General features: G+C 34.9%; 1 long non-coding RNA gene across 2 annotated transcripts; it reads left to right on the plus strand.

Annotated features, from left to right (window-relative positions):
* The first annotated feature begins 16,979 nt into the window (after nucleotides 1-16,979).
* Nucleotides 16,980-63,744, plus strand: LOC144316781 (uncharacterized). 2 transcript variants are annotated; one of them, XR_013382631.1, is made up of 4 exons: nucleotides 16,980-17,577; nucleotides 28,302-28,625; nucleotides 29,313-29,405; nucleotides 63,618-63,744. It is a non-coding gene; the product is annotated as an uncharacterized LOC144316781 (long non-coding RNA). The 2 variants fall into 2 exon arrangements; XR_013382632.1 differs by lacking the exon at nucleotides 63,618-63,744 and adding an exon at nucleotides 63,330-63,504.
* The last annotated feature ends 80,435 nt before the right edge of the window (nucleotides 63,745-144,179 follow it).

Genomic DNA, 144,179 nt, shown 5'->3' on the forward strand with positions numbered 1-144,179 from the left:
TCTGTGGAATCTTCTTGTATTTGAAACTATCTTTATATTACCATCACCTCATGATACACAAATCTTGAGTTCCCAAATGACAAACTAATAGAGACAGAGCACTAATCATGGAGGCACAGGCGATTAAAGAGCAGAAGCCAGGGCTGATGTGAACCAATTAGCTGAAGTGAGTCAGGCTAGTACTACAGGCCCAACACAATCCAGAGTGGAAAGCGGGACTCGAATAATAAAAATGGTGTGTGTGACTTGTGCATTTGTTAACAAATTACATCAGAACGAACCTCTGTTTCTTTTTAATAGGCAAGTGTGACAGTTAATTTTTAGACTGTAATGAAAAAAGCATTTGTTAGTCTCTAAAGGTTATATGTATATCCTGCCTTATAATTTAGTAGCTTCTCACTATTTTTTATGTTTATTTTAAATTCAAATTCATTGGGTTAATATATACCATTGTGATGACGACTAAATTATTTTAAAATTCAAAAAATGATATGTATTTATTTAAATAGTATAAAAAGAATGTCTTAAATTCCTTTTGATTTGGGGTTAAAATATCCAATCATTTATCAAAGTATTGTTTTGGTTAACATTTTTATTTTTAAATCAATGCTATCCCTAAAATTTGAAAAATGCATCACTTGATTTTAACATTCAAAAACCTATATATTAGGTAATTAGTTTTGCTGTTGTTCAGAAGAAAACACATACACACACAAGCTCACTAAAAGTGTATATAGTAGAATCTCCTAAATGAACAATAATGAGCAGAGCTTCAAGGCTACTATGAAATTTATAAATTAGGATTCATAATTGTTTACACTATTATAGATAATCCAACATTGTTTCTTGTACTGTTTTGTCCTCTTTTTCATATTCCACTTCCAGCTTTGGGAAGTGAGACCAACCTACCTTCAGAATATTTGGTCTCAAGGATGCTATTTACACTTCCAGCTTCACAGCCACTGCCCCAGCCTCTATGCCTACACCACTGCAGGCCAAGATGCACAGATCCTGGACACAGTTTTGAGCTTCCTTCTACTCTCCCGGACTCTAACCCTCTCCTGCCACCTACTCCCAGTACTGGAGACCGTCAAATGCACACACAGTCTCGTTAATGTCTGAGTGTGGAGCAATGAGGTAGCAAGACTGAAATGACAAATATGATCATGAATTGCACACTTTATCCTGTAGGCTTCAGGGATCTATTGAAGGTTTTAAAGCAGATGAGTTAATGATAAAAGTGGTATTTTGGAAGGATAAATTCTCAGTGGAGTGTGGGAGGGATTGGATATGAAGGTGAGAGTGTACAGACAGAGATGCTAGCCTACAAATAACCAGGGTTGTGTGGAAAAAATATAGCAGGATTATGTTCTCTGCCCTGAAGTAGCTTATAATCTTATTTGGAAGGCAGAACTAAGGCATGTGAAATCATTTCTTCTGTTCTTTGGAATTACCTAGACAGTGTCACTATGAAATAGTAGTTCATTTCATCACGGGACAACAATGAGAACAATATATACATAAGTTAATATTCTGAAGTGTATGGATGAGAATAATGCACATCACTGTTAAGTCAGTAAGTGTAAAATACCAAGTAATGAATGGAACCTTACTGAATTTTGGGTCTTTACCGTAGAGGCCAAATACAATGCAAAATAAACAAAACCAAGAACAAAAGATAGTAAAGCCTTGGGAAAATACTGAAGCCCCATGATGGAGTATTAGCCCTTTTACAAACCCAGACATTTGTCTGGTGATTTCCTTCTGCACGCACTTGCTTTGGAGAGAGAAATGGCAAACAGTTAGAGTTTAGGGTTACAAAAACAAGGCAAGGGGTAGATGCACAGAAGTGCCCATGTTGGATGGCGCTTCTGCTGACAGTGTTGTCAGAATGTAAAGGGATAACAGAGAAAATCAGCATGAGAACAGCAGGATTGTCCACAATGCCTTTATAGAAGAATAGCCTAGGTTTGTGAATAAACGCTCTTTGTGTTTCTGGCTCAGCTTTGCCTTGTCTGCTACCTAATTCAGCCCACATTTTACCTGCTGGCTGCCACCTTTTATATACAGGCAAGTACTATTCCTTGGCAATGCTCAGCTATGTAGCATTACCTAAGGCACCATTACAGTGTCAGTTTAGCTGGTTAGAACAAAATGCTCAATAATCTAAAGGCACAGAGGGGTGGTTTAATCAGGCCGTTTGGCTTTGTACAGAAAACCTCTCCCCTGCAAGGCCTGGGGCTGTCCTTCACATTCCTGTCCCTTAGGGACAGTGGAGGTATGCTGACACACCATCACTGTCTGGAAAACCATTGAAAAAAACTGCAGTGACAAGAGGGTCATTTTAGGGATGTCATCCTGTGGGAAACTCACATTATTTCCCACTAGTCAAGTTGTTTGGAGGTTTGTTTGTCTTTGTTCATAATGCTTAGCTGTAGCCTATGTCCTACAATTTGAACAACTACTTGAATAATCTATTATAGCATGCCTGCTTTACATGTAGAGAAAAACCTCTGTAGCAGACATGCAACTGCAGCTGGTCCTGAACTTGGTTGGGATCCAGTTCGTAGATAAAATCAAAAGGTGATATTCTAAATGGCATTCTACAGGTGGCCAAAAAACTCTGAGTGTTGCCCTATTTCTCAGTGCCCTAAAGAATAAAATGGTTTATAGACCTTTAGTTTAGTTTAAAACTTGATGTTCTATTGACATCACACCCGCACTTGTACACTGTTACATGCAGGGACAGAAACACTGAATCACTGTTCGTCCAGTCAGAAGTATTCACAATTTGCACCAATGTTGTTTGCTGACATGGGGGGCATGTGGAGAAACTATTTTTCTATGAGAAGTCAATGATAAATTTTAATTGTTTATGTGGCATATTTATATACTATGGTTTGAAACAGAACATTTTTATAAACATATTAATCTTATGTATAAACTAATTATAAAATTAGAAGTTCATATAATTATACCTATTTTATTGAAGGAAAACAGAGTTTCAGGTATATTTGAACTCAACTATAATGGTCATACAAGGCAGGCAAATAAGAGTCTGCTATTTTTAAACCAGATTTCAATGAATAAATACCACTTAATCTTAGAACAAAGCTAATAATCCTAGTGGATAAAAATGTAAAATATATGGAGATAAATTGGGCTATGAATTATTATTCATTTTTGTGATCAGAGAACATTGTATATAGACTGTCTCACCCATTGTAATACCATAATATAGAAGACCATATAGCCTACAAATATGGGAATATATAAGTATTTTTAAATGCACAGTTGTGTTTGAAAAATATGTTAGGGAAATCAACAGGGAATAGGAACTGCAACAAAATTCTGGAGAAGGTGCAGAAAGGATTGTTAGTGTCAGTAACCTAGGATTAGAGTTGTTATCACAGAAACAGACATAGGGATGAGGTCTTGGGCAAGCAGAACTTTAGTTTAAAAGAATACTCATGGAGAGACTTTAAAATAGGAGTATGGGTGCTCCTGGCTGGGTTGATCAAAAGAGTGAGTGACTCTTGATTTTGGGGTTGTGAGTTCAAGCCCCATGTCAGACATGAAGTTTGCTTAAAAATAAAATCTTTTTAAAAAAAGTTTTAAAAATGACAGTTTGAAATAAGACCAGTCAGGTTTGAAAAAAGTCCAGTGAATCTTTTAAAATTTAAAAATACAGTCTTTGAAATGAAACACTCAGTAGGTTAATCAACAAGCAGATCAGACACAGTTAAAGAAAGATTTTGTGGGAACCCTGGGTGGCGCAGCAGTTTAGCGCCTGCCTTTGGCCCAGGATGTGATCCTGGAGACCCGGGATCGAATCCCACATCGGGCTCCCGGTGCATGGAGCCTGCTTCTCCCTCTGCCTATGTCTCTCTGCCTCTCTCTCTCTCTCTCTCTGTGACTATCATAAGTAAATAAAAAATTAAAAAAAAAAGATTTTGTAAGACTCTAAAGAACTTATCCAGAAAACACAGAGGTAAATATGGGAATCCATGAAATGTAGATTGTAAGTCATAGAAAACAGAACGACAAATTCCAATAAAATTCTACCAGAAATTCCAATACAAAATAGGGAAGAGGTAATATTTACAGAGTTATATTTCAGAATTGATGAAAATATCTGATTTCAGGATAAAGACACTTGGACACACAATAATGACATTGAAGGATACTCAAAACGAAACAAGTTGGTAAATGTAACATGCAAGAAAAAATATGGATTATCTCTGAGAGGATGATGGACAGGTAGCAAATCTTTTAGCAGAACCAGTAAGAGTCAGAATAATATATTCAAATGACATATGAGCAAAGACTTAAAGCAGGTGTATTACTTAGCCACATAAACTTCAGAGAGCAGGGTTAGGAGAATATTTTGCACCAAGACACTGAGACTACAAAGTCTTTAGAACAAGGGTATGTCTTGTTTGCTCAAGAAAAAGGCCAGAGTGGCCAGAATTTATGGAGAAAAGAAGATAAAAGAAGCTGGTAAAATCAAAGAAGAAAACAGGGTCAGGTTACGTGGGGCCTTACAGGCTAAGTAAAAACTTTCTCCTCACTTTTAGTGATGTGTGAACCATTGCAAGGTTTTGAGCAGAGAAGTGGCATGATCTGATTCACCATTTAAAATGACTACAGTAAAAAAATTAAAAAATTAAAAAAATAAATAAAACGACTACAGTTTTCTTTTGGAAAGCAAGGGTATAGTTAAGGAAAGCAGCTAAGAGGCTGTTGGAGCAATCCAGGCTTGGACTTTGGTATTGCAACAGTAAAAGTGGTAAAAAGTGTTCGAATTCTGGGCCATTTTGAAGGTGGAGTCAATAGGATTTCTGGATTGACTAGATGCAGTGTGTGCACAAAGAGAGGAATCAAGGATGATTCAATGATTTGGGGCTTGAGGAGCTTAAAATATAAAATTGGCTTCAACTGTGATAAACTGTGATAAAGAGGCTGTAAGCCCATTTGGGGAGAGGGTACTAGTTTGGTTTTAAACATACTCTGATAAGGTAAAGCTTATATGTAGAATGAAGTTGCTAGAAATGGGATGCTTCACCAGCTCTTTCTATCCTTTAACCCTGACCCCACCTTTGTGAAGACCCCTTCATATACTCCTTCCAGTTACCCTGTCTGATTTTTCTGTTTCCTGTTACAAGTATGAGTGATAAGATTATGAAATGAAAAATTTATTAATATAATACAAACTCTTCCACCTGCTTGGGTCCTTCATGCCAGAACCTTTTAAAGAGTATATTTTGGTACAAATGAATTTTAAGTACTAAAAAAAAAAAAAAATCACTAGATTTAATTAGCAGTAAGCTACATGCATTTATCTTAACCAAATTTCAGATAATGAAGATAGCACTTTAATCAAACTACTTTAATGAAATTTTCCTAAGTAGTAAATGACCTGAAGTTTCCCATGTTTAATTCACATGTCGTCATCTACCATCATAAGAAAAATTATGGATAAACCATATGTGTATTTGGGATGTTTTGCTTTACTTTGTTTCTTTCCCAGGCTGAAAGCCAATAATGGCATAATCTGGCAGAGTCTAGGAAAGCTACTGATCACATTCCTAAAAGAAGAGAAAAGGCTAATGTATACAAGACTATGTCCAAAATTATAATTAACTGACAAAGAGAGATTTTCATGACATGAAGCATTGGATCTTTGGGGGAAAATGGATGCAAAAATGTGCAATTTATCAATGAACTACAGAAATGAGAAATAAAACATGCATAATGCTAATAGATGTGTAGACTCTTCCAAGGGATAAAGTACAACTTTTATCTTCTTCTTAAAATGTCACCTGTGAATTAATGCCCATCTTCCAAATCCCATCTTCCTCTTCCCTGCGTGTGGGATGAAGTATGCCAGGGCAAGGAGAGTACCCTACAATGCCACTGTACCTCCAAACAGATGCAGATCATGTTTTCACACTCACTCAAGTAATGCCACGTGTAGGTGTCATGCTCCATAACACATTTGCTTTCCAAAATTCAGAATAAAGAGAGAAATAAAAAAAAAACACATACTTTTTAGAACCATGTTTATATTGAAATTTAAACACCCAAGTGAAAGAGATTTACATAAAAGAATATGACCTACATGGTATAATGTACATGAGTGAAAATTGCTTCTCAGTTCTTCATAAAATTTTAGCTTGACTGGCAGGTACAACGTAAAAACAATATGCATGCCCTGCTTTCATTTACATTTTCACTCTCCCATGTCACATTGGATAATAAATTTTTTTAGTATTTTATCACAGCAATAATCACTTCAAAGCATATTAGAGCAGTGCCCTTATGTGATATAAACAAATATGTGCCGGAACACTGAATTCTTGCGTTAACCCTTGTCTAACATGGCTTAACATAATGGTATTTTTCCTCATTCATATGAAAAATGTAAAATAGTGGTTTCACACATCACACACATACAAACACACATACACAGAGACACCCATATCATATCACATAACGACAATTATTCACATAGATTAAATCAACAAAATTAGCATGTTTGATTCTCTAAGAATTGGGAATTAGCATCTTTACTTAACAATATACAACCAATTCTAATATGTGAGCTTATAAATATTTACTAAGTGCCTAATACATACTGGGCAAGTACTAAGTAGAGGAAAAAGAAAATGGATAGTTTTTTACAGTACAATTGCAAGGAAAAATACTTATATCATGAATGGGAAATTTCCATATAGTATGTTAAGTGTTAAAATAGGTAGAGGCAGACTGTGGTAGAGGGCCAGACAGGAAGCCTGCTTAGCTAAACCCAAACTTGAAAGTAAATTTCCTGAAAGAGATGATTTGATATTTTTTGCCAAACTGTCACACAAAGTTTACCTACAGAAATTTGGAACCCAGAAAAATAATACTTTCTATGCTAGAATTATGTTTCCTAGCTTAAAAGATTTGAACATTTTATTAAGCATGATTCTTTATGAAAATTTACTTTCATGAATACAATAAACTTAGAATTAATGTGTACAATTATTTTCAATGATTTATAACATAAACTACTTTACCTTTGTGTTATTTTAATGATGAGATATATTTTTTTATGGCTGATAAATGGATATGGTAATTCATGGAATGTTTTGATATTAGAACTGGGTACTTCAGCAAGGATTACTACAAAAGGCTATTGAAAAAATAAAGGTGAGAAAAATGGTAAGCCCTAAACTAGAGAAGTAAATATAAGTGTGGAGTCTGACTGAAATAATCATTTGTGTTTATGTAGAACATCAGAAAAATGTGGGAGTGTGAGATGCAGGACTCTGGGGTGGCTCCCATGATTCTGACATGGTGAATGAAGCATGCAGAAGTGAGTAATGCAGATAGAAGAGCGATTCAGGGCATGTTGAAGTGAAAAGTGAAATTGGACTATCCAAATCATCTTATGTCTAAAGCTCAGAAAAATCAGAGCTCAAGAAATATTTAAAGTTATCTACATGCATAGGGCACTTGGGTGTCTCAGTGGGATAAGTGTCTGACTCTTGATTTCAGTTCAGGTCATGATCTCAGGGCTGAGATCAAGCCCAACTCCATGGCCAGTGCAGAGCCTCCTTAAGGTTCTCTCTCTCCTTCTCCCTCTGCTCCTCCACACCCCTGCTCTCTCTCTCTCTTATAAAAGTCATCTATATGTAGATAATAATTAAAACTAAGAGGGACATGAAATCATCTTATAGGGAATGCATAGAAGCAATGCTAAAAGCCAATGTAGAAATCCAAAGTATTAACGATATTTAAAGAGCAAATAGAAGACGGAGTATCAATGCTCACAATGAGAGTGGAGAGAACAAGAGGAAAAGATTACAGAGACACATGGAAAAGCTGGAGAGAATCTTGCCATGGAAATCAAATGAATAGAGAGTTTTCAGAAGAAAATCAGCACTATCCATTGTAGCAGAGATATCTAGCAACATTAAAGACCGAAAAGGGACTATAAACTTTCATTTCCAGAAATTGAAACCTGGGGAATTCAGGCCAGACTCCTGCTGCAGAGAACCACAGATTAAAAAGAAAAACAAAAAGTTGAACTAAATGAAACAAAATGAAGTCACCAGAAATTTGATGATATAGTGAAGATACAGAAGATTAACAGAATAATTTTATTCACTAATTTTGCCTACTTTTAATGTACTGTGAACAAATACAAATAACAAGATTTTTTATCAAAGAATTAATATCTTCTGAAGAAGCATGAGAGAATGTAAGAATTGAAGGACACTCACACTGATAATTTGCCATAAAAATTGTGAAATACTGGCACATTTCAGTGTACTTCTTAGGTATTTATCCATTCTTTGCTCCTCTGAAGATAAGGATGGGTAGCTAGCTCTCACATATCACAACTGGTTTGAGAAACTGTCTTTAAGTCTAAAAATCTAAAAGAGGAAGCTTCAGGGAAAAAAATCTTCTCAATCCCATTGTTTATTATCAGTGATGGTTTTAGACAATGTCAGCTCTTGAAATTGTTTTCAAACATTTTCCTCCTCTGCCGTTTTTTTGTATTAGAATTACCTTTCCAAGGGGACTATTTAAACCAGTGAATGCAAGGACCAAATAGAACACGTGTGGAAAGGCTACTTCTGAGTGTAACATAGTGAACAAGTTCTCACTTTGGATAAACATAAAGGTGTTATTGTTCCATTTGATTTTTGGAGGTGAAGTTCAGTCTTTTAAAAAAATGTTACTTTGTTACCTTAAGTAATGTTTTTCCAGACACTTTAATGTTTCTCCAACTTAGTTTGTTTTACCACAAATTGAATTATTAGTTTAGAAGCAATGAATTTTAATATCCTTAAAAAGTAGCATTTTTTAGAATAAGAACAAGTTGGTTGTAGTGCCATAATTCCCCTCCAAAAGCTGGTACTAATGTATATAAAACATGAATTTACATAAAAACAAATTATATAAATGTAGAAATAAATCCGTTTAACATTTAAAAAACACCCCTATTGGGGGGGTATAAGAAGATTTGAGGGAGTGCAGATATTTATACAATCTCAAGTATAAATAATAGGAAGTAAAAAGCAGAGGGGGAAAAAGATGTCTATAAAATCTTGATGATTCAGAAACCTTTTAACTGGTGTCATTAATTTACAGTTTTGGATACATAGCATAAAGTGATATAGAGTTAAATGAATAGATAAAGGCTTCTCCACATGTGCCCCTTTTTCACTCCAGTTCATGTCTACTAACAACAATGGTTTTAACAAATGTTTAGTTGCCAACAACTCTCAAACCTACATTCTTTATTCTCTACCACTCCCTTGGCTATTTAACTCTTCCACTTGCCTGTTTCAAAGGTACTTCAGACTTCATCTAATGTCAAACTCGTGATCCTTTTGCGTAAACTGACTCTTGTCTAGAAGCTCCCAATTCTATGAATGGCATAACCATTAATCTAGTTTAGCAAGATAGACGTCTAGGGTCATCTTTGACATCCTTCTTCCCTTTTCTATTATTATAAAGTATGATAATTATATGCATATTTATTTCAAAAGTTATTAATCTTCTGCATTTTGTTTTGTATATGCCCAAATAATCATTTTTTAAATTTTTTTTTAATTTTTATTTATTTATGATAGTCACAGAGAGAGAGAGAGAGAGGCAGAGACATAGGCAGAGGGAGAAGCAGGCTCCATGCACCGGGAGCCTGATGTGGGATTCGATCCCGGGTCTCCAGGATCGCGCCCTGGGCCAAAGGCAGGCGCCAAACCGCTGCGCCACCCAGGGATCCCCCAAATAATCATTAATAAAATTCTATTTCAATAGTTTCACTGCACATTGCCAAGCCCAACACTTCAACATCCTCAATCTCTCTTGTCTCCATCTCCTCCTTCTTCCCTCTTTCCTTCTTTCCCTCCAATTTCTTTTTGTCCTCTCTTTCTTTCTTCCTTCTTTTTTTTAATCTTTGTGGTGGCTAGAATCTTTTTAGTAGTTACATTTTTTTATGGATGGCTTATGGATCCATTCATTAATGTATATATTCATTCAATATGTATGTATTATGCACCTACTTTGTAGATTGTATTATACTGGGGAATTCATGTCTCAACATAAATTACAACAATTCCCCAACATAATTAATTTTCAGCAATTGTGTGAGGCCTTATTTTAAAATGATGATTGGACTCCCTTTCTAACAATGTGGATTCATTCATCCAACAGCCATAACAATAACAATTATGTGACCAATCCTGTATTGGGACTAGAATACAAAGATGAATACATCACAGTTTATACTTACACCATAGTACAGGGAAACAAGACAATAAAAAATAAACTTGGATGCTAACTATACTGCAATAAAATGGACGATGCAAATAAGAGTCATAAATTCCCTGGAGAGTGAGTGTCTGGAAACGCTTCATGGTAAAAAATATTTTTCTCCTAAGGACTTGAATAGAAGACTTTTCCCTCTCTGGAATACAATCAAAATACTCTTTTCACAATGAATTGGGCATTCTATTCTTAACCCAGTAACTTAGTATAGGTTTACAGTGTTGTTCGAAGTCTCTCTTACATTACCTGGTAAGTCAGTTGAAGAAAATGTCCTCATCTGGTTACTGCAAGTGCTATGGTGGTTCAGAAAATGAATATTAAACTTAATCTGTTATGAATGGTTTCTGTGACCATTACTAGCAGTTGTATTAGTAGTAGTAATATCATTATTATTATCCAGAATTGTAATTACCCAAGGATAGAACTCAGTTGTTGTTTTCCCTTCTCCTAAGCCACTGTAGAAATCAGGGAAATAGTTGTCAAGTTATCATTATAGTCAGAAATACAGAAGTCATGTTGGGATAGGGAAAACATTCCAAGAAAGCAAACTAAAGAGGAAAAACAAGGACCAATGTAAGTGGCTCTGGATATGAAGCCAATGTTGAGCCCATATTAGAATAGATACCAGTTGTGGAAACCAAGATTAGAATATCCAAGACCAGCATTGAGAAGGGCAGGGAAGTCACTCTAGATCAGAACAATAGATTCAAAACAAAAGCACAAATGCCTCGGTGATTTATTTCCTAACTTTAAATAGAGGCTCATCTTTATGGAAGAAAAGCCATTCGGCTTCCCATTAGACTCAACAAATCTTCTCCTGAAACCAAATCAGATATTTTTGCTAGTCACATTACTTCATAAAATAGTTTGATACAACTACACAAATTTCCAACTTTAAGATGTGTAAACAATAAAAATTATTTATGACATATCTAGATATTCACTTTAAGTTAGTAATTCAGTATTTTGATTATCCATCATGAGTGTTGATATTTCTGAGTGATTCAACTGCGGAGCAATATTAAAGGTGAACCCATTCCCTTATTTTACTAATAGTATAACTTAGATCCAGAGAGGTAAAATGCCAGGTGGGGGTCACACATGCAGCTAGAGTTGAGATGAGGATTAAAACCTCAGTGCTGTATCCTCTAGCACGGTATGCTTTTCTAATACCTTACTGCCTTACACATGAGTATTTTAAGTGTTTGTGAACACAAACATACTACCTACAATAATATATGAATAGCCATGCTAAAAAGTAATTATAACAATGATTAAAATTAGTTTTAATTAATCTGTGTTAAAAAAAATAAATGTGTCATTTCATACTTGCACGTGCCACAAAACCCTAGTGGGAAATACACATGCGAAAATGTAAGCTTTCATTCAATGACCTTTCCAGAAATTATAATCTTGCTTAATTCCATCTTATATATTGCTTCAAACTATATATATGTTTTTTACGGAGAAACATCTCCCTGAGAAATGCTCTTAAACAATTAAAGTAAATAATTTTTCCATGATACAAATTTTTTTAAAAATGAAGAAGAAGACTGGGAAACGATGATAAAGAAGAAAGATGTTAGGCTTCAATCTGTCAAAGGAAAGCATTGTGTTCCTCAGTTACTCCGGATCTGAAGGGAAGAAATGAATAAGTACAGAGGAATTACAAAGGAACCTCATCTCTTACCTCGCTGTCATCTGGCACCTTCATAAGACGGGACCCCCTCAGCTGCCAGCAGCTCTCGTGAAGGCAGACAAAGAGGGCAAAAAGATCAGCACCGCAGCGCTCCTCCTTGACAGGTGAATGTAAGTGGCACTTCTAATGCTGTTACTAATTTATTAAGTATTCCAAAGTTAGAATTTAATCAGAATATTTTTGTCACATTATCCATCACTAACTTAGAAGAGATGGAATTTTCTTAAACAGCCGTGCCGTGCAGTGCCTTAGGCAGGCTTTTAGTCATTTCAGTTTGTCACAATGGACTAGTTCCATTTTAATGATTTAGTTAATTGTGTGACAAGCTATGAAAAATGGGAGTGACCCAATACCTAGTCCAAGGAATATGCCAAGGTCTAGCGGCTAAGTTCCTGAAAACCACTCTCATTTGCAAATGAAAAGGAAAGAAAGAAAAGTTTCTACTTTTCTCTTTTTCCTTTATAAATTTCAGATTTCATTTGTTAAGCCATAGTCAAGTTAGAGAATAGCAGTTCATTTATATAAAGACAAGATGAACATAAAAAAGTCACATTAGTGGTTTAAATGATCAAGTTAAATAAGACACAGTTTAGGTGAAAAGATAATTAAGTGTTGAAAATGTAATGATCCATTTGACAGTGGGAGAATATAGATGCAGAGAATTCCAAATACAACCGCCCCATCTAGATATCACACTTAGTATTCCTCACAAGAGAATATATGCATCTGATAGTACTTTGCTAGCTTAATACTCAACCTATCACTTAATTAGGGCACACTCACATTCTATACAATATATGTTCTTAATCACGGTAGAGTCAGAGACAAGGATTTTTTTAGTAAAAATCATGCATCAGAGAAACATTGATAAAAAATAATAAAAACAGTGTTTTGCCTTTGCTCTGCTTTGATTTTGCGTAATTTTATTGGTGCAAACTTAGACTGTCCTAAAAAAAAAAAAAAAAAAAAAAAAAAAAAAAACTTAGACTGTCCTGCTAATTCCTTTTGTCAAAGCATTTAAAATTTTCACTCCATCCTGGCAGGAAAGTAACAAACAAAAAAGAATGACTCTATAAATAAAACACATTAATAACATCTTCACACTCAAATCCAAATATCATATTAATCTCTGTGGCATTTTGAAAATAAGACGTTCTGTAGAGTCCAAAGATCTAGGTTCAAATAATTGATTGAAGCAGCTTGTGTAATCTCCCTGAGCTGTGGTTTCTGCATCTGTCAAATTGGACTAATATTATTTACCGTATGTGGTTATTATAAAGGGAAAATGTTAATTTATGGAAAAGAAAAGATTTGGGTCTATATTAATAAGGGTATGTATTATAGTGGCAAACACTGGGAAGTTAAACAGGCTAAAGGCAACCTCTCTGGCATATCGAAGGAGAGCACCAGGCAACCAGGCATCACAAATACTGTACTGCAATCCATTCCAGGTAGGTATTATGACCTATGGAGTGCCCACCGAATGATTCCTTGAAGATACTATAGCACTATTCAGAAAAAAAAATAACATACATTCTACAGAAACCTCAAACCATAATATATCAAAACATATTATGAGATATATTATTGAACTGACAGGTAAATGGGTTCGGTGAAGTATCACATTTTTTGTGTCTCTATTTTTATAATGTTTAAACAGTCTATGTATGCCCCCAGCACTTTATCACCATGCTCTAAAGACGATTAAGTGGAATAAATGTGCATTGAAATTCAATGCTGAAATATAGACAGTGACCTGGTCACAAAAAAACCAAATGCATAGCAATTCTATGACAGCCAACACATCATCAGTTTATAGTGTATATTATGCTCATAGATTGTAGTGTTGTCTAAAAGGCCTAAAAAACAAAACTGAACAAGAGAAATATATACTAATACTCTTTAACCAAATGATTCATATGAAAAGGAGAGTGGATGATGATATCCATTTGTAGTTTCTTCTGTCTTTATAATTAGGGCATTTTTTTCAATTTATCCAATTTCATACACAAAATTTTCTCTTAAAGAAAGCATTAAAATCACTATAGGAGCCTGAGTTTTCATTGTTTGACTTAAAACAATGTGATTAGGCTAAAAATATTTGAAGCTATATTGCAAAATGAATATCCTCTAAAAAACAGATGTGTGCAACATCATTTTTATTTTTACAGTTTACATGATACTTCTCCTAGAATGAATTTAGCTGTGTATACATAATAAATTAATTCATTAGAATATCCACATCTGCATGCAGAATCAGTTTTCCTGAGTGCCTACAAAGTCTCCAGCTACACTATAAAAACTATGTTGAAACTTAACTCATTAATTACTCTTAATATTTAAGCATTCTCCTTATAATCTATTTACAGCTGACTTCTCTTCCAAATTAACTCAAATGGCCAAATGTGATCCATTACTTATTATCAATCAATCAACCTACTATATATCCAGAACCTTCCAGATGTGCTTGTTTATGCCTCATTTATACCTACTGACCAGGAATTGGGTGTTTATGTACCAACTGGAGCATTAATATATAATTATTAATGATACCTCTGGTTAGTACTGCTTAAGCCCTGACACCTACTGAGGATTCCAGTCACCTTTAATAATAAATTTATGGAATTTAGAGAAAGAACTTTTTCTATAGAGGATTTTGCATTTTAAAATTGTTTATTTTTTTAAGTAAGACCGTTAAGCTACTGGATAAAACATTTCCTTTAGTATTTCTTTCTGGGAACCACATCTAAGTTGTTCCCATGTGCTATACAAATTTATCTGCATTTATCCCTGAGATGAAAGTTCAGAGTAGGTAACATCCAAGACCTTCCCGGTTCAAAATACTTGACACTCAGCCTGGGAGCAACCAACAAAGATCAGTGGTATAGAAACTCTTCCCTGAACTCTAATGGCCTCAATTCCAACTTCATTGCTCTCCTCTTCTCCAATCCTTGTGATTAAAAACATTGGCAGTGTTTGGAATCCCCAAACACCCAGAGATAGTGCCTCACTTGGTATCCCAGATGACAGAGTGAAATGTTTGGTAAGAGGAATGGCTACAAGGAGAAAACGTGAAGAAATTATATAGGCTATCTGTTTTTCTTTTCTTAGTGACATAGCATCAGAGGAAGAGGTGGTAGATGACACTGCCAACACCATGATATTTCACCCCTCTCGTATGCTTCATTATGCTTGGACATAATGTCCCCAAGTCTCAAGCTCACAAAACAATGTTTCACAAAAAAGAAAATTAAATAAAAATGATTCGAATTTTCAGAACTTGAAACTGAATAGTATATGAAATCAGCTATGCAGATTATAAAAAAAAAGTCATTCTAGCTGAGTACATAAATTCTTTTTCTGGGGCAATGGGGAAAAATCAGAAAATTATCAACAAGAGGGAAATATAAGGAAGCTGTGAATATCGTATCTAGCAACTACCCCTTTTCCATATTACTATATGCCCCTCTAGATATTTTTAAGTTCCTCACCTTCACTCCTTACTCTTTTCTTCTACCGTGAGCCCCTTCTCCATACATGTTTACCTAGTGGCTTGTGCATACAAAATTCCTCTCCTTTTCTCTCTAGCCGTTTCTTCCTCTCCCCTCTCTCTCTCTCCTCTCAGATTCTCTCTTCAAAACTACTTATTGGTGATTCATGTGTAGTATCTAACTCTTTTTAACTCACATCCATAAATGAATGACCTTATCCTGCCCTCACCAGAAATACAAATTTCTTCCTTTCTCGTAGCATCAGAATCTGCACGTCCCCTGTGCTAATGTGCAAAAGAGCCTGAGTTTTTTTCTAAAATATTTCAAGGAATATTTAGGCTGAGCATTTGCCTTAATAAAAGGACAACATTATACCAATATTTCACCTATATCATGACCACCATCATACATATACAGCTGTGCATTCCCCTTGATGAAATTTGTTTTTATCTCTTCAAAGTTTTAAATATTTACTAGAAAATTTCACACTATCTTCAGTATTTTTTTGTGGGGTAAATAGGAAGATAGAAAGTACATAACTGTCTTTACGTTCTGTCTCCCTTTCTGATATTTCCCACACATTTCTTCCCCCTTCCCTTATATTCCCTTTCACTATTATTTATATTCCCCAAATGAATGAGAACATATAATGTTTCTCCTTCTCCGACTGGCTTACTTCACTCAGCATAATACCCTCCAGTTCCATCCACGTTGAAGCAAATGGTGGGTATTTGTCATTTCTAATAGCTGAGGAATATTCCATTGTATACATAAACCACATCTTCTTTATCCATTCATCTTTCGATGGACACCGTGGCTCCTTCCACAGTTTGGCTATCGTGGCCATTGCTGCTATAAACATCGGGGTGCAGGTGTCCCGGCGTTTCATTGCATTTGTATCTTTGGGGTAAATCCCCAACAGTGCAATTGCTGGGTCGTAGGGCAGATCTATTTTTAACTGTTTGAGGAACCTCCACACAGTTTTCCAGAGTGGCTGCACCAGTTCACATTCCCACCAACAGTGTATGAGGACCAATAAAAAATAAATTAAAAAAAAAAAAAAAAGAAAGTACATAACTGTTTTCTAGTTCACAATGTACCAAGGAAGTGAGCAACCTTCATGGAAACTGTCAAGAAATTGGTGGTGAAAATAGTTCATAAAGTCCAAACCCTGGGAAACTTAAAGTTAAAAGAAGAAGAAAGTAACTCATAAGCTAAAAACCTAGCTCCAAATCTTCTGCAGCTCACTACTATCTTTTTGCTTCCACATTCCTTTTCCATATCCTGCCAGCACCCTGGATCAGTCCTTCTCCAAATTCTCCTATGATGTGGTTTAGAGATTAGGACTGGATGGTGTTGAATACAGAATTTCCAAAGACTGTTGCCAGGAAGTCAACAGAGGAAAATGTTTTTTCCAGAATCTCTAGTTGGACATTCTGATTCATAATCCTGCAGAACCATCATGAAACATACCAGGTGATCCATGTAGCATCACGCATGTAGAACTATACTTCAGTTACACATGCATGGAGGCACATTTAGACTATGTTGAGACCCAAACTTGGTATTTTGTCTCTGGTTCCAAACAACCAACAATCCAAATGACTTTTGAGAATCCAATTCATTGACAAATTTGGGTTTGTCTATGCCTGTATTCGTTATAAAATTATCAAGAAGACTAATGAGGTAGTATATTTGGAAGAACTTTGAGAGCCTACTTAAGAAAGCATTACATAAGTGCAAAGTATTGTAAAGAAGTGATGGTGGGAAATGTGTTGGCTGAGGAAATAATTGGCAATAGGGAGAGGCAACATTTCTTGCAGCTGGACAGAAAATGTTGTCAGGGAATACTGAGCCAGGTGAATGGAAAAAGGATTTAGGTTTATTGGAGGAGGATGACAAGTGCCAGCAACTTGGAAAGAAGTGGAAAACAGATTTGACTGTTTGGAAAATATTCTTCGAGAGTACATGATGATATTTGCAGATTGTCAACTGGACATTCACCCTAAGTTTCCCAAGTGCCAACTCTTTGCCTTTGAATTTGAGTCAACGTATGTTATGGTAGGTATTTATGTTTTTTGTACATATGTGCATGTATAATTACATGTGCATATGTATAAGTATAATTACTTATAAAAGGTAGAATAAGAATTGTTATTAAAATATCCAGAGAGGGCATCCCTGGTGGCACAGCGGTTTAGCCCCGCCTGCAGCCTGGGGTATGATCCTGGAGGGCTGGGATCGAGTCCCACGTCAGGCTCCCTGCATGGAGCCTGCTGCTCCCTCTGCCTGTGTCTCTGCCTCTCTCTCTCTCTCTCTGTCTGTCATAAATAAATAAAACTTGTAAAAAAAAATAAAATAAAAAATAAAATATCCAGAGAAAAATGCAGAGTTCACAAAAATATAATGCTCAGAGAGATCAATAAACATTACACTAAATAAAACTGAAAATTTTGATTAAATTAAGTGTTCTGACTAAATAAAATTGGTTTGAATGAGATTTTTTTCTAGAGATTTTAAAGGTTTAATTTGTTTAAGGCTGGTAACATTTGAAGCTTTATCTGCACCTGTGATATCCTGCTTTTAAATTAATAATGACACATCAACCACCACAATACCCAGGTATCAAAGAAGGATATGGTCCATAGCTAGTAGTACAAATGAGAAAAAATTTCTTGGGAAATAAAAAAAACACGCAAAAAATGTGGGCTTTTTGGCAAAAAATGGCATGCTGAGTAGATATATTCACTTGTTAATTTAACTTGTATTTATGTAAAATAATTTTAGTCTCAGAATTTTAAAAAATCCCACCTTATATCATCACATCAAAAATCTTTTCCGTTTCAGTATTTAAGGAAGGCCTGGGAGTGGAAACATTTGTCCTGTGCCCACTGTCCCCTAGCTCCCATAAAATCTATAGTACTGAGCTGCACAGTAGTCCAGCTGTCTTCCTAAAATTACCTTTGGGTAGAAAGTTCCTTTGTTTCTGTCCTGTGCTGGACAATCTCCCTTGATTCCACATTATTCTCTTTTTTCATTGTTCCCCTCATATCGATGAAACAAAACTTTTATTACCTCCTGGAAAAGGATGTATAAAACATTAAAATTTGTATGCATGTAATGTCTTTCTGCCATCACTTTTGTTTCATCTTCTGGTATAATATAGAATTTTAACTGAGAATTTTTTCCCCAAAATTGAAAGTATAATTCCATTTTCTTCCAGATTTCAGTATTATATCTCATATATCTGATGCTATTCTGATTTCCCAAATCTTTGTTTGCTCCACTTTTTCTCCTCTCTGGAAAATGTTGGCATCTTTCTTATATTCCTGGAATTTTGAATCTTAATGAAATAGGGTATTTTAAAGGATCTTTTAAAATGCTTCTATGCTGATTATAACATGCTGTAATCTTTTGACATGGAAACTCATGCCCTAATAATATAGATGATATTCAGCTATTATTTCTTTCATAATTTCTCCCTCTTAGTTTTCTCTTTTCTTTATTACTGAAATTCCTATTTAGTTTATACTTCCTGGACTGTTTCTTTAATGTCCTTATCTTCAAACTTCTGGGTTTTTGGTCACCTTTTTGTTTTGTTTTTGTTATTGTTGTTGTTACTTTTTACATATAGGTTTAGTAATTTCTCCTCAGCTTTTTTTTCTTCCAAGCCTTCTTTAAATATGTTTTGTATATGCATATGTTAGATATGTGTATATATATACACACACATATATAAACATAGATATATGTTAGATATGTATATATATGCATGATAGAAATATACCTATTTCATATGCATACTTATGTTCTTAGGTATGTGTGTGTGTGTGTGTGTGTGTGTGTGTGTATGTATATATGAATTCTCTGTTGGTCTCTTTTTTATGGTGCCATGTTCTTATTTCATAAATGTAATAAAATGATCATTTTAATAGTAACAAAAAATCTATTGAACACTTTATGTTCCAGTTATGGTTTTAGGAACTTTATTGGTCTTAAATAATTTCGTCCTTTTATTGCTATGAGATAGTTTTTTTTCTTCTGTTTCATTCACTGCTTCTGTGTTCTACAATGCATTTAAATAATCTTTTTTCTTTTGTTTCTTTTGTTTCTTTCATTCCTCATATCTTCAGTGACACTTTCTATGAGGATTAAACATTTGATTGGAAGTATTATGTGTGGGGCAGGGTTGGTCCACCGGTGAGCTAGGTAGAGAATTAGACTTCTTTGCAAGACGCTCCTTTTGTGACAGGCAGGATTATAGAATGGCCCTCCATGAGTCTCTACTCCCTGATATTATTCCTATATTTATGTTACATTATATAGCAAAAAGGATTTTGCAGATGTAATTAAGGTAAAAACCCATTACTTTAAAATGGGGAAATTACGAAAAAATAAATAAAATAAAAGAGGAAGTTATCTAGGTGAATCTAAGGTAATCTTTTGAGCTTTTTAAAATCAGGCCATTTCCTCCAAGCCATTTCCACCATTTCATGGTGGCATGAAAAGGAGAGAGATTTGAAGCACATGAGAGATTTGGTGAGAAGTAACAGACCACATGGAAAAGAATTGAGTGGCCTCTTAGTGCTGAGAGCAGTCTCCAGCTGACTAGAGTAGTCTCCAGTTGATAGCTAGCAAGACAAGTAGACCTCAGTCCTATTGTGAATAATATTACTAAGGACATAGGTGTGCAGATATCTGTTTGAGTTCCTGTTTTTACTTCTTTTGGTATATACACTGAAGTGGTTTTGAAGATATTACGGTGGTTCCATGTTTAATTCTGGGGGGAACCACCATCTGGTTTTCCACAGTGGCTGCACCATTTTACTAAATTTGTGTTGTTTTAGCCACTAAGTTTCTGGTAATTTTTAATGTAAGAACAGAATATTAACACATTACCCTTCCCACCAAGTGTTCATATCTACAGGATTTCTTGTTGTTGGATAAGGGAATGCTAGTCAGTTTTTGCCAGAGAGTAATTAATTCAATGTTTGGAGAACAAAAAGTTTGATAAATCAGTAGAAAAAAAAAAAAAAGGCCAATTCCCTTATTTCTTCCACTTTCAAATTGGTTCTTCTTCCCTAACATTAGCCACACCAAATATTTCTTATTCCATTTATTGAAAGAGTAAAACTTCAGTCTTTTTATTGGATGGGAGAAGTAACTTACAAGTTGTATGAGGTGGGCAAGGATATTGAGAGGGTTGATTGCTTGCTAATTATGAAGAAAATGTTTAAACGTTTAATGGTTGTTGGGTGCACATAACTGGGTTAATCATATTCCTTTATTATGAAAAACTGTCATCTTTGGTCCATACATGGGCCTTTTGTTTATCTATATATCTATCTACTTATCTATCTATCGTAAATAAGCACACAAACATAAAAACCAAACCTTTGACAATAACTTACATCTAACTATATGGCCCTCCCCCATCATTTCCTGGTATTTCCTCATCTGAAGCAACTACTTCCTTGATTCTCATGTAATAATTGTTATCTCTAGCCATTATAAATGTCTATATGTTTATAAATAAAAAAAATTTACATTATACATTTAAATATATTACATGCAATTACAAATATGCATACTCTTATGTTTAATATCTATACACTTATGTTTAATATCCTTATATGTGCATATATACGAGTGTGTATGTACATGTATTGCATGCATGTGTGTATATGTGTGTGTGTGTGTGTGTGTAATGTATATCACAAAAGTTTGGCAAATTTTTCCCGTAAAAGGCTGAATATAATTTTGTGGGCCATGTGGTTTTTGTCCCAGCTACTCACTCTGCTATTGTGCTGCAAAATCAACCTTAGGTATAATGTAAATTAACTAATAAGTTTGACTATGTTCCAATAAATCTGTATTATTGATACTGAAATGTGTTTTTCAACAATTATGTATATAAGAACATTATTAGCTCAAGGAACAACCATACCAATACAGGAAGATTTGGTCCTCAGGCCATAGTTTGCTACTCATGATATACATATGATCATATATATATTTTTTAAGTTTATTTTAATTTTATAAGGAATTAAAGCTCTATATAACATCTTATACTTCCTTCATTCCATGTACATGTTAAGACAATGTATCCATATTTCCTATTATAGTTACTTCATTTTGCTTGATGCCTATTTCATTTATGAGATCATATCAGAGTCCATTCATCCACACTTCTATTGATGGACAGTTGGGTTCCAGTTATCTGGCCCCTCAAAATCCTGAGAATCTTGTAGGTTCTGTAGAAAAAATTAGTTTCTGCTTGTTAACTTCTGCCTTGGAGTCTAGAGTGTCAGTTTTTGTCACCTGCTGAGTCCATACACCTGCCATCTTCCAATGTCCCCTTGATATCACTTATCTGCTGTTATCTCCTGTCTCTTTCTCTATTTAGTCTTTTAGATAAGTTTAGTTATTTTATAATTTTTTTTAAGTTTTATTTGATGGGTGGGGGAGAGAGAGAGTACAAACAGAGGAGCAGCAGGCAGAGGGAGAGGGAGAAGCAGTCTCCCCACTGAGCAGGGAGGCTGATACAGGGCTCCATCCTAGGACCCTGGGATCATGACCTGAGTTGAAGGCAGACACTTAAGAAACTGAGCCACCCAGGCACCCCAAGTTTATTATTTTACTGTTGTTCCTAAGGAAAGAGGATACAGAGGTAAACATATATTTTTTTTTTCTACCATATTTAACTGTAATTTACTTGGATCAAGTCTTCATAGATGATTTCAGGAGATGTGTTTGAGGAAAGATTAAAGAACCCAGAGGATTCATTCCTGGCATGATGGAGTGAAGACATCAACAAATTCTCTCAAAAAGCAACTATGAAAGTGGGCAAAACTGTCAGAAAACAAACCACATTTTGGCACTCTGAAAATCAAAGGCATACAACAAACTAAGGAGAACTTATAAATGAAAATATTAAATTTGACATAAGAGCCGCAAGAGTCTGTGATATCCTTCCCTGAGACTACTAACATTGTTCCCCCGGTTCTGTTGGTGAGGAAGTTCAATCATAGTAGAACAGGTCTTGAACAAGCAGCACCTTTAATCCCACTAGAAGAGAGCACTCAATTGATTTGGAGCCTTGTCATTTAAAGTGGAAAACCAACAATGAGAGCCAGAAGCTCAGTGATCTATAGGTTGCAGTATTGTGTGGGCAAACAAGAGACCTGCAGACGAGTGAGTGATTTAACTGAGAGTTCCTGAAGGTGTGACAACCACAAGGACTTAAGAAATTTCAGGTTGATCCTAATCTAATATATACTGCAGAGATCAGAGTAAGTCAAAGTTACCCATACATCCTTGGCTAAAGGTACCTGCACATACACACACAGAGGGTCCAGCAGTAAATGAAAGTGAGACAGATCCTCAAAAACAAACCCCTGATCTTTAAATGCACTTTTCAATCTATTGTTTTTTGTTTGTTTGTTTTTGTTTTGGTCTGCTTGCTTGTATTTTTGTTTGATTATTTATTTACTTGTCTGGATTAAATCTGCAAAATATATCTCCTCTACAATGTGTGGTCATTGATGTTTTTGTTCTAGGTTTGTTTATTTTTTCCTCTTGATTTTAGTTTTAAGCCCAGCTTCCCAAGGGCAACCTTTATGTCTGCATAGCTAAATGTTCAACCAATGATAAGTCATAGATTGTAGGCAAATGTCTTGAGGAAGTAGGATTTCTACACTTCAACTTCCAAGTATTAGAGAAGTTATAGAAAAACTGGAACCTTCCTACATTGCTTGTGGAAATACAAGATTGTACAGCTTTTGGGGAAAAACAGTTGGCAGTTCTTAAAAAGTTAAACATAAACTAGGCATTTAAGCCAAAAATTCCACTGTTAGGAATCTACACAAAGGAAATGAAAACGTATGTCCATACAAAGATATGTATAAATGTTCACAACAACATTATTAATAGCAGCTAAGAACTGGAAAAAATCCAAATGTCCATTAAGTGTTAAATGAATAATCGAAATGTAGTATACCCAAGTATGGAATACTATTCAGCAATAAAAAATAATAAAATATGGATATATGTTATAACAGAATAAACCTCAAAGATATAATGTTATGTAAAAGAAGCTGGGTGCAAAAGACTATTTGATAATTTAGAGTCTTAGTAGAAGTATTTTTAAAATCCGGTATTTACCCAAAGGATACAAAATACTGATTCAAAGGGATATATGCACCCCAATGTTTATAGCAGCATTATCGACAATAACCAAATTATGGAACCAGCCCAAATGCCCGCCGATGATGAATGATAAAGATGATGTGTATAGGTACAATGAAGTATGACTCAGCCATAAAAATAATGAAATCTTGACATTTGCAACATTGGGATGGTTCTAGGATATATTATGCTGAGCAAAATAAGTCAGTCAGAGAAAGACAAAAAGCATGTTTTCATTCATAAATGGAATTTAAGAAACAAAACAGATGAACATGGAGGTAGAGAAGAGAGGCCAACCAAGAAGCTGACTCTTAACTATAGAGAACAAACCGATGGTTACCAGAGGGGAAGTAGGCTGGAGAATGAGTTATACAGAGATAGGTTAAGGAGAGCACTTGATGATGAGCATTGGGTGTTGTACCTAAATGACGAATCACTGAATTCTACACCTAAAACTAATATTACACTGTATGTTAACTAACTGGAATTTAAATAAAAAGTTGGAAAAATAAAAAATAAATTAATAAAATAAAATCTGGATCTTTAAAATCATATAAAGAAGAAAGGTTAAAAGTTGATGGTATGTAGTACTTCAGTGTACTGACTTGCCACATCATCTTTACTACTATAAAATTAATGAATCATAGAGATAATATGAAAAATCTGATCTTTTTCCCTTTTTTTGCTTTTTTAAGTCTAAACAACAAATGATTCTGATAGAAAAAATATTACAGTGAAGATAGAGTGATATGAAATCAAACTACCCTTCTCCCCATAATGTTAAAACTATGTTAGGGAAACCCAGGTGCCTCAGTGGTTTGGCGCTGCCTTCAGCCCAGGGCCCGATCCTGGAGACCCGGGATCGAGTCCTGCATCAGGCTCCCTGGAGGGAGTCCCTGGAGGGAGTCTGCTTCTCCCTCTGCCTGTGACTCTGCCTCTCTCTCTCTCTCTGTGTCTCTCATGAATAAATAAATAAAATCTTAAAGAAAAAAAAAAAACATGTTAGAAGAGTATGTTAAAAAACTATGTTAGAAGGTGATAGAGACTCATTCCCCTCACTGATCAAAGGTAGGCTACACTTGCAAAGGAAATAACAAAATTTAAGGATGAACAATTTACACAGATGAAGATGTATTTGATCTGCACAGTGATAGTGAGCAGTGAAGGGAGAAAAAAATGATAAAAGACATTACATTGATATTGCCATACATGGGGAACACACGATGACAAGAAAAAACAGAGAGCAAGAGGTGATTTAGAGGATAATGGTAGGAAGGGGAATATAAGCTTTTGACACTTTAAGGGTGTATATATATTTTAACTTTAAAATAGGAAAGAAGTTACGGATTCTAAGATGCACATGAAAACTGAGCTCTGCACTGCCGATGCTGTTTATTTATTAGATGAAATTGTCACATATAAGTCTTTAACCTTTAAAATAAAGGATTCTAGAATACTTCAATGATTTCAAAGAGATTATCTTTGAAATTATACCCATGAATGTGAAAATAGGAATATATCTGAGAACAAAGATTATCAGTTACCTTACAAATGACACCTAAACACTGCCCCTTTCACCAACATTCTGTAAGTTTTAATGAATTAGTCAGGTGTGCTTTTACTTTATAATGAACATAAATTCCAATTCAGTTTCAAGGCTAATTTAGAGCATCTGTTTCTTCCTGTGAGGAAGCACAGATTGGTTCACATATCTGTGATACATGCATGAGACCTTAATCATGCTCAAGGAGGCTGCTTGTGAAAATAACTGGCTCCATTCTTCAATTTGGCAGGAGTGGCTTGTGAAATAAAGACACATGGCCATCCAATGAGCTTCCTCTGAGAGGGAAACTCTTTGCCAAGAAAACTGTATCCAGTGCAGCTACAGAGATGTAGTGACTAAACAATACAAACTGACTTGATTCATTTTGTTCTCCAAAAATACTGCTGGTCCAAAAGGAAAGCCTTCTCTCTCTCTCTTTCTCATTCTCTCTCTCTCTCTCTCTCTCTCTCTCTATCTCTCTCATATCTACCTCAACTAGTATAAAGTCTTCAAATGAAGGATTCTTTTTTTCCATATGACTATGAAGGGTGTAAGACTTTATAATTGGGAAAAATGGGTCAAGAGGATTAAGAGTTACAAACTTCCAGTGTGAAAATAAGTAAGCAATGGAGCTATGATGTACAGCATAGGGAATATAATCAATAATATTATAATAATTTTGTATGGTGACAGATGATAACCAGTGTCATCATGGGGATTATTTCATAATGTATAAAAATATCACATTGCTATGATATACACCTAAAACTGACTGTCGTATGTCACTTATACTTTAGTTTAAAAAAAAGTATTCCAGACACTTGCCTCAACATGTACAAGAGCTTCATTCTCTAGACCATGCATCCAGTTCCCCTTTGAGGCATGATATTAGCTTTCTCTTGGTTCCTTGACATAATCTTACTAGAGGCAATGTGAAAACTTTCTCTGCTTCTTCTGGAAGTAACTTTCTGAATCTCTCTCTGCCTCATTGACTCCTGTTCCCATTTCAAATGTTAACCATATATATTCTATCTTTCATCCCCTCTGCTTCTTAGATTATTTTTCTTTCTATGATGTCTGTTTTTCACAATGTAGCTATAGTACTTTATCTGCAAGAACTTTGGAGACATTGTTTTTCTTATAAGATAAATTTATTTTTTAGAACTAAACAAAGAAACAAAAACTTCAGAATGTACCATTGACCATATCAGATCCTAGATATAGCTTAAATCAATATGTGACCAATAGAAATGTGAATGAATCTTATATTCAAGCCGAGTTGAAATTCTCCCAATATAAAGTTACTGAAGTGAGGTACGTAAGAAAAACTAAATTTTTAAATATGTCATAAGAAGTTGTGATGTTTTTGAGACTATATTTGATACGAGTTTTATAATAAACTACAAGGTACACACATTTGTAGATAAGTAGCATAAGTTATCCTGATAACTAGAAAGGAGATGCACTGCTTGGGGTATAAGCTTTCTGGACAAACATGTAGACTTACTGAACAATATTTGAACTCTTGTGCTAAGAGAAAGTTAAGATATATTATCATTTATGATTTTTTTTTCCTGATGAAAACCTTTTTGCTGGGATGCCTGGGTGGCTCAGCGATTGTCTGCCTTTGGCTAATGGTGTGATCCCAGAGTCCTAGGATCAAGTCCCATATTGGGCTCTCTGCATAGAGCCTGCTTCTCCTCCTTCTTCCTATACCTCTGACTCTCTCCATGTGTCTCTCATGAATAAATAAATAAATTCTTTAAAAGAAAATCTTTTTGCTGATGATATACATAAGATATTAATTTCAAATATGTGAGAACATGTATTTAGCATAGAAAATAGATTATATTATATATAACTATATATACTTACAGTTACTTAGACACTAGAAGTGGACCCACAGTACAAAATGGTTTGCATTCCAATTCTATATCTTGCTGTAACATTCGTAGTCTGGGGAGCTGTTTCATTAGAAGATGTGATATGCTACTCGGATTTATTTTTCAAAATGTGTCAGTATTTCTTAACAGACATTCATGTACCTCGCTAATGACTGCTTCACAAACATGTGTTGTATACTTTGACAATCATAAAAGATGTGCAAATATTTACTCATTTCAAATGACATAATCTCGTAAAGGAAGGAAAAATAAATCTTGGCATGAAGAATGAGAAGGGGATGAAGGTGGGAGAGAAGAGAGACAGAAAATTGCTATGAAGCTATGAAATGCCATTCTAATTAAGTACATTAAATGTATTGTTTCTAGCGGGCTGCAGCCCCAAGCATACCTCTGGCTTAATCTTTTCCAAAATGAAATATAAATATATTTCAATCTATTAAAGGAAGTTTTCTGTCATAGGAATTATTCCTATCTTTTACAGGGAATTTTAAAGGCCAAATTCATATTAGAGAATGCTCCTGACAGTTAACCTTGCTGGAAAACCACTACTCCATCAAAAAAGGATGGCTGTCATCTCACATCACTACGAAATGAACAAAAGAATAAGTAATACCCATGATCTGCTGATTCTGAACATGAAACAGTTTTAAAGTTAACCAGGCTTACTTGGTGGCATGGCATTGCTGATAAGAAATATTAAAATGCCAAATATCACTATACTTAGATGTATCTTTCAACTAGGCAGGGAAAAATCACCATGTTTTTTTACCGTGATTCAAAAAGAACGTGTGAAATGTAGAAAATGCAGTAATGAAGTCTGTGTTTGGCTTCTTGATCTTCCTCAAAAAAATATTATCAGAGAAAGTTACTTGGGGAAATATATGATAGCACATCATGTATTTGCCTGTATTTAAGGGGAAAAAATGAATAAGGAAAAATGTGGGGGGTTCATTTAAATTCCAGTGGTGCTCATTGTAGTCAAAGCATCATTTTCATGGAGTTACAACTTATCTAAATGCAAAGCACACTTATTTTAACAAACTATACATGAACTGATGCTTTCCTTCAAAATAATGCATATTAATTAAGACAAGCATTTCTTATACAGAGATAGGATTGGCACTATTTTTTACATGTGTTTTCTATTACAGGTGCAATGATGGTAAAATTTGATATCACTAAGGAACTTATTGCTTTTAGGAGACTTTTAAAACTACATGAAGATATCCAATATCAAGCAATCTTCCATTAATGAAGCAATTACTGGAACAGGCTTTCACTGGGATGTGGAGTCAAACACACTGCTTGCAGAACAACCCCTAACCAATACAAGGCCAGGGAATGAAAACAGGATCTGCTCTGAAAATGACATCTAGAGGATACTTATTTGAGTGGCTCTTGTCAAACGAAGATACAATTAACTGTAATGGTGGAAAACTGCCTGATTAGATTATGGCACCGTCAGTGTCCTACAGGTACTTTAATTTGATTAGTTCTTTAAGAAACAAGTATGGAGGAAGGGTTTGGCGCTGTAATCTACTCTGTGTTAAAATGGTTAGACTGAAGAGAAGCCTGATGATCATGAATTAAAAATGGAAACATTTATCTAATGCAAGGTTTAAACAAAGGAAAGCTTCTGTGATCGCCATTACAGATTAATTGAGGAAAACATTCATTACAATGAGGTTTGTCTAGTGGTGCAGTGTCATGTGCTCTCCCATATAAAATTTATCTCTATATAAAGACAAATCTGGTGACTTCCTTGTTCTTTGAGGGTTAATTGGAATCAAGCCTCATTCAAGTCAAGCTGCAGTCCTCACCAAGATCCCTATAAATGTGCAGGTGGAAGAGGAGAGCTTACATTTTCTGGTCACTTCTTATTTTAAACTCTAGCTCCCCTTTCTTAACTTTTTTTTTTTTTTTCCAAATTAGGAATTTGTATTTAGATTTTTGAGCAAAGCGAAGAACCTTGGATGAGACCAAGCTCCTTGTTTTAGAGTCTCCTACTATCCTATTACTGATACTCTCGTTGCTGATCTCCCAGTGTCCTTCAAGGTCCTCCTGTCACTTTTCTTTAGCGTGATACCCCCATTGAATCTGAGGCGAACTTTGCATATCCAAAATCTCATTAACTTGTTCTGCAACTTGCTCTGTTCTCACAGAAAGGCTGGCAGACGCATTGAGAGTGATTGCCTGACCGCTAGCAAAATAGATCTCCTTTTCAAGGTAGAAGTAACTCCCACATAGCTGAAAAGGTGAGTGTAACTATTAAATATTAGGGCATCTCTGTAAGATAGGCATTATCGTTACCATTTCTATTCCACAGATGAGGAAAGTGAAGCTCATTGCTAATTTCTGGCTTTCTGTGTTCAGACAGGAAGTAAAGATTAACACTAGGGCTTGAATTCAAGTCTTTTGACCTGATTTAGTCCATCTTTCTGGCATTCAATAGAGTTTCTCTCTTTTTGGTAATAACAGCCAAGTTTTCAAATTGGAAATAGGACTCTTTCTGAATAGGTGCTTGCTTTCTTTCTTTCTTTCTTTCTTTCTTTCTTTCTTTCTTTCTTTTTTCTTTCTTTCTTTCTTTCTTTCTTTCTTTCTTTCTTTCTTTCTTTCCCTCTTACCTTCTTTCTTCTTTATTTCTTCTTTCTTTCATAAAGAAATATTTACCAAAAAATGGGGGGGCGGGGCATCTGGGTGACTCAGTTGGTTAAGTGACCAACTCCTCATTTTGGCTCAGGTCATGAGCTCAGGGTTGTGAGATTGAGCCCTTGTTTTGGGCTCCACACTGGATGTGGAAACTGTTTGAGATTTTTCTTTCTCCCTCTGCCCCATCTGCACCTTTCCCTCTAAAAAAGGGGGGGGGGGGGGAGAAAGAAAAGTAAAAAAATAAAAAATAATAAAATAAAATAAAATTATTTACAGAGCCTTGAGATTATTCCATCAAATCTTTACTGCTGCCTGGAATCTATCTTCCCCCATGATTTATATGTGAGTGCATACAGTGCAAAGCTGTGGGGAGAAACACTACATGTGGGATTCCCACCTTCCATTGTTTTTCTTTTTAAAAAGAAAGATTTTATTTATTTATTTGAGAGAGAGAGAAAAAAAAGTGGGGAGGGTAGAGAGAGAAGCAGACTCCCCACTGAGCAGGGAGCCCTAAGGGCAGCTCTATGTGGGTTCAGTCCCAGGACCCTGGGATCATGACCTGAGCCAAAGGCAGATGCTTATCTGACTGAACCACCCAGGCACCCCACCTTTTCTTCTTCCCTAACAAGGTGTTATGGTTATGCTGACAGAGCATTACAGCAAGACTGGGAAGATGGGAACAAAAAATAAGCTGATTTCAAAGTTATCTTGACAGTTGTGCATGCTCAGACCTCTTATTGAATGTGGATAGTGCATGGTGTTTTAATTCTTCCTGCATCCCTTTGGTTCTGTTCCAGAGAACAGAAAACAAATAGGTTTTTCAAAGTGTAGAGAATTTAATTCACCAATATTTAGATAATTTAGATATAAGAGTTAAGAAAGAACTGAAAATACAATTGGATGATATATTTATTTATTATTATTTTAAAGATTTGTTTATTTACTCAAGATAGAGTATTAGCAGGAGGGACAGAGGGAGAGGGACAGAGAATCTCAGGCAGACTCCACACTGACCATGGAGCCTACTATGAGGCTTGATCTCCTGACTCTGAGATCACGACCTGAGCCAAAACCAAGAGTTAGGTGCTTAACTAATTGTTCCACACAGGTGCCCCTCAATTGCAAATAGGCAATCCAGACCAGCAAGAATAGGGAGCTCGAAAATTCCAATGGCTAAAGGACGAGTGACAGACAGTGGAGTTGCTGGAATTGGAACCCAGGCCATGTGGCTAGGATGCTCCAGTGGGATCTGGGCCATGAGGGAGGTAGAGCTTTTCTGCAGGCTGTGGGGCAGAGAAATGACAAGAAACTATCTCCTGACCTCCAATCCTCCTTCTATATACCCATTACAGAACTATCAAAATCCAGCTATCAAAGGAGCTTGAAAGAATATTTTCCTAAAATATCAAGCAGAGCAAAAAAGAGTGGGAAATGGAGCAATGTGCAAATGAAAGGCACACTTGTCCCACAACATCCACAGCTATTAATTACCTTCACATTCGCCAGCCATAAAACTAGTTAGTGAATAGCTTTAATGAATAGGAACTCTACAACTCCAATAACTCAGAGAAGATTTCTAGGACATAGCAGTTATCTTCTTTAGCATGGATATTAGTGACATTAATAATTTTACTTTATTAATATAACTAATAATAACCTATTACGTTGAAGTAAAATGAAAGCAACCTTCAAAGCTATTCATGACTAATATCTTGATTTTTTTCTTTAACATTTATTTCTTCTTCCTTAAGACTTGTTAGCTATGACCTGATCTATAATACCCTGGTTTTAAGGGTCTTTTCTTAAAGATAAGTGATGATTCATTTGGTGTGATTTACCAGGGTGTGTGTGTGTCTCTCTCTATTTTAAGAAACTTTCTCATCTTAAAGCATGTCAGCATGAGTGTCTTGAAAACAGAAGCTGAGAGAAGGGATTTTCCAAAGATGGAAGAGTGTCTGGAAAGAACAGAAGGATGCCAGAGGAGCCATAAACATTTCTTTTGAAATGTTGCTTAAGACAGATCGTGCCTTTTAAGACCAAATTAAAAAAGAAAAATAGGCCATTTTCTGAAGGGCTCAATAAGACCAAGAGTCATAGAGGCCCTGTATTCAGAAATTGAAGCAACTTGCTGGGCACAAGCAAACCTGCTTGGGTTACCTATTGATGCTGATGCCATCTGATGTGGGATTCGAGCAGCCTTCTCCTGACCCATCCACTCCCCAGGCTTGTAACTCAGGGGTTTTATAAACCGACTTCCTTCTCTCTTTCCCTGTGCTTGTTCTGACCAAATACATTATTCTGGCTTAGGAGGTATTGGGCTTGTATTTATCAAATAAAAAATGTCTATGGAGAATTTTGCTCATGTAGAGCCATATACATATTTTAAAGGGTTCCCGAGTTGAGATAATTTTCAGAAGAGAGGCTACAGGAAAAATAAGAACTTACTAGGTTTCTTTGAATTGTTTTTAAATATGAAATATTTTCCTCATGAAAGAAGTTTTTATTAATCAAAACTGCTTAAAAGACATCCATATTTTATTTTTAATTTTGGTATAAAATATCAAGTTTGAAATTGTTATATAAACATGTCACTGGATCCAGCTATGTTTGGGACCATTTGTGTCTTAAGTGATATAGGTGTTAGGTGAAAAACATTTGGGTAAAGATTAGTAATGTTTAACGTACCTAATCATTCTCAGCTTTCCTGAACTCCTGTGATATTTAAGGTGGTAAATTACCTACGTTTTATTCTTTCTACAGTTTCCTTTAGGCTTCTATTTATCTCAGTCTTTCCATTGTAAACAAATTCATCAGTCTTGGTCAACTGACCATGGTTTTATTTTGGCAGCAGGATATATTATGATTGTTATTGTTATGGCTCACTGTGCACTTATATGTTGCATTTCTGTAAAGAGGTTAAGGTACGATATTAAATCTGAAGATAATTTTTATAATTCTCAGTAGAGATACACGGAATATATTTAAAATCTTAATACCCCACCAATCTATGCATGTATTCCATTCTAATCCCTAGTACCAGCATCTATCCCAATGAATATTCCAAATTCTAAAAATTCAACTAATGAATATTCATTTTAATTAAAGAGATAAAAAAATAGGAAGCACAAAGTAATTTCACATTAAAACAAGTATTAGAGCTATGTCACATCTCATAAACACCCAGACTCTTGAAACAAAATAGATTATTAGGGATTAGGGTACTCAGTATTTTGCCAATTAAAGGGATTAACTCATTCTATGATTTGAGTCCAAATTATAGAGTATATCAAAATAGCTTATTTCCTCCATCTGGTCTTAGTATCAATTTTTTTAAAAATAATTATTATTCTCAAATAAGAAACAAAGAAAACCTCATAAAACAGATGTGTAGTTTACTAAATTATCAAAAGGTGAATACTCATGTTAACACCATTTATGTCAAGGAATAAAACCTCATGAGCTGCACCAGGGGTCCCTAAGTAGCCCCTAATCACAGCCCCTTCTCTCTCTACTGAATTACTTCTCTAGACTTTTATTGTAACTTACCTCCTTATTTTATCATTCAACTGTGTTTTGATAGACATCAAAGTTTAGTTTTGCTTATTTTTTTTAAGTATTTTTGTTTTAATCTGTAGGATTCCCTCCATCACTTCCCTTTCCTGAAATGTTTATTAAAGAACCCAGTTATCCATCCTATAATTTTCCACAGGCTGGATCTTGCTGATTGCATCTTCTGTAGTTTACTGTGTTCCACTACTTTTTTTCCAAATTTGTAATTGAATCTAGAGGTTTAGTCAAACTAAGACTAGCTTTTTTTTTTTTTTTCTCCAAATCTACTTTATAGCCAGTATCGTGTTCCTCATGAGGGATCATGGGAGGTATTTAATGGCCAGTTGTTTCTTTTGATAAAATTAGAAGCCCTTAATCCCTGAATCCTTTAATTAATTAGAATTTGCAAAATGTTGAAATTGCAATTCTGTCATTCTTTCTTCTTGTGTTTTTTGAAATATGTTTAGGATGAGACACTTTCCTTCATCTACACTTTGATTACCCAATTCTATAGTTCATATAGGAAAAACAGGATAAATGTTTGATGCCTTCCTTATATTTATATTGGTTTATGTTTTGAAGTTCTGTTGGCTGTAATTCTCATATATTTTGGAACCAAGTTCTATAACTCATCTTTAAATACCACAGCTGTGCCTTTCAAAAGAGAAAAATGCTTATTTCAGTTTTGGCCACATATCCGAGTTATTCAAAATTTGCATTCAAGATATTACACCCTGAGACACATAATGATCTAATGCTATCCACTTCTTTTAAAATTCCACCTTCACCAGATGTATAGTCGAATAGCTACCCACTCTAATCCGTCTTACTTATGGATATCCTATTATGCTTTATACTTTCCTACATGTTATTGGTATTAAAATTGTTTTCTACTTCCAGTAATTAGGCTGGAATTATATTAGAAACTTAAAAAATTTTCTATTTTTTTAAAATATTCTCCTGAAGTTTTCACATTTTTATTAAGATCTTGAAATAGAGAAAGTTCAACATCAAATTCCTGTGTGGACCAGACTAAACCTTTGACCAAAGTGATTGAATCTTACTAGTTCTGTTTTATTTGGTTAGTTATCAAATAGATCTCAGTGTCAGAGAAATAAGCAAGAAACTAGGAATGAGGGTCCTAGGAGACTATATATGACTTCTCCGAGAAGAGGATCCAGTGATCTGACTTATTAATGTGATTAAGCCGTTCCAACTAAATGTGGCCTCGGGAATAAGCATGTCCGTTTGGAATGCAAAAATCTTAAAGCTGAAAGGCAAACAGTGCATGTCCCTTAAGGTAAAGGAACAATTTTTTTTTTTTTTTTTTTTTTTTAGGATTCTATGAGAGAATACACAAAAAAAGTGAGATACACATGAGATACACATGAGAGATACACAAAAAAAGTCAGAGACAGGCAGAGGAAAGAGCAGGCTTCCTGCAGGGAACCTGATGTGGGACTCCATCCCAGGCCCCCAGGATCACTACCTGAGCTGAAGGCAGACGCTCAACCACTGAGCCACCCAGGTGTCCCTAAAGGAACAAATTTTAACATTTTGTTGGGTAACTTTGCTTAAGTTCGGTGCCCTGGCTAACACTATAAGTTGACAGTGTCATTTGTACCAGACTCTCATAAATATTTAAAATAATTAGTAGAACATTTTAATATAATTTATGTTTCTGAACACAAAAAGGAGAGGAGGAAATAGGGACAGCAGGGATCATATAATGCAAAGACATATTTTAATGATAATGTTCTTTATTCTTAAAGCAATGGTTTTTAGGCAGGGAAGATGGTGATTACATTTTAATTTGGGAATCACTGTACCTACAGAGAAGGGCTCAGAAGAATCAAGAAGGGGTATGGGGAGACAGCTAAGGTATAATGAAACAATCCAAGTGATAAACTATGGTAGATTTCATGGAGTCAAAAAGAATGAAATTAATATACTAATATTAATGAAAATATTTAGTGTTCCCTTTTGCTCTGGCAAATTTAAAGGCTAAATTTGCAGTGTAATTAAAAGTTAAGGATATTTTTCTTCTAAAGATGGGACCTTCATGATGACTTACTCAGGATGTCCAAGGTATGTCTCTCTCACTCTCTCTTTCTCTCTCTCTCTCTCTCTTTCACTATTTTCTTCTTCTATCCTTACATCTCCTGACTCTGTCTATGCCTTGCTATAATTCAAAACTTAGAATTTACAAATATAAGGACACATAACACAAAACATTAATTTGCCTTTTGTTTGGTCTATAAATAACATGTATGTGGCAATGTGACCTGATGTAGGTTATTCTTGGATTTTTTTTTTCTCTATTTAGGATCTGATTGCTTAGGAATAAATTGTAAATTTACCCCTTTACTCCACTCTATGAAAATTAGAATAACAGGGATCCCTGGGTGGCGCAGCGGTTTGGTGCCTGCCTTTGGCCCAGGGCACGATCCTGGAGACCCGGGATCGAATCCCACATCGGGCTCCCAGTGCATGGAGCCTGCTTCTCCCTCTGCCTATGTCTCTGCCTCTCTCTCTCTCTCTCTGTGTGACTATCATAAATAAATAAAAATTTAAAAAAAAAAAGAAAATTAGAACAACAAACAGTTTGAAGACCTTATTTTGAAGACTTTATTTTGAATTAAGATTGTATATCCTATGTTTTATCATATTTAATCTTCATGACAATCCTACATATCTACTTTTGCAGATGGAAAAAAGGTAAAACATTGGGCAGCCCAGGTGGCTCAGCGGTTTAGCGCCGCCTTCAGCCCAGGGCACGGTCCTGGAGACCCCGATCTCTCATGTCCAGTTCCCTGCATGGAGCCTGCTTCTCCCTCTGCCTGTGTCTCTCTGCCTCTCTTCTCTCTCTGTGTCTCTCATGAATAAATAAATAATTTTTTTTAAAAAAGAAAAAAAGTAAAATGTAAAGAAACTTAAGTAACTTGTTTAAGATCCCCTAGCAAATAAATTAGAGTTGGAATTCAGATGGGTATATCTATATCTAACTCTCCAATCCAAAGGCTGAAAAGCAGCAGACAACATGTTGTCATTCATTGTTCTTTGACATGTCAAAATGACATGTTTGTGGTTTTTACTTACAGATAGAGATAATGTGTCTGTGTTTCCCTCGCATGGGTGATGAGGTGTAAAAAGTCACTTGCATTCACTTGTGTGTCCCCTTTTATTTATGTACTTATTAAGACAACTTTTTAAGAGTAGCTTAGGGTTCATAGCAAAATTGAAATGAAACTACAAAGATTTCTCTGATGCCCCTTGCCCCTACACTTGCATAGCCTCTCCTTTATCAACATCCCCCACCGTAGTGGTAAACTTGTTACGCTTGATGAACCTACACTGACACAGCATCCTCACCCAGAGTCCATAGTTCACATTAGAATTCACTCTTGGTCCTGTACATTATATATATGAGTTTGGATAAACCTATAATGACATGTAACCATCCTTATGGTATTATGTAGAATATTTCACTTCCCTAAAAATCATGTTTTGCTCTGCTTGTTGTTCATCTCTCCCCTAACTTCAACCTCTGGCAACCACTGCTTTTTTCATCTCCATAGTTTTGTCTTTTCTGGAATATCATATACTTTTCAGATTGGCTTTTTTTTCACTTAGTAATATGCATTTAAGCTTCTTCCACTGTCTTTTCATGGTTGAATAGCTCATTTCTTTAGTTTACAAATATTTTAATATAGTTATAGAATATTCTAATATGATTTTTTCTGAGCATAAAAACACAGAATATATAATTGATGTAGTAAATAAAGAAGTAATTAAAAGTCACTTTTACCTCACTATGAAGTTAGCATTTTTTATCATTTCCTTTAATTTTAACTTTTTAAATAGCAGTTTAACTCAAGAAGTCCTAAAACAGACAAATATTTCATTGGATCTCACATTCTACCCCAAAGGGCATATCCCTCACAAATTTAGAAGAGCCAGGAACGTTTTCCAATACTGTAATCAACACTGGACACAAAAAACAGAAATGTACTCAACTAGTTTAAGAAAAGAAAATAATACTGGGTGACAAGGGGGTCAATTCTGTCACAAACCAATGACAGAAGAGGAATAGTGACTCTTAAGGGCTTGGAGTCAGAAACTGGAAAGCCATTTGGAAACCAGCCTATATATATTCTTCTCCATCTCCCTCATTCTATCCTTTTCCTCTCAGTCCCTGTCCATTTCCTTCACTTACTGGTTTCTTCTTTTAGCTTCATGTCCTTCATCTGTTTTCTTCTCTCTCTCTTTTTAAAGACTTATGTATTTCTTTGAGGGAGGAAAAGAGAGAGAGAGAGAGAGAGAACAAGGGGAAGGGGCAGAGAGAAAGAGAATCCCAAGCAGATTCTGTGCTAAACCCCATATTGGGGCTCAATCTCATGACTCTGAGATCACTACCTGAGCTGAAACCAAGAGTTGGTAGCTTAACCAACTGAACCACCAAGGTGCCCCTTCCTTTTTTTTTTTTTCCCCCTTTGGCAGCTGATTTGAAGTTTTTAAAATCTGTCTAGAAATTTTGGAGGAAATCTTGTCCCATTCTCAGTCCATATGGTTCAATGGTACTGACCTCAGTCCACTGTTAAAGGTAGACATTTGACCCAGGCCTGGTCAACAGATTATAGTAATTAGTTCAGATATAAGTATGTGGAATATTGATTAAAATCACCAGATTTAGAGTAAAATTACTGCAGTTCAAATCCCAGCTCTCACACTCACTAGCAGTAAAAACTTGTGCTAGTTGTTTCTCTTTCCTGAGATTTAGAATGACATCAAACAACTAGTAAATGATTAATATATTAACTATTATTTTCATTAATCTAGTCAAGGACAGTCAATGTTGGGATTATTTGTGGAACTACTGGATTATCATGGGTCTACTGAAATTTTGGGCTTCTTGATGGATTGAACATAGGCTTGAGGGTTCTTGGTGGCCGTTTGGACACATTCTGCTTGAGAAATAAATTTATACAAAGATGTCATGAGCCAGGAATTGATGATATTATGTGAGAAACCAGGTCCAGCCCATTTATCTCTGGACTTCTCACTTAGGTGAGTCAATGCTGTTCAGCTTAAGGTTGACTTCTCTTATGTGCAGTTATAGTGGTTAGCATTCTGGATCTCATTATCCATATAACCAACCATATACATAATCATAAAAATATATATTATGTACACTAGTATGCCTGTGTGGGTACATCCATATGCAGTTAATCCTTGAACAACGTAGGAGTTAGAGGAGCTTACCTCTCATGCATTGGACATCCACATGTAACTTTTGAGTTTCCAGAAACTTAACTACTAGTAGCCTATTGGTGACCAGAAGCCTTAATGATAATATAAACAGTTGATTATTACATGTGTTGTATATGTCTTATATACTATATTCTTAACAAAAAAAAAGTAGGCTAGAGAAAGAAAATGCTATTAAAGAATCATAAGGAAGAGAAAATACATTTGCAATACTCTACTATTTATTGAAAAAATCTGTTTATAGATCTGAAAAAAAAAATCTGTTTATAAGTGGACCCACTCTGTTCAAACCTGTTGTGCAAGGATCAACTGTAGTTACAATTTCAAAAAGTAAAAAACTGAATCAGATGAGAAGACTCACACCTAGGTCCACCAACACTTCAAATCCTACTCGTTTCAATTCTTTCATGATTATAATCTCTTCTGTAGGGGCTCCTGGATGACTCAGTCTATCAAACATCTGCCTTTGGCTCAGGTCATGATCCCAGAACTCTGGGATCGAGCCCTGGATCAGGCTCCTTGCTCATCAGGGAGCTGCTTCTCCCTCTCCCTCTGCATGCTACTCCCCCTTCTTGTGCTGTCAAATAAGCACATAAAATCTTAAAAAAAAAAAAAAAAAAAAAAAAAAAAAGAAAAGACATAATAATCTCTCCTGTATTTAATGTTTTTGTTATGTTTGATTTAACAACATTAGACAACATCTCTGAGTCTCAATATCTGTTATTATTTTAAATAATTTAGCGGTAAATTTCTATTTTCTGTTTTATACTTCTATTTCTGTAACCCATGATCTTAGAGATTTTCTTTTGACTTCATAGTATGTAAAATTTTTTAAAAATCAGCATAGATTACATCCCCCCTTCTTTTTTTTTTACATCCCCCCTTTTTATTTCATTTTCATATTCCTCTCTTTGTTTTACCACATTGATGTTTTCAGAATTGTTGCATCTGTTTGCTGTTTTTATTTTCCTAAAATTAAATCTTCAATGCACTCTGCCTATTGATTAATTGAATTGTGAAAGCTACTAAACATTCATAAATATACAAACATTTTTATTTTATAACAAGTGAGTACAGTTGGATCCTTAGGAAAGGATTTATAATCAACACCCTAAACTTTACTCTTCAAAGAATTTTCAAAGCATCAGTGTCAGATGCTTCTCCTTTCAAATGCTCATGGACCATATCATATTCTAGTTTGTTTTTTATTAAGGTCATAATTGTTTGTGTTTTTCTTAGCTTAAATTTGAAATTCTGCCTTTTTGTTGTTGATGGAAATGATACATGAAGAGAAGAGCCTCTTAATAAAATATTTGTTGTGTGTATTCCACTTTCTTATTAAAGATATTTATTATTCGTGAAGCCTTCAACTTCCTATTTTAGTTTGTACAAGGATATTTCCCGGGACTATGTACAGTTATCCTCTTTGGGTATCTTTTCAAGGGAATAATGTTTCATATATTTCACATTTTTCTTTAGAATATTTGTGCTGTTGTATATATTTTGATATGTTTTCAGTAAATTCTGTATGGATGTCAAGCTTTTGCTACATATTAAAGTGTATGTATGAAAATGGTTTAACATTTCCTTGTTCTTCGTTAATGAGAAATTCAGTCTAAAAATCTACCTTCAAGAAACTTTTCTTTTAGACCTTTGAATGCCTTACTCCAGAGTATTTTCATATCTGGCATTCTTCATGCTAATTGGTTCTCTTTATTTTTTACATATTTGTGTGTGTGTCTTTGCTAGTGTGTTTTGGTTTTCCCTTTTGGTAGGCTTTTAACTTTATTCTTGAAATTTTTAAATTTTACCAGCTAGTGAATATGTGTTTATTCATTCATCTCACTTATTAAGTATTGAGTTTTAAATAGTAATAGAAATCTTTTTTGTAAGGTGCCTGGGTGGCTCAGTTGGTTAAGCGTCTGCCTTTAGCTCAGGGTATGGTTCTGGGGTCATAGAATCAAGCCCCACATTGATTCTCCTGCCCCTCTCCCAGCTCACACTCTCTCATACTCTCTCACTCATGTGCTCTCTTTCTCTCGTAAATAAAATCTTTTAAAAAGTATTTTTGAATAGTAATGAATATCATTTATTTTGGTAGGGTTATGGTCAGTTATCTCTCTTGGAATTCCCAAGTGGTTTTTCAACATCATTATTTGTTCCTTCCTTGATTCTTAAGGTTTTTTTCCCCATATCTTAATTTTTAAAATACTTATTATAAACTTTTCCTTTCTCCTGTTTTGAGAAATCTCCATATTTAATCTTCCAGATTATTTATCTGGCCTTTTGAAATTTCCCGTTTATTTTTCATTCTTACTGACTTAAAACATTATCATATTTTTAATTTCCATGAACTGCTCCTTATCTGTCCTGCTTTTGCACCTTTTCCATAGAAGTACTGTTTTTCTATGGAGAAGATAGTCTGTTGAATTTTTATATATCAGGAGATAATATGAATAAAAATTTACTTTCCTTATGTTTTTCTTCTGATGCTAAATAATCACTTTCTTGTGAGAATATTTCACTAGACATATTTCTCCTCATTCTTCTTTTTTGTGTTGTTTTCATTAAATAGCTAATGATGTTTTCTGAGTCATTCATGTCTATAAAATGGACTGGTTGAGCAGAAGAGAAGGGTTTTTGGAGGCAGAGTTTAGGTTTACTCTCTAAAGTTTTCTTCCCTGTAAAAGAAGGTTCAGAGTGGTTTGGGTGCTTGTTAAAGGGCTGTTGTGTGCAGTACTTTCATTTTGAGAAAGTAAAGTTAGGGAAGGTGGAAGGCAGGCTTCAACTTGCCCCTCCTCCAGCACCACAGATGAGGAGCAGCAGAGAGCAAGACCTCTGCCACTGACAAGTCCTATGACTTGGTCTAATTTACCTGATCTCTCTGTGCCTCTGATCTGCTAAATATATGACTAATAAAATCTTCAACATAGGGCTGTTGTGAGTTACATACAAAACATTTAGACCAATATCTCACACATAGTAAGCGCTCAATAATTGTTAGTTTAAAAATGAAAACATATTGACGAATTTAATTTTAGTATAAAAAGTATTTAGTGTATTTTTCTCTTGTAAATAACTAGTTTTTACTTGTTTTTCTTTGTTTTTGTCTGGTATAGAATTCTTTTCTGCTTCTCTGGAAGGCACACCCACTCTAAACCTCCCTGGGGAAGGTCTGCTATTATCTTCACAGCTATGTTCCAGATTTAGCTTTAATGTTTCTATTGCCTGCCTCTTTATATTGGCTGTGAAAGTGGAGAAGAAAAGAGAAGGAGGAAGGAGTGACTGGCCCAGCTGTTTCTTTCAATAATAATGATAATTATGAATGGTCAACACAGTTCCTAATAATCATGACAACTCTATTGTACAATGTCTAAACTTGTTCAGAATTTAAGTTTCCTTACTGTGCACTTAATGTGTCCAGGGCTCCCACTAGAAGAATGTCTGTCGCCTTTGCTGCCAATCTTCTTCCCATATCATATTTTTAGGCTACAGTGTACTTTATCTATCAATGCAAATCCATCTCCTGTCTTCATATCACATATTAGACATAATATACAGTTAAGTAATACCATTGTTTCCCCATTCCATGAGTTCATTTGTCTCTATATCTAATCCTAGCTGTCATCTTGAATCTGAAGCAACAGTCAGTTCCTGCATTCTGGAATTTCCAGATTGGCTTTGGCATCAATTAGATTTCTTAGTTCATCTTTATGTATTATACATGCACTTGTCTACATCTACTCTTTGCTCCTGGTTTCCATTTTAAAATAAATATTAGCTTTTGAAGTTTTAAAAAATAATTAGTATTATTAGATTAATAGCTAAATAGTTGTAATAACATCTATATCTATCAATGTGGCTGTACATTTTAATACCGTTTAATAAATTAATGCGATTCTTTGTGTTAATAAAAATCTTGAATGGAAAGCACTTTCACCAGGGACAATCTAAAAACATGCATTCCCATTTGTTGTTATTAAATTTTAAAAACATTTTTCCTGTGTAACACCTCACAGACATTAAGGATTTAGATTGGTTCTCTTCTGTTAGTAATAAAATCAGTCGACTTTGAGAAAAATGCATTCATTCATGGACCATATTAACTAATCAATAATTTATGGCCCTTGTTTACACATAAGATATTAAATATATACAATGTAAATCTTTATGAACAAAGAAATGAATACATAGTGATTAAAAACGACTTGAGAAATTTAACTAACGGAACATTTTCACTTCTAAGGTCAAAAGGTTATAGCTGAAGTAACGGGATAGATTTACCTGTGAACAGAAAAGACTGTTTACTGAGATGATCTAAATCACGTACATTTTCAGCCTTCTGCTTCACAGTGTAGATTACAAGTAAAACTTTCAGTGTGGGTGAACTAGGAATGAAGAGGAATCAAGGCTCTCTAGTATGACAGTGATCCTGATGGCTGCAAATGATGGCAGTGCTCCAATTTTTGAAATTGTTTCATTTAAAAACTAAGCATTGGATTCCACACAGTGTTATAGGATTCTCAGCCATCTTGGATTCAATTTAGAGGAAACATTTATGGAGCTTAAATTGTTCCTGGCAATTCTATGCTCTGTAACATTTTAAACAAATGTATTTTATACCAAACTCTCCCACATTGAGTGTAGATAAAATCTAAAAATACACAATCACATCTCGTTCATGAACTGGTTTTAGTTTTGGGTGGGTTCAGCTGTATGCTCTTTTAGCAAAAGGAGAGTCAAAACTGATAAAAGCGAAATTTAAATTCTTAGCTGGTTGTATCTCAATAAGATGGCTATTTAAATCTAAAAACAATAAAATAAAAAAATAAAATAAATGAAATGAAATGAAATGAAATGAAATGAAATAAAATAAAAGAAAAGAAAAATATTCAAAGAGCATATAATTCAAATCCTGAGGCTGGAAAGCTAAACTTCATTTTTCCTTTTCTAATCAGACACAAAGTGAGTTTTAAAAGCCATGATTTGAATCATCAAGTTCTTCATTTGCCTTTTTTATTTCCTTTATGGGTATAAATGTAATAAAATCAAGTAGCCATGTCCTAATTAAGGAAAACTGGTGCACTTTAATGTTACATGGGTTATTCTTGACCTGAGCTTTGACTTGTTTTGTTGATTAGGAAACTTACCTGTCATTTTTTTTTAAATTTCATTCCTTAGCATTTAGAAAATAATTACTAAATACCTATGGGGGCCATGGCATAGATGATGAATGTGTCTCCACTTCTTTCTATTTGTTAGGAGATTTGGATGGCAAAACACTTCTGGAAGTGTTTCATGTTCTCCAAATTTGATACTAAGTGGTATTTTAAAAGGTTATACTGGGGATATTTGGTTGCTCCTGGGTTGATTTCCGTTTCCTTGAGGATCTTGGAGGAAATTAACTCTTCCACTTGGGGGTCTTCAAAGGTCTTCACATCCAACCCCACTGTTCAGTGATTGGCAGGACCTCCAATTACCAGAATTTCACTAGTCAGGTGAAGAGTTACCTTTTATTATTACACTTTATGAGCTGACTGAATTAAGTTAAACCTGTACATCATTTTTCTTTCTGGAAATTAAAAAGATTTACACTCACTGTTTTGAACAAGTGGAGTTTTGCTTGCAGCTGTCAAAACAAGCTGTCATTTCAATTATCTAAAGTGCCTATTAGTCAATTTTTAATAAAGTTTCCACTACTTTTTCCTGTTTTTTTAATGAATAGTGTCCCTCACACACCTTTTAAATATATGTTCCAAGGCCCCTATAGAATTCTGAAATTAGGTAGAAAATATTCAGTAATTTAATCATAAAATGCTTTACATTTTTCCATGTTGCCTAGAGCACACTCTTTTTTAGCAGTTTTATTTCCTTTTCTCCTTAGAAAAAAATCACAGCAGCAACCATAAAGATTATAGTATTGACAAATTCAAGACAGTTCCCTCTTGTTCAATGGAGCAATATATAAACAACTCGTGTAATTTATCTATTATTTTTCTTTCTTTCTTTCTACCTATCATCTATCATCTACCTTTCTATCTTTAAATCTTTTCAATTTATTTTCGAAGATATGACTCTTTCTTCCACCTGAGTGTAAACTCCTAAAAGTAAACTCTATGTACACAGGAGGCTGGAATATGAGCAGGAGACCAAGACAGGTCCAGTTATCAGAGTAAAGCAAACATTGCAAATAGGAAGGGAATTTATGGCTCAGTGAACATGGAGATGCCTACAGTTTTTTCGTTGATGTCTCAAATAACAGCTTTATAGTAATAATGATAACTCTTGTTACCCATCTCCACCACCACCACCACTGAATTCTAAATATGGAATTGCTTGGTTAGAATCCAAAACAACACTAACCTAGGAATGAATGGTATAGGTGACTCTAGATGACTGATGTGAAGATATAAAAAAAAAAAGAAGAATTAAATGAGAAAATTGATGACAAATGCCTGACAAGCTATCTGTCTTTTACATGCTACTTTATAACCGAGATCTAAATATGTTCCTGGGTATCACTATAGTGTCTCAACCCTGCCTTGCATGTAATGGGTGCTTAGTAGCTTTCGTGTAAAGTAAGTGAATGAGTAATTAAATGAATTCTCTCTCTCTTGCATTTTCTTTGATGACAAGAGTATACAACAAATATCTAAGGTTGCCAGATTGTCATTTATCATTTTTTGGTGTCATTTTGAGTTTGAATTTGAATGGTATTTGCCAAATAAAGGAGAACACTTCCAATCATTTAACCATCTGTGCATTTCAAAATCCACTCTATAGACACACAAAGTCTTCAGTAAAAAAAAAAAAAAAAAAAGTGAGCAAGACCATGGCTTCTCCTTCCACTGGTATGGGTCCTGGAAACTGCTAATTTACATTCTAAATATGAAAATTTTCTAAACTTACCTCAGAGGGAGACTGAGTATCAAAGCATCATTTTATTCATGAGCTAAGATTCCAATTACTTCCATGATGCTTACTATTGTTAAATTACTTAGAAGAGGTAAAATCTTTGCGCTCATTAGTAAGTTTGTGGCAATCTCCATCTTTCTTTTTTTTTTTTTAAGATTTTATTTATTTATTTATTTATTTGAAAGAGACAGAGAGAGACAGCATGGGCAAAGAGAGGGTGAAGCATACTTCCTGCTGGGCAGGGAGCCCAATATGGGGCTTGATCCCAGGACCCTGAGATCGTGACGCAAGCTGAGGGCAGATGCTTAACTGACTGAGCCCCCACAGGTACCCCAATCTCCATCTTTCTTAAGTTTTTTTTCAGAAATTTGTTTCAAGAATTATGTTTTTTGAGACTTTTAGTTCCATTTTAACCAATAATTTTCCCATGACTTTAAATTATGACATATTAATTTTATTATTTGTAAATTTGTCTTAGGCATATGATTATATGGAAGTGAAAGGGGTATAGCCTATTTATTTTATTCTTTTAAAGAAATTTATTTTGGAAAATTTCACAAATGCTATGGCATTATAATGCCTTATGAAGCAAAATATTTAAAATGAAATTTTTAATGTTTCAATTACAAGATAAAAGATGCCACATTCTAATTTGAGGTGTGACATTACTATATAGGAGGTAAAAAAGTAGAAGTCAGAATATTTGGGGTTTTTTTCTCTTGGCTGACTACCACTTTTAGTCTATAAAGGAGGCTGGAAAGATTGAGAGGGACTGGACATTTGGAGATCTTTATAAAGAGTTACTAGTACCATACAGTCTTGATGACTACAGCTTTGTAACACAGCTTGAAATCCAAAATTGCGATGCCCCCAGTTTTGTTTTGCTTTAGCTTGTTTTTTTCAGAATTGCTTCAGCTACTTTAGGATTGTTTGCTTTAGCTCTGTGAAAGATGTTGGTGTGTTATGATGGAGATTGCATTAAATGTGTAGATTGCTTTGGGTACAATAAACATTTCAACAATGTTTGCTCATCCAGTACATGAGCATGGAATGCTTTTCCATTTCTTTTTGTCTTCAATTTCTTTTATAAGTATTCTATAGTTTTCAGAGTATAGACTTTTTACTTCATTAGTTAGATTTATCTCTTAGTATCATACTGTTCTTGGTGCAATTGCAAATGGGATCAATTCCTTGATTTCTCTTTCTGTTGTTTCTTTATTGGTGTATAGAAATGCAAGAGATTTCTTCACATTGATTTTGTATCCTGTGAGTTTTCTGAATTCCTGTGTGAGTTCTAGCAATTTTTTTTTGATGGAGTCTTTTGGGTTTTCTACGTAGAGTATCATTCATCTGCAAAGAGTGAAAGTTTGACTTTTTCCTTGCCAATTTGGATGCTTTTTATTTCTTTTTGTTGTCTGATTGCTTAGGCTAGAACTTCCAGTACTATTTTAAATAGTAATGGTGAAAATGGGTATCTTTGTTTTGTTCCTGACTGTAGGGCAAAGGCTCTCAGTTTTTCCCAATTGAGGATATTAGCTATGGGTGTTTTTTATATGGCCTTTGTGATGTTGAGGTATATTTCATCTATCCCTACTTCATTGAGGGTTTTTATCAAGAAAGGATGCTGTATTTTGTCAAATGCTTTTTCTGTATCCATTGAGAGGATCATATGGTCTTGTCCTTTCTTTTATTAATGTGGTGTATCACATTCATTGATTTGTGAATATTGAACCAGCTCTGTAGCCCAGGAATAAATCCCACCTGATTGTGGTGAATAATTCTTTTAACGTACTATTGAATTTGATTTGCTAGTATTTTATTGCGGATTTTTGCATCCATGTTCATCAGGAATATTGGCCTGTAATTCTCTTATTCAGTGAAGTCTTTTTCTGGTTTTGGAATCAAGGTAATGCTGGCTATATAGAATGAGTTTGGGAGTTTTCCTTCCATTTTTATTTTTTGGAACAGTTTGAAAAGAATACATATTAGTTCTTTCTTAAATGTTTGATAAAATTCCCCTGGAAAGCCATCTGGCCCTGGACTTTTGTTGGGAGATTTTTGATTATTGACTCAATTGCTTTGCTTTGCTGACTATGGGTCTGATCAAGTTTTCTATTTCTTCCTATTTCAGCTTTGGTAGTTTGTAAGTTTCTAGGAATTTGTCAATTTCTTCCATGTTGCCCAGTTTGTAGGCATACAATTTTTCATAGTATTATTTTATCATTGTATTTCTGTGGTGTTACTTAGGATCTCTCCTCTTTCATTCATGATTTTATCTACTTGGGTCTTTTTTCTTTTCTTTTTGATATGTATGGCTAGAGGTTTATCAATTTTATTAATTCTTTCAAACATCAGCTTAGTCTCATTAATCTGATCTACTATTTTTGTTGTTGTTTCTGTATCATTTATTTCTGCTCTAACTTTGTTTCTGTATCATTTATTTCTGCCCTAACTGTATTATTTCCCTTCTTCTACTGGCTTTAGGTTTTGCTATTCCCTTTCTAGCTCATTCAGGTATTTGAGACTTTTCTTGCCTCTTGAGGTATTCCTGTACTTCAATATACTTCTCTCTTAGGACTGCTTTTGCTGTATCTCAAAGGTTTTGAGCTGTTGTGCTTTCATTTTCATTTGCTCCCATGTATTTTTTTAATTCATATTTAATATCCTAGTTGACCATTCATTCTTTAGTAGGATATCCTTTAACCTCCATGTATTTAAGGTCTGGCACAAAAACAGAAGAGAGAACCCCAAAATGGACCTACAATGTGATTAACTAATCTTTGATAAAGAGGAAAGACTACTCAATGGAAAAAAGACAGTCTCTTCAACAAATGGTGTTGGGAAAACTGGACAACCACATGCAGAAGAATGACACTGGACCACTTTCTTATACCACACACAAAAATAAATTCAAAGTGGATGAAAGACCTTAATGTGAGACAAGAATCCATCAAAACACAGGAGGAGAACACAGGTAGCAACCTCTTTGACCTCACTGTGACAACTTCTTACTACATACATCTCAGGAGGTAAAGGATACAAAAGCAAAAATGAACTATTGCAACTTCATCAAGATAAAAAAGCTTCTGCACAATAAACAACCAACAAAACTAAAGGCAGCCTGTGGAATGGGAGAACATATTTGCAAATGACATATCTGATAAGGATTAGTATCCAAATTCTACAAAGAACTTATCAAACTCAATACCCAAAAAACAAATAACCCAGTTAAGAAATAGGAAGAAGACATGAGTAAACACTTTTTTCAAAGAATACATCCAGATGGCTAACAGTCACATGAAAAGATGCTCAGCATCACTCATCATCTGGGGAATACAAATTTAAACCACAAAGAGATAGCATCTCACACCCATTAGGATGACTAAATTAACAACACAGGAAACAACAGATGTTGGTGAGGATGCAGAGAAAGGGGAACCCTCTCATACAGTTGGTAGGAATGCAAAATACTGTAGTCACTCTGGAAAACAGTATAGAAGTTCCTCAGAATGTTAAAAATAGAACTACCCTATGATCCAGCAATTGCACTACTAAGTATTTACCCAAAAGATACAAAAATACAGATTCAAAGGAATATATGCACCCTGATGTTTATAGCAACATTATCAACAATAACTAAACTATGGAGAGATCCCAAATGTCCATCTACTGATGAATGGATAAAGAAGATGTGGTGTGTGTGTGTGTGTGTGTGTGTGTGTATGTGAGTGTTATGGAATATTATTCAGCCATCAAAAAAGAATGGAATCTTACCATTTGCAATGACATGGACAGAGCTAGACTGTGTTATGCTAAGTGAAATAAGTCAGCCAGAAAAAAGAAAAATATCATATGCTCTCACTCATAGATGGAATTTGAGAAAGAAAACAGATGAATATCTGAGGAGGAAAAGAAAAAAAAAGAGGGAAACAAGTCATAACAGATGCTTAATGATAGACAACAAAACTGAAGGTTGATGAGGGAGGACAGAGGGAGTGGTCTAGATGAGTGAAAGGTATTAAGGAGTACACTTGTTATGATGAGCACTGGGTGTTGTATGTAAGTGATGCATCACTAAATTCTACTCTAGAAACCAGTATTGCACTATATGTTAACTATCTGAAATTGAAATTTAGAAATAAATAAATAAATAAATAAATAAATAAATAAATAAATAAGCTATTAGTGTGCTGTGATTCTGAAAAACATCTCCAATGGACAAGGCTGTGTGGAGTGCATTCTTATCTCAAGTCAAGAGGTGGGCTTTTAAAAGATCGTTCAGAGAGCATCATATGTGTGTCTTGAAATTTTAGAGACACATGACTTGGTACCTGATTCATCCTTGAGAATATAAATATTGAGTATAATCCTGGAGAAAATCACAAGCTGAATTTAGGAAGATCTAGAAGAAAGGTAGGACTCAAGATGGGAAAAGTGAAAAGTAAGAAGCAGACCTGATACCCAGCTTTTCTTACACTCAGAAGCCAGGCCACTTATAGCCCTAATTGTAGGAAGAAGTAATACTTGGATTTCAGATTCATTTTGAAAATGTTATCATTACCATAAACCCAGAATAATTTTACTAAACTGAATCAGTGTTTCTTATGACAAGTAGCTGAAGGTATCAGAGCATGTGAGAGTTAGGAGCTGAATGTGTCCCTCCAAATTTACATGTTAAAATTCTAACTCTTAGCACTCATAATGTGATTATATTTGAAGGCAGGGCCTATAAATAGATTATTTAGTTAAAAGGAGGCCATTAAGGCAGGCTCTAATCCAACGCAACTAGTGTTCTTATAAAAATAAGGGAAGAGGACATACAGAAAGAGATCCCAGACACATGTATGCACAGAGACAATCATGTGAAGACACTGGAAAAGATGGCCATCTACAAGCCAAGGAGAGGCCTCAGAATAAAACAAACAAACAAAAACTGTAGACATCTTAATCTGGGACTTGCAGCCTCCAGAAATATGAAGAAATAATTTTCTATTGTGTAAGCCACCCAGTCTGTGGCATTCATCATGGCAGACGCAGTAAACCAATGCACAGTATGACCCAACATGTCAGGATATTTGTACAAAATTTTACCTGACAGTCAGATAGAGGAAAAGTTACTCTGTAAACAATATCTAAAACTAGAGTAATGATTGATAAATACATCCCATATGCAGATCATCCCATTTAAGACTCATGGACTTATATATATATTCAACATGTGAATAATTTGAAATCATTTTCTTAATGATTCCTTAAAAATTAGCTTTATCACAAAAACTTTTAATGACAACCCATTAAATACTAAAACCTTGCCCAGTTTACTTCAGTGATCAGTAAGCTGAGTAGAACGTGCAGCAAAAAGCAAGAATGATAAAGAAATTAAAAATTGCAGATTTTCTTAATAGTCCTGGCTGATTATCCTGGTAAACTCCCTCTGCTCCCCCTCACCCTGACATCATCCCTGTTGAAACTTTTTTGTCCCCCTCACCATGCCTGGTAGACTTGTTAGAAGCTGGAGAGCAGAAAAATGGAGGGAAAAAAATACTTTAGTTTTTGCCAGTTGATCACTTTATAAGTATACATAAAACTGGCATACTAATAGAATACCAAAAGCACAAGCAAGAAAAGCAAAATTGAACTGAAAAGGGCTACATCGAACTGAAAAGCACCTGCACAACAAAAGAAATAACCAATAGAGTAAAAGGCAACCAGCACAATAGGAGAAATTATTTGTAAACTATCTGATAAGGAGTTAATTCCAAAACAACTAAGGAACTCCTACAACCTAATAAACTGGTTAAAACACTGGGCAAAGAGGGTGTCTGAATGGCTCAGTCAGTTAATTGTCTGACTTGGTTTCAGCTCAGGTCCTGATCTAAGGGTCATGAGATGGAGCCCCAGGGCAGGATCTGTGCCATGCAGAGCCTACTTAAGTTTCTCTCTCCCTTTCCCCTGCCCCTCCACCCACCCCCACTCCATATGCTCATGCTCTTTGTCTCTGCCTCTCAAGTAGATAAATAAATCTTTAAAAAAATACTAGGCAAAAGACTCAAATAGACATTTCTCCAAAGAAGACATACATTTGGCTGATAGTTATATAAAAATATTCTCAACCTCACTAAGCATCAGGGAAATACAAATCAAAACCATACAAGATGTCTTTAGGATGGCTGTTACTTTAAAAAATAAAAATTAAAAGTGTTGTGAAGATGTGAAGAATTTGGAACCATTTCAGGTAACTTTATATATGGTATGAGGTTTAAATTAAGATATATGTATGAATGTATTGCCTATAGGTATCTAATTATTCCAGCATTACTTGTGGAAAGGTTACCTTTCCTCTGTTGAACTGCCTTTGCACCTGTGTTAAAAATCACTTGCTCATATTTGTGTAGATCTATCACAAGATATCTACTCTGGGGATCCCTGGGTGGCTCAGTGGTTTGGTGCCTGTCTTTGGCCCAGGGAGTGATACTGAAGTCTCAGGATCGAGTCTCACATCGGGCTCCCTGCATGGAGCCTGCTTTTCTCTCTCTGCCTATGTCTCTGCCTCTCTCTCTCTCTCTCATGAATAAATGAATAAAATCTAAAAAAAAAAAACAAAACACAAGATATCTACTCTATTCTTACTGATAGATTTGTCTATCCCTCAGCCGATACTACAGTCTTGATTACAGTGGCTGTATAGCAAGTATTGCTATCAGGAAGACTAATTCCTTTCACTATTTTTTTTCAAAATTATTTTAGCTAATCTAGTTTCTTTACCTTTCCATATAAAGTTTAGAGGAAACTTGTCTATATCTATACACACACACAAATCACACTGGAATTTTTCTAAGAATTGCATGAAAGCAGTGTATCAATTTAGGGATGATTGATATCTTTCCCATGCTGAGTCTTCCAATTTGTGAATATAGTATGCTTCTCCATTTGTTTAAATATTCTTTGGTTTCCTTCACCAGCATTGGTTTTTTGTTTTCAACATATAACTCTTGTACATGTATTGTTAGATTTATATGCGCTTCATCCTATTTAAGCAACTGTCAATGGCATTGTATTTTTAATCTGGTTATTCATATGCTCATTGTTAGTCTATTGAAATACATTTGATTCTTGTATGTTTGTCTTGTACCCTACATCCTTGCTGAATTCATTTATTTGTTCTAGGATGGATTTTTGCTTTGTCATTCTTTTGTTTTGTATATTACTTAAGAATCTCTACAAAGATGATCATCAATCATGCCATCTCCAAAGAGGGACAGTTAATTTTATTTCGATCTTTCAGCTTCATAAACCTTTTACTTGCTTATTGCTTATTTCACTGGCTAGAACTTCCAGCATTAAGTTAAATCAGAAAGCTTATAGTGAAAATCTGTACCTCACTTTCCACTATTAAGAGACTAGAAGTTATCCTTCACTTTAAAATATAATGGTAAGTATAGTTAGCGTATAGTGCTGAAAGCTACCCAAATCTGGCAAAAGATAAACATACAGATTGAAGAAGTCAACTGAATCCCAAACAAGATAATTCAAAAACTCCAAACCAAAACACATCATAGTCAAACTTCTAAAAGTAAAGACAAAGAAAAATAAAATCTTGAAAAGAGTGAGAGAAATGACACTTTACCTATATGGGTGGGAAAGAGGGCAGGAGTGGCATTATTTAAACAACAGTGGATTTCTCACCAGAAACCGTAGAGACCAAAAGAAGGTGGCATGATATTTTTCAAGTGCTGAAAGAAAAGAATTATCAATGTATAAATACAGAATCCTATATCCAATGAAAACTACCTGTCGGGTAGCTCAGGTGGCTCAGCGGTTTAGCACCGCCTTCAGCCCAGGGCGTGATCCTGGAGACCCAGGATCGAGTCCCACGTCAGCTCCCTGCGTGGAGACTGCTTCTCCCTCTGCCTGTGTCTCTGCCTCTTTCTCTCTCTCATAAATATTTTTTTAATCTTAAAAAAAAAAGAAAACTATGTGTCATGAATGATGGGGAAAGCAAGTCATTCTGAGGTAAAGAAAAAAATAGAATTTGCAGCTAGCAACAAATCTTGAAATAATGGCTTTAGGAATTTCTCTACACACAGGAGCATTTCCATCAACCAAATGGTCATATAGATGCTCCTGTTACCCCCTTTTCTAGCTCTAGACAACTACTTATCTACTTTCTTTTCTGTGCATTTGCCTGTTCTGGACAGTTCGTATAAATGGAATAATAGAATATGTAGTCTTTTGTGGCATCTCTGGCATCTCTCACCTAGCAAAATGTTTAAAGGGGTACCTGGGTGGCTCAGTGGTTGAGTGTCTGCCTTTGGCTCAGTTGTGACTCCAGGATCCTGGGACTAAGTCCTGCATTGGACTCATGGCAGGCAGCCTAATTTTCTCTCTGCCTATGTCTCTACCTCTCTCTGTATGCCTCTCATGAATAAATAAAAATCTTAAAAAAAAAAAAAAGATTTAAAGATTTGTTCATGTTTTAGCATTTATCAGTACTTCATTTTTTTTCTTGCCAGGTAATATTTAATTGCATTGATATTGACTATTTTTGTTCATTCGTGACCAAATGGACACTTTGTTTATTCCCACATCTAGGCCATTATGAATAACACTGCATTATGAACATTCGTGTATGAATTTTTGTGTGTACATATTTCACACACTTTCATTTTTTTAGGAATTTTTTTCATTTTTTAGGAATATATTTGGAAGTAGATTGCTGGGTTATATGGTAACTCTGTGTTTAAAAATTTGAGAAACTGCCAAGTTGTTTCCCAAAACAGTTGCTTCATTTAATATTTGCATCAGTCACATATGGGGGTTCCAATTTATCCACATCTTTGTCAACACCTGTTACTATCTGCCTTTAAAAAAAAAAAAAAAAAAAACATAGTTACCTTAGTGGGATTGCAATGGTACCTCATTGCAGTTTTGATTTTCATTTCCCAAGTGACTGATGATGTTAATCATCTTTCCATGTGCTTATTGGCCATTTGTTATTTTTTTTTGGAGAAACATCTATCTACATACTTTGCTTATTTCTGAGTTGGGTTATTTGTGTTTTTATTGTTGAGATGCAGGGGTTCTGTATATATTCTGGATCTAAGTCCCTTATCAGAAATATGATATGCAAATATCCTCTCCCATTCTGTAGATTTTTATATAATTATCTTGCATAATGCAATCTTGTTGTCATTTACCTGTTCTGATACTTAATTTGAGGATACCTTAGGATTTTCTGTATACAATATCATATTATCTGCAAATAAAGATTATTTTAGTTCTTTTCCAGTATGAATGTGTTTTTATTACTTTCTTTATCTATCTGCTTTGGCAAAAACTCCAGTGATGATTACAGACACCTTTATTGATTGATTGATTAATTGATTAATTGATTGTATTTCTTTCCTGATTGTAGGGGGAAAGCAATCATTCTTTTACCAATGAGTATGATGTAAGCTGTAGGTTTTACATAGATGCCCTTTATCAGATTGATTAATCCCTAGTTCTTTGAATCTTTTTATCATTAAAGTGTCCAATTTTGTAAACTAATTTTTCTGTTTATTGAAAAGATCATGTGGTTTCTGTCCTTTATTCTATTGATATGGTGTATTATATTGATCAATTTTTGGATGTTAAAACAAAACTTGCATTCTTGGCATAAATTCTACTTGGTCATGGTATATAATTCTTTTATATGTTACTGGACACAGTATGCTAGTATAGTGTCAAGAATTTTTGCATATTTATTTATAAGGGGTAGAGTTGTATAGTTTTATTTTCATGTGATATCTTTATCTGGTTTTGATAAAGAATAATACTGGCCTCATAGAATGAGGTGGAATGTATTTTCTCTATTTTTTGGAAGAATTTATGAAGGGTTGGAATTAAGTGTTCTGCAAGTATTTGTAGATTTCACCAATTAAGTTTTTTTATGGAAGTTTTATAGGTTACTAATTCAAATTTCTTATTTGTTAGAGGTCTATCCAAAATTTCTTTTTCACATTCTTTCTTTTTACTTTTGTTTTTTATGTGTATCACCTATAACACCTGCTAGCTGGATTTTTCAAGTCTATTCTAATTTTTTTCCAATTTTGCCTTCACTGGGTTTTTTAACCCATTGATATTTCATAAAAGACAATAATATATAGGATTTTACCATATTTTAAAGCATTTTAATTTATATTTCTTCTTTCTTGTGTATTATAGGATTGATATGTATTTTTGCTCTTTTCTATTCTCTCCTAATCACTATAGATTATATATATTCCTTCAACAAAACCATCCAAATACACTCCCCACAGGTGGTCATTCCACTCCCTGGAAATAGTTTGTTTCCTGAAATTTTCTCTGAATACAGAAGTATAATTTATTTTATAAAAATAAGGTCAGGGGTGCCTGGATGGCATACTCATTTAAGCATCCTACTATTGGTTTCAGCTCAAATTGTGATCTCAGGGTGGTGAAATTGAGCCCTGCCTTGTGTCGGAGGGTAGGGGGAAGAGGAGGTGTTCCACACTCAGCTGGAAGTCCACTTGGGATTCTCTCTCTCTCCCTCTGCCCCTCCTACCCACTCTTGCATGCTCTCTCTCTTAAATAAATAAATAAATCTGAAAAAAAAAAATAGGTCCAGACATCTATCCAACGTAATACATGGAGATTTATATTATTGTTTTATTAAACAGCTGCATAATACTCTATTATTTGGAAATTGTGTACTTTTAACTTACCAGACAGTGATTAAAAAGGTAATACATATTTTAAAAATAAACAGTACCAAATGCAAAATATGAAAATAGAAGACTTTGGCTAAAAAGGCACACTCTTATTAGGATTTGGAAAACCCTTTCTAATGTGATTCCTATTTATACCAGCTTAAGTGAATGACAACCCAACATTATCACTCAATGCTTCAAAAAAATCACCTATTTCCTGAATCCAGGATGTATCTCATTCTCTCTTCATGACCTTTGCACATTGTCCTCATTCTACTCCACCTGTAACTAGCCAACTTTAACAAGCTTAATCCTATTCCTTTGATTCTCAATATAGATGTTGTTTTCTGTAGAAAGGACTTTGTGGTTTTCTAGACACTCTCCAACTCTGGATTACATATCTCTTTTAAGTGCACGTATAACAACATCAACTTCATTATTGCACTTATAAAACATACTATAAATACAGATTTCCTCTCAAGCTTAAACTAAAAACTGCATGAGACAAATAAGTCTGCTCAACACACAATGGTATTTCAAATGTTCAGTACATATAGAACAAATATTGGTTAAATAAATGAAAGAGGTGATTAATATTTCTTTCAATATTACAGTTTAGGATTCAACATAGTATTTGTTCCAACCTATCAGCATAGTAATATGTGGAAATATAAAGTATAAAATTAATTATTCTGTTACGATTACTTGAGATTATTCAAATTTTTAATTTCAAGGAGTAGCCATTTTTGAACATATTATTTATTTCCCCTTTCTAACTTACTCATAGTGAGAGTTTAACTTGTTTATATTACAGGTCTGTATGGTTCCATTATGGTTCCAATAATAATATAATTATAGTTAGTTTATATATCACACTTATGTTATTTCTTTATGAAAAAAGAAGAAAGAAAGAAGAAAAGAGAAAAAAAAAAAAAAACTTTGCTTTAGGGAAGATTTTCTGCTTTACAAATTTCTTCCCAGAAACTTTTTCTGGGAAGAAGAAACTCATTATATGGTGTGCTAAATGTTTTCACTCCATTTAGGATTCTAAATTGGGGTGAACTACTTGAAACTATTGTAGGACAGTTGGTTTTTAGTTGACTAATTGCCATTAACACTCTCAAATCGGTTCCTTTGTTCCCTTTGGGGATAGAAGAAATTTGTTTTTTGTCTTTTGTCTCTCTGTTAAAGCTATTATCATATTACTGCATCTATTCAGGCACTGGAGGTAACATTCTCAATTCTCCAAATTTCCTTAATCAAAACATTTGGCTCAATGCCAACTGCTCCCAATCCTATACCTAAAATACATCCGAAATCCATTCTCTTTCTTTCAGGCCACCAATGCAGTTTAGTTTCCTGTCACCTCTCGTTTGGATTCTTACAAAACTTGACTAATTGATTTCTTTGTTTCTGTTCTTTTCCTTATCCAAATTATGCTTCTATCACTAAATTTCTAAAAAAAAAAAAAAAAAAAAAAAAAACAAGTCTTGCCATGACTCCCCTTCCCACAACACATACTTAAAAATCTGTGGATGATTTCACTTAATCCCTTGCTAAAAGCCACTTGATTACACAGCCTAATAAGAAATATAATGTGATACATAAATTTAAGACACAGATTTTAAACTTTCTAGTAGTTATATTAGAAACAGTAAAACAGGGATGCTTTGGTGACTCAGTGGTTGAGAGTCTGCCTTTGGCTCAGGTCATGATCCAGGGGTCCTAGGAGGGAGTCCTCAGAGAGCCTGCTTCTCCCTCTGCCTATGTCTCTGCCCCTCTCTGTCTCTCTCATGAACATATAAATAAAATCTTAAAAAAAGAAAGAAAAGAAAAACAGTAAAAACAAAATAGGTATAGAGTTAATAATACATTTGACTTAACCCAATATATCTAAAATGTTATTTTAACATACAATCGATATTGAAAACAAAATAATGATTTCACATTCTTTTTTCAGACCAAGTCTCTAAAATCTGATGTATTTTAACTTAGAGAACATCTCATTTTCAATTAACATTGCTGCCCAAATAAATACCGGTGTTGAATAGAACCAGTGATTTTTGTTACTACTCTTGGATAAAAGTTAGCTGAGATCTAGACTGAGTTCAATAATCACTAATTTTCTAAAGCAGATAACTTCCCAGCACGGCTTGAACCCCAGGGGTAGCCCAAACTATTAAAAGTGACAATATAAGGGAATCTTGAATGATCTGTATATATAAGGAGGAAAAAGTAGACCACTTTTCCTAAACCAGGTTGAAACGTGGGAAAGATGGTTAGTTGTGATCATTGCTAGATGTGTGGCCTCTGTATATTTGCCAGGACTTGAAAGCAAACAACGTAAATCAGTAGCTCTTTCTCCTGTTTACCTAACTATTTTTAGGCAGACTTAACTTTCTCCAAAAGCATGTATATTGGAGTAGAACTTGAGGTTTTGTCAGCATAAGATAGTCCCCCAAGCTGCAATGTACGTTGCATTGCATCATTTCTATATTCAAGAGTTATGGGTCAGGTTACAACCAAAATCAGGATCTACATGAAATAATGCTTCAGGGTGAGAAAAATTTTCTCAACTAGCAGAGAAGAGGAATACAATTCTTCGTTTTCTTGACATATCAAGGAGACATCAAGAAACAGAGAGCACAAACAAGTAATGCCAGTCAATGTAGTGCTCTTATGTTAACCATGCTTCTTCCAGAAACGTGGCTAAAGTTTGGTGTATCTTTCGTTTCAGACCATAAACTGTTTCTGAGTTTTAACATTCTTTCTAACTAATATGTGTAACAACCTTCACTGAATCCTTTAGATTCCTCTAGTAGCTGCTACTCCTCTGCAGGGAGAATAGTAATCTCCTCATCCTGTTTCCCACTCCCTCACACCAACCATCTACCTCTGCAGGAGGGAGATGGCAACCGACTGCCTGCTCCAGGGTTCACATCTATGTCCACCTCCACCAGAGTGGGATCGACTTACATGCTTACTAGTCCTACATTAAAAAAATCCCATATGCTTTTTATTAGATCAGAGAAGTGAGGTCAGTATAAACATGGCAGCTTTAGGGGTTGATAAGGCAACATTTTCCAAATGGAAGAAAGATGCTTTCACAGAAGAAAAGGATGGGAATTAAATAATAAAAACGACTTCAATTCCACAACAAGTAGAAAATTAGGATTTACCTCTGAACCTCTAGGCAATTTAGATTGATGCTGCATCAATTGGCCTGGAGCAGCCTGTTCATATCATGACCTGTGTCTTACCTGCATTTTGACAGGCCATCAACTCCTCTCCTTCAATATGTCCTCTTTTAGTGAGTGGCACAACTGGTACCCATTGTTCATCAGACAGTTGAGAATTGTTTTAAAGTCTTTCTCTCTTTCATCTGTCACATCTTTTGTTGCCAATCTTCTAAATTCCAACTCTTAAATATCTTTTGAAATAATCTGGTTCCTTCCTATGACCACTATCCTTGTTCAAACCAACATTTCCCTCCTGGACACTGTCCTACGTCCATTACTCATTATCCAACTTCCACTTCTGACTCTCTCGAACTCAGACAATACACTGCCCCCTGAGTGACATTTGAAAAATGCACATCTGATCATTTTATGTCCTTTGGTGTAATGGCTTCCCATTGCTTCTTAGAATTAAGATCTCAAGAATTAAAGGTTAGCATACATATTCTTAACAAGTTCTTAACGTGTATGATTTCCCCCCTGCCTACCCACTTAGCCTCCTTTCTCACCATTCTCCTTTTAAAAAATATATAGTTAAGTCAAATAGCATATATTTCAGTTCAATAAGTTTATACTTTTTAAACTCAGGTCTTTTTGCATGATATTCTTTATGCCTTGGACATTCTCCCTAAAATTTCATTCCTATGTATCCTTCTGTCTCAATTTAGGCAGCCCTTCTTCCAGGTAACCTTACCCAGTAACCAAGATAAAGTTTGTTCACATGTTAAATATTTTGATGGCATGCTGCATTTCTTTTTAGTTGTCTAGAGCACTTGTAATTATTTGTTTACTAGCTATGAATTCCTTGAGGGCATGGACCATGTCTTTTCATCTCTCAAAGCCTGGTACAAATGTCTGACCCATAGAAAGTGTTAATGAGCATTTGTGGCATAAATGCATGAATGGATGAATGAATGATTACATCGGTGAAATTTGCTGTTTATAATTCTGTCACACATCACACCTCCTTTAACAGCAAATCCCCGAAGGCTTTGTATCCCAGTGCCCAGTGTGGTATGTGCTTTATGGAAAGCCCTAAAAAATATGTTAATGAAAATAGACAATACCCGCCATGCGAGATACTTTCAATTCATCTTATTTAATTCATTGTACCTCTTTCTGACAAGGTCCCCTCATAGATATTGAATTTTTGGGTCGCCACCTTCCATTTACCATTTATTGTAAAATCAAGCTAACTGCCTCAGTCAAGTTCCTGAAAAGAAACTTTGAGTTAACCTATCAAGTTACTGATAAGTATGGAACTACTGAGTTCTGCTCTAACTTTATAGTATTTAACTTTTTCCCCACAGGTTTTTCAAAACAAGCCTAGACCCCATTGTTAAAAAGAACTACTTCATGCAGAACTGCAAAGCTCAGCACCATTTCCAAACCTACATCTGATGGCCCAATGGGCTAAGACATACCATGAGGATATTATCTTGACAAGGAGCTCAAACACCTGCCCCTATATGTAATATTTTTAAAAACTCTAAGTAGTACCTAGATCATTCCTCACTCTATAAAGGTCAATCCTGTAATTCTTCTCTAAAATTATCTCCCATTTCTTTACTGAGAACTTATATGAAATAGGCCAGATGTGGTAGTCATTGAAGATATAGTGAAAACAAGACATGGTCTATGGTGGATACATTATTAAATCCCTCTTGTAATGGAGTCATCATCACCTACTCTCGAACACTGTGGCTCCCTTCTCATGATCCACATCGGTGAGCTAAAAAGCATATTCTGAATCATATTGTGTATCATTAAGCAATAGACCAAATCATTGTTGGGGATGAGGAGTGGCAAGGGTAAGGAAATATGGTGGAGTAACAGATAATCCTTTTATTTATTTTATTTTATTTTATTTTATTTTATTTTATTTTATTATTTATTCATGAGACACACAAAGAGAGAGAGAGAGAAAGAGACAGAGAGAGAGGCAGAGACACAGGCAGAGGGAGAAACAGGCTCCATGCAGGGAGCCTGATGTGGGACTTGATCCCAGTACTCCAGGATCATGCCCTGGGCTGAAGGCAGACACTAAACCACTGAGCCACCCAGGGATCCCAGTAACAGATATTCCTCAAAGACACTCTAGAATAGAGAAAATATTCCAATGGGCTAATTTTCAAAGTGTCCCACAAAATGTTCATATTAACTTGGCCATAGAAAGAGCAAGTAATAAATCTTAGAAAACAAATAATTCAAAGTATCATTTACAACCAAAGTGGATAAAATGATTAAAGGAAGTTTGTAGGATATACATATGATATGTATGGCATAAGTGTTTTAAGAGCTAATAAATTCAGCCAAGTTTCAGGATACACAATTTGTAATACTAAAATTTGTTACCTTTCTACACATTAATAAACTATCAAAGGAGGAGTTAAGAGAATAATCTCAATTCCAATTGCATCAAAAAGAAGAAAGTACCTAAGAATACATTTAGCCAAGGAGGTGAAGGGCCTGTGAAGATGAAAGGCTAGTATTGCACTACGCATAAGACTGGAATTATGAAATAGCACAGAATCACACACACACAGAAGTAACAGAGCTGTCCTGTGCTGTGTTCTCTGTTTGCTATACTTTGGTCCTGTTGCCCAAATGGCTCCTATTTAGTCCTCGGATGAATTTCACTTTCTGGATTGAAGATATGTTTTCCTTTGATAGCCATGGTGGCCTTCTTTTAATACCTCATCACCGTTTAGCCTCTTAGAATTCAGAAAGACATTCCTTTCCACTTGATCAGGCACTTAAGGCTTTCTCTAAAATAACCTGTATTAAAAAAATAAATAAATAAAATAAAATAAAATAAAATAACCTGTATTTATTTATTACCTATTTATGTATGGACTTAATTGCTTACTTACTTATTTTGCACAACCAGTCACACTAACAGCATTTCCAATCTCAGAGTCAAAGTCTCCATAACTCTTTGGTTTGGTATATTAGTTTCCTAGGACTGCCATAACAAAGCGGTGGCTTAAAACAAACCAGGTGGCTTAACACAAAATAAATATATTCTCCTAATTCTGGAGTCTGGAAATCTGAAATCAAGTTCTTGGCAGGGTCATGCTCCCTTAGAGGTTTCTAGGGAAGAATCCTTCCTTGTCCCTTCCAGCTTCTGGTGGCCTCTGGCTTTCCTTGGCTTGTAGAAGTATAACTTCAATCTCTGACTCCATCATTACATGGCCATCATTTCACCATCATGGTTTACCCTAATCCATTATGATGTCATCTTAATTACCTCTGCAAAGATATCATTTCCAAATAAGGTCATATTCTAAAGTAGACATGATTTTCGAGGGGAGTGAGAGGAAGGGGGAGACATTATTCTACCCATTAAGCATGACATAAAATTCTCTTTACAACCCAATTTTAGTTTACCTATTTTTAAAATACCCTTTCAGTAAATGTTGGTTGCCTTTAATCTGTTTGAAAGACATAAAAAATGATTCAGTAAAAGAAACCAACTAGTATATTGCTCATTTGCTGTTGTTGTGCCTTCCTATGAAAGCTCTATTCATTTAAAGTAAAAGTCATATTTACCTAGTGATAACCAAAGCAATTTAAGGGGATTTGTTTTTCTGATCAAGACCTTACTTTCCCAATAATCACAGGGTAAATATAATCGTAAATTTAATTAATAATCTACATGTCATGTAGGTTAATGATCTGTATAATAAACCATGTTTCTACTTCCAAGATATAGATTCAAAGCACCGAATTTCTGATTTACAAGAGAAAAAAATGTAGAATAAAATATACATACAGTATATAAAAATAATTTATTATAATTGTAGCCAAATAATTAACATGAGTTTTTTTTTTTTTTTGCTTTCTCAAGATTTATAAAGACTTCGAGGACATAGTAAACATCCTAAGGCAGGATCCCTGGGTGGCGCAGCGGTTTGGCGTCTGCCTTTGGCCTAGGGCGCGATCCTGGAGACCCAGGATCGAATCCCACATCGGGCTCCCGGTGCATGGAGCCTGCTTCTCCCTCTGCCTGTGTCTCTGCCTCTCTCTCTCTCTCTCTCTCTCTGACTATCATAAATAAATAAATAAATAAATAAAAATTTAAACATCCTAAGGTTAACCGGTTGCCTTCTTTTCTCTTGATAATTTTTTTCTGTAGAAAATATGGAAATTTGAAATGGATTGAACTTCAGCATTTTTCCCAAATGTTGTAGCCAGTGCTTTATAAATGTATTTGTTATCAATAATGATGATGACGGTTTCTTCCACTGAGAAGCATTTTAAAGGTAAGAGACACTCTGTTATTCTCTCCCTTTGCCTAAACGTGATTCTATTCTAGTTTACAACTTTAACCAGCTAAAGAAAGGATCCTTAAAAACAATAAGAGCAGAGGGGTACCTGGGTGCCCTTAAGAGTCTGCCATTGGCTCAGGTCATGATTTCAGGATCTTGGGATCAAGTCCCACAGTAGGCTCCCTACTGATTCTCCCTCTCTCTCTACTCTATCACCCCCACCCTTGCCTGTGTGTACCCTCTGTCTCAAAAAATTAAACAATAAGAGTAGCATAGTAGGAAAAAAACCTAAATACTCATTTTGAGCAAGTAACTGCAAAACACCAGGAGGCTAAAAATGGACTTGACTTTGTTCTAGTAAAAGCCTATGAATGGTAAGTGAGGATGAGTTCAGGGTTGATACGCTCTGATAGAGCTGAGCACTATTGCCCATGGAGTATAAAGGAAGCTTCTTTTCACATCAGGGACAGGTAGCCCAGAGGAAGTTTCCAGGGGAAGGGGATACCTCAACTGAAACCTGCAAGTTGAGTGTGGGATTTCTGTATAAAGAAGCACAGGATAGGGGCACCTCAGTAAATCCATCAGTTAAGCGTCTACCATGGCTCAAGTCACGGTCCTGGGATGGAGCCTGGGATGGAGCCCCACTTCAGTCTCTCTGTTCAGCGGGGAGCCTGCTTCTCCCTCTCTTTCTGCCACTCACCCTGCTTGTGCTCACCCTCTCTTTCTGTCTCTCTGTCAGGTAAATAATAAAATCTTAAAAAATTAAGAAACAAAAATGCTCAGGATGGCAGGGGGATGTAGGCAAAATAGAAGAGTCAGAAGTGAAATCAGAGAGGCTACAAAGTTACAAGGGCCTGATGATTCCTATCACTCTCCAACATGCATTTGATTGTTCTTGTGGCTTTTCAAATGAGCAATAATATTCTATAATTTTCTATAATGTTTTATAACTTCCCAAGTACTGTGATATATACTATCGCAATGTTTTCTTATACCTATTTTTGTAGTTGGTAGCCATGATAGCTATTATCATCCCCCTTTTACAAGTGGGTTAAGAAATTTGGACTTGTAAATGTAAGCTGCTCTGGATGGAAAAATGAAGAAAATTTTTCTTTATGTTTTTCTTTCTCTCTAGTTATTTTTTTGTTGTTGTTTTCTTATGAGTCCTCTTTACAGGAAAAACATAATAAACATAAAAGGAAATAAGCTTTAAAAATTAAAACCATTTCTCACAAAATTGTTAAAGTAGCATGAGAGGACTATGCAAGTGCTTGCTGTCATCTTAGTCTTTCAAAAAGGAGGAAAAGTCCTAAAAAGCAACATTGTAAGGTGACAACTGATAGTGCTAAGTTATAGGGAGAAAGATTAGACCTGGAGAATATTCAATTAACAAGTAAATTTTGAGCAGTCACTACACAGCTGTCCAGGCTGTATTCTTTGCTTAAAATTTCTGAGCCTCATGAAGTATAAACACATACTGTATTTTTATAAATATTTGTTAAATGAATAACTGAGGAGGATTGCATGGGTCATGCACAGATTCAGAGAGATTTTAGGAGTCTCAGAAACACCTAAAGAAAGTGTCAAGGAAAGGAGACTCAGAATGGGGGAACAAATCACTGGTGGCAGTCAACTTTTACTTTGAATCCAGTATTTTTTATTATTTTCTCTACCAGGAGAACATTTCTTTTGAAGCCAAGAAACTCCAGCTTTCAAGATCCCTACAGCAATGTAGAAGAGGTCCTCAAACATTCTATTCTCTTTCATTTGGCAGGCCTTCCATTATTGTAATGGTATTTCATTTTTCAGAGAACCACAATAATTCTGGTAATTTTTATTTCTTCTCATTTTTGGCCCAGTGTCAGATTTTGTAGACAACAGCTAGGCACACCCTCTATTTTCCCCATCGTTTCCTTGTGGTGAACATTATATCATAGTTACCCATGTGATGAGGATGCCTCTTCCCTCAAAACACTCTATCAGAATGCTCACAATATCCAGTCAAGGTATAAGCTTCTGTGATATCTGCACAGCCTAAGGTCTTGCCTTACTTTGATTTGAAACTCAACTTCATGCAAAGCTGGAATATGTAGCATACAAAAGAGTTCTCTACTCTAAAGCAGTAATTGGATGGCCTCTGACTAAGGCAATTTTTACCAATCTAAGTGATCCTGCTAACACCACTTCTGGTGCCTTCTTTGAGGGTACCATACCTTATATCACCAGGTTTTAACTCCTAAATCAAAAAGCACATTGTTTCAGTTAAAATTGATGAGTGTGATGTACATTGATTTTTTTTAATAAATTAATTTTTTATTGGTGTTCAATTTACCAACATACAGAATAACACCCAGTGCTCATCCTGTCAAGTGTCCCCCTCAGTGCCCGTCCCCCAGTCTCCCCCACCCCCCACCCTCCTCCCCTTCCACCACCCCTAGTTCATTTCCCAGAGTTAGGAGTCTTTATGTTCTGTCTCCCTTTCTGATATTTCCCACACATTTCTTCTCCCTTCCCTTATATTCCCTTTCACTATTATTTATATTCCCCAAATGAATGAGAACATCCACTATTTGTCCTTCTCTGATTGACTTACTTCGCTCAGCATAATACCCTCCAGTTCCATCCACATTGAAGCAAATGGTGGGTATTTGTCGTTTCTAATGGCTGAGGAATATTCCATTGTATACATAAACCACAACTTCTTTATCCATTCATCTTTCGATGGACACCGAGGCTCCTTCCACAGTTTGGCTATTGTGGACATTGCTGCTAGAAACATCAGGGTGCATGTGATGTACATTGATATTAATACTCTATTTGAGAATTTTCTCCTCAGTGAGTGGTGGTAACTATTATTTTGAAAATTATATATAAATTAGGTCTGTATAATTTGACTGAAAAAAAATGCTAAACAATCACATTCAATCTCCTAATAAACTTAGTTAGAATATATACATGAGATCCTCCACTGGTAGCCATATTTGCAGGTCAACCTGAGCCTACTCTTGGGATGTTCCTTTCAATTATCTGTGTCTCTTTGAGATTTCTCTGGAGCAAAATAAAGAGCTCATCCAAAAGCAACAGCACTACTTCTCCTTTTAGATTGATTCTTGGTGCCTAAGCAGGATATTGACTTTGTCTGCTACAGTGGGCCACTAGCTGGTCCAATTCACTTTACCCCATCAGAGCTTAGAACCATTTGAGCCTGCTGCAAATCAGGACCAAATCTATTTTTGTTTTAGTCTTGTTTTTCCTGTGCCTTGCACAGTGCCTGACATGTAGAAGGGACTTCAAAAATAATAGTTGAATAAATGGGTTAATTATTGAGTTTCATAAATAAATACTCAAAAAATAGTGGAGTACTTTACTGTCTGTCTTCCTCATTGCAGGGCAAAGTCGTGCAATGGAAATCTCACTCCCTTCTCAGTGAATTGATTGCATTCCTTCTCTTTGAATAGGGCAATTTGCCCATCTAGAAGGAGCATTTTCTTATTTGTAGCATTGCCCAGTGCATTTCCTTTCATCTTAGAACATTTTGTAGTTTTCTCTTGCAATTGGCAAAGAGTTCATTAGATTTGAAATCTTTACTTCTCTATGTGATGTAAGATCTATTTAAACTTAGTACTCATTTTTCCTTTGATGTTCTGATGCTGCATGTTCTGATGCTGCAAGGACTCATGCCACCCTGAGGAATACATCCTGGGACAAGATGTAGAGAGGGCACCAATCCAGATGATGTCTTTTTAAAGGATTATTTACTACTGGTGCTGAATATCTTAGCATATCGAAGAAAAAAAAAAAGGAACATAAGCACACAGGAAGAGACCTCGTGGATAAATGGGCATGTCCCTTCATAAGCACCTTACTGCTTTCTTGAGGATGTGATTTTTTATAATTATGAAGAAGTGTGTGTGCAGTAGGAGGAGTTATAAGGGTTACTTCACTTGGAGAGGGGTTTTGGAAGTATAATCCTTTGAAAAAGTTGATTTCTGTGCTCGAGACTTGGAAAAAAATTTCTCCTTGCTACTCAACCACTCAAGAGTCATAAAGTCGGTAAATCTTCTGTAGATGAGACTACTCTATCTTTATTATGGTAGCCTGGTGACTCCAGTGAGGCAATATGACTGTGTGAGCATGGGAGTCATCTGGGTCTGAAACTGGGAGCAACATGCACAGTTGCTGCAGATAGCTATGAGGCAATTACCTTTTTTAAGTTGATTAAGTAGAGTGAAATTTTATCATGCATATATTTAGCTTACACAAAATCAACTAGAGAGAAATAGCAATTCATGTTTATGCAATATGGCCAATTCCACTTATTGTGCATCTTTTCCCGAACAAGCATGGTAGGAAACAGTGCTTAACCACAACAAACCAGTCTCTATTCTCAAAGCCCTCTTAGATGGGGAATGTCTTGCTGAACTGAGTACCTTTGTAAAGTTTAAAATATGAGTGTCTCTATTTTAGAATGCCCCTAAATGGAAGCCAGCTACTTCATCAGTTACTCAACTGAACAGATTATTTCAGTGCTGGGGGAGAAACTTTCCTTGAACTTTGAATAACGATACTTTGGTCTTTAATGTGGTGGATTTTCTTAGCTAATTGTGAATCTATTTAATTTTATCTTACACATGGACTTCAAAATTTTACCACCTCAGAAAATCTTACTACCTGGACTTTCCTAGATAATTAGGTTTCTGAAGGGCCCACTGCTTGTACAAACCAGAAGGCAACTTTCACATTGGATTCAATTAAATAGAGCATGCTGGAGGGTACAACTGGCCCAACTATGAACATCATAAATTTGCTTGGTTCAATTAGAACAGTGATACCTGAAATACAACTTTAGAATTCATTCAGTTATTCTTTTCATACATGTTGATCATCAATTATGTGTCAGGCAATATTTTATACACTGAAAACTTTAAACTTTTTTTTCTTTTTGAGGAGACCTGAGTAATCATCTAATCAAGTTCCCAACTTTCAACTGAGTTCCCTGAGCCCACTCCCGAAAGTCATGCAGTTTTTCCATTGTATTGAAGCAAAACATTTTTTTTTTTAATTCTAACTCTAGTTCTGCCCTTGGACACATAAGTCAATTTCTAATATCTTTTAATTATTATAACCCTTAACCATTAGAAGAATGTTTGCTCATTATTTCTCTGCTTTTCTCCCTTGACCGGAAAATCTTGTCTTTGTTAAGCTAAGTATTTTCTTTTTGGAATACTTTATATATCAGGGCTTCCACTCTATACTCATCACCATCAAAGTCTTCCTTATAGTTTCTCATCACCCACCACTCTTAAATTCTAGACCCAGAGTTAAACCTATTGCACCTGAGATAAACTGAGCCAGTTGAATGAGACTCTCATATCACATGCTCAGGAAGATTTAGCCAAAATGCACTGTGGACTCATAAGATAACATACTCTCACTTGCTTACAAAGGATATAGAAATGACACTAGGACCCTTCTAGGATATATTTATCACATTTTGATTATCTACCTTTTATCTTGGTCTTTCTTTGAAAATGCTTGTTTATTATATAATATACAACCTTCTCTGTGTTAATATGGATACTTGAAAGCAAACTAAACAGAAATATTAGTTGCTATTATGATCTGGAGTAGCATCTTATTTTTTTTTACTGGAGTATTTGTACAAGATGTACAGGTATATAGGTACTAGAATTATTAAAAGTGTCTATATTAGAGATTTGAGCAGATGTTTAGGGAAAACATATATGTTTTATGTGTATATGATGATATACACATAAATGATTTCTACAACAGATTTTTGTAAAATATGGTTTAAGATAACTTTCCTTATAACATGAATTTAATTTGGAAGAACTTAATAAAATTTTATTACTTTTAAATGCAGATTTCCATAAATATACCATAATTCCAGTTAGTAAGTTAATTATAAGTAAAAGTTACAAATATTTATTTTAATATTTGTATATATTTGTAATATGTCATTTTCCTATTAGAAATTAAAGTATTGGAAATTTCCCTTGAATTTTATAGAACAGTTTTTACTTGTTTTTTTTATTTTTCAGAAATGAAATTTAAAGTTTTAAAATATAGCAAGAAAAATCTATCTTTTCATGACTAAGGAAAAATTGTTAAGATTTATACATGGGAAAATGTTGCTCCTTTAATTGCTTACATAGTGTTATTTATTTTTATGCAATTACATTTTATAGACAATAACACATGCTTTGTCCACACAATGCCAAAACATCTGGATGAAAAGTGGAAAGTATAGTAACAAACCCAGATGGTTTGTAAGTACAAGGCCAAATATCCAGATGGTGTCAAGAAGGCAAAGCATGTGGTTGACAAATATCAAATCTTTCATTCAGATGTCATGGCATCACAAAGGCACAGTATATCAATAAATTCTTTTAAATGAAGGTGAAGAATGTAGAACAAACTAGAGGTCAAAAAGAAAGAAGATAAATTTATTTTTAAAAAACCCACCATATTTAACATTAAATCAACTTTTAAGTTTTAACAAAGGTAATTTATAACTGATTTAAAATGTAATTTATTTAAAGAGAACATGAGAAAAAAAAAAACACACACACCAAAGATCCAGTTTATTACATGCACTTTCTAATTGCAATAATCTTTACTGAGTTTTTGATTTGAGGGAATTTTCAATACAGCTCACGTGTGCAATAAATGGACTCAATTAAAAATTGTATTTGATTCCGATTAAAAGTTGCTTGATCTTTAGTATCACTATATACTGCAATCCTGAATTGCATCTAGCATGTCACATTCAATAAACAGACTTCTTTGCTATCTCTGAATAATTAACTTTATCTTTGTCACTTGGAACAAAAGTAATGAAAGCAGTATAGATGTTATTCATTTATGCCTAGATTGAGAATCTTATTATTTTGACCTGTCTTCCCACAGTAACCTCTTGTTTGGTGTCTTGTAGACTTTATACAAAGTTATTTCTGGCAGAAGATGTCATAGTTTCAGCATGATCTCTTCTTTCTTAAATCCTGAAAGAAATATGAGAAAGATAGTATGAATCTAAAGAAATATTATTTAGTCATTTACTGAATGTGTATTCCCTCTAAACCACTGAGATAGGTAAAATACAGAAACTCCTATTCCTCAAAAACTTCCTATAATATGAAAACTTTTTCATCCCAGAACGGTATTTCCACCAACATCCTTGCAGGGATACAGCCTTTGTATCTGCTGCTAAAAGTGTTGGCTATACATAACACTATTAACTTGGAGCTATATAAATTTAGTGGATGGGGGGTGGGGGGTGGGGGGTGGGTGCCTGGGTGGCTCAGTCAATTAAGTGTCTGCCTTAAATCAGCTCTGGTCATGATCCTGGGACTCCAGATCAAGCCCCAAATCGGGCTTCCTGCCGTCAGAGAGTCTGCTTCTCCCTTTCCCTCTGCCCCTCTCCCAGATCATGCTCTCTCTTTCTCACTCTTGCTCACTCTCTTTCTCAAATAAACAAAATCTTTTTAAAATTTTAAATTTAACATTTGAAAAAATCTTTTAAAAAATTTAAAAATTTTTTAAAAATTTAAATATTATATATATATATATATATATATATATATATATATATATATATGGAAATCCTAAGCCCCAGTACTTTAGCATGTGAACTTATTTGGAAATAGGGTTGTTGCAGATGCAGCTAGTTAATAGTTAAGCTAGATGAGGTCATACTTTAGTAGGATGGGTCCCTAAGCCAAGATGACCAGTGCCTTCATAAGAAGATGGCTATGTGAAGACAAAGACATGGGGAGAATATCATGTGAAGATAGGGGATTATGATCATGCACCTACAAGCCAAGGAATGCCAAAGATTGCCAACAAATCACCAGAAGTTAGGAAGAGTCAAGGAAGTATTTCTCTACGGTTTCAGAGAGATCATGACTCTGTCAACACCTTGTTTGCCTCCTGAACCATGAGACAATACATTTATGTTGTTGTTTTCAGCCACCTCATTTGTGGGGCTTTGACATTGAAGCCCTAGGAAACTAATACAATAAGTAAATCCACATTTTGACCATGCTATTACATTTCATGATTTTATTTTCTTTCTTTACTTTTTAAGCTACAACATAACCACTTTATTTATGAAATAAGAATTACCCAAAATGTTTTAAGGAAGAATAGGCTCCAGAAGCCAAAAGCAATTCTCAAATATTAATTCTAAAATTAAATATAACATTTTTTAAAGATTTTATTTATTTATTTGAAAGACAGTGAGTGAATAGGAGGGAGAGGGAAAGAGAAACTGAAGCAGACTCCATGCTGAACACAGAGCCCAACACCGGCTCAATCCCACAACCACAAGATCACCACCTGAGCAAAAACTAAGAGTTGGCACTTAGCCAGCTGACAGATCCACCCAGGTGCCCCCCCAAAAAAATTAAACACAATTAAAAGTAGCAGAATCTTTTCCTCAATATAAAAAGCTCTCCAAACTCCTGAGGGAATTATTTGGATGAAAATAGAATCCATCTGTCTAAGTTGTATATTTGATTCCTAGTAACTATATTGACACCTTGTGATCTAATGGAAAATTGCTTAAAATGCAAATAAACAACTGTTGCCAAGAACTTAGATTTTAAAATTATGTTTTTTCTCTCTCAAAAGAAGCCATTTCTCTATGTTCCTAGTAAGTATCCTATATGATTCTAGGGCCTGTGAGGGAAAAGAAAATTCCAACCATTTCTTCTCTCCAATCCTCTGGTTTGACACATCTTCAAACTTGAAGCATTCTAATACATTTTCAAGCACATGTATTAGAAGTTAATTTCCTCTTTCCATTGTAAGACTTCTGAGAATTTCATACTATACGAACAGTATTTTCCCTTTCTTCCTGCCTGCTGGCCTACCCTGCTATTATTCTGGTCCTCTTTCAACCAACTGTTGGCCTAAACTGTTGAAGATTTTCCAATTTCCACCCAATTCATTATCTGATGCCAGGAATACTTTCTTGAGCTTACCTCCCCAGGCCCTGGTCACATCCCTTATATTCTGTATTACTACCAGTGTCTAGGCAAAATGAAATATGATCTTTACATACTTGTAAACACCCCCATTCTGCAATACTCCAGATTACAGAAATCTGTTATCATTGCTGAAGCTTATATTTGGGAACTTGCCCAGATAACCATTGTAGAATGAAGAGTCTATGTGAAGACATGGAGTGTTCTGAGGGATATTACAAAAAAATCAATTACCCAGAGCTATCCTTATCCCCATGATCTATATCATTATATAGAAGGGAAAATTATTTTATTACATATAATATTATCTATTATTAAATTCACACCTCTGAGTTAGGCATAACTTATAAGGTAGAAAATTATAATATTATATATTATAAGGTAGAAAATTTATCTCCACAATAAAAAAAGCAAAATAGTGCATTTACAATGCAGTAAATTAATACAGTACATATAATACAATCAAAAAATGCAATATAAAATACCTTGCTTTCATTCAACATTGAGAAAGGGATAGATAAATATTTGTATGGACTATGTTACCAAATATATTGTTACTTTCTGGGAAGTTCAAGGGAAAAAACACAGTCCCTGCTGTCAAGAAGATCAGACCTTAGGCAAAGAGAGTTAAACAAGCAAACAGTTGTAAAACAGGCTGGCAAGTACAATAGGTAGATTGCAAGGGTGCCTTGAGAACACAGAAGAAAGAAACTTCCACAATAGGTTGAGAGGAAAAGGCAAACATTACTCTAATTAGTTAGGGTATGGGGAAAGGATATTCAAGGTCAATGGGCAGCTAGGTGGAAAAGCATTGAAAAAAGACCAGGAGTTGGCCTATTCCTACTTCAGGTGTCAGTTTATCATGGGTTGGCCAGATTTAGTTTAATGAGCACTTATCACATTCATAAGTCACAATCAATATGAAAGAGACAGTGTAAATCCTGCCACTGAGTTTCCTTTTTCATTCTGAATATAAAATATATGCATTATGATAAGAAATCAAAAGCAATCAGTGGCTTTAATATAGGCAAAACAGAGAAGATGATACTTGATAGAGGGTAAGGATTAATGGATTCTGGGTCAAGTGAAGGAAGAAGAAAGGATATTTCTGGCAAGAGAATGAGCATTCATGAAAGCTCTGGAGAACTGGAGAGAGAAGAGAATGATGCTTCCCTTTCAAGTATTGAGCAATGATGAGACTATGGTGGGTGAAGATATTATCTATTGGGGAACAATGAGAGATAAAAAACATTGACAAAATGGTAAAAAGAGAAATTAGGCAAGTCTAGCGCTGAGTGGAATGAACAATACAGAAAGAGAGAGTATGGATCAAAGGAATGATAAATTAATTTAGAAAGAGTTACCAGGAACACCTGGGTGGCTCAGCTGTTGAGCATCTGCCTTCATGCTCAGGTCATGATCCCAGGGTCCTGGATGGAGTCCCACATCGGCTCCCTGCAGGGAGCCTGCTTCTCCTCTGCCTATATCTCTGCCTCTTTCTCTGTGTGTGTGTGTGTCTCTCATGAATAAACAAATCTTTAAAAAAAAAAAAAGTTACCATTCATATACAGTCTTTAGAGAGGAAAAAATGAGATAAGGAAAAAAAGGGAAGCAAGTTACGGATTACTCTACTTACATGTAACTGACTGGTGAAATCAGTCTGAGAAATACCCTGAAACTACGGGAGGGAGATAAGGACCTCATATTCTTGAAAGTAAATCAGGGGAAGTCAAGTTTCGGTGAGCTTCAGGAGTCTCTGGGTTTCCCTACCGAATGGCGTGAGCCTTGTCAGGTTCCAGACCATGGGATGCTTGTCCTAGAAAATAATCTGGTCTAGGAAAAGCTCAGCTGATCTTACCTTTCTTGGGGTGAATTTTCTCTTGGTGTGAATGGGTTAGGGCTATAAGATAAAAGCCAGAGGCTTTGTACTTGAGCAGTACTGCATTATTCAAGCTCAGATATAAGTAAACAAGGCCCAGAATTAGAGATCATTCCTTCCATTTTTTGCTCCAGACCTTTCAGTATTTTGACCTCTGGAGATCATAAACCTTGGGAGCCTTGAGAAGCTAAAATATATACTCAGTATCATTCTCAAAATGGTCAATGAACAGTGGGCTTCTTCAGTGTAAGCTGAAACAGCAAAGGCAGATTTCATTGAATACTGTCTGGGAATGGGGATGAACTAGATTCATAAGTTTAGTATGCACACGCATCTTTAAGGAGACCTAGAAATATATTTGGAGTAGTAGTTTTTCAGGGAGGTTCCCATTTTTACGGTGGTGAGGTAAGCACTCAGAAGTAGAATCCAGAAATTATTGTTACTGTGACTATGGATAAAAGTAGTAGAAGTAGAACACTCTGATTACATATCTAAATAGCTATTCAAGGAAGACTGTAATAATGTACCTGGTAAGGAAAATACAAAGGTGCAAAGTTTGACTTTGCTTGCAATAATCTTACTAACCATCAAGGAAAAGGTAAAATTTAATTTGACCTTTGAAGATTATGAAGAATTTAATATTCAATGTTTGATGTAGGGGCACATAACAGGGGATGAGGCCGCAAAACCCCAAAATATTATAGGAGTCTATAATACCCGCATTTATATAATTGTATCTGTCATATGTTTATTGCTATGATAAAATCAAATGTATTATTGTGAAGAGATTTCATTCCATTTTTCATTAATTCATTTATTCATTGGAAGTACATTTAATAATTAGCCTATGTGCAAGGACTATGATAACTGTTATAAAAGCCACATAAACATGTGTAAATTCAGGCATGACCATAAGGATACAAATGAATTGAATATTCACTTGTCTGAACTACAATTCAGAAATACTAATCTGATGGTAGAATGTAGTATTAATATAATGAAGTAAAATCAGTGGTGAGGATACTAATTTTCTTTGTTGTAGTCAAAGAAAAGAGAAACTAAAGAAGCGGCAGTGAAAATGGAGAGTAGTGGATGGAGGAAAGATATTTGAGAGATGGATTAAAGAAACATTTTGTAAATCTTAGCAAATTTTTAGATATTCTAAAGGAGAAGTCTGTTGATTCTAAGGTTTCAAGCCAGACAGAGTGGGAACATAGAATGCATCAAGCAGCACACAATGAAGGAGTAGAAGATATTGCTCTAAATGTAGGAGAGGATGGTAGGTATAATTGTAGGATTGTTGAGTTTAAGGTACAATTTTCATAAGAAAAATTAAATTAGAAATCATCAAATTATAATCAATAATTAATAATTAGTATGAGCACACATAATAGAGAACTAAATAATTAAACGATGATAAAGAATGAGTTCCCAAGGGCAAGAATTATGTTTTTACCTTAAAACAGAATCAAGCAAAAATTATACTAATCTCTCGTTTCTAATTTACACCTAATAAATGCCCAATTATAGAGACTGTGAATTAAAATAATTATATTTAGTTTACACCCCTGAGGTAAAAGTCACTCTTCACTCTTACCTAGCTGAGCTCGTCAATGTTTACCAACTTTTTATTCACTGTAATAATTTCATGTTTAAGGAAAATGTGTTATGATTTAATCACATAAGCCATTTGTTAATCTTCTTATATCCAAATTATTAAATTTTTATAAAAATTACTCAAATTGCAAATATTATAGCATGGTGCTATGGTACAAAATAAAATCATATGATAAAATATTAAAAACTGAAATCTAGAAAAGGAAAGATAAAAAGAAATCTTATTTCAATAATTCTAAAACAAATTATAGAAATTTATAAACATTGTGGAATTCTACAATGCCAAAATCATTGAGCTCAGTTGGCTCTCTAGTTAATGTAACACCTATGTGAGTGACTCTATGTTCTTTTATATAAATCAAACTGGCAGTCTGAAATGTAGTATTTCCCTGTGCACGTAACCAAGTCCAATGAGATGAATCATTGGAAAGCACTTTACTCTGATTTGTGTAAATCCATTAAAATAATACTAAAGTATATCTAGAAAAAGGATGAAGAAAGTCCTAGAATTTTTATAGGTAATTAGGATTGAATAAGTCAAAGTTCAAAGTTTCATAGAATCATAATAACTCATTTTTTACTCTATTCTCTTTAAAAGATATTTGAGAAAGAGTAATAGATGCCTTTCTTAAAATAGAAAATGTCCTGGTTCTAAAATATTAGGAGGAAGTTTAGCATTATTAATTTTATATATTATTCATCTATCTATTAAAACTTCTACTTGAAAAAACTTTAATTTCCTCTTTAATTCAAAGAAGACTGTGAAACATAAAAAGGGCAAAAGGTATCAGAGTAGTTTTCTTTATTTAAATATCCATAATGATAAGCAGAATATTAAAGATTTGAAAAGTATAATTAGGCCAAATGTCAAGTTCTATTTTATGTTAGAATAATGTGACTTTTGTAATGGGGTTCACCATGAGCTTCTTTGCTTTCAGAAATCTGTATTCATTCTTTCTATGTTCAGGTAAAAACTTAAGTGCCTTTGCTGGGGATGTGTGTTGCGGGGTGGGTATGTTTGTGTGTATATGCGCACACATAGTCATTAAATTAGTAGCAGAAAGTTTATTTTTTATTTCAGTAGAAAAGTCAATAATTGATTCATTCTTTAAATAAATGTAACCAATCTGCCTAGTACAGTGATTCCTTTGTTCATTGGAAATGACACTGTCGCATGGTGTCAGAAGCAAACATATTGAAACATTCATGATTTCTTAAACCAGAGACAGAGGATAGAGAGGGCATACTGATGACAACTGATTTATAGAACCTAATTTTCAGAATTCTTAAATATCATATACTGGCCTGGTAAAGAAATGTTTCTAACGTTGTCAGAAGAAAAACACATGCAACTTTAGTTATAGAACTGTTATACTAAGCAAATGGTGCTATTTGGAATAGTCATCACTATCAGGGCAAGGCCAAAAATGTTACAATGTGACGAGAAAAGCTAACAAAATAATGTTAGAATAACGAGGCACAGAAACGATTTCTAAATACTTCTGATTCTTTTAAATACCTTGAAAAGTAAGTCAGAAAATAAAACTGAAAGTGAAATGGGTCTTATATGCTAAGGTGAATGCTACTGAAGATATCCCCATCCCTTTAAAATTGTGTATTTTGGTGTGAAAAGAGAAAAGGAGGACTGTCAAGTTCAATTTGGGAACTATTCTTTCAACAGAACTGGGAAGTTCACAAAACTGTATTATCACATCCCAGTCTGATACCATATGAAGACTAATTGCCCAACTGTGCGTATTACCCAGACACTTAAGCTTTTTTCTTCTGTACTCTATTTGCCATTTGCTACCATCCTGGGCAGCAGATCTGGGGGCAAAAAATGTGTTGGAAGGAATCAGTCAAATTAATCACTTGTTGACAATTTGGTAAAAAAAAAAAAAATAAATAAATAAATAAATAAATAAATCTGGTGAAACTCCAGAACTTCATCAGATTATAATTGCAAATACCAAGTAAGGAGCATTTAACTGTTGTCAGTGTCAGTGGAGACTTGAAAATATCAGTATGACTGGACATATATGCTATGGGGTAAGGTTGGGAGGGAACACTTACTGTGAACTTTAACCCCATTGGCTAAAGATTTTATTTAAAAATGTAGATTCATAAATTTTATAAAATTACATTATGGAAAGATAAAAAGATCCCTTTTAAAAATTTTTATATTCCTGAATTAGAATTAGCACCTGACAGTATATAATAAATTAATATCTATCAAGTTAATAAGTTAATCAATATTATCAGAAATAATTATTTGTGTTATTTAAAAATGATTCTTTTTTTAAGATTTTATTTATTTATTCATGAGAGACACACAGAGAGAAGCAGAGATGTAGGCAGAGGGAGAAACAGGCCCCCTGTGGGGAACCTGATGTGGGGCTCGATCCCAAAACTCTAGGATCACATGCTGAGCGAAAGGCAGACTCTCAGCCGTTGAGCCACCCAGATATCCCTTAAATTTGATTCTTAAGCTAGATCAGAAATAGTAACTAATTGGGACCACAGAAATGATGCAGTGGCATCATCAGGGCAGTTGGGAGGCAGCAACCTGTAAGGGAGAAGAAATAATGCCTGTCAGGGAACTGGAAACAACGGGACTCAAGCTGAGGATATTTGGAGACATTCAATATTCATGCTAATAAATAATAATATTGGATAAAGTATAGTGTCCCTTTCCTCACCACCACCCACTCCAGCTACTTACCCTGGTATTCTTGTGGGAAATGATCTATGTAGGGTAGTGGTTTGCATCTAAGGGACTGGTGGATTTCAACATGACCCTGACAGATATTTGGTAAGGTTTGTTCCTCTCATTGTGTTACCTAAATCTTACTGAAGTTCTATATCCAAAGTAATGGCAGGGGGAATGCTTTGGCTAATGCCTAGTTCTGGCTTGCAATCACAATGAGAATGAGTCTGTCCACCCTAACTGGTTGGAAACAAAGGTGTTTCTTTTATAATGCCTCTTATCCAGCCATCTATAGTGTTCAGTATTTTGGAAATAATTCTTTTTGTGTTTATGTAAAACTTAAGTATTAAAAACAAGTGAGACACCTGGGTGGCTCAATGGTTGAGTGTCTGCCTTCGGCCCAGGGCGTGATCCTGGAGTTCTGGAGCTCCCTGCAGCAAGCCTGTTTCTCCCTCCACCTATGTCTCTGCCTCTCTTTCTGTGTCTCTCATGAATAAATAAATAAAATCTTTAAAAATAAAAAACTATTTAAGAAGTGTTAAAAACAACTTAAAAGGAAAAAAATGACATTCCGGAAATTATTTCTACCAAGGCACTCCTACCTACTAAGGTATTTATTAATTCACAGCCTTTAATAATAACTACCTTCAAAGAGGAAAAATTAAAATACCTTTATGCTATTAAATATATATTAAAAAACACATAAAGCTGGAAAGGAATCTGAAAATTTAGCTAGTCTTTCCTTCTAGCTTTGCCACATTAAAGCCATCTCCAACAGATGGTGATTTACCACATGGTTCATGACCTCCAGGGAAAAAGGTTCCAAAGCTTCTGCAGATTCTCATGCACAATGTGCAACAACTCTTTTACTTCCTCTCTTTGTAGAATATTAAGTATTTTATTCCATCGATTGCCCTTCCATTTCACAATATAAAACTGTAAGTCTATTTTTATAGTTCATAAAGCACCATCACTTACCTCATCAATTTGCTAAGAGTTCTACAAATTATCTATTATCATACCCATTTTATGTATGAAAGAATTTAAAAAGTGAGTGATTTCCCCATGATCCCATAGATTGTAGGGGGCAGAAATATGATTCCAGTCGAGGTCATTGTATTTTAAATCTGTTGGTCTTGACTATAATAAAATTGTTCTGTTTTTCTGTAGACATACAGCAAATTTACAGCATGACTTCACTGATCCTGGGACTCTTGGGGTAATTTTATTTATTTTATTTTATTTTATTCACTTTGAGAGAAAGAGCAAGGAGAGGGGAAAAGGGGCTGAAAAGAGAGAAAACCTTCGGCAGGCTCTATGTCCAGAGCAGAGTCGGACGTGGGGCTTGATCTCAAGACCCTGAGATCATGACCTGAGCTGAAGTCAAGAGTTGGACACTTAGCTGACTGAGCCACCCAGGTTCCCCAAGTTTGGGGTTATTTTTTATTATTATCTTTTAAGATTTTAATTTATTTATTCATGAGAGACACAGAGATAGAGGGGCAGAGACACAAGCAGAGGGAGAAGCAGGCTCCATGCAGGGAGCCCAATGCAGGACTTGATCCTGGGTTTCCGGGATCACACCCTGGACCAAAGGCAGTGCTAAACCGCTGAGCCACCCGGGCTGCCCTTGGGGTTATTTAAATGGGGCAGTAGAAGCAGAAACTTAGTCTTCCAAAAACCAAGGTAACCATGACCCATTTATTTAAGGAATTAATGTACAAGACCAAAACTGGAATCACAAAAACAAAATGGTGAAGATTTTCCAATCTCCTGAAATAGAAACAATTTTGAAATGTCCTTGATATTCTCTATTTATTTAATACATGCTCTCTGTCTATATTTTTTTCTGCATATATATAACTTCAGTGACCGAGCTCTTTCCAGTCCACTATGCTTCCTGTGCTAGTTGAATTGTCCAGTACTCCTGATTTCTTTTCCCCTATATCTAATTTGTTGGCTTTCCTTGGCATTTTCTCAGGTTTCTTCTAAATTTCTGGTTTTCCTTGATAATTTATGATTGTGGAATGCTAAAACAGATAGGATTCAAATAAAATCTGAGCAGGCTTGATTCTAAGTGTGTGGTTTGTTTTCAAGGAATCATCAGGTCAATGCTTTTGGTGGCCAGGTTGACTATGAAGACTTATACTATTATATGATTTGTGCCATTTGAATAAACAGCAAACATTTATTAATTATTTTAAATTATAACAATTTAACTTAAAGATGATATTAAAGAAGATAACTGATAAATTCTGAATACAAACATGCACCACTGTACCTACAGAAAACACTAGGCTAAATGTCAGAGAAAAGCTAAAAAATTACCCATCCAAAGGCAACAGAAGCACAAACTGAATGGTAGGAAGCAGGTGTGGAGGGTTAATTTGGTGGGAATAAGTGATAGATCTTGTATATAGCAATCACTCAGTTCTCAGCCTTGTGGAGCAATTTAAAAGGAGAGCGTGTATGTGGCTCTGTTGACTTCATTCAACTTGAACTTTCATAACAGGAGTCAGAGCAAGAGCTTGAAACCCAATCAGAGACCCAGCAGCTGTTACTGTATCTAAGGCAAGTCCAAGATAAGATATTCTTACTGGGACACATGGTATGAACTATCAGAACAATCTCCTTCCTCTTTAACATCTCTACCTCCACATGATTAGCATAAATGGCTAACCTTTGCAGTTTTCTTCATCAGGATGAGATGTTCCTAATAATATGTGTTTTCAATTCAATAGTAAACTTCCAATTTAGCTACAATATGAAGCTTATAATTGAAAGCAACTTCTGATACTCTTACATTATTCCAACTGTACTTATAAACACAAGTTAATTATAATAATATAAATTGAAAATTAAAGATAATCTAATCAACTGATTTTTAAGTGATGAATTAATCGCAAATTCCCAGAGATTCCCCCATTACACCAATTATGATAATGCCACCTAAGTACAAAAAATATATAAGCTAATATGCCTGTGTTGTTCTTAAATGTTTGCCTTATAATTACAGTAATGACCTAGGAGTAAGATATTGCCTGAGGGTTAATGGCTAGCAGGGAACATAGATTTAGCATTAACCCCAAATAAATTCCCCGTGCTTCCATAATTATTTCAAAAACTTCACTAACATACATAGACTATAAATAAGACCTTTAATAATCTCTGGGTCACTGTCTGGTTTTCTGTTGAATATTGCCAACTTTATTAATTATCTGAAAGAATTGTCAAAGGCAAATTTTGAAACTTTATGAATAACATGTTTTGCAAATATGATAAATATTGGAGGCATAATGTAAACGTTCTTCCAAAACTTGAATATAAATGTGAATATAACAACAGTCGAGTCAAAATGGTGAAACACCCAACTGAGAAGCAAATTAGTAAATTAGAAAAATGTTCTTAGGAAATCACTTAGCATAAAACATCATAAATATAAGACAAATGTAAGATAGAAGAATGAGAAGATACCCTATAGGTCTGAGGGCATGAATGGAAGGAAAGAATAGAGAAAAGGTGATATTCCATAAGAAAATTGCTGAGAATTTTCTAGAAGTGATCATTGAAAAGTAAAGTAAGAAATTAGAGAAGAAAACAGAATCCCTGAGAGGGTTAATAGAAACAAATCCTTACTCAAATATTTGTGAAGTTGGAGAACACCAAAAAAAAAAAAAAAAAAAAAAAATCTCAGAGGCCACAAAAGGAATGCTGCATTGGCTCCACAGGCTCCACAGGCTCCACAGGCATGACAATTAGAGCAATGGCATAATTTTCAGCAACAATAGCAAATGCCAGGAAACAATGAAAAATAGCTTTAATATTTTGAAACATTAAAGACCAACCTAAAATTCTAAACCCAAACAAAGCATTAATTAAAAATAATTGTAAAATATTCATTTTAAAACATAAAAAAATTGATATTTTACTAATCTTACATCCTCTCTTAAAGAACTGTTACAGAAAAATAAAAACCAGAGAAAAAAAGACCAAATACAAGAAGCACATAAGCGTTGCTAAGTAAAACCAGTGACCAAAAGATAATTTGTAGCTTAAAAATGTGTATTATGGTAAGAACATTTAACACAAGATCTTCTCTCTAAAGTTTTGAAGTGCATAAGATTTATTAACTATGGACACAATGTTGTACAGCAGATCTCTAGAATTTATTTATATCATACAGCTGAAATTTCACAGACCTTGAATAATAAATCCCTATTACCCTCTTCCCCCAGAATCTGGCAACTACCATTTTACTCACTTTTTTTTTTTTTTTTTTTTTAGCTTGACTATTTTATATACTTCATGTAAGTGGTATCATGCAATATTTGTCCTACAGTGACTGGTTTATTTCACATAGCATAATGTCCCTCAGGTTTATTCACGTGTCACATATATCTGATTTCCCTCTATTTTAAGGCTGACTGCTATCACTTTTCCCTTATCCATTCATCTGCAATAAGCATTTGTACTGCTTCGTTTTCTTGGCTGTTCTAAATAGTGTTGCTATGAACATGGAGTGCAGATATCCTTTCAAGGTTTTAATTTCAATTTGGGGGGTTATATATCAGAAATAGGGCTTCTGGATCATAAGGAAGTTTTATTTTCATTTTTTTAAAGGAACGCACATACTGTTTTCCATAGCAGTTGCATCATTTTATATTCCCACCAACAAGGCGCAAGGGTTCTGATTCCCCTTCATCCCCACAAACACTTTTTTTTTTTAGATTTATTTTAAATTATTTATTTGACAGAGATAGAAAGAGAGCACAAGCAGGGGGCGCAGCAGGCTGGGGGAGAAGGAGAAGCAGACTCCTCACCCAACTAGGAGCCTGAACTCTGGGCTTTGATCCCAGGACCTTGAGATCATGACCTGAGCTCAAGGCAGATGCTTAACCAACTGAGCCAGTCAGGCACCCTATTTTTTTTTGGGGGGGGGTATAGCCATTGTAGAGGTGTGATGTGACGTCTCCCTGTGGTGTTGATTTATATTTCCTTTGTCCATTTTTAATTGAGTTATTATTATTTTTTTACTATTGAATTATAAAATTTCCTTATATAACTTTGGAAATTAATCCCTTTTCAGACATACGGTCTGCAAACATTTTCTCCCATTCCTTGGATGGTGTTTTCACCCTGCTGATTGTTTTCTTTGCTTTTTAGTTTGATGTACAAGTTTCAAAATAGGGTAAAAGAAAAATACTCCCGGAAATAGAGGTTGGCTCATGGATTTTGGAAGTAATATATTCTACCTCTCTTATGTAGCTCACACTTGGTAGAGATATAACCACTAAAAGGATGAGATTGAAAGACGAAACTTTCAAACCGGTAAAGGGGAAAATGAATAATAAAATATAATTATTCATTCCAACAGATGCCAGAAAACAGGAAATGAAAGAGAAAGAAAAAAAACTAGACTAATCAGTAAACAGAATAAAGTGAAAGAAGTAAAATATAATAAAAATCATAATACACTGATACAGTAAGTCACAAGAGGAGAGGCTTGTGGAAGATGCTTGTGAAGTCATAAAGGTTATTAAAGACTGTTCCATGCTACCTTAAATGAACAACTATTAGTGATAGTCAGCATATTAGGGAAATCAATCATGGCTCCAAATTAGAAGTCGTTTTGTAACAGCTGAGATTTTCTAAAATGAGGAGTCCCTTTTGAAGGAAATTCTTCAAGCCCAGGTTGGACAAATGCTCAGGGGATGTGGGTTTCATGTGTTGATCTTAAAGGGTTCTTTTTAATGCTAAGCTCCTATCATGATGAAGTTTTTCAGGTGTGTAAAGCTAAAAGCTTTTGAACATGGAATATTATTCTCACTTTGAAGCATCATCAAGAAAGTACTTTGAGGGTTTGTTTTACCCATCATGGTGTCCCGGGGAACTTAGTACAGTGTCTTGATACTTAACACAACCTCAATAAATAGTTCTTGAATTGAAATGAAGACTGGCAGATTTAATATAGTCTTAGGAAAATAATAAAAAGGTGAAAAGGATAAAAAAATATAGTCTATGATAGTAGCAATAGGAACAAAGTTATTAAACTTTATAAAATCTCGTACAGTGGGAAATATAAAGTGCATACAGAAAGTCATGAATATTTTTCAGAACGTATCAGAAAAAGAATAATTTTTATCTGATGCATTTGGGTATAACCAACTGTGATAGAACATGATTCTGAAACTGAAAGTATTGTGTCTCAGCAATTATTAACTTTTTCAAAGAAGAAATTATTAAAATTGATATTTTCCATTTCAAGGGAATTTGTAAGGAAGTACATATTGTATAAGCAAACTATACTCATATAAACTTTTTGAGTTTTCTATCCAGAGAGTGGACTGGGGACTTTGGTTTCACTTTTCTATCTGGAAAGGACTAAATAACTTTCATTAAAGGGGATATATCACAACTATATTAATTAAAATAAACATTCTTCTTGGTAGGATCTGAGTATGTAATGCAGGGCTTTTCCCAAGTATCTTGTAAAATCCTTTTCTAAACTACAAATCAGGGACACCTGGGTGACTCAGTGGTTGAGCATCTCCCTTCAGCTCAGGGCATGATCCTGGGGTTCTGGGATCGAGTCCCACATGATGTTCCCTACAGGGAACTTGTTTCTCCCTGTGCCTGTTTCTCTGCCTCTCTCTGTGTGTCTCTCATGAATAAATAAATAAAATCCTTAAAATTTTTAAATAAACTATAAATCATTTCTGTTTACTATAATATAGTAGCACAATATTTACCAGAGATGATTTTATTTTTACCCAGTCCACAGCACCAGATAAGAAGCATTTTCACTTTTCATCAGATTTGAATTAATTTCCTTTTCTTTTAATTTGTGGGGGACAGGCAGTTAATTTGTGGAACCCTCCCACCCCTACACCCCTCCCTCCTTAGTGGAGGTGGGAAACACAATGGCTCTGTATCTCAGTTCCTGTGAAAGTGCAACGATTGTTACTTACCTATTAGATAGGACACGTCAAAGAGATAGAGACTTTACCACAGTTTCAAGCTGCTAAAATTCTAGTGGGATCATCAAAGCCTAATTTGATCTTTCCGACCTGAGGTGCATCAGTTCTAACAAACTTGAGAAGTTTTATTTATAAAGTACGTTTTTCTCGGAAAATATTTAAGACAGCTTCTCAGGTTTGCCTGTAGGGTTTCACAAGCATGCGTGATCAATTGAGTCGGCCAGAGAGCTTGCAAAAATTCAGATTTGTGGACACATCTCAGGAGATTAAGACGTGGCGATCTGGGGGAGACTTAGGAATCTGGGTTTTTAAGTCTCCCCAAGTGACTTTTAAAATCACACAGGGTTTAGAAACACTGATTCACTACCTGCCGCTCCTTCAGCACTTTCTCTGTGTGCCATCTGGTATTCCGCACCCCTAAAAGAGGTTAACATACTCTGAAAGATGAGCTCATTCCTTCGTACCAGGAAGATAAGCCCCAGAGCACTGTGACCCTGGCCCAGAAGTTCAAAGAGATCAATGGCAGGATTTGTTTTGGCTTCGTTTAGCCAAAATTTATCCAATAATGGTATTGAAAACATCTGCTTTTTTTTTTTTTGAAGCAAATATGGATGTAATCAAATGAGTGCTTTATTGCAGATGAAGGACCATGTGGAGACGTGAGAAAGGAAACTTATAACTTGTAAGGACTAACCACTACAGCCTCAGTAATTACTCCTGTGGTTCAAGTTGGCCAGCTCAAGAAGAGCACCTCAGTTCCAGGCCCGTTGGTACAGACTTGACTTGAAAAGGCAGGTCACTTTTGCCTGGTTTTAATATCACTTTTGCATCAATATCTTTGCTTGTTCAATAATGGAACTTATTGCCTCATATTTTGACGGTCATATAGTACCTTCTCAAGAAGTGCTTTTTGAAGGAAAGAAGGGCTTGGAGAAATAGAAGTTTTAGGAAAACAAAACTGATAGTTTGCCTTAAATATTTATAAAAGTTTTCCCTATTGGGAACACTTGGGTGGCTCAGTGAGTTAAGTGTCTAAAACTCTTGGTTTTAGCTCGAGTCATGATCTCAGGGTTATAAGATTGAGCCTCCTGCTGGCTCCCTACTCACCACAGAGTCTGCTTGAAGATTCCCTCTCTCTGTGCCACCCCCCCCCAGTAAATAAATAAATCATTTTTAAAAATTTTCCTATTGGTTTTAATTAAGCTCTTGCTGAGTTGTGAACTCAAAGAATTTTTTTTAAGGAGAAAAAGTATTTTAAAGCCTTCCCACGGGTTTTTCATACTCTTAATGGATAAAATCAGAGTGCTGAAGATTATAATGCACACACTCAAATGATGGCTTATGATATCAGCTTACATCTACCTAAGATGAAAAGAAGGTTGTAAGATAAAAATAATGGATCGTGTTCTTAATATGAAGAGCATACACGATAGCTCCTTTAGCAAAAAAAAAAAAAAAAAAGTCACAGAATTTTTTTATGAGAGAATTGTTTTTATGGGAGAGAAGTATTTATTGAGCATGTGTCTCTCATCAGAGTTCAATCTATAAGGTCTTCTACTGCAGGCTTATAAGCCTTACTCTCTTTCCCTTTAAAATTTTCAAGAACATCTCTTATTTACTGCAGAAAAGAAATCAATACTATTACAGAGAAAAAGAGACATGCTTGTTTTCATATGTTTCTTGAAATTACAGATATTGCAATTAACCTAAATCCATTATATACTACATTCAAGCTAGAAATTATAACCAAAATGATACATTTATAAGCTTGAACTTAGAAAATTGCTAATGTAGAAATATAATTGGTCTTTTGATTGGTATCTCACCAGTAGTAATTAATTATAGAATGGTTCATCCACAGTGGCATTTCTTTTTCTGCCAAATACAAGCATTTTTCAACATGTTCAGTAGAAATTTAGCAGACCACCTTATTCATATACAAAATTGATGTTTCAACATATGAAATTCCATGTATAGGTCTGCTAATTTTTCCTCAAGAATATCATAAGGAAACTGACAAAGAACCATTGTGTTGTATCAAACCACTGTGTTATATCCATTCCGTGATGAAAATGCACTATAAAAAATACTTAGAATACACTAAACATGATCATAGCTGCCCAATCCCAACATACTGGAATTAGGTTATGTATTTTGAAGCTGGACAAAAATTCAGAGGCATACAATGTAATAACCAGCAGGGATGTAGGAACAATCTAAAAACAGTTAAGACAAAACAGTACTTTTCTGCTAAGTTGCATTTAAATATCTCAAGTTTTCAGGAAGTGAGTAGCATAATTTAGAAATATGAGGAGATGAAAAAAATTCAGTGGGCATTGACAATCAGGTCCTTCTCAGCCTTTCTCTACCACTGACGCACTGGATGGATTGAAGGCCTGGGCCCCATGGGATTCTCTTCATCTTGTTCCTGCTCATTTAATCTATCCTCAAGCAGCAAAAATGGATGCAAGCCTTACTAGTCAACATTAAGCAGTCAGCACCTGACATTCATCTTAACCAAACATGCAGGAAAATAGGGAGCAGTTTAGAATCAATTTTAGGATTATGCAAAAATATCGATACATGAAAACCAGGTATAGATTGTATTTGTTTTCTTCTCTTTTCTTTCTTTCTTTCTTTTTTTTTTCTTTTTAGTGGATTCAGTTGCTGGAGGTGGGAGGTGCGTCTGCCTAGGCTAGGGCAGAAAACAAATGACTTACAGAAGTTGCGTTCTCAGAAAATACAGAGGCTCCCTCAAGCTCTGAGCTAACATCTCACACTGGAAGAGAAAGATGGGGAATTGCCTGGTCACTTGGGTGCCTTCCCCCCCCCCCACTTGTCTGAGGGCGTGTGTTTTCCTTTGATAATAGATTCTTGTAAATACAAGCCATTGAAGTGGTGGGAAGGGGAATACTGTGGCTCCATCAGCATTGAGGGGCTTTGAAATTCAATGTGATATCCTTTATGTTGGAGAGTGGCCGAAGATCAAGGGCAATCAATCCTGATGCTTTCAAATTTATAGATATTTTGGCTTGGAGGGACTGGAAAAGATTTATCCTTATGGAATATTTCATGTCTGTTCTCTCTTCTACTTCATTTCTGGATCCACATCCTAGTGGAATAGTAGAGAGACTGTTTGCAGATGGATCTCAGCTGCTGAGTCTAATTAGCAGCTATTCAATAATACATATTCCAAACAAGCAAAACAGAACAAAAGGAGAAATGTCTTCATTTTTGGTCTACCAATATTTCTTTTTATTATAACCTTTGCTATTTCATCCCCTGGAGTTAGTCATATATACTTCACCTCTATCTCACTATAAAATCACACCACAGAGAATCTAGGTCATATTTGTTATTAATACACAGTAAAAATGCCAAGCATTTTCTATTTGACCTTTTGCAACTCTCTCTCTGCCATCCTTCCTGCCTCTGTCCTGTCTCCTTCAGGTTGTCCCAAACATGGGAAATAAAAGTTTTTCTCTACCTTGTTAAAATTAATTCCCTCTTCTTTTCTAATTCTTAAATGACCTTGGGCAGTTTTTTCTCATTCAAGAAAAGGAACACACACACCAGCTTCAGGTCGATGCAGTCTCAGGCCTTTTGGTTCATCACTGCTGCTGCTTCATCTTGTAAAGTATTTCTTTCTATCCAGGAAAAGGGACCTCCTCTGGAAAAAGCTCCTCCTCTGGATAGAGCTCTCTCTCATCCTCCTTCCCTGTCTCTTCTGCCCATTTCTTCTGCCCATTTTGCATTCATGATTCCTTCCCTCCACCAAATTTTCATGGAAAATCATCCTCTCATAATCTAAGGTAAGATTCTATTTATTCTCATAATGTTAAAAAATGGACATTCAAACATTTCCAACTTCTTTTAAAATAGATATTCTGACAATAGACAATAAACATAGTAATGTAAAGAAGTTTTAACATATGAAGTAATGAAATCCTTTACTTTTGAGTAGCACTTTTATGATAATTCATAATAATAACAAATGCATAGTAATAATCCCCAAAATTCATCTTTAAAAATCTCCAATATATTCAAATAGACTACTGTATCAGGTGATGTTACATTGACTGATTGGCTAATTGATCTTTGATAATATGTAAGAGTATTCCAAATTAGAAGAAATAATAAAGTAGATCAAAGGTAGTGGAAAACATACAATCAACCAAACCATACATGTAAGAGAGAAGTAATAATATTCATTTGTATTATCTTTGCACTTATCGATAATTAATGCATTTTGGAGTCAAATCAAAATTTGTTCATAAAGTTGAAGATTTGTCCTGGTGACTCATAACAGTCATTAATATTGGAGTAAAAATATATATATATAATAATTAAGGACTTTTGTATTTGTCCAATGGAAATGAGTAGAACAAAAACGTAAGTCTATTATTTTTCTTGGATGCCATCAACATATCCAGTTGTTAAGAGTATAGATCAAACTAATACAATTTGCTTCTAAATATGTATTGATAAATTAATTCATAGAATGAATTCATAAAATACCGTACCTATGAATATTAGAGCTCTAGGAGAAAGAATTGATGAGCTGTTATAATAAAGTCATTTAAATTCTATAAATTCTAACTAACAGAACAGAAAGTTTGCCTTTCTTTTTAAAGACTTTACTTATTTATGGAAGAGAGAGATAGCATGAGCAGAGGGGAGTGGTAGGAGAGGGAGAAGCAGACTCCCTGCTGAGCAGGGAGCGCAACTGACATGGGGCCCAGATTCCAGGATCCTGACCTGAACCAAAGGCAGCTGCTAACTGACAGCCATCCAGGCACCCCAGAACAAGTAGTTTGCTTTTGATGAAAAGAATAAACTATTCCTTTTCTACTAGCATTGACTCAGTAGAAGTAGTAGGGAAAAAAATCATATAATCATATATAGTTTAACAGAAAAACTGAAGCTAATGGGTATCAAAGTGAATTAGTTGTCCCCATAGTGACTGGAGTGGTTTACACATCTTATAAAAGTAGTAATCTTTCTCTCACATGCTAGAAATTTTGGGGGAGATAGAATTTCAAGTTACTGACCATACTACTAGAATTTCTACCTAAGACATATGTATTAGAATGATGTAAGTGGCAATGGCACACTGTTGATACTCATTTTGCAAGTGTAAGATAATCATGTGAGTTATACAGCAAATTTGTGTATATGTTAATGTCAATTATGAGCTGCTCCTTGTGTTCTCAGTAAACAAGAGTCCTAAAAAAGCTATTATGCAAAATGATATCTTGGAGTCATGATGAGGTTAAAAGCAGTCTATACAGGTGGGCAGAGTTTAGGAAATTTTGCTGACTTAATGAATAAGTAGGCACACCAGTATATCCCCAGCATCTTCTGTCATAGAGGAATGACTAATTTCCTGAACAAATCTATCTGGCCTTGACCAATGGAAAAGGGAAATCAAGTTAGAATTTGATTCCAGAATACCATTTTAATCTTGCTGCAATTTAGAGGTAGATTGTATAACTTACAAAGTCTCAATTTCTCAATTCTTCATATGGACAAGGTAACATTTGCAACCTATCAAAAGAGCTTAGAGAGGTTTAATGAGGTGACATATCTAAAATGTTATCTAGGGGGAAAAATATATATATATATATTTTTTTATCTCTGCAGATAATGCCTCAGCTTGAGTGGAGGAAAAAAAAAAGATACCACAAGATATCATTGTATTATGATAAAGCAATGAACTACCACCTGCAGGAAATTGGCTTCATGAAAGGCAATGACAAAGAGCACATGAGGATTACATGAAATCAATCAGAGGCAGGCAGGAAGAACACAAGCCAGATGAAGTGGGGTCTTTCATGGCAGGCAGGAGAATATATCAAAGCCAACCTTGCTAATTTCAAAAAGCCCACTCCCTTCTCTAGAGGTGAGAACATTACTTCAGACAGCATGCTGGCTCTGCTGGACTTCTGTGAAGATGCTCTAACTCCATTTGTGGGTTTCTTAAAGAATGATTGAGGAATGAAAAGGGCCAGCAAACCTGAACACCGTTAATTTAGTTCACCAGTAGGAGAGGATTGAGTGCACAGTTTTCCACATTTATTTCTCCATCAGGAACTTGTTATTTGTACCAGCTGGACCCTCATTTGTGTATTTTAATTCCGAGCCACTCTTCATTTAAATGCTGCTTTGCAAAGAAAACGCTAAGTAATTTTTTTCCTTAAAGAAAGATATTTTTGCAAAGCAAAACAAAATAAGCCAGTTAAAAGTAGATGCTGTCTATCCTTGAATGGTAAAATGAAAGGGATGAGGAGGACCGATGGTCAAAATGATGGGTGTAATGGATCACGGATCACGGAGAGAGCTCGATGCAGGCAAATATTTTTCATAGGAAGAGCAGATACTACAAAAATATCTGTGTAAGTGCTGGAAACTCATGGGTATGCTGTAAAGAATTGAAGTGCTCCAAGCACCCTGAGAATAAGTGGAAAGAGCATCCTGAGAAGCCTCATGATGCTTGCTCAATGTTCATGGGCTGCAGACAATGTCATGGGGATTAGGCACATATAAGTGGTTTTAGGACTGGGTATAATTGGAAGTCCAATAGACATAAGGATCAGTTCTCAGATCTAAGTAGTTGTAGCCTGTGATGTTGATAGAAAAGCTGAAACTGCCTACTTAGTGTGATATTTTATCACCTAAGAATGACCAAATCTACTCCTTGAATGTATACCACAGAGAAAATAAAAAACTAAATACATTAATTGTATTTTTTTTTTTGGTGCTTGTTATTTGAACCCTGTTAGTAATAAACATACTTTGAGTTAATGGAAGAATTAATGGAAGTTTGGGGTAAAGATCATTTTAATTAATTCACTTAACTATAGAAGTTGGACCTAGGGGCACCTGGGTGGGTGAGGCGGTTAAGCACCTGCCTTCGGCTCAGGTCATGATCCCGGAGTCCTGAGATCAAGCCCCATGTCTGCTCCCTGCTCAGCAGGTGGTTTGCTTCTCCCTCTCACTCTGCCACTCCCTTCCACTCATGCTCTTTCTTCCTCTCTCTCTCTCTCTCAAATAAATAAATAAAATCCTAGGACAAAAAAATTGGACCTAAATAAACATTTTGTGTTCCCAACAGCTCCTTTTCTGAAACTAGGTAAACAGAAAAGAGAATATTTATATATACAAAGTAAGAGTTACTGATTTCTAGGGAATATTCAAAGCATGAGTTTCTCAGTGCCCTCTTTTTGCATTACATTGATTAGAACTACATTATTTTCAGAAATGGTGTCCATAATGACAATGAAGCAAAATTACTTCATGTTTTCTCTTACTGACATGTTTTCTCTTACTTACTGTCTCTTATTAGACACTTGATTCAAAAGAGAACTAGAGTAAAACTTACAAATCATCTTCCCTATTGTTTTCAATCTAAATTCCAAGTAGCTGGGGGATCCCTGGGTGGGTCAGTGGTTTGGTGCCTGCCTTTGGCCCAGGGCGCGATCCTGGAGTCCCGGGATCGAGTCCCGCATCAGGCTCCCTGCATGGAGCCTGCTTCTCCCTTTCCCTGTGTCTCTGCCTCTCTCTCTCTCTCTCTCTCTCTCTCTCATGAATAAATAAATAAAATGAAATAAAAAATAAATTCCAAGTGGCCAATGAGCTAGGCTAAGATAGATACTCCTGCTTCAAATAATAGTCTTTTCCAAGTATATAAGAGGAAAAGAGCTAATAAATAAGTGGTCTCAATTTTATCTCTCTCCCATATTTATTTTCTTAAACACTCAGTACCTGCTATCATGTAACACTGGTAAACAATAAATGATCAAGCAGCAAAATATAATAATACAACTCTACCAAAATGAATACATATTTCAATATTGTGATTATTTAGGGATTTGCTTGCTTGTGGCAGTGACTTAAACCTGCTGACCTATAATAGATTCATGTTGTCTGTTGGGAAAAAAGATCTATTTAGTGAAATTAAACTTGATATATTTTCAAAACATGATTTTCCTTGGACTACAACATGGTTTTCAAGTGTTCTATCACTCAGATAAGTACAAAGGCCTTGGATGTGGTCTAATAAGGAGCTTTGTTTATATCACAGAGGTAGTAAATTGCACAAGAGTACTAAAATCTTGATCCTCTGATTTGAGTTCAAAATCTCTCCTCATTGCTTAGCACTTTGAGTGCTCAGAATTTCGTTTTCATGAGAAAAGGGAACAATACAGTTTCAGAACAAAGAAAGTATGATGGGCTGGGCCACAGGTATACTTGACTTTGTTGCTTTATTGTGCTTGGCAGATACTGAGTTTTTAGAAATCAAAGGTTTGTGGCAATGCTTTGTCTAGAAAGTCTTTCAGTGTCATTTTTTTAACAGTGTTTGCTCACTTTTTGTCTTTGTGTTACATTTCAGTAATTCTTGCAATCTTTCTAACTTTTGTTACTCTTTATTATGGTGATCGGGGATCATTGATCTTTGATGTTACTATTGGGTAACATAAATTACATAAAACATAACATAAATTACATTTGGGCTTATAAACTACATCCAAATAAGACAGTGAACTTAATCAAATGCTGTGTGTGTTTTGACTGCCTCACAGACAAGCCACTCCTCCCGTATCTCTTCTTCTCAGGCCTCCCTATTCCGAGATACACAAATATTGAAATCAGGCCAATTAATAATCCTATGATGGCCTATAAGAGTTATAGTGAAAGGAAGACAGTTTCATGTCTTTCACTTTAAATTAAAAACTGGAAATAATTAAGCTTAGTGAGGAAGGCATGTCAAAAACCCAAGACAGGCCCAAAGCTAGTCCTCTTGCACCAGTTAGCCAAGTTGTAAATGTAAAGGAGAAGTACTTGAAGGATATTAGAAGTGCTACTTCTGTGAATACATGAATGATAAGAAAGCTAAACAACCTTAGTGCTGATATGGAGAAAGTTTGAGTGGTCTGAATAGAAGATCAAACCAGTCACAACATTCCCTTCAGCCAAAACCTAATCCAGAGCAAGGCCCTAACTCTTTAGTTCTGTGAAGGCTAAGAGAGGTGGGGAAGTTGCAGAAGAAAAGTTTGAGGCTGGCAGGGATTGGTTCATGAGATTTAAGAAAAGAAGCCATCTCTATAACATACGAGTAAAAGGCAAAGCCCCACATGCTGATGTAGGAGCTGCAGCAAATTATTCAGAAAATCTAGCTCAGGTAACCAGTGAAGGCAGCTACACTAAACAAAAGATTTTCAATGTAAATGAAACAGCTTCTAGTGAAAGGAGATACCATCTAGGACTTTCATAGCTATAGAGGAGGAGTCAATGCCTGGCTTCAAAGCTTCAGAGGACAGGCTGACTCTCTTGTTTAGGAAGAATGCAGTTGATGACTTCAAGTTGAAGCCAATGATCACTTGCCACTCTGAAAATCCTAGGGCTTTTAAGAATGATGCTAAATCTATTCTTCCTACACTCTATAAATGGAAGGATAAAACCGGTATGACAGCACATCTGTTTACAACATGGTTTTCTGAATATTTTAAGCCCACTGTGGAGACTTACTGCTCAGAAAAAAAGATTCCTTTTAAAATATTACTGCTCATTGACAATGCACCTGATCACCCAAGAGCTTTGATGGAGATGTGCAATGAGATTCGTGTTGCTTTTATGCCTGCTAACACAAAATCTATTCTGTAGCCCATGGATCAAAGAGTAATTTCAACTTTCAAGTCTTATTATTTAAGAAATCCATTTCATAGGGCTATAGCTGTCATACATAATGATTCCTCTGATGAATCTGGGCAAAGTAAATTGAAAACCTTCTGGAAAGGGTTCACCATTCTAGATCCATTAAGAACATTTCTGATTCATAGGAAGAGGTCAAAATATCAACATGAATAGGAGTTCAGAAAAAACTGATTCTAATCCTCATGGAGGACTTTGAGGGGTCTAAGACTTCGGTGGAGGAAGTAACTGCAGATGTAGTAGAAACAGTAAGAAAAGATGAATTAGAAGGGAAACCTGGAGATGTGACTGACTTGCTACAATATCATGATCAAACTTGAACAGATGAGGAGTTGGATAAACACAGAGGTTGGTTCCTTGAGATGGAATCTACTCCTGGTGAAGATGCTATGAAGATTGTTGAAATGATAACATAGATTCAGAATATTACAATACTATAGTTGATAGATCAGTGACAAGGTTTGAAAGAATTGACTCCAATTTTGAAAGAGGTCCTACACTGGGTAAAATGCTATCAAGCAGTGTCAATGCTACAGCTAAATTGTTCATGAAAGGAAAATTCAAGCAATGCAGCAAATGTTATTGTTGTCTTATTTTAAGAAATTACCACAGTCATGCTAACCTTCAGCAACCACCTCCCTGATCAGTCAGCAGCCATCAGCATAGAGGCAAGACAAAAAGATTGTCCACCAGCAAAAAGATTGACTCGCTGAAAGCTTGAATGATGGTTAGCATTTTTTAGCAATATTTTTAAATTGAAATATAGGCTTCTTTTTTCTTACACATAATGCTGTTGCATACTTAGTAGGCTACAGTATAACATAAAACATAACTTTTATATGGACTAGGAAACCAAAAAAATTATTTGACTCAGTTTAGTGTGATATTCACTTTTTGTTCCAAGCCCACAATATCTCTGAGGTTATACCTGTAGCAGGTCAAACATTATTCTAGGTGCTTCTGGGAGAGTTTTATTGGATGAGACTAACATTTAAATTGGTAGACTGAGTAAAGCAGATTGCCTTCCATAATATGTGAACTGTACCTACCAGTTTAAGGCCTTTACTCATGGCCTTTCCTTGAGTAAAAGAGAACTATTCTTGCCTAATGGCCTTCAAACCAAGACATCAGCTTTTTGTCTGTCTGCAGCCTCAAATTGAAATATCAGCTCTTCCTGGTTCTTGAACCTGCTGGCTTTTAGACTAAAACTGTATCATCGACTTTCCTGGTTATCTAGCTGCCCAACTCACTTAGCATATATTCGACTTACAGCCTCAATAACCACATAAACTAATTTCTTTCTTTTTTTCTTAAGATTTTATTTATTTGAGAGACAGAGAGAGAGAGAGAGGAGGAGCACACAAGTATGGGGAAGGGCAGAGAGAGAGGAAGAAGCAGACTCCCCACTGAGCAGGGAGCCAGACACAGGACTAGATCCCAAGGATCATGACCTGAGCTGAAGGCAGACGCTTAACTGACTGAGCCACCCAGCTAGTCCTAAGCTAATTTCTTATACTATATATATATATATATATATATATATATATATATATATATATATAAATAAAGGGAAAAATGGTATATGGTATATGTATTTTGTTCTTCTTATTAGTTAAGGTACTCTAGAGAAACAGAACCAATAGGATATTTTGTATATATAAATATTCTGAACATTGAAATACATTTTGACCTAAATTTTCATTTTTTCCACAAAGCATAAGAAGTTGTAGTATACAATTTGAATATATATGTTTCTTTGTTTCTAAATATACATCAATTGGCATTGCTAGCAGTGATATGACCTAAAGACAGAAAATAAAATCCCTTTTTGGAAATAAATGTGTTTATGTTATCACTATGATCAACTTCTTTGTAGTAATATGAACTTGCTATTTTTTTCTCTTCCTACAAGATCTAAATGATTATTTTCATTGGTAGTAAAATTTCTTCATGACCATTAAGCTGCATATACCACCAGATCATTTCCCCCAAAACAATTTTGAGAAACAATATATCTGTAGGATTTCTGATTAACTCTTTTTGTTGTGGTTGTTAAATTCTAATTCCAAAAGTATGGTTACTAAGTTCATTCAAACATTTCTGAAGGAGTAGCTATGAAAAGAGCAAATGAAAATTTTATCCTTTTTAAAATGAAGTTGTCTTCAACAATTAAAAAATGATCTGTGATCTCTGAGGGTCTTCCTACTAACTGTATATACCTTTAATGGTGCAAACTTATGAGGAGTGTCTTGGATGGCCTAACTGATTTCTGTCCACCTCCTCTGTCTTCTCAGAAAAGAATGTAGTGGTAAGAGTCTGGAAAACACAAAGGAAAGTCACAAAGAAAGTAACATTATATATATAAAACATAAAGAGGGAGCTGAAGAATGGAGAGTAGAGACAATGGAGTTGTTATGCAGGTTCTACATATCAACTAAAAGAACCCTGAAGGGTGGAGAGGGCTGTTCAGGAAATATAAGCTTTATTGAATGCTAATCGAAGTGTCCTTGTATGCATGCTTCCTAGAATAGGGAATCAGTGTTGCATAATCCTTAAGAACATCAACTCTGGGTCATTTCTGATGATTAACTGTATGCGTCAATTTGGCTGGGTCATAGGGTGCTCAGATATTTGGTCAAACATAATATATTCTGTATGTTTCTGTGGGTGTTTTTTGGGTAAGACTAACACTTATGTCAGTGGACTTTGAGTAAAGAGGATTGTTCTTCATAATGTGAGTGGGGCATATCCGGTAAGTTGAAGGTCTGAATAAAACAAATAATTGGCCTCCCCTGAGAAAGAGATTTCTCCAGTAGTTACCCTTCAGACTTTCCCTGCAATGTCAGCTCTTCCTGCTTCTTCACCAGACTGCCTTCAGTTTGCTGGCTCTCCTGGATCACCAGCCCACTACTCTTTAGACTGGAACTCTAGTATTGGCTTTCCTGGGTCTCCAGTCTCCTGGCTCAACCTACAGATTTTGACTTGCCAGCCTCCACAATCACATGAGCCAATTATTTATAATAATTTCACAGCTAATATAACTTTTGATGGTTAAAGATAGAATTCCTTACCCATAAGATCAAAACGAAGATATCCACTCCTAGCACTTCTAGTCAACATCATATTGGGGATTCTAGTCAGTTCAATAAGGAAAAGTAAAAGGACATAAAGGCATCCAGATTAGAAAAAAATAAGTGAAACTGTTACAATTTGCAAATATAACATTTGTCTATGCAGACAATAGGATGGCAGCTACAAGAAAAGCAACAAACACTAATTTGTAAGTTTAGTAAGGTTTCAGACTACATGATTACTATACAATAACCAGTGGTATTTCTACATACTAACAACAAAAATCAGAAATTTAAATTTGAAATATCATCTACAATAATATCAAAATATATGAAATAGGATAAATTAACATGTGAAAAACCTTTACACTTAAAATAATAAAACATCGCTGAAAGAAATTAGAGAACTAGCTAAATAAAAGATATGCCATACTTATGGTTCAGAACACTCAATATAGTAAAGATATTAATTTTCCTAATTTGTTCTATGGATTTTATGCAATACAACGAAACACCCAGGTGGATTTTTTTTTGTATATGTGTGACAAATATTTAAAATATATGTGAATAAAGCAAAAGATCCTGGAATAGCCAAAATACCTTTGAAAGAAAATAAAAATGATAGAATAACACTACTTGATTTAAACATTTATCATAAAGTTATAATAATCAAAACAATGTGACATCAATGTAAAGAAAGACAAATAGATAAATGGAAATGAGTATCCAGAAATATATACGTGAACGATTAATTTTCTATAGAAATACAAAGAAAATCCAGTTGAGAAAGAATATTCTTTGCAACAAATGGTTCTGAAAGAATTAGATATCCACTATGCCACATACAAAAATTAGTTCAAAATGTGTCTTGGAACTAAATGTAAAACCTGAAACTATAAAACTTTAAAATAAAACCATATGAGAAAATCTTAGGACCTTAGCTTAGTCAAAGACTTCTTATATATGACACCAAAGAATAATCTATAAAAAATCTAATTGACAAATTGGCTTTGTTGAAACGAAAAATGTCTACTCTTTAACACCATTTAAAAAAAAAAAGAAAATCAAACCACAGTGACTGGGAGAAAGTATTTGAAAATCATATATCTGAGAAAGAATTTGGATACTAGAATCTATAAAGAATTCTTAAAACTAAATATTACAGAAACATATAAACAAACAAACAAAGGCAAAGATTTGGTCACTTCACCAAAGAAGACAACTATTAACAGAAAAGCATATAAAACAATGCACGGCATTATTACTCACTATTAAATGTTAGCAAAACCACAACGAGACAACTAGAACATATCAATTAGATTAGCGTAAAGTAGGACTACCACATCTAATGTTAGTAAAGGAAATGGAACTTTCATATAATGCTGGTGGGAAGAGCAAAGTGACACACGCTTTTGTAAACAGTTTGGCAGATGCTTAGAATGTTAAATGTATACCTACCATATAATCGAGCCATTCATTCCCAGATATTTGCTTAAGAGAAATAAAATGTGTTCATAAAAAGGACTTGTACAAGAGTGTTTATAACACTTTTTACTTACATTACAAAAAACAGGAAACTACAAAATACCATTAACAGATAAATGGTAAACAAACACTGGACTAGCTGTACAATTCAATGCTAAGGAAAGAAATGAACTATTAATGCACACAATATCGTGGAAGAAACTCGAAATATGTATGCTAAATAAAAGAAGCAGGACAAAAGGTGAATACTGGATGATTCCATTTAGGTAGAGTTCTAGAAAATGAAAACAAATTTGTTTCGTGACGTAAACAACTGAGATTATCTGGGCATAGGGCTGAGCCAGGGGTTAATGAGGAGCAGAAGGAAGGGATGGAAACTTTTGGGAGTGGTAGATACTTGCATTATCTTGATTGTGGTGGTATCTTCTCAGATATATTCATATGTCAAAATCTATCAAATTGTACCTTTTAAATATGTGCAGTTTAAGTCAATTATACTTTAGTAGATTTGTAAAAAAAAATAATATCTACCCCGGTGCCACACTGCTTTCCTAGTTACTAATAATGACACCTGGACACATTACCTAATCTCTTGGTGTCTGCAAAATGGTAAGGCAATGAGTTTGTGGGGAACTCACATATAGTGCTTAGAACACTGTGGCCCTGGGCACCTGGATGGCTCAACACTGGAGCTCATTTTAGGGGCCATGGTACTCTCTGCCATTATCTACATTGTATGAACTTCAAATAATTGAAATATCATACTTCCTTAGAACATTATTCTAGTTGTTATAAGGAGAATGCAAAAGAAATTTTATAAAAGACAGATTTATAAAAAAAAAAACTTCTTTGGAAAATTATCAAAGATATATGCTCACATATAGCCACATACATTGTATTTATATAAATATAAAATGCAATAAAGAAATATAAAGTCCTGTAGCTTGGATATAATTTTTAAAAGCTAAAATATAAGCTAGTGCATTTAAAATTACCTTTAGAATGATTTGAGAGATCAATTTTTATGAATTCTATATTAAACTAGTCAGAAAAGTAAAAGAACTGGTGATAATGTTGATTTTTCAAAGATAAATGAATAAAATAGTTCAAACTTTCACTGAAATCCCATGTATATTTTCAGTGACAGAATTACAAAAATAAACTATTCTAAATTTTATTTGAAGCAAATATAAAAATAATCTGAATAAAATCTTTTATTATGACCTAATAACAGCCAATATTTCTAGTCCTTGCCGGGTTTTCATTGCCAGTGTGTTTAACTTGCACATTTTTTCTAAAGTGTCAATTTTCAGAAGTCTTATATTGGAATTTATACATAACTGTAGTAATCATAGCATCTTTTCCCTCCTCTTCTGCATTCAGCCTTCTGTTTTCCATCCCAGCTTCTCCCTTCAATCTCTCCCTTTCTCTCAGTATCATCTCAGCATAGCTTCTCAGCCTAAAGCATTTTTTTCCCTTGTGTAAAAGAAAAACAAGATGGATCTGATTTGGTGAATCCACTCTGTTAATTCCATTGTGTGCCTCAGTTAGAAGGAGATTGAAACACTCTAAAATGTCCTTAAGCATTCTAAATGATGGGGCAGTAATATTGTTTTTCTATATAAACATTTTGCCAGTTAATTCTCAATTTCCTCCTGGTTAGCATACTTTTCTTAAGTTTTCAACAGGATGGGGGAAAATCATCAGCTGTCTTCGTAGGATAGAGAAACACAAAAGGGGTAAAAAAAAACCCTACTTGTCAGCCTGCCTTAACACTAAGCAACACCACTGCAATATTATCCCCATCAAAAATAGACCTCTTAGATTGACAAGGAAATGTTGCACTTTAGGGGGATTCAAGAGCGTGCAACAGTTACCATTTGACACTCTTCCCTGAGTATCTCTTCTAAAACATCCTGAGAAGGTACTGAATTAATCTCTGAGATTACCTAATAAAATGCAATAATGTTAGAACACTTCTTACTAAAATTATTTTCTTTAAGACAATGAATCTTCCAGTTGTAATGAAAAATCGGGTTTCCTTGGAGTATTCCTTCTGGATAATTATTGAGCATTTTCATCTTGTAGAAATGACTTTAGCCTGGCATGTAGTAGGCATTTAATACGTGTTTACTAAAATGTTAAGAGGAGAATAGGGTGTATTTAATTTAAGGGGTGTTTTGGTTAAATACTAAAGCTGTGGAAATATGAGGTATGTTTCTAATGACCCTCATCTGTCTGCCACAGAAAGCACGAATATAACAAGTACTAATCACTAATAGGGCATTTCACACTTTTAATTACAATCCATTTCCTGAAAATGGATCTACATGTCAAAAGTTTTTATTTCAGGAGCCTAACAAGACAGATTGATGATGATAGATAGTTGGATAGGCAGATACATAGATAGATCAAACTTTAAACTAAATAGATTTAATCACAAATAGCAATTGCCAGGTAATAGTTATACTTGGTCAGTTCTCAAGAGTATTAGGAAAGAGGGAATTTTTGCATCCAATTTTACTGAGTAGAAGAGCTCATCATTCTTTTAGTAAAATGATATTGACATTTAAATAGTTTCTGCAAACTTGAAAAATTATCAAACATGCTTGGTTTTCAAATAACAAGAAAGAATCACCTGTTATCTCTGACTTACAATTTACAAAGTCTTTACAAATAATGCTGGCTAATCAACACAACAATAGCGTGGATAGGAAGCATGTTGAAAAGGATAATGGAAACACTAAGCCCTGATTGTTCTATTAAAATTGAAGCAATTCATCACTTAGCATCATTAGGCACCCATAACTTGGACTGTGTAAAGAAGACCTTTCAGAGTTTTCAGTGTTCTTCAGTCCACATAAAACACTGGTTAATAAAAGTGGTATATCTGCTTTAAAATATAGATATCCATTGCTAAAAGAGATTAGCAATTTGTTAATTAGTCACATTTTAAAAATCATTAAAATAATATATCAGGCAAAATTAAATTATAGTGAATGGACCATATGGATTTTTTTTCTATTTATTGTATTTCATTACGCCATCGATAAATGGCATATAATTTGTAACACTGTCATTTAATAATTAAAATGACTTTTATTATTTTGTTTACTGGATTCTCATTTCAAGAGACTGTAATTTTGCCTTGTGATTAGTAACAAATCTCACTCAGCAGCGCCTTCTAATAGAACTCAGCATGGACAATTTTCCACGCAGATTCAGTCTCTGCCTGAATCACACTAATCTTTTGATTGGGCTCAAGGAAAGGCTTGGATCCCTGTAGAGTTCCTGATGCACTGACTATTCATAAAAACAATAACAAAGTGCCAAGCAGTCAGAAATGTCGCCTTGCACCTGCTCTTTGCCCTTAGTGAAACAGGCCACAGGATGAGCCTTGTTGATTCTTCACTGGGACTAGATCTAAGATATTGACAATCTGGGGATTAAAGGATTTTTGAGAGGTCTGTGCCTTAGGCAGTGGTTAAGAGAACTTTTGAATGGTCATATAAGTCATGATTCTGTTTTTGAAGGAAACACAGGAGAAGTTTATTTACTCTTTAAGAAAATTAAACACACCCATATATGGAAAATAGCCAGAGTAAATAGAAAAATGCAGAGTGTTTGTGTGTTTTATATTTGGAAAAATAATGGAACAGATTTTTTGAATGCCAGTGTTTTTTGGTGGTTTAGTAAACTCTGAAGATACATTAATTCTTACTAGTCCCAAAGGAACTATTTAGACCCCATGAAGAGTCAGTATGCTGGTCTTAAAGAATAAATAATTAGTTTATAGAGTAAGCTTCTTTATAATTACATGAAGTTACTGGTTTTCCCACATCTGAAATATTAGCTCCTTTTAAATATCAACAGATCAATAATTTAAGACTTACATTATGGAGTAAGATTTCTTAGTTCATTGTTCAAAGAGCATTAGAACACAATCCAAAATAATGCAAAGATTGGAAGGAATTATTTACTTTACGAAACCTGTTTCGTTTATTCGGGCAATTCAACAAGAATCATTTAAGAGGCAAGAAAATAGTCATGAAGACAACTATTATTCCAATCACCAATTCCAGTTCCAATGTGGAGGATTTCCCTCCACGGTAACAAGCAATTCTGTGACACCAGCTGGGAGTCATACATTTCAACTTGATTCTGACACTAACCAGAGATAGCATCAGATTCCATCACTGCAGTGCTATTTAGGACTGCCTCCCACTTCTATACTTCAGGAAGCAATCACAAGTACAGGTTGTCACCTGGGCCTCTGACCACCAGCTACATATGGGAAGTTCTAAAGTTTCCCTCCACGGGTTTGATTAGTTTGCTAGAATGATTCAGAACTTAGAGAAACATTTCACTTATTAGATTATCCCTTATTATGAAAAGATAATAAGGAAGCCAGATGGAAGAAATATATAGGACAAGGTATGGGGAAAGAGCAAGGAGCTTCCATGATCTAAGTGTATCATTCTCCCAGCACTAACATGTGGTCACCAATTTGGAAGCTTTCTGAACCTGGACCTTGGTTTTTATGGAGGCTTCATTATATAGGCATACCTTAAATGATCAAATCATTGACTATTACTGATCAAACTCAATTTCCAGCCCCTCTGCCAACTCTGGAGGTCAGGGGTAGCTCTGAAAGGTCCAATTCTGTAATCCTCTGGTTACTTTTCCTGGCAACCAGCCCCCGTCCTGGGATTGCCTAGGAGCTTTCCAAAAGTCACCTAATTAGCATAACAAAAGGCAACTTGTGGTTCTCATCACTTAAGAAATTCCAAGGGTTTTGGAGCTCTGAACTGGAAATGGAACAAAAACCAAATATATGTTTCTTACTGGAAATCACAGTATCACTGGATGCGGAAGACATGGCATTAAAATTTAGGTCATTAGGAATTGATCTAGGTTCATACATAATCCCTTTCACACATTTTTTCCAAGTAAATATTCATTTTGGTTTGCAAGTTCCTTTTTAAATGTATTTAACCCCCTTGAAAGGGTAAATGGAAGAATCATTTTCATTAATCATAGAGTAGATTGCTGTTTCATAGCCACTTTGTTACTTTTAAGAATGTTTTTAAAAATGGATTAAGACATTCATATGGGTAATGATTTTGTTTGTTAAATTCTGGCAAAAACAATGAAGTGTTCAGTATATTCATTTTCATGTAAAAAAGTTCCTTTTTTTCAATTTTATGATAAGTATATGGTAATATTTCTTGTCAGTGTTTTATTTTAAGAATGACTTCAAAAAAAAAAAAAAAAGAATGACTTCAAAAATATAGCCATCAAACCATTTTTTATAGAGGAACATGTGATTTTTATTGCTGGGAGTACAGTATACTGGGTAGCCTGAATGGCAACCTAAAGGGAAACAACTAAAATACCAGTTGAAATATTATTTTTAAAAAATATTTTCAAACAGAGCAAGTGAAAATAATAAGTTTGAACAGTAAGAAAATTTTTTTGAACAGTAAGCAATTTAAGGCTAGCTCACATCTGGAGGATTGTAGGTGACTCTGGAGATTTTGAGTATTTGTGTTAGTGACTGCATGGGGCATAGAAAACAGAAGATCAAGCCTAAGGCTTACCTGTGTTACACAAAAGGGACATTAGAGTGACTTCTCTGCCATCGATTTGGTCAGAGTTGGGACTAAGCAAGCAAGACACTTCTCTTAAGGAGGCATTTAGTTTCAGAGTCCATTGAAAAAATCTTACATTTTGTGCCTGAGGTATCAAGGTTGCTTCAACCTGCTTTAGACCTTGATCTTGGTCCTAAGTGGAGGGAGAAAACATCTCTCCAAGAGAATATACAAGCCAGCCAACATACAGGTTTACATCGTGAATCCCCATCAACCATGAAATAAACAATTTCAAGCCTACTTTAATTTAAAATGGTCCTGGGTAGGCAGTGCATTAGGTGATTGTAGAAAGAAACGCATACTTTCTCTAGAGAAATTGGACATCAAAGCAGATAAAATCCAAGGAAAACAAGCAGCTCATGATTAATGAGCATAAAACATGCAAGTCTATAAGTCCCCATAAGAGAAGACCAGTAGGAACAACTATAAACAGATTCAAGCTTTTAAATACCAGAGATAATTGGCATTGTCAAACATAGAAAATAAATAACAAATTTGGTAAATTTAAAGAAATGTTTAAAAGCTTGAAAATATAAGCAGGAACCAAAATACTATTAAAAGCAATCAAACAGTTTGGTTTGAAAAAGAACTAAATAAGAACCTCAATTTTTTAAAATGATAATTTCAATTAAAATATGATAGAGGGCAGCCCAGGTGGCTCAGGGGTTTAGCGCCACCTTCAGCCCAGGGCATGATCCTGGAGATCCGGGATCGAGTCCCACATCAGGCACCTTGCATGGATCTTGCTTCTCCCTCTGCCTGTGTCTCTGCCTCTCTCTCTCTCTCTCTCTCTCTCTCTCTCGGTGTATCTCTCATGAATAAATAAATAAAATCTAAATAAAATAAAATAAAATAAAGATACAGGATGCATGGGTGGCTTAGCTGTTGAGTGTTTGCCTTCCACTCAGGGCGTGATCCCGGGGTACTGGGATGGAGTCTATATTGGGCTTCCGGCATGGATCCTGCTTCTCCCTCTGCCTATGTCTCTGCCTCTCTATCTCTCATGGATAAATAAATAAAATCTTAAAAAAATATATGATGGATACATTAACCAAGAGATGATGCAGCGAATGAGAACATGAGTAGAAAATATTCTTTAGCATACAGCAGAAAGAGGTAAGAAACAAAGGGGTTTTAATAAAATAAAGGTTAGGAAACAATAGATTAATATGTTCTAACATATGAAAAGTTATAAAGTTGGATCACAGAACTTCAAAGAGAATATTTAAGGGGAATTAGCAAAAAAATTTTCAGAATTTTTGACAGCAAAATCAAAATTAGATGACTCAAAAAATTCCATCAGTATAATAAAAAGTGCACATTGTACACATGTTGATGAAAATATACAATGTCATAAAAAGAGGAAACTGTCTTAAAAATAGAGACATAAGGATAAACTGCAGGGAAACACCGTCAGGTTAGTAGTAATTTGAAAGTAGTGAAAAGCAAAGATTGACACAGTGAAATACCTTCTGAAATACAATGAGTAAAAATAATTTCAATCCAGGATTCCATACCCAATGAAACTATCTTTCAATAACAAAAGCAGAATAATTTTCCGATAAAGATGAAATACTTTTGTAAGCAAATTCTTGCTTGAAAATGCTTGAATGCTTGAAATGCTTGCTAAAGCAAATTCCACACCATGTAATTTAAGTAGAAGAGAATGGTTTTTGATGGACGGTTTTAAAACTATCTTCAAGAGTGCTGGGGTGGCTCAGTCTGTTAAGCAGCCTATTTATGATTTTTGGCTCAGGTCATTATCTCAGGGTCTGGGATTGAGCCCCATGAGTTGGGTTCTGTATTCAGGAGGGAGTCTACCTCAGATTCCCACTCTCCCTTTGCCCTTCCCTCTGCTTGCTTGTTTGCTCTCTCTAAAATAAAGAAATACATCTAAACAAACAAACACACAAAAAACCTATCTCAACTTTGTTATTAACCAGAGAGAACTAATTTCACACCCAATAAATAGACAAATATCTAATATTGGTGAAACTGTAGAACACAATTTAGAAGGACTAGCTATAATATGTCCTCTCATTTTCTAAATAGCAATAATGGGCTAAAACTGACTAGCAACTATTCGTTTCAAGTGCCAACAGTTCACCAGCTACCCCATCACTCTATCTGGCCTCTCATGATCTTCAACTGCTCTTGCCCATAGACATCCCTGACAGGTCCTGAGAACTACTTGGGTTTAAAGCCGGGGCAAAAATTAAATAAATGAATAAATAAATAAATAAATAAATAAATAAATAAATAAATAAATGTCGGGGCATTGGGAGGAATCGGCAATAAGAGGGGGTTAGTTCACTCTGAAGGAGAGGTTTTTTAGAATAAGGAGGCAAAAGATAAAACAAATAACTTTTAAAAAATTAATATTTGCTTAGGTCCTTAAATGTAATAAAACCACTACCTTCTCCCTCTGCATCAACCCACTTCATCTTAAACAGTGGCATTATAGATAACATTTTAAATCTTAAATTAAAAAAAAAAGATCTGATTACTTATAATAATAAACTTACTATTTTTCTAACAGCTGTTAATGCTAACTACTATTTGTAGTATTGAATTTTGTTTTCTACAAATTTTCATTACAAATGTAGATAATTGACTCTCATGTCAAGTTAGTAGGTGTGTGTACTTGCTTCATATCTAAGTGCCATTTATGATCCAACATGCTTCTCACTTTTTCAAAACCTGCTCTTTACCCAGTTTTATCTCATTAAGAAAATTTCAGTTCTCTCAGTTGCTCAGGCTCAATGCGTTGGTCTTGTCTCTATGTCCTCACTTCCTCTCACACTCTAAGCCAAACTGATCAGGTCTATTTTCGTTCTGAACCTAACAATGGCTAGCAACCTTCTCTCCTTCCACTTAATCAAGCCATCAGCATCTTGAATCTGCAAACCTAATCTAAGTGTAATGACCTTGCTGGTCACCCATCATACAATCTTGCCTGGTTGAAGGCTGTTTTACAAGCAGTAGTTATATTGTATCCCTTCTGCTCAAAACTGTCTAATGGCTCCTTCTCAATGTTCCAAAAATGCAGACCCAGCCCCCCTTCCTGTCCTCACTCAGCCCATCTCTCTTACAGCTCTTCTCTCTTTTCACTTGCTAGACTCTCACACACTGGTCTCAACAACAGAAAGCGTCCTATTTCAGGGCCTGTGTCCATGTGGATGCCAAAGATCACTTTGCCCCTCCCAACTTCCTTGAGCTCTATGCTTAGAAGTCACCTCTTCAGAGAGGGTGGTCCTGACCATCCTTATCACTGGCCTCTCACTCACATTGTTACCCTAAGACCCTCACCTGCTTTATGCTTATTCATAGTACTTATCACCAGCTAATATATTCAATCCATTCTATGTTTTTTATCATTATTTATTTATTATTTATTGTTAAATGTCATCACCCTCCACTGCAAAGTAAGCTCCATGTAGATGTGGTCTATGTATTGTCTATTTTTTTTTTTTAATTTTTATTTATTTATGATAGTCACAGAGAGAGAGAGAGAGAGGCGCAGAGACACAGGCAGAGGGAGAAGCAGGCTCCATGCACCGGGAGCCCGATGTGGGATTCGATCCTGGGTCTCCAGGATCGCGCCCTGGGCCAAAGGCAGGCGCTTAACCGCTGCGCCACCCAGGGATCCCTGTATTGTCTATTTTTAAACTTTGAGTGCCCCACACTCTGCCTTGCAGATATTTGGAGTGCAATAAATCATTTCACAAGAGAATAAACAAAAGTATAATAGAATTATAGGGATGCCTGGGTGGCTCAGTGGTGGAGTGTCTGCCTTTGGCTCAGGGTGTGATCCCAGAGTTCTGGGATCCACATTGGGCTCCCTACAGGAAAACAGCTTCTCCCTCTGCCTCTGTCTCTGCCTCTGTCTCTCTCTGTGTCTCTCATGAATAAATAAAACAGAAATCTAAAAAAAAAAAAAAAGAATTATAGAGAGAAAATTGTCTAAATTTCATATATAGCAACTACTGTAGGAAATACTATTTTGGATTTCTAAATACCCTTTTGGTCAATAATTCAACACTATGGTGGAAAAAAAAGTATACATCTTAAGTTAAATTTAAATGAGACTGATATCTTGATTTTAAAAATAAGATGCATGAAATGATTAATGAGGGGAAGTTTCCATTTGTGGGTCCATGTGTTTAAAAAAAAAAAAAAAAAAAAGATAAGACATTGACCAGAATGCTAACTTCTATTTCTCTCCTGGAGTTTACTTGCCATTCTATTTAGTTCCAACTGAGAAAGTTCAGTTCAGATTAGTGGTTTCACATAAATTTGAGTGTGAACTAGTCACCTTTTTATCTAATAAATTGAATTGTACCAGTGGAAGGAAGGGTGTTTGGCTTTGAAGTAAAGGAAATTTAAGGCGGGGGGGCGGGGAGGATGGCGTGGCCCAGTTCCCTGTAACCCTCTCAAGCAGAGATTCGTTAGTGTACCAGGAATACACCTCCCACTCAACTACTAGGAAGGAAGCCTTCCAGTTTCCTTCTCTGGGGAATTTTAAATTAAGCTAAGGTATTCCAGTTTATTCTTGCCCAGCTTGTAGAAAGGAGAAGTAAATTGAAAACAGCAGAGTGATCAGCTTCTACATGTCATGGAGAATGAGAAGCAGAGCCATTTGTTCAACAAGAAAAAAAGGAAAATATAGCAGATAAGAGAGAAAGAGAGCAAGAGATGAAAAATAAAGGAAAAAGAAATATTGCCTATCCTCCTGATATTTTCTCATCCCTGCTAAGTGTCTGGGCTGCATTTCTCTACCTAAGTTCTAGGAGACACACCTGTAGCCTCATAATTTTTAAAATTGCATCTTTTAAGTTGTATTCACTTTTAAAAATATTGCTTAAGCTACTGCTACTGACTTAAAATTTGAAAATTTTTGATTAGTACATGGGAATCCAAATGAACACCAATCTGCATTTAGCAAATCTTCCTTTAACCAGCAATGTATACCTTAATTATTAAAATAATCTGGTTGTTCACTTGTTGTATCCTCTGCTGTCTAGAAAGCTGGATGAGTAAGATATATTGCTTTCCCAAAAAAAAAGAAAAATACTGTTAAGAGATATTCTCCCCACCCATCTGGAAGTTTGACTAACATTTTTGAGTTTCAAAAAAAAGGTGCAAATAATCAGTGCTGGGTTTTTACATGCACGTTTTACTTACAAGTATTATTTGGATCCATAATCACACTATTCACTGTGCCACAGGACAGAAAATTGCATATATAAGTTATGAGGTTCAAATTCTCTGGAAGTACATTTTGGACATTTTGGTTGAGGGTACCTACATGTTAACATAATTTGTTCCGGTTGAAAAGGCAACATTTAGGTTGGAAAAAAAAAAAAGGGGGGTAAAAGCTGCTGTAGTGCTCAGCAGCCAAAATCTCCAGAGAACCACAATGTATACAGTATGGCTTGAGACTTGTCAGAAATGTTAGGAATTCCAAAATATTTTCATTTCTGATTTTTTTCTTTCAGTATCCAGTTTCATGATAAAAAAAAAAAAAGATTTGTTCCCAATTACTTACTTTATCATTTGTAGGAAAATTATCCTGCTTTCCTTAGATTACGTAGCCAGAAATTAGCCTTAACTAACCAAACAAATTAAACCTTTTCTTAATCGCTTCACAATTTAAAAAGTAGAAAATAAAGAAGTATCAACTGTCTTGCATACCACATGAAATGCATAAAGAAAGATTACCTGTTTCATACTATATGGAGAATAGAAAATAAAGAAATATCAACTATCATCCCTATCACATGAAATGCATAAAAGAAAGATGACCTATTTTATCCTATACTTAATCAACAAAATTCATGTATTTGCCTAATATATAAAGCAATTTGACATTTTTTATAATATTCATCTTACATACCTCTGTCAGCTATTCATAAGCAGCAAATAAAACAACTGATATTCATGAAATGTAACAGCATCAGACATAAACAGGTAGTGATGCTCATATATGTAGAGCTTATTTCTTCTTAGCAGAAATTTATAATTCTGGAATGGGGGCAGTTTACTGCTCTAACATGCAGTGTCTGTGTCATGTGACTCTATGGCCTCATTTGTAATCACTGCTTCTCCAAAGGGCTGTACAGTTACATCATCCCTGTGGAGTCTAGAATAATACAGTATTCTTGTATGGAAATGAGAGGACTTGAAGAGCTCATGCAAGAGCCACATGGAGCTTGAGAGCCTTTGAACAAGTACCATTACTCCATAGGGATTCTAAAACTGTGGGAATAGCCAGCACTTGTATATTATTTTTTAAAGTGAGGTCACAGAATTAGGCTAGGATCTCTTAATCAATAACAAGTGAAAAGCTCTGTAGAAGTTATCATTGTTAAGAAATTGTTTTGACAAAGAAACTGTCTTATCTTATGAACATTGTATCATCTGGGGAAAAGATTATCCATTGTGGAAGTTTCTACTCTGCCCTCTTGAAACTTAGATTGTGTCCACTGCTGGCTGGGTGGTGGGAAATTTAAGTCTATTTTTCTTAAGCAACACTTTCATGCCTTTTTTCTCTTCTTTATTCTATGTATTTGAGGAAGCCCTGGAACCAAAGGATCATGAGTCTTCCAAATCCCTAGGCCTTCCTTAGAGAGAGGTCTTTCCAGAGCTTAAACAGACTTTGGAGCCCCTGTGTCCAGGGGAGAAGTGAAGTCTTGACATGAATCTGGCCAACACATACGCAATGAACCTTAGAATCTCAGATTCATCAGTGGCTTAGTTCATTAGGAACAAGAAGATCAAACAGCTTTTGCTGAAGTTTCCAAAATTAAAAGAACCATAATCCCTCAAACTGAGAAATAACATCAACGGCCTATACCTCATCTTGATCTGTATCCATTTGCCAAGTCTTGAAACCAGCTGTCCAGAGCAAGGCGGGGAGGGGTTGGTGTATATACAAGGTGCCATTTTCTTCCAGGGATGCCAGTCCTCCCAGAGCCAAAGTTAGCCCCTGCAGCCATGATGGCAGGAAGCCACAGTGCTGGGATGACAGCTGCAGCAACATAAAGTGTCTGATTACACTCCCGGATGAACAGTGTTTCCTTGTACTTAATGACACCAGATGGTACAGCCCACCCAGGGATACTCAGGATGCTGGGTTTGCACATGTGGTGACCTGACCAGGAAGGGGGCGGGGAGAGGACACAGAGAGTGCTCAGGGAACCTGGAAGAGAGTATTTGTGGTGGGCAAAGGGAAAGGTGGGTTTTCCCAATTGTGCAGATGAGATTCTAACCAAAGTTTTCTTTCTTCAGTTTTGGAGTTCTTTCCAGTCGACCATCACATGGTTCATTTGTTTATTAATACAATTTTGGAAGCAATTAAATTATGAATTGCTACAAGGTACAGTGAACAATAATGATAACACAGAGACAGACAAGCAAGTATTGCAAATACATCTTTTTTAAGAAAACTGGCAAATTCTCGAGGTAAAAATATTATTTAAAAAGGTGAATATTAAAAAAAAGGTGAATATTAAAGAGAAAATTCTAAGTGCTACAAAAATCTAGTACATACAACTATTTTACTCAATGAAATATGTATTTCTTTTTTTCGTCTCTCTCTCTCTCCTTTTTTTTTTTTTTTTTTTTGTCTCTCTCTTTTAAGCTGTTTGGCTCCTCATTCTGCCCCATAACATTTTATCAGATTTTTTTAAGGGTAAGGGCAGCACCAAAATACTAATAATAAAATAATATTAGTAATACAATATTTTCCAGCATTTGAGTACATGGGAATTGCAAAACCTGTTTGAGAGTTAATCCACTCTACACAGATGGTTTCATGATTAAGTTTGTCTTTGAATTCCTCTTTTAAGCCTAGGAGTGAATAAAAAGATACCTTACGTGATCATTGCATACGGAAGTTCAGTAAGAAAGAAATTACTCACCAGCCAGTCTCCCCATCACGGCTCATATGTGAAATAGCCGTTCTCTAACAACCCTAAGGCAGCCTTACTGCACTTTCCACTTGGCAGGGCTTGTTACTAGATGAAATGGAATGACTAAAAAAAATATGCCATGTTTTAAAATGTCTAGTGGGTAAAAGAGTCCAATAATACAACTATTCCTCTTTATAGTTACATTCATGTTGTGGGTGCTTGATGAATTTATGTTGGGAGTGTTGACCTCACTACCATGCCTCCTATCTACCCGGCAGCAGACATTTTTGTAAATGGCTAAAGATATGGAGCAACACATCAGGAGAAATGAAAATACTAACAGGCTACTTTCAGTGAATGGAATTTTTTTTTTTAAGTCCTCATTGACTTCTTTTTGGCCAAACTCTATTTTGGAATATTGTGGAGAGAAAAAGGGAACAAAGTCATATTTTACACTTCTGTACTGGGGAATAATCTTTACTTAGAATTTAATCTTCTGTCATAATATATTATGAAAGCACACACATGGATGGCTTCATAATTATAGCATTCAGTGCTGTAAATGCTACACTGAAGATTGCAAATCTACTTTCATTATAACTACTTGTTTTCAATCACTGATAACATTTGAAAAATTGTCCTTGGGACTAAAATTCTCACAATCTAGCAAATAAAGAAGGTGTGATGAATTTGTGTGTCAGAGTGGAAGTAAAGGAGTGGAAGAAGTTGAGGGGTGGATGTTATTTTGTTAATAATAGTATCCTTATTGAATATGATCCCTTACCCTCTGTGGCTCTATCTGAAAACCTCCAACGTAGGCTGTGGCCATCCAATGACAGCATCTAGGCCATCATCTGAATAATTCATGAACCTACTCTGCTATTAAGAAGACAGATATAATTTTCTACTGAATGATATGAATTGTTTGTTGTTTAAGCAGTATAAATGTATCAGATCATTTTTAATCTTCCACTCTACTTTCTCAATAGTCATTTAAATGGTAAAAGTCAAATAATTATAAGCTTGAATAAAAAATACTTGAAACTTTTATAGCAATACATGTTGTCAGCTGTGATATAACTTTTAACTTTAAAATTCTTTTCCTCTGATTTGAAAAATTCAAAGGATGATTATTAGAATGTAACACACATTTTAATGATCAGCATATGCATGAATGAAAAATGGCTTTAAGAGGCATTTAGAAAAACGTAAAATGTAAGGATGTAAAGATGTAAAAGGCTGGAAAAGGATGCACATAGAGTAAGCTTTGAGTTTATGAAAGCTTTGAAATTTTTTTTGAATAATTATTCAATCTTCCTAGAATATCTCTGAGTAAAAAAAAAAGTGACAAAACACATTTCAACCTTATGGAAAAGATACAATATAATCATAATATAGTCCATGCAATTTGAATAAAACTCCACTGATTTCAGGTGAAATTACAAATGTAATTAAAATCACCTTCTACACTTAAAATAGGTAGAAAATTTGGGTAGTCTGGGAAATACCAGTTTACAGGTTTTTTCATATAAATTAATAATTGTAGGGAAAATTTATATTACTGTGACTAAATTCTTGAAATAGTTGTTTTTCCCACTGCAGTTTGAAAGGTTATACACAGATATTTTGTCTGAATATATTTCCCTTTTAATTGATATTAGAATACTTAGGACTAATACCTTAGTCCATTCAGGCTGTTATAATAAAATACTTCACTCCAGGTGGCCCTCTGGGGCCTCTTTTATAAGGGCACTAATCCCATTCGTGAGGGCTCCACTCTCATGAGCTAATCATCTCCCAAAGTCACTATGTCAAAACCTGGGCATTAGATTTCAACATATGGATGTTGGAGGTTCACAAACATTTAATCTAGAACAATTAATGTGTACTCCTACAACATTTAATATCCGTGCCAATACTTGAGAGTATTTTTATCATATTCAAGGGGTTATTTGTTGCATACCTATTGTGTATTTAAACTTTGGGAGTTTTCAACATCTTCGTAGAAAACACACCCAAAAAAGCCATCTCAAAATCTTTTACTTTCAAAATCTAACTCAGTTACACTCCACTGAACTGCTATTACCCACTCCTATTGACAATTTCCTCAACATAATTATCACGTGGAAATATTCTTCATCTGGAATACTAAATGGTACACATGTCATTCTTTCATCAAAATTTTTTAGCCTTCAAGTCTTTATTACTACTGTACCTCTTCTGCTTAAAAAAGCTCTTCGGTCCTTCAACTCTTTGTTTTTCCCTCTTAATCTATCAACACAATCTCACTTGGCTGTCATCCATCTTCAAACTATAAAACATGCAATGCATTGACATAACCTCCTTTCTGCCAGTATCCTCAACAATTTTGCTTCCTTGATCCCCTACCACACTGGTCCTGCAAAGTCAGGGTCTTGAACAATCCAACTACCCACCTTCCCACTTCTACAGCAGAACTACACAATACTATGGTATGAAATTCCATATCTATCAAGTTGTGACTAACAATATGGAATCCATGATCCCAGCCATGTGCTCATTAGCTCTGAGTTCGTTAGACCTCACATTGGGCAGTTTCATTCCATTCTCCAGAGAAATTATTGCAAATATTTATCATTTCTCCATCACTAAATTATTCAATCATTTCTATCCCTATCTTCTTCAGTGGTGTTAAGAAAGTTTAAGTTATTAGAGATATATCAAATATAAAACTACAAAGTGTTATCCACTCAATAATATCCATACTTCTGTTTTTGAGTCTCAGAGAAAAAGAAGTCTGTCTTATTATTTAAGGGCGATTCTTAGACATCTGAGCCAAATGTCATCTCCCTGTTTTCCTATAGGATTCTTTTTTTTTGTTTTGTTTTGTTTTTTAAAGCAGTTCTTTTTTTTTTTTTTAATTTATTTATGATAGTCACAGAGAGAGAGAGAGGCAGAGACACAGGCAGAGGGAGAAGCAGGCTCCATGCACTGGGAGCCCGACGTGGGATTCGATCCCGGGTCTCCAGGATCACGCCCTGGGCCAAAGGCAGGCGCCATACCACTGCACCACCCAGGGATCCCAGGATTCGTTTTTTATCACCTTTTTCACTTATGTAATTTCAATTCCTTGTTCTCAAGTTAGTATTAGTCCTTTTCCCTCAATATATAAAAAGAAAAACATTTATATTATTTTTATCAATTTTGTATTTTTAAAATCAAGTTCTTTGAGTACTTCCATTTACTACTTCAACACACATTTTCTTGTACTCACTAACATCTGGTCATTCCAGTGACCTCATGAAAGAATCATCAGTAACAAGCAAAAGTCAGTGGATATTTTCTATCCTTTCTCTTAGTTTCTCTTTGACTACTCTTCTCAAAGTTCTTCCCTCCCTATAAGTTTTGAAACCAGTTATTTCTGACTCTTTGCTTTCTTCTACGATTACTACCTCAAAGTTTATGTGCCGTTAGAATTCTCTCTTTCTCTCTCTCTTTTTTTTTTTTTTTTTTTTTTTTAGAATTCTCTTTTTTATGTGTACATTCAAATCAAGTGTCTTTCAGGATTCTGTACTTGACTCTACATTGTGTTTTCACTAAAAGTGATCTTCATTACTATGGTTCTTAATTTCTGCTAATATTCTGTGACCACCAAATGCATATCTTAAAATAAGATTTGATCTCCAGGTTCATAAATCCTGTTGCTTTTCCACCTAACAGTCACAAACACTTTAAGTGCTAAACGACAAAACTTCCTAATGATAAAACTAAGCTCTTTCCATCCTCCCCCTCTCATGACTACCCTCAACACATCAATATATGCTCTTCTTTTTTTTTTAATCCTTTATTTATCTAAAATGATGGCACTAGAGACTTTCTAGTGAGAAGTATCCTTGGATCCTTCACTGTATTCCCAGCTTTAGATTAATTATTAAGTAAAGTATGTCATCTTTTTAATATGAATTAAATTTCTCATTTTTTGATAGCTAACTGCTACTTCGTTATTTAACCATTAACATCTCTCACCTTAACTACTGAAATATCATCTTTATCTCTTGTGTTTGAATCTTTTCTCCAAGTCCATTTTCCACATGACCAAGAAAGTTAACATTTCTTTTTCTTTCATTAAAAGAAAAGTCACTTTAATTAGGAAAGCCACTGTGGCAATTTCAATTTTATTCTTCTGATAATCACCATGAATGCAAAGAAAAGAAATGTATATATTTACTTACTGATTTCATTGTTTTAAGACGTACATATTTGTTTTCCCCTTTCATAAAATGAAAAACTTAGCAAAATCATGGTACTTAATTTATTTTCTCACGTTCAACTCCTAATTTTTCTGTTGTATTATTTTTACATTCTTTATAGTATTGTCTCTAAACATGTAAGTAATATACTATAATGTATTGACCCATTAAGTTTTACTTACATTAACTTTTGAGTTTCTGCCTAAAGTCCCTGCTATGAGTTATAAGGAAATTAGTACATCTGCACTTCTACTTCTGTTTTTTTCTTGTACTTTCTCACCTCAGTCAGTATACCATTTTTTTAACATTCTCAGAGCTCTTCATATTTTATTTCTTTTCTATGACTATCATCCATTATTTTATGCTTTTTGTCTTGGTTCCTTCTAAAATAATGGATAGTAAATAGCATGTAATGTATTATATACACTATCTCAAGTAGTATTTTGGCACAAAGTGAAGTAAATGTAATCTCATGACCCTAAAATTGTGCTACTTGAAAAGAATGTTTCTACATCAGGTTCCAACATATATTTTTTAAGTCTACTCCACCCATTACTCAAAACTATGTCATTTTTTGTGTTGCATACAAGTGGAATCATGTACAGATTTTTGTTAATCTTTAATTTTAAACTGCCTTCTTGTTACTAAGATCTTCCAGATTATTAATTATACTGTTTGTATAACTAAGCAGATTTTCTTCTTGAAGACATTTTTCATGGACTCCTCTGACTTCCTGCTGTAATTGGTATCAAATGCATTTTATGTAAATAGTAGCATTAACTCACTGGTTTTTCTTTGCACTCCAAAATTATTTTTATTATTTCCTGAATGTAGATTTTTTTCTTTGATTTTTGCTGTTGCTATTGGTATTTTGGCATAGTTCTTCCTCATGAACATTCTCCAAAAAAAGAAAATGCAAAACATAAAACTCTGGGTGCTTTCTTTGTACAATTTTGTGATGTCACTTTAGATTAATAGGTTTGCATCTTAGACCAGGTTTTCCAGAAAACAGAGCCTGAGGCAAGACTTAAGTGCAAATACAATCCCAGGCAGCAAGAATAAGATGAGGAATGAAAAGCAAATCTATATGCATCATAACTAGCAGCAAAAGCTTTGCATGTGCATGAAACTGTGACCCAAAACAGGTCATTGGAAGAAAGCAGGAGGACAATGTTATCTTCAGGCTCTTCCTCCTGTCTCCTTTTTCCAATTAGTCAAAATTTGCCCAGAGGGAAGATCATTCACTTGTACTTCTAGGTTCCATTGCATAGTTCTTTAGGCAGCTGCTGAGGAAAGCAGATACTTTGCCTTTATTCAAGTCTGAAAGTGATGGGCAGGCTCAAACTCTAGGCATGCCTGCTGATCCGTCTAGCTTAGATTACTGTGAATGTCCATATTGTCTGTGACAGCCATCATGGCTACAAATGGTTCTCAAGAATCTAAGAAGACTCATATAGTGTGCTTGCCACAATTAGGAATAGAATTCCTGGTTTAGAAACCTCTCCCTTAGAATTGTAATATTTTGTTTCATTGTCATCTTGCAATCTCAATCACCAGTGGAAAGCAGAGTGTCAACCTCATTTTGATTCTCTGGAAGTTTTTGAACTTCTGCATTGTATTTGGAGTTCTCAGCTATCATCAAGATGTATCAAGGCATGTGTTCTTTCTGTTCACCATGCTTGGTATAGTGACTTTACCAATCTGTATATCTATGCCTTTTATTTGTTTAGGATATTTTTTTCTTCTAATATTTCCATAATCATTCCTCCTCCCATTTTCCCTGTTTTCTCACTTAATATATGTCCTACTAATATATTTTGCATTTTCTGATTTTACTCTAAATGTCTCTTCAAATTTTGGTCATATTCCATCTCTTTATGAGTTTGATTTGTATTAGCAATCATTTATTTTACTCTGTTTTTGAGATTATTAATTTGCTACTCAATTTGGTTTACTAGTCATTGATTTTTATTTTAAAATTGTTTTACTAATTTTCAAAAACCCTTTTCATTGTATCTGATTTATTTGACGTCTTCTATTAGGTTATTTATATTGTATGGAAGTAATATTCTCTTAAATACCTCTAAAGCACTCATAGGAGTTGTTTTCTAATGTTTATTTTATTTCTTATACTATTTTTATAACTTCTGATGTGAATTGTTCTCTTTGTTGAGTTAGTCTTCATTTTCTTGCTATTTTTCCTTAAATAATTGAGTATCCATAGTTGACAGTTCAGCTTATTCAAAGGTCTTTGAATTAGTTTGAGTAGCTAGATTATAAGGTGTTTTATTACTATGATTATGGTTTTCTTTCTTCCTTCTTTCTTTTTTTTTTTCTTTTGTCTCTTTTAAACTCAGAAGTTTTTGTTTGTTTTTTTGTTTTTGTTTTTTGTTTTTGTTTTTAATCTCTTTCATAGGAAGGCACACTCTGGGATTGGTGCATATAGATGGGTCTTATAGCCAGAAAGAATCAGACCAAATACTCCAACAAGAGGCTTCCTCAAGGCTATTATTTAACTCTGTTTTAAAATTAGTTTTCAAGGGTGTCTGGGTGGCTCAGAGGTTGAGAGTCTGCCTTCTGCTCAGGGCATGATCCTGGGGTCCTGGGATAGAGACTGGCATCAGGCACCCTACAGGGAGCCTGCTTCTCCCTCTGCCTATGTCTTTGTCTCTCTCTTTCTGTCTCTTGTGAATAAACAAATAAAATCTTTTAAAAAATAAAATAAAGTAGAATTAGTTTTCAATGTGGATGGACCTGGAGGGTATTATGTTGAGTGAATTTAGTGAATCAGAGAAAGAAAATTATCATATGGTTTCACTCATATATGGAATATAAGAAATAGTGAAAGGGACTATAAAGAAAGTGAGAGAAACTGAGTGGGGAAACATTAGAGAGGAAGACAAACCATGAGAGACACCTAGCTCTCAGAAACAAAGGGTTGCAGAAGAGGAGGTCGTGGGGGATGGGGTAATTGAGTAATGGGCATTAAGGAGGGCATACAGTGAGATGAGCATTGGGTGTTATACTATATGTTGGTAAATTGAATTTAAATAAAATATTGAAAAAGTAAATAAATAAAATTAGTTTTCAAGGCTTTAGTTAGGTGCAAAGAGACTAGCAGGCCCCGCTATTCTGTGAAAAGCTCTTTCATGAAACTGATAATGTCCCTGGCCCATTATCACCCTAGTTTCTCTATAAATATGATCTCATTTGCTCTCTGCCTATCAGAAATTAATTAAATTTCCTTCTACAATTATATTATTGTTTTTAGTGTTGTTATGATTTCATTACTTTTTGTTTATACTTGCAGTATCATTTAGTGAGATTTTTGCAAGGAAAGAAAGTGATTTATTTGCTCAGTATGCTATATTGAATTGGAAATAGAGTTAGCTTTCCTAAGAAATTCACACTACTGATTAGATTATTGTTCCTTAAAACTGGAGCCCACAGATATGGGTAATTTGCATCTTATTTACTTCTCTAACCTCATTTCTTCCATTTCCTCTTCTACCTGACTGACCAGGCTCCCATTACTTAAGCCTTTATAGAGCTACATAGATGATCTTATTCAGCTAACTAGTGTTTTGGCACTCTGAGAACATTGGAAACTCCAGAAAAAATAATTCAAAACCAAAGAGCCCCCTCTATTGGTAATTGGATAAAAACAGCTAAGAGCAGGCCACAAGTAGATGGCACATAGCTCAGGATTCTTCCTTTATAGTCGTGCAAGTATCTTGCAGCTCTATGAAAATCCACCTTAACATGAATTGCAAATATTATACACACTAAAGCTCAATTTAATTTCAGAATAGAAGTGTCCATGACGGCCCTCATTCAATTTCTCCTTGTACATATTGAGAATTTAGATCCAAATAATCTACTTTTTCAAGGTCACATACTTTAAGAGAAGAATTAATATATTCACTGATGATATTGAGATTCATGTTATTTCTGTTTGTTTGTTGTATGTTTTTAGGGAACTCAGTTGCCCTGAAAAGAATCAAAGCAACTCTGAAAAGTGAGACCTGATTTTTCGTACAAGCATTTGGAAGACATTTTAATCAGTTTTCTAAATAGATTTTGCCTATTTGTTGGTTCATGGCCTATTGAACCCTTTCCATGATTCAGCATGGTTTGTTGAACTTTATACATTAAGGTTATGTTACCTAAACAAAAATTTGGGATGTGCGGGGTATGTATTATTAACAAGGATGTCTTCATCACCTTGACATTTCTCATGGAGGACATTACTTGACTAAAAGAGATAATCTTCGAGACTTGCTAGAAGATGTGTTCACCTAATTTTGTATTTACTATTTTTCTGTTTTACAGTGTTCCTTGTTGCATAAGCTTCTTTACTAATCAAAAATTTCATACAACCATATTAAAAAATCCTAATTAGTAAATACTAATGAAAATTCATTTGATTTTCATTAGTCTGCTGTGATTATGTTATGCTATGTTACTGGTATATATTAAATATGAATGTATTTCAAATTATGTGTTGAATTATACCGATTTGTTTATTTTAGAACATTAATGGGCTTTCATTTGATAATTTTCAGCAGAGAAGTTGCTAGGAATAAAAGTTATGGCAGAGGTGCTCCAGGAATACACAGATGGATTGGGAACTGTCAGTGAAAACATATATTCAGCTTACATAGTCCCAGAAGATTTAGCATGGCACCACTTTTTATACTAAAGAGGTAAAATTTAATGCAGGTCTTTATTTTTCACCATGACAGGCCTATTGTGCTATTTTTATGTTTGAACATATGAGCCTGAAAACAAACAGGAAAAGCTACAAACCATATGAAAAAAGGCTAGCATTTCAAAGATTAGACACAAGGCACAGGGAAGCTGATGTTACTATTATTTATTTAATCAGCAAAAAAATTAAGTATTCAGAAAAGAACAAAAATGAAACTCCCAGAATTTGTGGTGTGATGGTAAGGAGGATATCTGTTGTGTGCGTGTTTGTTCGATGTGTTGTATTTAGAATTTGGGAAAACATCTTTTTCCCTGTTCTCAGTAGATGTATTCTATCTATCTTTTGCCCCTTGTCTCCTCCTTCCAACTAAGTGTCAGAGCCGTCCCTGCCCCCATGCCATTGCTGATCCTTCCAGGTGGATGAGACTATTATCCCCTTCTGTATCTGTCAGGAACTGGCCACATTAATCATTCTCTCTTTCTCTTGTATTTTATATCTTTTCCTCTCCTTGGTTGGTCCCCATATGCCAAATCCCTTTTCTTATACAGCTACTGACTGATCCCATTATCACCCAAACTTAAGTCTCTGATTTCTCACTTATCATTCACTCTTCAGTATCTAGCAATTTAACCTTGTCCACCAATACTTCATTGAGGCTTTTAAGGCCAGCACTGACTGCTGGCTTCTTACCTTCAGCTATGATCTTCTTCCCTTACCCATGTGGCCTTTTGGTGGCATATGGTGCTATAGAGAACTCGATCTGTCTTGTCTTTTTCTACTCTTTCTGTGATACCATTCTCTTCTATCTCCTTCTTCCCTGGCCATTCCTTCTTTATGGCCTCCATTAGCTTCTTTGCTGCTTTCCCATTAAATGTCAGTGTCACTTGGCTTGGAACCTCCAATCCCTAGATTTCTGCCTTTACATTTGCCCTGAGCATTTCTGGACCATCTGAAGAAAGAGCGTTTAGAGAAAGGGCAGTATTCTAGCCACTTGCAGTTTCCCATAAATATGCTATTTTATACGCTGTGTCTTTGCGATATACTACTTCTTTCTTCTAGAAGCCACCTGCATTTTTATATAATAACTTTTGACTGCCCTTTCAAAATTCAGTGTCAGTGGTTCAGCTGGGAACCCTCCGGATTTCAGTGGGATGATTTAGATGTCCTACTCTGTGTCCTAGAGAATCCCTGGTTTCTTCTTTCCCTCTTCCCTTATTGTCATAAGTTACTCATATATCTCTTTATTATACCATACATTCCATTAGGACAGGAGTCAAGCCATAGTAAAATCTACCTTCTAGTACAGTGTTTGGCACATACTGGGCTCTCCAGTAAATGTCTGAATTAAAAGAGGAACTTTTTAATTTCTTCACTTGTCAAATGTTCCTTAACATCAATATTTTAAAAATAAGAAAAAATGATGTTTCTTCTAGTTAGGCTGTTCTGCAAATCTTTATTAAATAAACTTATTAAATTATATCATACACCTCACATCACAGTAGGTGTATTTAACACATTTAACATGTCTATTTTAAAATCCAATCAACATATTTCTCTTCCTTTGTAGCCTTGAAATTACCTTTTACAATCTTGTTTGCACAGATGTTCTTGCTTAAAATCAGTTTGATTTGTATATAAAACTACTGTGCCCATGATGAATTTGCATTTTGTTTTATTTTTACCACTGGAGATGCTTTCTTCTTGGTTATAGAAGCTCAAGGAGGATGGGAAATTCTGTGAAGATCTATTTCTGTGTTCCATGTGTCAATCTGCATTAAACCTCTATAAAGATGTTTTTTTCCTTTTCTGAGACATTGATCGTAGCAACCCAACTTCAGAATTCAGTTGAGAAAATCTAAACTCAGCAATTCTTTTATTGAAATATCAATATACCATATAGTTGTGTGAAAATTAACCTACCTTCCTGAGTTCAGTTCAGAGTTGCTATTATTTTCACCTAGATCCCATTGTCTGCCTACATAAAAGTCTTCCTTGGGTGACAGTCCTCTCTGAAATATGAAAGCACAAAAAATATATTTAGGCAACAAAATGCTAGTAAAGTAGACTACCTTCGTTCCAGTCTGTTTTCTTCTGTCTTTAACTATATCCATGTCACAGATATCAGACTACTAATTGCAAATATCTCACTGTCTTTGACAAAATACAAAAGAATGTAGAGTCTTGTAGCTCATGCACTAGGAAGAAAAGCAATTTACAGATTCATTGACTTTAACACAATGAATATCGCCCCACACCTTTGTGTGGCAGATGGAGGGGAATAGTCACAAGGAAATTCATAAGAATTTTGATTTCAGTATGATGATACTAGAGTGTTATAAATGTTAACATGATTATTTCCCCTGATAAGTAGTTGGATACAAACAAAATTATTTCCATAGTACAGTTTGTGTACCATAAGGCTGCTGAGAACATACTTCTCTTTATCATATTTAGTCCAAACTACCTCATCTGCGGTAAAGCCACTGGCCACTATTCTACTCATTCATCTCACTCTGAAATTTTGGAGGAAGTGCTTAACAGACCTTCCCCAGGTTGAAATTAGTTCTTGCTTTTTGTTACACAGGCTTGCCAAATGTTACCTGCTATTTTCATCTGTTTTTTGCTTCTACAACTTCCTCAGCTTCTACCCTTGCCCCATCCTTGTTCATCTACTGAACACTACATGGGTAAATAAAATTCACAATAGGGAATCATGAATCAAAACCTGGAGAACTTTGGAAGCAATATTCTTATGTTTAGTGATATGTTGACATAAATGGAAATACATAAATGGAACTATTTAGGGGATCCCTGGGTGGCTCAGTGGTTTAGCGCCTGCCTTCGGTCCAGGGCGTGATCCTGGAGCCCTGGGATGGAGTTCTGCATCAGGCTCCCTGCATGGAGCCTATTTCTCCCTCTGCCTGTGCCTCTGCCTCTCTTTCTCTCTCTCTCTCTCTCACTGTTTGTATCTCTCATGAATAAATAAATAAATAAAATGTTTTAAAAAAATGGAAATTTTATTTTAGTTTGGCTAAGAGCATCTCTTTTCCTTTTCTTTTTTTTTAATCTCTCACATAATTTTCCTATTCTGTATCATTCAACTCTCTCCCTGCTTATCACAAGATCATAAGCTCCCTGATCCCCCCTCAAGTCTGCCCTTACCAGCCCATCTCCCTCTCTGCTGACTATCCAAACCAGGTATATGCCTCCTAAGTTTGCTCTCCCTGAAATCTTAAAGCTTTGAGTATAGAAGGGCTTGTATTGGTTACATGCAATAGATTGGTTTAAGTGTTCTATCAGAGGTCTTTAACAGTTTCAGTCAAGTACTCAAATAAGCTGTGTAGTTATAAAGGGACGTGATCTACCTTTTCTTGCTCATGTGCTGTATACTTGGCTCTTCTCTTTCGCAGGTGTCATCCGCCTTGCCTTGGTGTTCTTGCTCTTTGTGTCCTCGTCCAACTCCCCGCCCTCATGAGTCATGCTTGAAGGAGTGATTAGCCTTATCCCAAATTATATTTATTAAATTATTCTTACTATAACCCGATAGCCTCACGTATTAAGTAGCTATCTCTACAAAGTGACAGCTATGGAAATGCAATAGCATATACACAAGGGGATGAGGAAAAATACTAAACAGAAGAGCTCAGCAGGTTGAGGCAGTCTGTGAGCTGACTGTCCCTGAGCCTTCCCCTTTCCATGTCTGAAAGCAGGAAAGCATCCAGGAGGAATTGAGTTTGAACTCTGGGCATCCCAGGTGAGGCCCCGGAGGGAAGGATGACAGCTTCTCTGCAGGAGCACCCCCAGTGTTTCCGCAGAGCTGCGCCCTAGGGAGACCAGCAGATGGCTGTGGCAGGAATTTAGACCACTGCTCACAGGATGCTTTCTCAGAGACTGTTTCAATGTCATTTTCAGGCAGGGTGTTAGCCCACGTGATGATGGGCACTTTAGGCTTTTTAGTACTCTGAAGCTGTTACAAGAAGTCATCCCGAGTGATGGGATGTGGGAAGGAAATTATATTCTCTAAGATTATGCAGCCATGGGAGGTATGCATCTGATGTGACAGGTTAACAGTGACAATGATGAGGCATCAGGAAGTAACCAAAAGTTCATTTTCCCCCACAGGCGGAATTAAATGCTGCACCTAAGCAGTGTTTAGGAAGGCCGGGAGCACTCAGCACGCATTCTCCATGCATCTGGATGGCAAGTGCCTCTGTAGCTGATTTCTATGAACACATATGGAATAATAAAAAAAAAGAGATGCATAGTTTGAATTTAAATTCACCCCGAAAGGAAAGCAAACAAGCCAAAAAGGGATGTTGATTACTTATAGTAGGAAACACAGATCACTAAATCACACTGAATGGCAGTATAATAGAGTCTTTTCACTTTCTAAAAGCTTAAAGTTAGGTAAGAAAGTAATTTGTCAGTAAACATCTTTAGAACTAAAGTGGTTTGTAGCTGAGTCGGCCAATAAAACTTTTAAAAATGGAGTTTATTTATTTTTAACAAAATGATTGATTTCTGGGTTTACTTTTATAGTAATTAATCTGACCAGGCTTATCAACTTAGCCTGAGTCTCCCTGCTCTCAAAATTTAAGTATTTTGGATAATTTTCAAAGGCTTTTTAATCTTAAGTAAGATCTAAGGCCAAACAAAAGAAGAGCAGATATTTCAATAAATGCTATTATAATGGCTGGTTTCCTTTCCCTTGACAAACCGTATTTTTTGCTAATCTGATTATAACAAATTCTATGAGTGGAAATTCAGCATAACTCAACGATTTAATCATAACAATACCTTCTATTTCTATAAAATTTACACTTTGAAAAATAGACATTCTCCTGCATTATCTCATTACTAGTTGCTTTTTTTTTTTTTTTTTTTTTTTTACAAAAGAGTTAAACTGTGATCTTTCTAAAAACAAAAGAATGCATTTGTGCTTCATTTTATTCCCAACTCTTAGATCAGAGACCAGGACATAGCAGGTATTCCATGTCTGATTGCTGAATGAGTGAATGTAAGCATTTCATGCTTTGTGGTACAAGGGTAAATGTTATGTGACATTTAAAAACTTTTTATTTGATTTTTAAGGATTTGGGAATTTGGAGCTTTCTGTCAGTGAACTCATAATGGCTGGGTTAAGCATTTTAGTTTACAAAGGGCTTTCCTTCCCTGACCCTTCCTGGGTTGACATGGTTCAGCTCCAATGGGTAATAGAACATGCCTCAACTAGACAAAGAACTCTTCAGAGGCACAAGTTTCTTTCTTCTCCATGTTCATAAATCAGCACAAAAAATATACACATTACATACATTAGTTGGTTCATAGGTAAGAATGCAATTTCCACAAAGAAGTTACAAATGACCCAAATCAACATTTTCAATTCTTTCTTATTTGTAATTTGAGAACAGTTATTTTTTTCTGAAGGGAAATAATTGATGAAAAAAAACCCAAACATTTCAGGAATGATTGGTATTTAGCAATATGATAGATAGACATATTTTTTTTCAGAGGAGACACATGTTTGGCTGGGGTGGAGCTCTGTTGGCATTGATCAAAGGCAATTATAGTAGAAACAGTGTTTCTACCATCCAAGACCTAGGGCTCAAAACACTGTGATGGTAGCGCTAGCCACCTGTGGGATCTTTTGAGAACTGTGAGGTTGCAGTGAACATTCTTATTAGAAATGTACTCGATTTCTCTGTAGTAATCTATACTTTATAAATTACCTTCACTCACCTGATCTCTTTGGAGTCTCACAGCAGCCATGTGAGACAGATGGGGTGGATATTATGATTCCCATTATGTAGACCTCAATGAGAACAAGTGACCTTGGAACTTCTAGTCTCACATTCATTGCATTTGTTTTGGGATGGGTTGATGTTTTCCTTTGTTATTTTTGTTCCAGAGTGTTCCTGTAAAGGATAAGAGGTTGTGTCCAGGTTAGTTTTTCTAAGATATAGTAAATGGCAGACTACATGATATGTTGACAGAAAGGATATAATGGTCTCCCTAAAGAGGAATATATATCTTTTTTTCATATTAAATTTCTGTATTTGTATCATTAAATTTCTGTATTTAAGATTTTGTGTTTCCTTAGAGGGAAAAAGCATTTACCTAATTTATCAGGAGAGTATATATTTAATTACCACCTATTTTACCAGAGGGGGATGGGAAAATAAGAAATGGCACACACAGTGGTCCACTTTAATTGTGTGAGGAAGGTCTGAGTAACATTTACTTTCTGTTAAAGCAGTTTTAAGGCCAGGAGCTTCAACATAGGCCCTTGGGTAACCAGACAAGAAATCCAGGAAAAGAAACAGAGAAAGTATAGCATTTGGTACCAGTGATTTCTGGTTTTAAAATGGTCAAGTTTCTTTGTGGTTATGTGAAATCAAGCCAGTAAATTTGTAAAGTTTTTAAATAGACAAATGGAATAAAAATTTCTATTCTTAAGTAGTTTTAAAGACTTAACAATGTAATATTACCAGGTATTGACTGCCAAGTTATAGCCATTTCATGATCATTAGCTTTCATCACCCTTCATTTTACATTAAGTTCCTGGTGACCAGGGGTACAAGTCTGGGCAGAGTTCCGATCCAAAGTATGCTCCTGAGGTATGAGGCAAGATATATGGGTTGGGCATGGGGAAGAGCATAATTTGCCAATATGGGACAAGGAGGGAATCTGAAAAGAAATGTTTAAAAAGAGGAGTCATTGTGTCTTAGTGTCTGTGTTCCATTTCTTAACTGATGACGTTTAAGACCTTATGGAAATTATCGTTTCCTTACTAGTTATTTCTGTAGCTAGCTCTTTTGGAATTAGAATAAACATTTTTACATCACCCCTACCACCAAACAGAAAAGGAAATCCATAATTAATAATGGTATTTATTGAGAATATGAAATTATATTTATAGAAGTCTAGAAAACCAATGAGATAGGTAAAAGTCAAAGATGATAAGAGATAAATAAGTTATAACTTGGAAGACATGTTGTACATAGATAAAGAAGAGCATATGTGTGTGAAATAGATATGGATGAAAGATCAAATAGACACTAAATATTCATGACTCATTCCATGTGCATGAGGCACATGTATTCATGATATGATATATATAAATATAGACACATGTTATATACATAACAAATATATATGTATTTAATATATGCAACACCCTAGATACCCAATATTCATTAAATCTTAATTAGGACTTTCATTAATAACACTCATTGTAGCTCCATCACTTCTCTGCCCATTAAAACCATACCTGCTCAGCAGTTACCTGTGAATTTACTTGTCTCTGTATCTCTTTAATGGAGAGAGTGTGTGTCATTGGCCCCATGTACCTTTCCTTATTGAGATCTCTCACTCAAACTTCACCTCCAGTATTCGTGACCATTGGGACACAAGATGTGTGTGTATGTATGAGAAAGGGGGAGAGAGAAAGAGATACTGAGAATTTGGGTTATGTATTCCTTACTCATTTATGCTCTACCCTAAGTGTTTTGACCTGTCCCTCTCTCTTATCCCTTGCTTTTCACTGTGATAGTTTTCCTGACAACATACTTGAGGGCTACCATTGCCTCAAGGCAGTTTCTCACATGGCGAAAGCAATAAAGAAATTCTAAAACTGGTAATGAAACAAATTTTATAATATATCTAATCCATAAATCCCTTTAGGTTCAATTATGGTTTAATAACAGTTCCAAAATGAAATGTAACTATAGGTATATGATCCTTATAAGCTAGAATTCTTCAACTCATAGCTAAAGTAATTCTGCAATATAATTTCTTAACATGAAAAAGAATCCAGAAATAGGCTTCATGATATTTTGTCTAGTTTTGTCAATGTGTAAAAATCAAATGATGTAAACTTATTAAAAATGCCACTCTTGATGTAGCAAAGTACAGGGTCTTCACTGCACAAAATCAAGGCATAATGAGCTATTTTTGAATGAGGTCAGCAAAATGTTAGATTAAGAGGCTACAGGCCCTCCTTCTTTCACAGAGACACAGAGTTTATAACAAAATAACAGACCAGAGTACTCTGCGAGAACATTAGAGACAAGTTGAGAAGCTGCAGGACCTAAGCCATTATAAAACTATGAAGGGCTTATAGTAACATGGGTAAGAATAATTTGAGACACTAGCCTCACCCACTCATACTTCACTCCCTATGCAACATCTCAGGAACAGCCAAGAGAAAACTTCCCATATGCGGGTTCTTTCCTCAGAAGGTAATAAAAAGAGTGGACCTGAATCCCATGCTGTGAGTTACATAGGGAGGTTAGTTACCTGAGGGACTGGTTTCTATTACCTCTGCATGCTAACAAGTTTGGGGCCAGAGTTTGGAACCTGCTGAAAAGAAAGGCAGTCAACATGTCAGGGCTACAGTTCTACAAACAGACACTGAGGGAAGCAAGAGATCAGAAAGTTTGCAAGGTCCTAGAATTTCCAGCCAGACCAGTTGGTGAAGGTCTTCTTCTACAGGAAGCCAGTACACATAGCCTTAAAAAGGTGGTAGCTTCTTCAAATGTCTAAATTCCAGCATTAAAAAAAAAAAAAAAAATCACAAGGCATAAAAGAAATATAAAAACATGGTCCAAACAAAGAAACAAACTGAAACCCCAAAAAACAACCCTAAAGAAATGTAGATCTATGATTTGCCTAACAAAGACTTAAGATAAATATAAAGATGTTCAGTGACCCAAAAGAAAACACAAATAGACAACTATATCAAATCAGGAAAATGATACATAAGAAAATGATAATATCAACGGAGATAGAAAATAGTAAAAAAAAAAAAACAACTAATTCTGGAGCTGAAAAAATATAATGAAACTGAAAAATTCATTCAACAACAGACTTGATCAGAGAGAAAGAGGAATTAGTGATCCTGAAGACAGATTACTTGAAATTATCAAATCAGAGGAGGGAAAAAGACAAAAGCAATAAAGAAAAGCAAGGAGACCCCAAGGGAATTATGGAATGTAATCAATTCATACATTATGAGAATCCCAGAAAGACAAGGGAGAGGAAAAGGGGTAGAGAGTTTATTTGAAGAAATAATGGCTGAAAACTTGCCAAATATGAGGAAAGAAGTGGATATATACTTTCAAGAAGCTCAAAGAACACCAACTAGACTAAATTCAAAGAGATTCATAGAGATTTTATAATCAAACTATCTGAAGTCAAAGCCAAAGAGACAATTTGGAAGCACCAAAAGAAAATCAACTCCCACCACATATAAGGAAGCTTCCATAAGATTATCAGTAGACTCATCAGTAGAAACTTTGCAGGCCAGAAAGGAGTAGGATAATATTTATAATGGCTTTTCAAAAGAACAATTTATACTAGAAATATGAAATACTTGAATTAAATACAAAAATATACTCTATTAAAAAAAGCATTTCTTAAAAGAAATGTAAAAAGATACATTTTATTTGTGTATCCAAGACCTCAATTCAAAGTGTTTAAAGAAAAAAAAAAAATATCTGTCAATCAAGAAATTATTTGATAAAACTATTTTAACAAAACTATTTGATAAAACTGTTTTATTTGATAAAACTGTTCTTCAAATATGAAAGAGAATTAAGACTTTTCCAGGTAAATAAAGGCCATGAGAGTTCCTTATCATTAGACCTGCTCTACAAGAAATGCTAAAAGGAGCCTTACAAACTGGTATAAAAAAATATAGACAGCAACACAAAGCCACATGAAAATATAAGGTTTGACAGTAAAAGTAAGTACATGTACAAATATAGTAGTCTATACCATTATAACATTGTTATATAGAATTTAAATGATAAAAACATAAAAAACTATAAATAATGTGTTAATAGGTATGCAATATCTAAAGATATAATTTGTAACATCAACAACATAAAGTAGGAAAAGATGGAGTTGTAAAGAAGTAGATTTTTGGTACTCAGTTGAAGCTAATCTGCTATCAATTTAAAATAGATTGTTATAACTCTAAGACATTTTATGTAATTTCAATAGTAACCACAAAAAATAGCTGTAGAATGTGTGCAAAGGGCAATAAGAAGGGAATCACAGTTTATCACTACAAAAATGATTTAATGAAACACAAAGAAAGACAGAGGAAAGGAGGGACAAAAAGCCTCCCAGAGATACAAAAAAAAAAAAAAAAAAAAAAAAGGCAATAGTTAATCTTTCCCTGTTATCAATTACATTCAATGTAAATGAACTAAACTCTTCAATCAAAACCCATAGATTGGCAAATTGGATATAAAAGCAAGACCCCATTATATGTCGTCTACAAGAGACTCATCTTAAATCTAAGGACACTCATAGGCTTAAAGCAAGACAATAAAAAATGATATTCCCTGAAAGTTGCAACCAAAAAAGAGCAGGAACAGCTATACTAATTAATATCAGACCACTGCACTTTCCGTTAAAAACTGTTACAAGAGACAAAAAAAGGACATTATATAATGATTAAAATGTCCGCTTACCAGGAAGATATAACAATTATAAATATACACCAAACCCCAGAGCTCCAAAATATATGAAGCACACCTTGATAGAATTGAAGGGAGAGATAGAGAGCAACACAGTAATAGTATGATACTTCAAAACTCTTTCAACAAAGTACAGAATAAACAGACAGATCAATAAAATAGAGGAATTGAACAACATTGTAGACCAATTGGACATGACAGACATATACAGAACACTGCTCTAATAATAGTAGAATATTCATTCTTCTTAAGTGCTCATTAAATATTCTCTAGGATAGGCCAGATGTTAGGCTACAAATCAAATTTTATTGAATTCAAGAAGACTGAAATTATATAAATTCACAATTAAATAAAACTAGAAATCAACAGCACAAAGAAAACTGAAAAAAATACACAAATACATGAGAACTAAACAACACACTCTAAACAATGAATGGACAAAAAAAGAATTCATAAAAGAAGTTAGAAAATACTTTGAGACAAATGAAAATGAAAACACACCATATCAAAACTTGCATGCAGTGAAAGCACTATTAAGAGAGAAGTTTGTAGTTGTAAAAGCTTACATTAAAGGAAAAAGATCTCAAATCAATAGCCTAACTTTATATCTCAAGAAACTAAAAAAAAGAACAAACTACCCCCACTGAAAGAAGGAAATAACAAGACTCCACCAGAGATAAACAAGTAATAGAAAAAAAATCAATAAAAGTAAGAGTTTGTTTTTTGAAAAGTTCAACAAAATTGACAAACTATAGTTAAACTGAAAAAATAAAGATAAAATACTTAAATAGCTAAAATCAGAAATGAAAGAGGAGGCATTACCAGATTATGCCACAGACATAAAAAGGATGATAAGAGAATAATTTAAACATTGTAAACACACTGAATAACTCAGATTAAATGGATAAATTCTTAGAAATGAATGACTTAATAGGACTGAATCTTAAAGAAGTAGAAAATCTGAACAGGCCAATAATGGGTAAAGAAATTGAGCAAGTAATTAAGAACTTCACAAGAAATATAAACACAGGACCAGTTAGCTACACTACAGTCTTTTACCAAACAGCTAAAGGAGAATCAATACCAATCTCCTGAAATTCTTCTTAAAAAAGTGAAGCAAGAACACTTCTAGCTTATTCTATGAGGCTAGCATTATCTTCACTCCAAAGCCAAAGACGGTATAAGAAATGAAAACCATAGACCACTTTGATACATACCAAAGCAAAAATATTCAATTAAAAACTAGCAAACCAGGGATCCCCGGTGGCTCAGCGGTTTGGCGCCTGCCTTTGGCCGGTGCACTATCCTGGAGTCCCGGGATGGAGCCTGCTTCTCCCTCTGCCTGTGTCTCTGACTCTCTCTCTCTCTCTGTCTATCATGAATAAATAAATAAATAAATCCTAAAAAAAAAAAAAAAAAAAAAAAAAACAACAAACTAGCAAACCAAATTCAAATGCACATTAAAAAGATTATGCATGATGACCAAAAAAAATTTATTCCTGGAATACAAGGATAGTTCAACACAGGAAAACCAATCAAGGTAATATACCACATGCACAGAATAAAGGACAAAACACATATGTAATTTCAATCAATGCATAAAAAAGGCATTTGGCAAGATTCAAAAGTCTTTCATGATAAAATCATTCAATGAATTAAGAATAGAAAGAAATTATACCCCAACATAACAGAAAGGCTTAAAGCTTTCCTCTAATCTCAGGAACAAGTAAAGAATGCCTGTTCTCACCATTTATATTCAAAAAAAGTATTGGATGTCCAAGCCAGGGTGATTTGACAAAAAAAAAAAAGAAAAAGAAAAAAGGAAAGAAAGAAAGAAAGAAAGAAAGAAAGAAAGAAAGAAAGAAAGAAGGAAGGAAGGAAGGAAGGAAGGAAGGAAGGAAGGAAGGAAGGAAGGAAGAAAGAAAGAAAGAAAGAAAGAAAGAAAGAAAGAAAGAAAGAAAGAAAGAAAGAAAGAAAAGAAAAAGAAAAAAAGAAAAAAAATGGATAATGAGAAGTAAAGGAATCTCTTTTTGCACGTAACCTGATTTTACATATAGAAATCCTAAAGAGCCCATAAAAACTATTAGAACTAATAAAATAATTCAGCAAAGTTGCAGGATAAAATGTCAATACCTCAAACTGGGCTGTGTTTCTATACATTAACAATGAACAAGTCAAAAATAAGATTTAGGAAAATATTTCATTTATAATAGCATTAAAAAGAATAAAATACTTAGGAATAAGTTTAACCAAGGGGATGAAAGCCTTTTAATTAAAAACTACAAAATATTTCTGAAAGATATTTTAAAAGACACAAATAAATGAAAAGACATCTCTTACTTATCAGTTGGAAGACGTAATACTGTTAAAATATCCATACTACGATAGAGATGTACAAATCTATGCAATCCTGCTTAATAACCCAAAGGCACTTTCTTGCAAAATTAGAAAAAAATCACCCTAAAATTCATATGGAATCTCAGGAAAACTCTCATAGCCAAAGTCAATTTTGAAAAACAAGAACAAATTTGGAAGACTCATGATTCCTAATTTCAAAACATATTGCAAAGCCACTGTAATGAAAACCAATGTGGTAGTGGCATAAAGACAGACAAATAGACTAATGGAAAAGAATAGAGAAATAAATCAGACATAAACCCTTACATATATAGTCAAATGATTTTTGTCAATAATGGCAAGACTATTCAGTGTGGAAATAACAGTCTCTTCAACAAATGGTTTTGGGAAACTAGGTATTTACACACACAAGAGTGAAGTAGAATCCTTATTATATACCTTTACAAAAAAAATTAGTTCAAGAGATGCCTGCGTGGCTTAGGGGGTTAAGCACCTGACTCTTGATTTTGGCTCAGGTCAAGATCTCAGGATCAAGAGATCATGGAGCCCCCAAGTCAGGCCCCACAGCTCAGTGGGGAGTCTGCTTGAGATTTTCTCTCTTTCCCTCTCTCTTTCTCTCCCTCTCCAGCCCCAGGCTGGGCTCTGAGCTGGACATAGATCATGCTTAAGATTTGTTTTCTCTGTTGCCCCCTGCTGCTCCCCCACCTCTCTCTCTCTCTGAAAAAAAAAAAAAAAAATTAACTCCAAATACATTAAAGACCCAAAACCATAAAGATCCTAAAATATAGAGGAAAGCTTCATGGCAGTGTACCTGACAGTAACTTCTTGGATATGACAATAGAAGTACAGTGAACAAAAGCAAAAATAGACAAACCCCAAAATATGTGCACCAAAGGACACAATGAACACAGTGAAAAGGCAACATATAGAATGGGAGAAAATATTTTTAGATACTATACCTAATATGAGGTTACTATCTAGAATATAAAGAACCTCTGCAAATGATAAACAAAACAAACTAGAAAAAAAAAACTTGATTAAAAAGTGGGCAAAGGAGTTTAATAGATATTTCTCCAAGGATCGCATACAAGTGGCCAACAAGCATATAAAAAGATGTTCAACATAACTAAAAATCAGAGAAATGCAACTCAAAGTCACAATGAGGCATTACTTAAAATCCATTACAATGGCTATCACCCCCCCCCTACACACACACAACAATACAAACTAACATGTGTTGGTGAGGATGTGGAAAAATTTGAACTTGTGCATTGTTGGTAGGATGGTAAAATGGTGCAACTGCTATGGAAAACATTATGGTGGTTTCTCAAAAATATTAAAAAATAGAACTACCATATGTCTCAGAAATTTAACTTTTAAGTCTATGTCCAAAACATTCAAAAGTAGAGTCTTGAGATATTTGCACACCCACATTCATAGCAGCACTATTCACAACAATCAAGAGCTGGGAGCAACCCAAATGTTCACTGGGAAATGAATGGATAACAAAATATAGTATGTATATTTGTGTGTGTATTTAAATATACATATAATGGAAAATCATTCAGCTTTAAAAAAATACTGTCACATGTTACAACATGGATGAACCACAAGGACATTATATTAGTGAAATAAACCACAGAAGAACAAATACTACATGATTACACTTATATGAGTTATCTAAAGTAGTTAAATTCATAGAGAGAGAAAATAGAGTGGTGATTACCAGGGGCTGAGTGGGGAGGAGAGTTAGGGAAATTGTTGTTTCTTGATTATACAGTTTCAGACTTGCAAGATAAAAAAAAAAATGTTCTGGAAATCTGTTTTACAACAGTGTAATTGTACTTAACACTCCTGGAGTCTCTACTTAATAATGGTTAAGATGGTAAGTTTTGTATTATGTGTTTTCACAATAAAAAATTGTAATAGAGTATTTTTGATGCACTGTAAATATCATTAGAAGAGGAATTTCTTTGTAAATGAAGTTATAACAAATAAAACTTACTTTGAAGAAGGTCAAGTCCCTCAAGAAAAACAGATTTATAATACCTAGAAAGAAAGAGTATCAATTTTTATAGACCCATAAAGTTTTCATATAATGTATTTACGAATATCATTATACTATTAACATGGCAACCAATCAGCAAATATTAAATTAAGTAACTTAAGTACCGCTTGAAGGTCCATAAACCTAGGATTTAAAACCCACAAATAATTAAGTAAGTTCCTTAAATTCCCAGTTTTTCTTTTTCGTGCTGTGATGCTTGTCATTCTTTTCCTCCTATAAGAACAATTTGTTATTGTTTAGTATTAATACAAATGTCTAAAACTCTGGGAACTACCCTTAAAAATAACAAAATGTACATGTACAATATGGAAAAAAATGGGAAAAAGTAATTGAATTTTAAACATTCCTAAATAATATTTTTTGAGCATGCAGTGCATTTTTATAAATCTTACTGTTTTTGAAGAACTAATATTTTCAAGTTACTTTTAAAGGAACTAGAATGATCATTTATACAATATATTTTCTCCCTATGTTTACTAAGTTATTCTTTAAAAAGAACCGGCATGAAACTTTTGCTCCAAATGAACGTAAAGGCATCCCATCACTCCAAGTTCTGACCTCACTCCACTGGCTGGCTGATATGAAGTGGGGTTGAGGTATTGGGCTGTGCTTGGTGGAAAGAAGTCAGAGCAGATGCACATTTTGTCAGTATGTGTATTGAATGTGTAACAGAAGACATTTATTTATAAGTACGTGTGACTATAGCATCTGTGCTGGAGTTGGTTCAACACCCACATTTCCTTTCACGGCAATGAACTCAATTAAAAATACCTGGTGACAGAAATAGACTCACAAATACACCCACTTCATTTTGGACAATGGTACAAAAGCAATTCAATGGAGGAGAAAAGGATTGTTTCAATAAATAGTGCTGAAACAATTGACATTGATAACTGCAAAAATGATCTCCTCAATCTAATCCTCAACCTTATACAAAAGTTAGCTCTAAATAGATCATAGATCTAATGTAAAAGATAAAACTATAAAACTTTTAGAAGACAATGTAGGAGAAAATCTTCATGACCTGGGGTTAAGCAAATAGTTCTAATATATGACACCAGAATCATGAACTAAAAAAGAAGAAAAAAATGGATAAATTGGATTTCATAAAAATTTCAATTTTAATTCTAACAATGATTCAGTCTAGATGATGAAGTTTCAGTAACCAAACTCTCTAATTTCAATAGTAAAGGAAAAAGAATTCAATTAGAAAAATGGAAAAAGACATAAACTTTACCAAAGAAAGTATACAGATGGCAAATAAACACATGAAAAGATGTTCAACATCACTAGTCAATAGGAAAATGCAGATTACAATCCCAGTGAGATGACACTACATATGTATTAGACTGGCTAAAATAAAATATGTTTGTAATTTCAAATGCTGACAAACATGCAGAGAAATTTGGTCCTTCATACATTGCTGGTGGGGATATAAAATGGTATGGCCACTTTGGAAATCATCCTGGCAGTTTCTTAGGAAGTTCAACATACACTTAGAATTTGCATTGTTGGGCATTTATCATAAAGACTGAACATTTAGGGGCACCTGGAGGGCTTAGTCTGTTAAGCATATGACTCTTGATTTCATGACCAAGTCATGTTCTCAGGGTCAGGGGATTGACCCTTGCTTAAGATTCTATCTCCCTCTCTCTGACCACCTGCCTCCCAACTTGCTCATGCATACTTCCTCTCTCTAAAAACAAAACAAAAACACCTGAACATTTATTTTTGCACATAAATCTGTACATGACTGCTCATGACAGCTTTATTCGGGGTAGCCCCAAAAAAGAAACAACCCAAGTGTCCTTCAATGAGTGAATGGTTAAACAGAAGTTCTTCCAAAACAAAAGGAATAAATTATTGATACATATAAGAACTTGGAAAACTCTCAAAAGCATTTATGCCAAGAGAAAAAAGCTAATATCAAAATGTTATGTTCTATATGATTTCATCCACTCTCAAAATATAAAATTATACAGATGGAGAACTTTTTGTTGGTTATGGAAGGAAAAGAAGAATGTGACTATAAAAGTATAGCATATGGAAATCTCTTTGTGGTGATAGGACAGTTTTATTTCCTGATTGTGATAATGGTTATTAAAATCTGTGCATATGATAAAATGTCTTAGAATTATACAGAAAGATATTTTTTAAATGACTGAATGAAAAATTTGGTAAGTCCAAGAACTACAAGCAGGTTAACGGTATTATGCTAATATCAACTTCCTAGATTTTATAATGTACTAAACCTATGTAAGATGTCATCATTGGAAGAAACTTGTAAGGATACATCAGATTTTTCTGTACTGTTTTTGCAGTCTAAAATTATATATATATTTTACATATATACATATATGTGTATGTTTTAAAATATGTATGTATATATATTTTAAAATGAGGAAATTTTCTACTAGTTATAGAAGTCAAAACCAAGAAAAATGATTAACCTCCTTGGATTGAAGTTTCGATACTTCGTACAGTAAAAAAGTACACAGTCTGAAAGATCTTGGCACCAACGTGGATGAAATGAGAATTTAAATAGTAAACACATTTTAAGTAGTGCTATAAATATATTTTTCAAAATTCATTCATTCATTCATTCATTTATTCATTCATTCGTTGAAAAACAAGATGGATGAGAACATGGGGAATAAGAGCATGATTCTAGAAATCTGGGCTTAAATACTGGGTCTTCCATATAATAGTTGTGCGAGCTTTGGCAAGTTCTTTATGTCCTATTGTGTTTTTTATCTGTAAAATAGGGATAAATTATTTTAGGGACTAAACTCTTAGTTTTGTGATGATTGTATGTATTAATATATTTTAGAAAAGGGTAAAGTATATATTAAGCACCATCTAAATGTAATGTATTATTACTACTATTTATATATTCTTTTATTGAAACTTTGCTTTGTTCAAGGTGATTTACTACAACCTACAGAAGATACAAAGATGATTTATTCAAGGTTTTATGTCCTTGAGAATTTTACAATTGAGCAGGAAACGAGATGGAAATGGAGAGCACAAAAAGCATAAAATCCTACGGACATAAGAGACAACCACACTTGGTAGTGAAGAAAGGAGAGCTAGAACAACATGTTGAGGAACTTAAGGAGGGATTGTTTGAAGGATGACATCTGAACAGGGATTGAGAATTAGTTGATTCATATAGTGCAAGGAAAAGCATTTCAGACAGCAGGAACCACATGGCCAACAACAAGAGGAAGTAGAGTAAGGGCTGTGATCTAGAAACAGAGTCCTGTTAGACTTGTGTACAGTCTAGAATGAGGTGCAAAACTGATTAGCAACACCAAAATGCAGATTTATTTGTTTATTTTTATTTGAATTCAATTAATTAACATACAGAGCATAATTAGTTTCAGAGGTATGGTTCAGTGATTGATCAGTCTTCTATAACACCCAATGCTCATTACATCACATGTCCTCCTTAATGTTCATCACTTGCTACCCCATCCCCTCCAACGTCCTTCCCTCCGGCAACCCTCCATTTGTTTCCTATGATTAAGAGCCTCTAATGGTTTGTCTCCCTCTCTGATTTCATCTTGTTTTATTTTTTTCTCCCTTCCCCTATGCTCCTCTGTTTTGTTTCTTAAATTCCACATGAGTGAGATCATATGATAATTGTCTTTCTCTGATTAACTTAATTTGCTTAGCATAATACCCTCTAGTTCCATCCACATTGTTGCAAATGGCAAGTTTTCATTTTTATTGATGGCTGAGTAGTAGTGCATTGTGTGTGTGTGTGTGTGTGTGTGTATACCACATCTTCTTTACTTCTTTATTCATTTACCTGTTGATGGACATCTGGGCTTTTTCCATGGTTTGGCTATTGTGGATGTTGCTGCTATAAACATTGGGATGCAGGTGCCTTTCAGATCACTACATCTGTTATCTTTGGAGTAAATACCCCGTAGTGCAATTGCTGCTATTTTCAACTTTTTGAAGAACTTTCTCACTGTTTTCCAGAATGGCTGCACCAGCTTGCATTCCCACCAATGGGCAAAACACGTATTTAAAACAGATTGTGCCAGCACTGAAGAACCAGAATAAAGACCTGTCGAAGGAGGCAACAGAGATCATCCTTTCACTGAAAGAGACTTTCAAAGCTACGATATACCGTGTGTGTCTTATGAATTGTCTTCCTTCTGCAGCCCAGCTCCAGTTTTGAAGAAGCCACACGTGCCCTTTGTGCTGGCAAAATTCACATCTGATGGAATACTGATGCAGGCACATAAGCTGAGATACTTTCATTGTTTTCTTAATTGCATCTCTGCTCTTCCTAGTGGTTTTGTGAAGGAGAGTAAATACCATTCTGTTTGCTTGGATTTGTTCCACTCACTCCCCCTAAAAGATTTGTCTAAATTAATGCGACTGGCAATTGTATTGTTCAGATGATAGGCAGGTAAAACAAAACAGTGTTTGCAAGCCCTGTGAAGCAACCTTTGATTGTAGCACTTAACACTCATTGTTGTGGCATTGATTCAACCCCATCCAGCTTTGAAGTGGTTGGGTAGCTGTGTAATTCTTCACAGAATCCTGGCTTTGCATTTTGGACTGAAACAGGGCAATTTCCAGATGATGCCCTGGAGACAAGATTTTTTCTTCCTAAGAACTATTTTGAAATCTCCCTCTGGGAAAGAAAAGTGGCTTGGTTAAAGGAGAATAAAAGTTCAAGGTCCTTGGGGAATTAAAAGGGCATGAAGGGAATGCTTTAATATTTTCAGGTGAAGATCAGTGTTCACCTGTGACAGACTTTGGTGAAAAATGAGAATTTCATCCTTGCACCCAATTTATGCATTGCACTGGATACAGAGGGACATTTTTATTATCCATATTCAAGGGCATTTATGTGCCAAGAATAAACTCCGTCCTATATAAAATGCAGAATTAGACAACCTCCTAGTTGGGACGCCCATGATTTTAATACTTAGCCAATGTGCCAAGAGGAAGATGACCTCTTTCACCTCCTTCCTTGGAGTCCTTTCCATCTTTTCATACTTCCTGGCTGTGCATTTTCCCTCAACACCACCCAACTCATGTTTTTATGTAAAGCCAGAACCTTGGGAAAGGTACTTTTTTTTTAAAGCACTACTTCTATTTTACATCATTTTGTATTTTTAAATGTAGAGTTTCCTTGACAAAGTATGTTCTAGATATAATTCTAGATAGAACATACTTTGTCTATGTTAGAACATAGACAACATAAAAAAATTATCTCTAGATATAATTCCCATCTGATATACTTAAAGTCCTTTTGGTAATCTGTAGGGACAAAAGTATTATCAGGTAATAAAATCCTCATTTCTTTTCAATCCCCCCCACCACCTTTTAGTACATTTTCAGCTTTCAATTTCTTAGTGGCTCAGAACTATCATTTATTTCACTTTTGTTTTCCACGTTGGAGACCATCATAAATCTTTTAATGGAAAACTTGGAAAATACTAAGATGATATCTTATGACAAGCGATCATCAGAATTACAATAAGATGATCTGAAATACCTGGTTCCAAAGCTCTTATCCTTCTACTCCACACCATGTAATGGCTTGTTCTTTTGAAAGTATCCTAAGCTTGACACAGAAACAATAGTATAACTTAAATGTATACTCTGTTAAAGCAAAGGCCAGTTGTACGAGCTACTTTATTATTTTGTTATTTTACTGATTGAGAGATTCTCATTTACAACACTAATATAGTGTCAATATAGTGGTATAATTAAAAAGATGTAGTCAAGCTAGACAGTTCTATTTCTTATTCTCATTACCCAACATCCCTTTCTCTTGCTAGAAGCCACTAATGGAATCTGAGGACACAAAGCAACACACTCCCTTAATCAGATATTGAACTGTATGGAAGTGATCAAAGGTTAAAGGAGCACCTGGCCGCCTTTGATCACCTTCATGAGTTATGACAAGCTGGCATTCTTTTGTTCACCCCCAAAGGTTCTTTAGCCTGGAGGAAATTTATGTGGATTAGATGAAGTAAAAAGTTGAAGAAGGCAAATTTCTAAACGCTTTTTGAAAAACCAAACAGGAAAAAAGAAGATGGTTATATAGTTTAATAAGATAAGCTATACATTAGATGCCTTGCAGTCACAAAGGTGTATAGAATCATCTGAAAACGAAAATACCCAAAGAGAACAAAGGGGACTTATTTTCAGCTGAGGTAAATGGCAAGTTAATAAACTCAAAAGAAAATATTTTTCATCATATGTATACCCTTTAGACTCCCTGTTCTTAAATGAATAAAGAAGAAGTCTTATCTTGCTTTTTGTTCTATACTATATAACCTCATTCTCCCAGAGTTTAATTTTAGCCGGTCTTACCCTTTTTCCTCCTACTTTGGTTCATCCTAAAAGGAACAATGTTTCTTTCTCCTCAGTTTGTTTCCTGCTCCTTTGCATTAAATCTTGGTGATCAACCTTGATACATCAAGCCACCAGGATAATTTCTGTTTCCTGGCTCTTTAAATCTAACTTTTCTTCTCTTTGCTTGCCCTTTATGCATAACTTCAGGTCCCTGATATTGCTCTTCA

The sequence above is a fragment of the Canis aureus genome, chromosome 7 (assembly GCF_053574225.1).
Source record: "Canis aureus isolate CA01 chromosome 7, VMU_Caureus_v.1.0, whole genome shotgun sequence".
NCBI lineage: Eukaryota > Metazoa > Chordata > Mammalia > Carnivora > Canidae > Canis > Canis aureus.